This window comes from Hydractinia symbiolongicarpus, chromosome 4, assembly GCF_029227915.1.
Source record: "Hydractinia symbiolongicarpus strain clone_291-10 chromosome 4, HSymV2.1, whole genome shotgun sequence".
Taxonomy (NCBI): Eukaryota; Metazoa; Cnidaria; class Hydrozoa; order Anthoathecata; family Hydractiniidae; genus Hydractinia; species Hydractinia symbiolongicarpus.
Genome location: NC_079878.1, coordinates 21,773,741 through 21,917,919, shown reverse-complemented (window position 1 = coordinate 21,917,919; position 144,179 = coordinate 21,773,741). Strand labels below are relative to the sequence as shown.

The window sequence follows — 144,179 nt, the reverse complement described above, 5'->3', positions numbered from 1 at the left end:
TTCTTATACTTTAATATATTTAAGTGTCACGGATGTGTGCATTTTCTTAACAGATGTAATAGGAAATGAATTTATCATCCATTATTTCAACTTGAGGTACACGAACAAGGAAATTAGAGCCTGTTTGTTGGGTACTCGTGACCTGAGATATATCGTATTCTTCGCCATCTTTAATAGTTCTTTACATTCGTGAAAAGCAGAACTTTCGTTTCTATTCAGTCATTTATTTTTTGATAAACAATTACGTCAATCGAATAACACGCCACTTTCTTAAGACTTAGCAAATAATTTTTATCAAGTGGTTAGCAAATATCTTTTATCAAGTGGTGTTTTTTAACAAGTGGTGTTTTTAACGAGCAAAAAACAGGTTTTATAAAATTTTCGCAAAGTGATTTTTGATATGGCGCAAACAAGCCACTGTACTATACCGTACTATTAAATTTACTGAAGATGTCTTGACGTTTAAGACCAAACATGTCTTGCAAACTAAAAAAGTTTGTCTTTTTCTTCAAAATAATAATTTCGCTGATAGTCATCAGAAGCTAAGTTTCCTTCGTTGCGCAGGAAAGAAGGAAATGAAGTTTCTTTCCGTTTCCGCGGGAGGAAGCTTCGCATCTGCAAAGGAGATGTCTTCACGCATGCGCCTTGAAGACACGTTTAAAAGGGCATTTTTAAACTTGTAAGACATCGCTTTGTTGGAACAGCATCAAAGACATTCATTTTTTATTTTTTATTTACCTAAAATATATTTCTCTTCCATGTGTCCATGGTAACAAACGCGTCCATCATGATGAAAAGAAGAAGAGCAAGCAACCGCAACACAGAACTAATACAATCTATGTATAAACAAGTTTAAGGAACCCGTGCACGATTCGGTAGCAGTACTGCATGGATCGTGTCGATGTTCCATTACAGATATCTGTTTTTGGTTTCGCTGCCGGCTTTACTGCATCTGTTTCTTGTAAAAATTATAGTGTAAAGTATGAGTTGTCAAAGAACATAACGCTCAGAAATTAACAGAATGCAAGCGTTCTGACGTGAAGTGAAATTTGTAAATAAAAAACCGTGCGTGCTGTCCAAATACAATACCAACAAACAATACCAACAAATACCAAAAAACGGATATTTTTACTTATTCTGTCCGAATAAGGAAGAGGAAAGAAACTATGGTTCAACACAATGATTCATGATTTTAAGGTTTTCTGGAAGTAATTAGAACGCCAATTGTGCACATATGTATCATATATTCCCAAGCAAATTTTGCTTAAAACATTAAACATACAAAGTCCTGGAGCAAAAAAATAGAAGAAAATAAAAACAAAATCAAGTGAAACTTATTTGGGATACGGAAATGGCATCTAAAACAATTTCTGGTTTCACAGTGACATTTAACCGACACACAACGTTTTATTAACGTCACTGTGAAGCTTTTTTTATTTTACACCACTGCCGTATATGTATATAGCTATCTTGAGCGAAAGATTTTAAAGCGAGCCCTTTGATTACATGAGCATTTCGAAATTCTCGAGAAATCATCATACATTCAATAATATCAGTAAAATCTCCGCAAAGCAAAAATTTTCCAACGTGAAGAGGATGAACATTCTAATAGACGTACGGTTTGATTAATCCCCGACAAATTTTTCTAACAAGCTCTCAGATTAACTGCCTTTATGAATCTGTCAAAAGTTGAAGTGTTTAGTCATGATTAGTCCTGTTTTCCTTTATTTCAAGAAGGAATAACACTTTCTTGATCCTTTAAGCAACAGTAGATAATTTTAATAGCTACATTTTTTGCATTTCGCTATACCCATTCCGTTATTATAGGAGAATTTTTACCACACCTAGTAGCCAGAGCGAATACCATTTCAAAATAGAAAAATTTGGGCAATGGGTTTTATCAATAGGGGTAAAACTATGGGAAAGTTCAGGTTGTGCTATTTTTGAGAATGACCGTTATACTACTAAAAAGAAACAATTTGAAACGTCCGCAACTTATATTACACATAAAAAAACAGCTCCAAAGTTGTGTCTTTTTACCAAAATTATTCATTGGATATAAAAGCAAATTAACTATACGACAATATAAATACATTTTGTTTTTTACTAAAACGTCCATAACTTTCCTTCTTATTATTTCATTCTCTTACTGTGTTCTTAATCAGTTCAGCATTATTATGGAAACAATAATTTGTCATATTTTAAGTAAACGGTAGATAAAATAAAGTAGAAAGGTTAACACACAAAAGAGTATGCTAATATACTCCTTTGCGAATTCTTAAATAAGAAAACAAACGACACACCTTAAAAAAGAAATATAAATATAAAACTTGGAACTTAAAAAATTTTAGCCAAACAAATTTTGAGATGGCACTAATTCTGTGTTATAGTTATATTACACAGAAGAGGCTGCGATTCTGTAAAAAACGTTTCTACGCAACCATAAATCGAAATTCAAGATTTACTTTTCATCAAAAGTTTTTTTTTGGAAAAACAAGGAGATAAGAAACAATAAACGAATCGTAGGAAGGCAAGGATTCTGAAATCTAGTTTTTTGAGATTTTTTGAACAAAGCGAAATAATATTTCTAAACCTTTTAACTTCATTCTTTTTTCTGAAAATATTCTAAGTATTTGAGAAAATCATTCTAATTATTCTTTTTGTTATCGGAGCCGATTAATCAGTATTTTTGGGGATTATGTGGTCTACGTCAAAATATTTAAAAAAAAATAGGTGCACAGCAACAATAAGCTGCGATAAAAGTCTGTAGATTATTGTATTCGTGATAATCGGTTTATTAACTTATCACGTTACTGTCAAAATATTCGACAGAAAGAGCAGAAGACAATGATAAGCTCAGATTAAAGAATACCATGTCAATTCTGATAGATCTTATGAAAATGATATCGTTAGTCCAATTAGAGAAGGATGGAAATAAAAATAAAATTTTTATCGATCATAGGCATTTTATTATATGAAATATATAAAGACAGGAAGATCTGAAAACTAAATTAATTGAATTTTATATACGTAATAGTATTTTTTTTAAAAAAAAATAAGCTTCAGATTACCTAGTAAAAAAGAGACAAAAGAGCGGAAAGTTATAATTCCATAAACAAGAAAGTAACGTTGTGTCTTACAATATCGTGTCCGGTGCTTCTTGTCAAAAAACACAAAAAAGACGCAGAGGACAGGGCCGAAAATAATGCAAATAATATATAATGGAAACACGGAATATACACACGTGGTATTTTATTAGGAGGGTTTAAAAAATACGAGAATAATCGCTTATAAAACTGATTCGAAATTTAACCATGAGATAAAAACATTTCAGAATATGCATTCTCAATCAATTTTCTTTAAAGCTTAAGATCTATGTTAAAATACCCGTATACGTCTGTCTGTCTGTCTTTCACGCAAAAGTGTAGCTTAGCTGCGCGAGTAGCGAGATGCACGCAATGCGGTATAAAAAGGACGGGCAAACCCGTGGATTTTTCCACGGGCTAACGACTAGTATTTTTAATTGCGGCCGCTGTTTTTCTCATTTACATCTGTGTTGTTCATAAACGCATTTATGAGAAATTCCATATATAAGAACAAAAAAAGACTGAATTTTAAAGATATGCAGCGTCGTTCACAAAGATCCCTTGTTTAATTGTTCTTAGCTTCATCTGCCTTGATGCCGTAGCTGTAATTGTTAAATCCATTGAGCATGTCACATATCCTTTTTCGTAGACTTAACAAATGTATCTGCAGGGTGCTTAATAGAGAGCTACCCCCTCCACTAAGTTGTAATTGTAAAATTCCTAAAACATTTTGTCATTGTTACTTTTTTCTTCTTTTACTGGTATTTACTGTATATACATGTATTTTAGCTAACGCCTTGTTACTTTGTTAGTGATCTTCTATTTGTAGATTATGTCATTATCGAACATAACATACATGCATACGACGTGAAACACAGTTAACGCAATAAAATTGAATGCAATATATAACGTAAAACATGCAAAATTATCGAAATTAGCTGCCCAACAGATGTGAATGTAGCGTCAAAGATGCGAAGAAGAAAACATATTTGTGAACTTTAGAACCGTACATGATAACACCTAACACACAGGTAGTACTAGATGTTATATATTCATATTTTTTAATGCCAAGCTCGACATTTTGGATGGCAGATGGCACTCCGTGGAATACTTTGGATTTAATGTTATTTGATATATTTTGAAGAACAAAGCTTATTTTACCGTCAAAAATATTACCGAAGGAAAATTCATACTTTAATAAAAATCCAAAAAGTAGCAAATTCATCATAAAAATGAATTATTAAAAAACGCGTTGTCTAGATGTCTATGTGGTTCCAAAGGCTTATCTCCATTAAACGAATTTTTGTCGCTCGGGTTTCCGAGCGACAAAAATTCGGGATGCAATTGGGATATAAGCATAATCTTTGTTTACATAAAATTGCGTAACAAATTGCATAACATGAGATGTCCGCTGAGATTTCCAAAAGAGTTCAAACAACTTTTTAGCGATCGTTGGCGATTTTTGACGTCACATATGTTTCAGAGCCAATCAGAATCAAAATTATAAACGTTATGCTTAAAAAAATGTGCAAAATTATTTTTCTGAAGAAGGTTATAAATAAAATACATGCTTTCACTTCAAACTTTTGCAGCTCATCATAGTTTGCTGTGGCATATCAAGATTTAACAGTAGCTTGTCTGCTCAGATCGTTAGAGCCGGAGAAAATAAAGTTCGCCTAATGGAAATAGTCCGTTTATACTATTCTTCGGAAATCGCGTGGATTTGGCTAATTTTATCGTTCCGTTGCCCCTTTACGGTAACTAGCTTCGAAATGGAACTTAGTCTAAAACTATCGAAAGTGCGCCTTAGTAAAAAAGGTCGCTACACGTGAGCTTCCTAAAAATACCTGCAACGAACTTAACTTTTTTCCTTCGTACTTTAACATCGAGGAAAAAAAAAAGACTCTATCTCTTCCTCAGAAGCAAAATTGATATTAGGATGCTTTGTATTTATATAACTCCTGAAGGCACGAATATATTTGAGAGTGAAATAAATGGAAATATATCGTCTACGTAACGTTTATAAAAATTTGGTTGAAAACTACTAGGTTAATCAATAAGCCGTTTTCTCTCGTGGTAACACAAAAATATTGTGCGAGGGTAGGAGCTGGAGACTAACCCATAGTAACACTATCTGTTTGCTTAAAAAAGTCGCTGAGAAATGAGCGAAAGTCCTCTTTTTAAATGTTGCTGCGTGTTTTTCCGCTGGCATTTTTACGACTTAATGGAAAATGCAAAAATGCAAAATCTTACTCTTGCTATGATCAAACGGCAGTCATTTTTAACAACACGGCACAGCAATTAAAAGGAGCTGAACAGTCTCTTTTAGGCAAAGGTTTAAATTTCTGCATGCTACGTTCGAAAATTAACTATGCTAGCTGTGTCTCTCGGTTGGAATTATTATACTGCAATGTTAAAGATTCGGACTTGGATTATTGTAAGACCTGATTTTATCAATGACCATTTCAGAGATACGGCACTCTCTAATCACAACAATTACAATCGTAGAAAAGGGAAACATTTTTCGGATGACGAGCTTTGGCTTCGCAACCAGATATTGGTATTAAAATTCTGGGAATGGGAACTTTGTAGTCAACGATCATCAACAGCTATACTTGAAAAAACAAATAACTTGAGAAAGTATGAAAAGTTTAAGACAATCATGGTAACACCAGAATAATAATACAAATCTACCCTTTCAAATTAAACGCACCCAGTTCCCGTAGACCTTGCTTTAGTCATGGCCAACTTTATGTTGCATTTTCACGTGCTCGGTCATTCCAAGCAGTTAAAGTACAGGTTGTTAATACTTTTAAGCAAGGTTATGTAGGAGATAGGTGTTTTACAAAAAATATTGTTTTTCCACAAGTATTGTACTTTTTCATGCTTTGCCTTTAGGCAACACTAAGTTTTCAAGTATTGGTTAGTGTTACATGATGTATGTAAACCCTGCAATAACATAATTTTAATAAGCAACTTACCATTTTGATTTGATGCTTATCAAAATTGTGTATTGTCTACGTGACCATTATACCTCCATGCTGGGTGGTTGATGATCTTGTTCTGTCTCAGGCTTTAATCGGAGATTTAAGCGATATAAAAATTTTAATAAAGAGAGACAGCTAGCATAGGTAATTTTCGAAGATGGAAAGCGTAAATTTAAACCTTTGCTTAAAAGAGTCTCTTCGGCTTCTGTTAAACGGTGTGCCGTTTAGTTAAAAAAGATGTAAATCATGTGTGTCTGCAGGTGGTTTAAGACTAAAATCCCGCAGTACTCATTTTAAAAAGTCGTACAATTGATAAAAATACCAGCGATAAAACATGCAGCAACATTTAAAAAGAAAACTTTCGCTTATTTTTTAGTTCACCCACTAAATCTTTCCTACCCTCGCACAATATTATTGTGTTACCAAGAGAGAAAACGTCTTATTGACTGCCCTAGTATTTTTCAACCAAGTTTATATAACAGTACTTAGACAATATATTTTACCATCTTTCACTCTCAAGATTATATGTGTCTTTAGGGGTTATATAAATACTAAGCATCCTAATATAAATCTTGCTTTTGAGGAAGAGATAGAGTCTTCCTTTATTTTCATCAATGTTAAAATACGTAGGAAAAAAGGTAAGTTCGTTGCCAGTATTTTTAGGCAATTCACGTTTAGCGGCCTTTTTTGCTAATACGCATTTACCGCTCGGGCGAGTGGCCACGCTACTATCAAATCTCCATATGCTATAACGAAGTAATATGTGCAACAAACGTTTAACGTGAAATCATGAATTTTATTTTTATTTTTCTGCAGAAAAATATCTTTGCATATTCTATTATGTTTATAACTTTGATTCTGGTTGTCTCTGAAGCATATGTGACGTCAAAAATCTGAAACAATCGATGAAAAGTCCAAACTGTTTGAACTCTTTTGGCGATCTCGGCGGACAGCTCATGTTAAGCAATTTTACATAAAGAAAGATTTTGCGCGTGCTCCCACATAGACATCTAGACAACCTGTTTATTAATAATTAATTTTAAGATCAAAATTATTCTTTTTATTTTGTTGTCTAATAAAGTAAGTTTCATTCTTTAATCTTTTTGACAGTAAAATAAGCTTCGGTCTGTAAAATATATCAAATAACAGTAAATCGCACGTTTTGAGTTTATGCTAAGGGTTGAACCCTTGAAAACTTATTACAAAAGCATCTTCAGCAATTACACCAAATTTCTGGACCTGGGAACTGCGCAGATACGTAACTTTGAAATTGAGAGCTTGGCAAACGCTTCGTTGTTTATTTTGACTCAAATTAACTAAATGTTTTGATGAATCAAACAGTATGGGATCCCTACTTTGACCCTTATTAACTTGTTTTACATGCCTCTTTGAAAATGAATTTTGAAATTCAAGTTCATGAAATCGTTCATTAGTGAAAACCTCATTCTTCTTTAACTTAAATATTCTTTCTCCTTTTTTTTCCTTACGCATAATTTTTCTTTTTTTGTTTCTTTCCTTCCTTTTTTCCGTGGATCTCTTGATAAAATCTTTGTGGAAAGTCAATTTGGTTGAATTGGCAGAATTTAACTTGGCAGATGACAAAAATATTAAAATTAACAAGAATTTGATTTGACGATTTTTTTGTCAAAACCGCAGAATTTTCTTTCGGACAAAATGTCTTTCCTAGTAATCTATATGACTTTTCTAAAAATACTGAAATGCTCAATAGTAAAAATGGAGAGGAAAGGAAAACCATATGATCTGAATAAATTTATAATTACTTTAATTATATACAAAACTTATGTAAAAAATAAATAAATTAATATACAAATCTATACAAATAAAGGGAGACATCTACCATATTTTGTACGACAAAAAACTATTTTAGGATCCGGTGTTGCTTGTTTAAAGATGATCCTATTGTATATAAACAGTATTAAAGTTTGAAATAGATTTATAAAGAAAAAATACAATAACAAACAAGGTCAAAAGAAGTTAAGATAGCACTGAAAACTTTATAATAAAGCCACTACTTACATGTTGCTACATGTAAATTTCTAACCAAAACAAATAATTGATGAAATTTTAAAATCTACATTAGTAAGAATACCTAACTATACCTAGGAACAATTGTCCACTTTTAAGATTATAATTAGCATAAACAAATTTACCTAAAATACGTGCAACAGGTATAATGGTAGCTGGTCCACTATTTTCAAATAAATTTCTGTAGCACATTTTGTATGGTTTCCCAAAACTGTGACGAATGTCTTCTGGAACTGATAGATTCCAGTCACAGCGTGCAAACCAATGCTCAAATAGTGGTCATCTATCATCAGATTATGACGCACAAAGAAATTAACAATGTCAGGATGAGGTGCCAACCCTTGCTCATTAAAACTGAGAATTTGCGTACTAGAACCAGCCCAGAATGCCATAATGTTTACAGACTTGTGATTTCTAGATGACTTTGAACCATGAAGGTCATTTCCAATGTTTATACCGTCAGCTTTCATAAAAGATGGTGAAATAACAATATTGTTAAAGCCAATTAGAGGATACATAAATGCATATGTAGCAGATAAATCTGCAATATCCTTTGTTCCCTGAACATCCACAGATTCTTTCTTTGTAGAATGCAGGCTAGTCCATGTCATACTTTTGTGGAAGGATCTTTTAACCTATGAAATCAAAATAACATGAGAAGGCATAACAATAATTCACATAATACAACATGATGCATTAAGAGCAAAAGAATGGTAATCTATTTTCTAACCTGGATGAAGGTTTAATAAGGTCCATATGGCTGTTTTGTCATGTGATTTAAGGTTCCTTTTTGATGGCTTGCATGGTTAAATTGTGTAAAAAAGGTTCAAGCACGTTTTTGAATTCATAAATTTGAACAAGGTTAAGGACTGTACTGTCAGATTAAAACCGTCTCATGATTTGGCATTCAATGTTCCTGTTATTGTTTGGCATGTTTCCAAAAACACCATTATACCTCTCAAAAGAGAACAACCAAAATGAGTACACTGGCCCATGGTCTAATACAACATCCCTCAAGTGACAATGTAGATGCAAATTTGGTGTTATTCTTTCTTTGCCATAAAGCTCTTCAAATGATTTACAAAATGCCACAAGCAGCTGATGAGCAACTGACACGTGTCTTTTAGATATAATTTTATGGCATCTATGCTGACAAGCAAGGAAAAACTTGTAGATCTTCCTTGGGTATAATATCCTTCAAAGAATATAAGGCAAACAGGAGTGTCCAGTTCTTATATTCATTTGTGGTAAAGCTATCAAAAGAGCTAACTATTTTTTCTGGTATCTTGCCAACGTCGCACAAAACATTAAAAAAGTCTGCTCTTGCTCGTACAACTTCTAAAGATTTTTTTGTCTATGTATCCAAGCTCTTTCCAGATTTTTAGAATGTGTTTGGCAGTTCCAAGAAACAGATTATATATGGGATCTATTATTGACAGTGGTAGCATCAATAATTAAAACCATTTGCTCTCTGTGTTGCTCTGTTGTACGTTTATTCCAAAATTCGACGTTTAAACCACCACAATTTCCATTTCCGAACTCGCCAGGAAAAACATTATTGCACATTGAACAACCATGAGCAGCAGCATATCCTAAAATCATAATAGACCATAAGTTATTGCTTTATAGTAATATCTGACCTTTATTTTAATTAAACAGAACATAAAAACTGTCACTGTTAAATCATTGCGTTTTGGATTTTATAATAACGAATAACATAAGCAATTCTTACTATGAAGACATACCAAGAAGGCCACATAATTTCCTGCAAGCTAGAATATCACAACCTATACATATCAATGCCAATTTAAATGTTTCCTTTTTAGCAGATTTAAGTGAGTACAAAGAGAATCCATAATCCTGCTGCATTTATCCCATGATAGCGCACTTGGGCATCAAGCATACACGCGTTAGTTTTTGAGTTGACTTGATGTTAGCATGTAACAAAATAGTGTATATGTAGTGTATTAAAAATGAAGTTTTAAAAAATTTTCTTTACCTAGATCATTTCACCAACAGAACATTGAAACAACTAAGTACATTAGAAATTTTGTCTAACCTGAAAAATCGAGATGATGTTATTAACGGTATGTTGTTCATCTTAATTTCCTTATCTACATAACGATATATTTTTATTATTTTTTGGTTACTGCAGATGGGAAACGAGTAAATGCTCAAAGTCAAAGGCGAATTCATGTAGGTTTTGTTATCTTATATTTTGTTGCATAAAAATACGATTGTGGAAATTATATATGCTTTTTTTGTTATAGAAAGCAAAAGACATGTGCAAGGTACTAAACAATATAGCAAACATAGACGCGCAGCCAAAAGAACTATTATTAAAAGCCATTACCCCCGATATCATTCGGGGAAGAAAAAGAAGACGAAGAAGAGTATCGATAATTTGAAGTAAAAAAATTTTGTGGCGAACTAAGAAGTATCAAAAATTAATTGATAAAATAGATCGGTGATATAATGAAAGCTCTTCGAAAAGGGTTAAGGAACAGATGGTGAAAAGGACTGTTGGTGCCTTTTAAGCAAAAATCCAAAAAAAAAACTTTAGATTATGGTTACAATTTATTTATTTCTAAAGGTTTAAAAGAATTTTATTGTACCTACTTCCCGAGTTTGGCGGTCAACGTCAAGGGGGGTTGTACCCGATTTTGCCTGGATATTTCTTTTTAAGGCTTAAAGAAGGTTTTCAAAGTTTTAGATGTTAGTCATAAATTTGTTGTAAATGGTTGCGACGTACTTTCTCAACGTTATTTCAGAGATTTACATTTAAAAATATATATAACTTTATAATCTTACCTTTCCAAAATCAATTTTAAACTAACTACCATCTGTCTTGCTCTTTGCACACCAACCATTTTTGTTTATACGAATGTTTTTTATATTGCATTTTTCTCTCTGTAAATTCCAGCAGAAAAAAACACAATCGGGAAGTTTACCATTAGCAAAAAGCAGAGGAAGTATACAGTCTAAAATTGGAAAATATGACAGCTACATTGTAAGGGAACATTGATTTAAATTTACGTGATATATTTTCGCGGATAACAGTAAACACGCTAGTAAACCTTAAGACTGCACCGCAACGCATCCTATTTGCAATAACATGATCTGTTGGACACTAGAAATTAAGTTAAACAATAAAAACCACATCTGAATAAATATTGTTAAATATAGTGCACATTACTTACTATAGCATTCAGTCCAGTGCAGTACTCAGGTACGTCACAATTTCCATTGGTTTCTCTACATAATGTACCTTGCTTTTTATACTACAAAAAGTTAAAAGTACTTCCTTAGTATTTTTATTCTATAAGAGGGGGGCGTCTCCCCGGATTCCATTAAGTACATACGTGTAACAGGAAAAAACCCGGAATCAAACTACTTTGATTTTGCTGGTTATGCTAGAAAAATATAAAAGTGATCTTCCTTGAACATCAGACATATAATTATTTATTTTCTAAGCGCAAAACCAATTCTTACCAAACTCAATACGGAGCAGCACTCAAGGTTATTAACATAACTACACTATACATGTGGCTTCAATCGACATCCATGAGGCTCACAACAACTGTTGTTGTTAGCTGCACATATGTACAGTATAACAAGAAGTTTGCTTCTTTTGATTTTTATTTGACTCATGACGTAATACAACTTGTAAACTACTTTGTTCTGTGTCCTGATCCGTGACAAATGCACTAAAACGTGCCAGAGAAGAAAAAATGGAGAATAAGTTTTCATAAAGATGTATGCAATACCTCTGGAGTACCACAGTCACATTCCTCACCAGACTCTTTGAATCTATTGCTGCATTTCGATAGTTAAGGCTGTAAAATAGATGCCAATTTTATTATTTATTTTATCAGTGCCTTTACAAGACATTGTAAACTAAAGAAGTAGCTTACCGCAACATATATAATAGTTAATGCGAGAAAATGTTTTTGCTTAAAGCCTGTGTAGATTGCAATTAGAAAAACCAATTCTGCCACATCTGAAAATTGTGCGATTATGTATTGAAACAGCAATACTAATATATTCAATATGCCGCATATAGATAAAAACATTCTCCCTTGGCTTGTTTTTATCAAATAAATCCAGGCGTAAATTTCGATACTTATGTTAATTTTATGGCTATACGCATACTTTGATTCTCCAATCAGACAACCTCTTAGTGTTTAACATTTGCATGTGTCGGCATCTACAATTGCAATTAAAAATCTTTGTGTTGCTACTTCATTAGAAAGATTGGGTTGACCCTTAAACCCTTAACTAAAACCTGTAAAGAAGCTTACCTTGTGGGAAATGTTATGTCCAAATTTGTGGCAATTACTACAACAAGGCCGCTAATACTTCCAAAATGACCACTACAAATAAAAATACGAAATTAACAATAATACTACTATTATAAACAATCGCACTATGATAAGAATTATCATTATGCTTGATGAATCCATTACGAAACAGTCATATCAAATTAAAAAAGAGTATTACTTACTGCATCGACGTCTGGTGATGCACCTCCACAAGGTGTGCCTACATAAGCCATGCCTGCACAGTCTGTCCAGTAATAATGACTGAAAGGGAAACATTAACGATAGGCAAACAATGCAATTCCACATATAAAGTGATAGAATTATGTAGAAAATGGAAGATGATTGCTATTCTTAAGTCAGTGGATGTTTATATTTTATAGTTGTTTATATTTTCATGTTGATTATTGAACATCTATGTCGATCGTCATCAAAACTTCCTCTAAATTAAATTTTTTAGTTTGGTACCAATAAATAAATTAGCATCAATTGTTAGTGAAGATGGAAGCCTAAAATGCACCCTTTATTCAAATGAAGCTCAATTGCCCTAAATGTTCTCAATTTGTGATTAAAAAAACTTGACAGGGTACAATTCCTAAAAAAACCTAAAGTTATCCCCAAGGTAAGTACCAAATGACCAACATATATGTAATAAAAACACCAAAAATGCATTACCCCTCGCAAAGTACAAAATTTTTATCGCAAGCAAGAAGGTATAATAGGTTTAATGTAACGCTTTTTAATCAGAACATATTAAGTATTCTTGCCTGGTAAATACGAGTACTATACTAGCAACCTGCAACATCTATACATTTTTTGACGGACTAGCTGATTAATAATCACATTCTAAAATGTGCATACAAAACGCAATATAACGAGTAACACAGTGGTCTAGTAATTTAGTTACTTTCTTTTCTTGATATTGTTCGTTTATCAGTTGGAGTTGAAGATTAAGAATGTTCTTTAGACGACATTCAGTGTTTTGATACTACGTATGAAACATTGTTTATTTTTGAAAAAAGTGTAGAAGGTGAAATATACTGACATTATGATAAACATCAAGTCCATCATCAACAAATGTGCAAAGCAAGATTAATCCAGGACGAATGCCCCTAAATAAATGGTTTTAAGTTCGTAATAAAAATAGCCACCGGTTTGTTTATTAATCAGCATCACCATCAATGTAAAAGTTCTTACGAATGCTTCTTTAAATCAATGATGTAGTCCTTATGTCTTGCTTTGATGTGGTAAGTTGCAGAATCTTCATGCTGATCCTATCGATAAATATAAAATATTGATAAGAATTAAAATGACCCTTTTGTTTTGGAACGTTTTACTTGGAATGACATTGCACCAAATGAACTGGTTGTATGCTTTAGTTTTTAAAAAATGAAAATGTAAAGTAACATGTATTGCAAACAGCAACGTTTAGAACTGTAATTTTCACCATAGCTTTCATTGATATAATTTACCATGCTAGCTACAACATTTTGTTTTTCAGTTAGCCTTCCTTACACAGGCCTTTTGGGGTATCAATTAACCTTGTATTAAACCTCAAGTAACTTTGGGATTGTTCAAGTTGGCTATATTAAACTTGACAACAAGATATTACGGGATAAAAGATAATGATTCCCAGGATTACAAATTTTATAATGTGAAGATTTCTTTATGACGTCTTCATTTGTTTAACTCAATTGGATTGATTGGTGTCCGAATTTTCTTTACAAAATGATTCCTATGTTAATGCTTTTTACAATAATACTTTTCGGGACAATTCAAAAAAATGGATTACACGGTTGCTTTGGCACTTGTAAAATTTTTTAAGAAGTAGAGGTTTTAGGACTGTTTGATCCCCTAGTATAAATAAAGTTAATGTTAAAAATTATTTCTAAATTGGTTATACATTGCATTTACATTTTTTCCATTTAGCATTCAACTGCAAAGAATTGTCAGCAATGTTATTTATCCTAGATAACTTTTACTTCTTTCATTGTTAACTGCACAAAATTACTGAAATTTGGCCCGCGAAGAGCCATACCAAAAAACTTTTGTGTTAATTAATTTAAAAGGGTCTTTAAAATATAGAGTTAGTCGAAATAAATTGTTATTTTTTAATAACAGTTACTATCTTGTGAATGTAGTGTGCTATTTATAAGGTGTATGGTTCACAATGTATTTGTTTTACGGCCTTTTACATCAAAAGGGACGACTAGTTAAAGCTTTAAGGTTCTCAATGTATCTTTGATAGGGACAGGAGAGGAGGTTGGTATACACACTTTCTTATATGTAACCTTTTAAAAAACAAAATAACATTTAAACACAGCGCCCGTCTGAAATGTTAAATAAATTAACAGAGAGTAAAAAACAATCAGCTGAGGTATATATCCTTGTATACTTTATTTAGCAACGAACGTAAATTTTAGCGTAACTGAGCAAGAGAACACGCGAACCTGGCCTTTTCAGGCAAATAGTAACAAGTAACAAGTAAGAAACAGTTAACTCTGTATAAGAAAAAAACCTAAGCAACACTGAGCCATAGCCAAACTTTTGTTGCTTATATAAAGGACGTGCATACAACGTTTCAAATCTGAAAAATAACGAGGCAGCAGTTATAATTTGAACAAACCCACAAAATTGAGACACGGTAACAAAGTAGCAGACTCTTTACACTTTTTTTGATCTTTGGACGCCGTTTTCAACTATTATGGCTGTGTCAAATGATTTTTCTTTTATGAGATGAAAACTCTTTAAAAATTATGCACTTTCTCACAAATACTAAAAAAGAAAAGTCATTTAACAACACAAAAAGTTTTGAATGACGCAAACTCGATTTAAATGTACAATAAACTTGTTTGACAAATGCGTACTAAATTAATCGTTTGTCCTTTTTATCTCTAAAAACTAGTCTATGGAGACTGTTTGTATCTTTAGTGAGGCATAAAAGTGCGTAGAGTGTTGACTCTTGAACATTTTTATTTGTGAGATGGACTCTTATTTAATTGACACTAACACACTCTTTTGGATACATAAGTGAAATCGCATGAGATGATTTCGTGTCTGGGAAACCCAAGAGAAGCAATAATAATCGCTAACAAAGCACTATTTGTTAATACCTTTCAAACTTTTACTGAACACACTTAGGATAAGCTGATACCTTTTTTTAGACAATTGTTTTAAGACAAAGCCACTGCAACTGTGTTTTTAAAAAATTCAAGATAGTTCATCGCAAACTAACTATTGAATTGCATCTTATTTTTACAAGGATATTAACCTGGTCTATTGCACAAATCTTCCCTCGGATGTTAACACAAAACTTAATACGAAATTTTAATAAAAGCCGTGCTGTGAAAGTTGTTATCATTAAACCTTTTTTAAAAAGCCTTTATATTTTCTAACTCTTTACATGTCATTTAAACAACTCTTCTCACGAATCTTAAATTAGCCACGAACATAAGAATACCGCAGAGAAAAAACAAAAAATCTTTGAATAAAAAAATATTTCCCAATATTGCCCAAAATATTTCTCTCCGCTTCTTTCAGTTTAACACCAAGAGCTTGAATTATTCAGGCTGTTTCTGTTTTGTTTAAGTTTAGGACTTTACTATTGATTCTTCAACAGAGACGAAAACCAAATAATTAATTAAAAATGCACTGATTTTCTAAAAAAACTTACTTTAGTTGAATGCTATGCTAAAAACATCACATCAAGGGTAGCGGTACAAGAAATATGGGAAATCATAACGTCTTATATTTTTGTAAAATTATGTAAAGAGAAATGTTTTGCAGGACGTTAGGCGAACTGCTTTGTTAATGGATTGGACCAGAGTCTACACTCAGACGAAAAGAAGAATGTGAAAATATCTTATAGTTTATTACATCTTCACATTAGCACAAACTATTATACAGAGTATCTTTTCAATGCTGCTAAGGCGGAGGTGTCGCTGTTTTACATTTCTGGATATGGGTTTAAGCTAATACAGAACATCACAAATATGCTTTGGAAGCTACGCTTTCGTATAAGAAAACGATATATGATTGCTTTCCCCGACGTTTTTGTCGGAATAGTGCTTCATGATGTCATGACATTTTCGTATTTTGCTTATTAGCGTATGACCTGCTGGAAAATAAAGTCCTTTGTCGAGAATTTATAACGCAATCATCAGTAATGCAAAACCATTGCTTTGTTTATAATTATTAGAAAAACTATTTTACCATGTCATCGTAACTACAATTAGTCTCAAACACTCTCGGTCTATACTTTTGACCTTGGGTAATATTTCTCGGTGTAAATAGGCAAAACATTAATTAACTGATAGCTGTTTTCTTTCGGTTTGTAGACAACGAGGTTTATAAAGACATAAAAAGAATACATGTACAAAAAGAAAACAAAACATCCAAATTTCCATATGTAGAATTTCTTAAATGTTTTTTTAACAAACGCTTATTCTTCGTTAGAAAAAGAGTCTATTACACAAATTCGACCCTGTTTTGCTTGTTGCTCCTAACTGCAACGAACGTTGATATTTAAAACGCAATAAAAATTATCAACTTTTCTCGCTTTGTTTCTGGCGTAGAGATGCGAGATGTTAGTTTACTGTAAGTTAATTTTTGTGTCTGTATTTAGTTAGCTATGTTACCAATTTTCTGGCCCAGTTACTTGTTTAAATTTATAATAACCATTTTAATTGCTATGAGATTAAAAGTTACCTCGTGCTGTATACAGCCTGTAGTGAAGGCTTTTTAGCAAATCAGCGCCAATTAGCCAATAAACCGGTTGAAAATAGCTATCAGTTAATAAATAACAGGTATAAACCAGTATTATACTTTACAAATAGACAGCAAAAGTTTTACGCAGAAAATTTGAAAGTCATTTTTTTGTAGCATAATCATCTTTTTCAAAGGACAGGACAGGATTATGTACAATAGAAATGCTGCAATTAAATTTTTTACTAACGTTGCGCGGATAGAAAACAAATAGTTGGAGCCTTTCCAAAAGCAACGAGTACAATAAACAGGCAAAACTGGCATTATACATTAGAAAGTTTTTTTTAAAAAAATTGACGCCTGTAACTTAAATTGTCCATAAATTGTTTTTGAATCGTAACACTCTTGTTAGAAAATGGACGACACATTTTCCCAGGACAAGTAATATTCTTTTATGTATTTAAATTTCTGAGGACAGCTCTGTGGCTTCTTTAATATCAAAAAATCGTGTGGTTAGATTTAACCTGGGGAGAGGGAGCTAAGTTGAGGTAACGAAATGTCGTCCACCATGAATTAGTGATGCAGAAAACCCTTCCTTTTAAAAAGAATCTGAATTCCTTGAAACAGATTCTTCTTGCAAAATATGCTATTTAAAAAAAGGCCGTTTTCTATTCAGAAATTGGGTGGGGTAAGAGCCCTAAACACTGAATAATTATTAACAATGAAACAACAACAATGAAAGTGAACAGCAGTGAAATCGTACAAATAAAAGTTGTTGTTTATTTAACGGATCTTTCGAATCTCTTAACTGTAAGCGACCTCTATTTTTTCACATTTCAGTAAAGAGTTCAGACTTTTTCTTGGCAAAGGGTAGTGCGTAAAAGAGCTATACAGACAAATGTTGGAGGTAAAACTATGCAGGTAAAGCCATTTTCTAATGAACGTTGATGCTTTTTTTGTTTTGATTTTTGACATGAGATATAGGAATTTTGCATATAAAAATTGGCCATTGGAATCGAGGGATTAAGATGTTTCTGGCTGCCCTTTGAGCATGAATTGTTAAGGATAGTCAGACCACTCGTCAACTTACTTTCTAGCTCAACGATTTAGCATCTGAAATAAAACCTGTGACAATGACCTAGGAAACGGACAGGTGAAGGATAAATGGATGGCATATAGAAGGAGAAGTCATTCGCAGCAGATGGCTAAAGCACCGAAAAGGTGTCGAATTCAATGATCTACCCTTTAAAATTATAACGCTCCGTGATTTCCCAGCGTAGAAACCCATGCCTAGAACCAGAATATAATGATTTTTCATGCAATTCGGCACTTTTCTTATCAAACTTACCGTTATATGTCGTAAACTTGCTCAAGTCATATTAAATCTTCGTTGGACTTTATTGACGCCACGATATCTGTAAATGTCCCACTATCACAAGTATGAGAACTCTTATTGAGGACATAATCCTTAGAATGAAGCAGTTTTTTGCAGAAATGCTTTTTTAATCGATTCAGAAGCAGACAAAAGACAAAAGAAAAAAAACGTCTGGAAAAGTCCAGTAATGGTACCAGTTGCCCACAGTAATAATTCGCAGTAATAATACGCCGGCGTAAGCCACAAGTAAAAGTGTTACCCAGCATTGAAGTCCCTGTGGAGCAATTAATAAAAACCGTAAACTGTGTCACACATTCCACTTTAGTACAGGTATACAGTATGCCGTAGATCTAGTGAAGCGCACAGAGCATTATGGTGTTTCAGGTATAATACATTTTTCAAATAATAAAATAATTTCCTGCGCATTTAGCTTATTGTACAACGCCTTGTTACCCTGTCATAGCAAGAACAGCTGACCATGCTTTGCTATTTTTTAGAACATGTTCGCGGTAAAAGTTCCGAAATTAATGTTACTCTTGACAGTGAGCTTAGTACAGGTAAACAATGTCGTAGAATCATGTAGGTACAATACCTTCTTCCAAAAAAAACTTTATCGCAACTTCGTTTAAAAAGAAACACAGGAAACAGCCCGTCGTTAACACTGGACTGACCGCTTAATACAGGTAAACTGTGATGCACATGCGTTTATGCCTAATACCCTTTTATCGCAGTTTACAACCCGATTAGTCGATATTATTTTATTTTGAAGAATAAGTTTCAATAAACGTTAAAAAATTAATCACGCACCGGACTGAGCACTTAGTACAGGTAAACAGTGCCACACATGAGTAATAGGCGTAATAACATTTTTCAAAACAACTTTATAACAAATAGAGACACAGGAAACAGCCCATCGAAAAAAAATACTTCGTGTAATAAGTTTTTATGGCAGAAATAAAATGTGTAGCTAACTATATTTAGCATCATAAAAATTATTGAATAAGCAATTTGTTGTAGCTAGCTAAAACTGCACTTTTACTTTTTAGCCATGCATAGTTCAAGAGCTAGCTACCTATATAGCCACAATTCCAACATAAAAATAAATATTGATATACCAAACTGAATAAAAACTTTAAAAGAATGGGATTAGATACGGCTAGCTATCAACAGAATGGTTCCTCCAAATTCTACGTTCCTAGCTAAAATCTTAAAATTGGTTTGTTTAAGATTTATACATGGCTAGAGAATTATGTGATGAGCAGCTATCATGAGAATGTGTTGACCCTGGCACTCTTTTGCAAGGATTTAAAAAAATATAAAGGGGTGAAACGTTAAGATGTAGTTAAGTGCTTCAAAGAAAATGGGGAAACATTAGGAAAAGATTAAGTGTGTAAAGCCAATGTAAAACCAATCCTCGTGACCTCGTGGTTGCGATATTCTGGTGATCTCGTAGATGTTCCGGCCTTAACTTAAACGCCAGATTACGTAAACAAATTAAAGTCCGTACAAAAGGGTTTTACAGGCTTGATACTCCGGATTATTGGTCCGGATTGATAGTTGGGGTGGCTAGGTCAAAAATGTCGGTTTTTTACAGTGGCGAAAATCGTGGTAAAAAGGGAAGTGACTTTAAAAGATGTATAAAAAAGGTTAGTAGGACGATGAAAAAGTTATGAAAAAAATAATACTGTGGTTGTTTCAGCATTGTTCAGGTGTGGTTAGAGGGAAGCAGCGATGCGGAGCAAAGCTACTATCTTGCGTGGCAGACAGACAGACGTATACGGGTATTATACTATAGACTAGTCGTTAACCCGTGGAATAATCCACCGGGTCGCTGGTCCTTCACATATCGTATTTCGTGTTTCTGTAACAGGACGCACCTTTCGCGGACAGACAAACAGACAGACGACGGCTATTAATATAGAGGTTATCTTATTTTGTATAACATATTGTGAAACATTCAAGAATTAGCAAGATAATTATAAAGTTAAATAATAATTATAAGCTCTATTTAATTATTATAAAGTAGATTGTGTGTGTTATAAAAGCTTAATCTTGTCATTCTGAAGTTTTGTGGCATATTATGAAAACAGGTAATACTTTAAAGGCAGAAACTTTCGTGGGTAGAAATTTTTGCGTTTTTGGCGTTTTTAGGCTTTTTCACGAAAGTTTATTCCTCAAAACTTATTTTATTGAAAATACGCAAAAGTTGTTCCCGCAAAATTAAAGAATTTTTTCAAAACGCAAAGTTTTTTCGGTTCCAAAAATTTATTTTTAACCGCAAAAAACAGATGTTAAGACAATTAAGATTAGTTGAAGCATATTAAAGTACAATTTTTTATGTAATTGCTTTAATCATTCATCAATTAGAATAACATTTGGTGTCTTCTTTTTCTTTCCCAAATTGAACATTACCCTGATGTCACGATTTTCTTTCCCTTCTGCTGTTTTTATCTTTCTCCTTTTGGTAACTGCTTCAGGTGTTTTACTATCGGTGGTAAAGTCATCACAAATTTGAATAAGCTACCAACTGCCCTATCTTCCACAGGCTCAGTGTAAAAATCTTTTACTTAACGTAAATAACGGGTTGAGAGCTTTAACTGGAGGATAGTCAATCGTTATGTGAAGGTGACTTCACATTTTATCTTTAAACCTCCATGTACTAGAGGTGAACGTCCATAATGGTCCGAAGTTAGTTTGCAGTTCATTATAATACCGCGATGTAAAAGGTATTTTGTTACTCTTGAAATTTCCTTTGGCAAATGCCCTACAATATCTGCATTTTCGGTCACTGTTTTTATGGGAAAACGATCAAAGGGATTATCAGGCTCTTGGAAGCAATCAAGCTTTTTGTTTTTTGTAGCTTTCCATGTTGAAAACTCTTGTAAGATAAAACTGGAATGTTTATCTTTCTCCTTCTTGAGTATTCGAAACGTCATTTGAAAACATGCACTTCTTTTGACTTGTTTCTGAACGTTTGGAAATTCGATTCAGACTTGTAAACACAAAAATTCTTTCACAGCTCGTTTTGTCTTTACCTTACACAAAGAGAATCTTCAACGCAAGACTTGCAGTAATGTCTTTTCTTCGAAAAACGCAAAAAGAAAAAACTGTTCCAGAAAAGGAAGTTCAGAAGGTAAACAAAATGATGACACTTGCGAATTTGGTAGGTTTTATTAATCAAAACATTATTAGTAGATCATTTATCAAAGTTTTTATGTTCAGCCACGTTGTATCTGCAAAAAAGTATATTTTATATTTATGTACAAAAGTGTCATTACATGGAAGTTTATTGTAAAAAGTGTAATGCAAGTGTAATCTCTATTACAGAACCAGTCGTACCAGCGTCAAGCTCAAGCATTGGCGTAATCGACATGCAAGTGATACATGATCATATTGCTTCTTCCTGAAAATCTCAAACGAAAACCATAATATCACAATTGAACTGATAAAGAAAGATAAGCCATTGGGAAGTATGCTGCAGAAAATGCCAATATTAATACTGTTCGCAAGTTCAAATCGATTTGCCGAATCTTTCTAGAAGTACAGTTCGGACAATTAAAAAACAGATATCACGAACAATTAAAAGAGAACTCAAGGTAAGAGCCTGATAAGTCACAAAGCCTCAAAAGGTACCCACGAAAAACAGACAGATCATACCTTTTGGGGGAACTAGATAAAATGGTGAGGAAGTACCTTTTTAACTTGAGTGAAAAAGGAGGAGTGATAAACACAGCAGTTGCAAATGCCACTGCCAAAGCTTTGATGAGCAAGTACCCTTATGTTCTTGGTCAAGTTGACATTAACTTCTCGCGTTGGGCAAAAAGCTTATTTGGTAGAATGAACTTTGTAACAAGGAGAAAGACATCATCTAAAGTTGACATTCTTGATGGCGCTCGCAAAAATTCAATTTTTATTCCTGCACAAAAATGTGTCCATTGTAGAAAAGCACCACTTACCGCCTGCCTTAATCATCAACATCGACCAGACACCGATAAAATATGTTCCTGTTGGGAATGAAACTCTTGCTCCTAGGATTGAAACATGTGTCACAATTGAAGGAAGCTCAGACAAACGCTTTATAACAGGAACCTTTGCCAATTCGTTACACGGCGAATTTCTTCCAATGCAACTAATTTATATAAAAAAAACTACACAGAGCTTACCGAAGTTCAATCTCCCAAGTGCTTTTTCACTCAGCGCTAATCAGAAACATTTCGCCAACACTGGGGAATCCCTAAAGTTATTGAAGGAAGAGAGCTCCTCAAGTGCTCTGTCGATCAACAAGCTCTCGTAGTTATGGATGGATTTACTGGCCAAATGACGAATGATGTTCTTCATGCTTACAATGAAGCCAACATATGCATCGTCAACCTTCCTGCTAACATGACAAAGTTCTATCAGCCACTTGACTTAACAGTAAATGGTTATGTCAAAAGATTTCTCAAAAAGAAGTTAAAAGAATGAAGTTAAAACCCAACTAGATGCTGGTATCAACATCAAAGATGTACAAGTTCGTTTACCATTAACAAAGCTGAAAATAATTCACGCTGGTTGGATAGTTAGTTGAGTTCTACAACCATATGACAACTGCTGAAGGAAGAGAAATTATCGATAGCGGATTGAAAGCTTCAAGAACTTCTGACGCAATCGAGCTCGGCTCAAAAAAGATTTCATCGATCACCGAACCGGACAATAACAGTCACTTACTGGCAGTCGGTGAGGTGACTGTTGAAGAATTCGAGTTGCTACGTGAGGGTAAAATTCAAAAAAACGATGCAGACAGTGGCGAAGACACTGACTCTGAATGGGAGATGGAAGAAGCGTGATTGCTTTTCAATATATGACAACTTGCGAATGTATTTTCTCCCCCTAAAAATTTTTTCTTGGTTTCTGCGAAAGTTTTTTCCGCGAAATATGTCCCAAAGACCACAATTCGCGAAAGTTTCTGTAAAACATTTTACATTTTTTTGGATACGCGAAACTTTCTGCTTCTAAAGTATGAAAATTGTCTCACGCTGGCCTGAAGTAAGTGGAAATTTGTTTTAGCGATTTAATTTTAGCTGTCCTATTGTTTTCCGGAAAACGCTTATCTTACTAAAAAAGAATTAAAGAAAAAATAAATAAACGTTATAAAATCTCTAAAATAAAAAAAAAATGGGTGAAAAATCGTTGAATAGCTGGGAGATCAGAATCAATGAGTTTTGTTCTATGTACCGAATGGCTAGACAAAGGCAAGCAAGGTCAAAAAGCATTCTGGTTTTGCCAACGTTTCTACTTATGCCTATACCTTTAATATACTTAATAAGTACACGATAAGTATACGAATAACAAGTAACGGATGTTTTCTGAAAGAAAGGCTTAAATAATAACAACTGTTCATTATACGAAATGCGTGACACGAAGGAAAAAACATGTTTCGGAGAACTTCTTCCTCGTCCAAAGTTTTTGTTCCGTTTACACGGTATATTTTAATGCGTGTCTTTTTTCATTTCGTGAGTATGTTTTAGAAATGTATAAATGAAAAAGAGGCTTTAATAACGACTAGGATTAGCCTGTTGCACCATGGCACGTATTGAGATTTTGTATTAATAAAGAACTGTGATAACATACAAAGGAAGTGTTGCAAACTAGGTCACGACTATACCGTCTCTACAATACAGCTGTATTTCGTCTGTCTTTGCGCATAATGGTACCGCAACTAGCGAGACACGCCAAATGCGGTATATAAATGATATACCCACAGGCTTAGTTTTGAATAAAGACAGCGGTCTTCAAGAGAAAACATATTGTGTAACATGAATTGATAAATTAGCAGGTTGTCGTAAGTGAAATATTAAATTTCGCCCACCTCCCTTTCCTGATAATAATATGTTCAAAAAATCCCGGAACATATAGGGTTCGGGTGGAATATATGTGAGGGAGATTGCCCCAAATAGGAGTTTGCTAGGGGAAGATATCCAAAAGGAATTGTCTACAGCGTTACCTGTTGTGTTGTTGGAAATTGGCTAGTGACATTTATGAATGGAGAGAGGAGGGTTAGCCGGTTATTTAAATCGTGATGTACCATGTCGTGTTTGAACAAAAATAGAGTTCTTTGTAATAACAAAATACTTCGTGAATATTTCATTTTAACACACTAATTGGGTTATCTATTTTGCCAGCATAACTATTATAATTAGCAATTTTTCATTTATTGTCACTAATTTTCCATTCCGTTAAACTTGCACTAATCTTTCGACGTGTTAAAAAAAACGAGACTACAAAGACACTTCGGGACAAAAAAATTCCCTTAATTTAATCTATTATCTGTTAAATTACTTTGTATTATATTATCAACGCAAGATTCACTTTTACAATGCATTATTTATGTATTGACTGTAAAAGTACTCAAAACGTATAGAGCTTTGAAACTCTTCTAAGAATTTAGTTTAGTCTAACGGTGCAGAACTTTATGCAGATCAAAATTTTGGTTTGATTTGAACTGTTAGCGCATTTCAATATCAGAATACAATGATTGAAATGCTTCAAGTTTTGTTAATGCGTGCATGATTTTATAAACTATTCGGGATTATGTTGATAAGTAATCCCATGTAGATTTTTTAAAGCTTAATGGAGGGAAACCGCAGTGTGATTCCTTCAGCGAAGTTCAAAATAGCTTAATTTTGTTCTTATTTAGATGAAGTTAAATTATTTCGTCTTGGCTTGGCTTGTCGTGCTTGTTATCGAGAATGCTGCGGAAGGTAGGTCATCAGATTACTAAGAGTATTCTTTCCACACATTTTACATATCTTTAAAGCTCTGTGTTTGTTTATAATTATTAATAATCACATTACAAATTTTCAATTCGCCGTTGCCCCCTTCCTTTACGCAAATATATCTTTAATAATAATATTTAAAGTTATGTGTTTTTTATCAGAAATAAGTTTTGAAGTTGTGTATCCTGAGCGAATTCACCATTCAAGATCAAGACGAGACTTGTCCACCTTAAGTGAGGTAAGATCTGATCATCTTTGCCTTATTATAAGTTTTTTTTCGGCTGAATTTGGTCAGCGTTTTTTGCGAGGGGTAAATAAAATTATTAACAAACAAAAGCAATAACAAAAAAAGGACTTGTATTTGCACGATTTATTATATGATAAAATCATAAACTTTCTTTGTTCTTGCCCCACCCACTTTCTTAATAGAGATAATGATTTTCTTTAAATATATTTTGCACTAAAAAAGAATCCGTTTCAATGAACTCGGACACTTTTTAAAAGGAAAAGGTTTTCTTATCACTCAATCATGGTAATCGATATTTAGTGACCTTTATAACGTAAATCTACCCACGCGATACTTGATATTAAAGATAGGACAGACAATAAAATAAACTTAACCCTAATATAACTATACCTATTTATATATGTTAATGAATGACGTCACTTAAACACAAATGGTTCAACCACCCCACCCTTCCCCCTTCCCTGCCCCCTTCACTTAGATTTACAAGCGAAGAAAAAGCTAAGGCATAATGGGCTTAAATACTTAAAAAAATTATTGCTTATCAAAGGAAAATGTTTCGTCAATTTTTAAACAAGAATGTTACGATTCCAAAACATAAAAACATGCTATGGACAATTTAATTTTTTTTGATGTATTTTTTGATATAAAATACCGCTTTATACCTGTTTATCCAACTACTTTTTTCTTGCAGTGTAACGCAAATAAAAAACATAATTGCAGCGCCCCCATTTTACATAATCTTGCAATACGCCAGTATTGTCTTAAAAATTCATTAATTTCTCTGCAACAGTAAGAATTTCTTCGCAACAGGAAGAACGAAACAATGGTGTATTGTGCTAGATTTGTTATAAATTTGTATAGCAAATTAAATTTTTTTATAAATCGGTACACTGAAATGCAAAGCTTTTACGGAAGTCCTGGGAAAATGTCCTACCGGTTAAGAAGGATGGTTATGAATTAAAAACATGTATAATACTGTTCTATGCCTTTGTTTTGTTGTCGTTCCTTCTTCTTTTTTTGTCTTTTCATTTCTATTTCCTCTGATAATCTAAAACACCACAAATGACATAGGATAGTAACACAGAAAATGGACAATTCAGAAAGCTTCAACTTGTTTTTTTATTGATGCGCCATTTATAAAAAATTTAATTGCAGTTTTCTTTTGAACATAATAAAACCAGTCTAGGTCGGGACACTTTTTTTCCACATCCGTATCCAGTTTTTTCTGTGCTTTTTTTTAAAAGAAAATACTTTTCTGTCCCAGTATCCCATAATTACAATTTTACCCATGGCATATGACACAAAACTTTTTGCATTTACCAACCGTGCAAACAAAGAATAATAAGCAAAATACGAACATGGCTAACAACAAATAACATAATTTTACAACAATATAAGACGTTATGGTTTCCCTTCTTTTTGCTAACCCTGGTGTGATGTATAGCAGTCAACCAAAGTAAATTATTTTAGAAAACCAGTCAATTGTTAATTCTTTTGTTGTCGTCTATAACTGTTTCAGAATCATTAGCTTATTCCTAGACATAACTAAAAACAAAAATAGCTTTAAAAACCAAAGCTCTTGGTGATAAAGAGAAAGAAGCAAGAAAAAAAATTTTAGCAATTTTTTTTAATTAATTGACAAAATTTTAATGTTTTTTTTGTTTTTTCTTCAGTTGTCTTAAATTCGTGTCTAATTTAAGTCCAATGGAATATTTGAGCATAATCAATAATTGCACTTATGTATCCAAAAGAGTGGTGTCAATTAAACAATTCAAGAGTCCATATCACAAATGGAAATGATCCAGAATTAATACTCGACTCACTTCCCCCTATATAAACAAATAGTCTTAATAATTTTTAATAATAAAAAAGATGAGCGATCAATTTAGTACCTTTTGTCAAACAAGTTTATTGTACATTTAAATCGAGTACGTTTGCGTCATTCAAAACTTACGGTATTGTTTGTTGCGTGCTTCTTTCGAGGGAAAGCTCATAATTTTTTAGAAAAAAAGCTTGTATATTCCTATTATTTATTTATTATTTGAGTATTTACTATTACTTATTAGTATTAACAAAGATCGGCGATAACATCAAAAGGAAGTGTTGCAAAGTAGGTCAGGATAAGTCCTATTAACTTAAATATTGTTCAAAACTTTACCTACTCAGTTCTTTTTAATCCTTTTTAAAATCTCAGTTCATAGCAACGGTTGTCTTCTATTGACAGAAGTGTCTTGTTAAAAATATAAAAGTCTAATTTTCTTTTTATAGAGTAATTAAGGTAATTAATTTTAAAGTGATTATGCGAAAAAAATCCTCATTCTCGAATCCGTTGATTAAGAAAACCCATCGAGTAGATGAAAAATGTTGTCTGTACTGCTATTTTCACATACTAGAGTGCCAATGAAAAAAAAAGGAAAATGACTTATTTATGCTAAACATACTTCTCGATATGGTAAATAACTTTTAACAGTTTACCAGGATTAGCACACCATATAGATAAGATACATCAACGTAGATGGTATAAGCACCTTTATAAGTTAATTGCCTATGCCATAAGAGAAAAATCATTTTGCACTGCCATAATAGCTATTTACCGTGTCTTAATTTTGTTTTGTTTTTTAGATTAAAAATCTAAAAAACTGCCTCGTCATTTTTCAGAATTGAAACTAATTGTGCGCACTCCTTTTATAAAAGTAACACAAAGTTTTGGCTATGGCTCAGTGTTGCTTAAGTTTCTCTCTCGTACAGAGTCAACTGTTTCTTACTTGTTACTTGACGCTTATTTTCTTGAGGAGGCCAAATTCGCGTGTTCTTTTGTTCATTTTGGTGCGCTGTTGGTCGTTAAATAAAGTTTACAGAAAAAGTCTCGGGCACATATCTCAGTCGATTGTTTTTTTACTCTTTGTCAATTTATTTACAAATTTCAGGCCAGCTGTTGTCGAAATGTTAATTTTTGCCTCATTCCCTAATAAGATGTTACATAAAAGAAAGTGTGTATACCTTATCAGAGCTATATTGAGAACCTCATAGCTTTAACTATTTGTCCCTTTTTATGTTGGAGGCCGTAGAACAAATACATATATTTGTGTTGCCATTGGTTTGTCTGTAAATCGGTGATTTTTTAGTATCCCATACACCTTCCAATTAGCAAACTATATTCGCAAGAAGGCAACTGTTTTCAAAAACTAACAGTTTAGTTTGAGCAACTGAATAATTTATACACACTTTTTAAATAATCAACACAAAATTTTGGCTAAGGCTTATTGTTGCTAAAATGCGCAGGACGAATCTCAGTAATTATGTGCAGTTAATAATGAAAGCAAAAAAGTTACCTAGGATAAATAAACATTGCTTACACTTCTTTGCTGTTGAATGCTGAATTAAAAACATGTAAATGCAATGTATAACTAATTCAGAAGTAACTTTTAAATTTAAATTTTTTTATACTAGCGATCCAACAGGCCTAAAATATCTATTTCATAAGAAATGTTTAGAAGTGCCATAGCAACCGTGTTGCTAAACGTGAACCACAGGAATCAATTCACATCATCATAAAAAAATTCCTGACACCATAAAATTTGTAACCCCGTAATCATTATCTTTTATCCCGTATTATATTCTTGCCAAGTTTAATAAAAAGAGGTAAAGCCACCCTAAAGTTATTTGAGGATAAATACAAGGATAAATGATACCCAGAAAAACCAGTGTAAGTAAGGTTAATTGAAAAACAACATGTTGTAGCTAGCATGGTAAATTTAATCAATGCCTTATATGTTAATAATGACGGTGCTAAATGTTGCTGTTTGCAATACACGTTACTTTACCTTTTCACGTGTATTACAAACGAAGAAAACAACCAGTTTATTTGTTGCAATGTCTTGGCAAGTAAGACGTTCGAAAATAGAAGGGTCAATTTAATTCTTAACAATATTTTATCCTTATCCATGGGATCAGTATGAAGATTCTACAACTTACCAGATCAAAGCTAAACATAAGGACTACATCATTGATTTAAAGAAGCATTCGTAAGTACTTTTACATTGATGGTGATGCTGACTAATAAGCAAACCGGTGGCTGTTTTTATTACGAACTTAAAAACATTTATTTAGGGGCATTCATCCTGGATCAATCTTGCTTCGAACATTTGATGATGATGGACTTGCTGTGCATAATGATGTCAGTATAATTTAATTTCTATACTTTTTTAAAAATAAACAATTTTTCATATGCAATATACTCTGCGTCATGTCGAAACACTGAATCTAGTTTAAATAACTTTTTCAATCTTCAGCTGCAAGTAATAAACAAACGATGACAATTAAATAAATAACTAGTCTACTGTACTACTCAATGCATCGCACATGGTATACACATTATTAAATATGTTTAATAACTAGGTAGTCGGAAAGAAAATGTTTGAATGCTGAGTGTAGTAGCTTTTAACATTTAAAACCTCCTAAAAATTTTTTTATCTGCTACGTATTTATGAATTCGTTTCGTACTTTCTACTCTATTCTATAGCATGCGCCTGAAAATTGTCACTACGAAGGAACAGTACGAGGAATAAAAGATTCATCCGTGACTATCAGTACCTGCAGACGTGGGCTAACGTACGAACATTTTTTTCTTTGATTAAAAATGTCCCTTACCGTTGTTTATCTAGAAAGGGTACATTGGAAGCAGATTAAAACTGCTTTAAACTTTAGGTTTTTTAAGAATTGTGTTCTGTCAAGTTTCTTTTTTCACAAATGGAGAAAATTTAGGATAATTAAGGTTTATTAAAATAAGAACTGCATTTTTAGCTTCTATCTGCACTAATAATTGATGCTTATCTATATATTGGTTCTCCACTGATAAAAGTTTAATTTAGGGGAGGTTTGAATGACGGTGAACATTGATTTGACATAGAGCCAAATGTGAGCAGTTTTATTTAACTTAAAAAATGTGTGTTTACTAGATGTATCGCTAAAAATTTATTCTTTTCCTGAATTATCTTCACAGGGTGCTGACGGCAGCCATAAATTTTACAATGTTGATGATGAAATTTACAGCATAAAAAAAAGTTATTGAAGCGATCCTACCCTAGTAAGACTGGTTAGATAGAATTTCTTGTATATATGAGCATTGCGACATTAGTTTTCATTCCTCAATTATTCATTAAGCGTTTTTACAAGGCATTTTCTGTAACTTTTCTTACTCTCTTTATTCAAATTGTTAAAAAACAGACTGGGATGGGAAGGGTGGATAGTGGGGCAGGAGATGGAATACAGGTGGAATTGCACCGAAAAGATAATTGTAATAAATACTAAACATGGAAGCTTTGGTTATTTAGATCATGAAAATGTAAACAACGACTTTGAAAGTATAGCGAGAAATGTGGCGATGTGAACAAGAAAAGAAACATAGCGAATTTGGTATGGTAATCTAACCCTTAAAATAATTTTATTTTTCATGTAAAATTGTTCATTTGTTGTTTGGCTTGGTTATTTAGATACCCTAGTTAATCAATGTCTCAGCCTCAGTATGTTTTATATCTTACCACGACACAAACAAGATATGTAGAGATGTTTGTGTGTGTTGATGAGGGATTGGTATGAACTTATCATATTTTTGCACGAAATCTTGCAAAAATTTATTTTATAATCTCTGTTACATTTCTTTACATAGTACAAAAGGTATAACAACGATACTAGTTAAGTTCTTGAAGGAATTCTCAATGCACTGTTACAAGTTGACAATGTAATTTTTACTTTATTTAATACGTTTTTTGTATTCCTAACTAATTTATAAGAACTTTGAAGTTGATCATAAATGTTCTCAGCTTGCTTACTGTACATTAGAAAACATGTTTGTATGTATATTCGTACATCAAACTTCACAATTACTATTATACTTCTCTATTTTGTAAGTGCATCAGCATGATTTTGTGTGTGAACACAGTATTTCCATTCACCTTTGCCATATCTATGAGTTCTTGATGTCAGCTATCTTTCTGTTTACTGGTAATTCTTTAATTTGAAAAAAAGAATCTATCTCAGGAAACCAACAAAAAAATTCACACTTTCCAAAATAAATCTATGGCAAACTTAGTTTCAAGAATTTTTATAATTTTCAATAAAAAAAAATGAATGTGTTCAAAATTGCACTTTGTTCAATTGGACTTTCTAATTTTGCAGCGATATTTGAAAATATTCACCAATGCTGAAATGTTTTTCTTTTGATTTGGAAAACAATACTAAGCTTGCAAGGGAATGCGTACGCTTAGCATTTTGATATTTTCTTCCACCGCATTATATTTATGCGCTATAGTATGCTATAGTTGATGATTTTACTAGAGAGCATCGTCTACGTACAGATTTATCAAGCTATCAATGTTCGTCTGATGCTTGTTGCTTTGGAAGTTCAAACAAATGGTCCTACTTTTACGAGATATAAAACTGGAGAGAGGAATCTTGGCCCATTTAAGAACTATGTCAACGATGTTATTAAGAAGACCAGTCAGTTTAAAAATATTCGGATTGATAATGCTCAATTGATGAGGTCAGTCTACATTTCAATCTTTGGATTTAATAAAGCATTATTGAAGAAATAAAACATCAAAACTTGTCAGTATCTGTTTGCTACAAGTATATCAACTGCGGTAGCAAAATAGATGTGTAATAATCAACATCACAATGTAAACAACTTATTCACAGACTAAAAATATCATTCATCCTTTATTTTCTAAATAATTGGATCACTTTATATGTGGAATTGCATTGTTTTCCTATCACATGTGAATGTTTTAACTTCAGTCATTTTTGCTGGACAGACTGTGCAGGCATGGCCTTTGTAGGAGCACTTTGTAGAGGTGCATCAGCTGCCGTCAATGCAGTAAGTAATACCGTTTTTGATACGACAAATGTTGTCATTTCTTAGTGGATTCATGAAGCAGTTTCAGAGATAGAGTTTGTTCATAATAGTAGTAATACTGCTAATTAGGCGACTTTACTTGTAGTGGTCGTTTGGAAGTATTAGTGGTCCTGTGGTAATAATTGGTCACGAATTTGGACATAACATGAATTTCCCACATGGTAAGCTTCTTAACAAGCCTTAAGGGTTAATTAGCGTAGCTAGAATGTCTTTCTAATCTTTCTAACGAAGTAGCAACACATAATTTTAATTGTAATTTTAGATGGAGACACATGCAAATGCTTAACACCAAGAGGTTGTTTGATGGGTGGCTCAAAGTAGGCGTATATCCGTTTAAGATACACATATAACGGAATTTAAGCCTAGATCCGTGTGATAACACAAGCCAAGTAAGAATGCTCTTTATCTATATACAGAAATTTAGAAGTATTAACCTTATTTGTTTGTTTGTTTAATTTTTAGATCTGGTAGACCTGGTTTTTCTGATTGCAATCTAAACAGGCTTAAAGCAAAAACATTTGCTTGCATTGACGATTAACCTGTTGCAGTAAGTGACTTCTATAGTGTACAATTTCTGTAAAAGCACTGATGCAACAATTGACATAACTAACATCTATTTTGTAGCCTTTATTATCTAAATGTGGCGATAGAATTAAAGAGCCTGGCGAAGAATGTGACTGTGGTACTCCAGAGGTATTGCATGAGTTTTTATTAAAACCAATTCTCAATTCACTCTTCTTTGGCACTTTTTAGTTCATTTGTTACAGATTAGGAAATAGAACAAAGTACTTAAATGTGTTTGCATCGTGAAAATTTCTTTTTTTACTGTAGACATGTGCAGCTAACAATGAAAGCTGTTGTGAACCTCATGGATGTAGATTAAAGCCACATGTGCAGTGTAGTTATGTTAATAACCCTGAGTGCTGCTCCATGCAGTGTTTGGTAAGAATTCGTTTTGTACTTAAAACATAAGTAATTACGTCCTATATTACCAGAAAGAGCACTCCCTTATATTCCCAGCAGAATCAACATAATCAAAGCTGGGGTATACCATACTTTTTTCTATTACACATGTATACTTCCTGGAACCTAGGTCTCCGCCCTCTTGTTATTGAAATGAAAATACTAACGAAGTGCTTTTAACGTTTTGTAGTATAAAAAGCAAGGTACATTATGTAGAGAAGCCAACGGAAATTGTGACGTACCTGAGTACTGCACTGGACTGAATGCTATAGTAAGCAAATCTTCTATATTTAACAATATACATATATTCAGATGTGATTTTTATTGTTTAATTTTAATTTCTAATGTCCAACTGATAATGTCGTTGCAAATGGGATGCAATGCGGAGACAAGGGTTGCGGTCTTAAGGTTTACTAGCCTGTTTTTAGTAATTCTAGTCTGAAATTCTAATTATGTTGTACATACAATTATATTAACTTTGCCTCCATTGGTGTAACGAGTTTCAATACTATAAACTTCAAATCTAACGTTTTTTGTCTTTTTATTTTTTTATGAAGATGCTTATTTTTTTCCCTTTGTAGCCACTGCTTCATCGCCAACTCCTATTATAACTCAGCATTTATGCTATCACAGAGAAATGTGTGTTACACTCAACATTACTAAGTGTTCCGGCGATATCCCTGATGGTACTAAAATAATGTATCGTACAATGCCGAATTATGATTGCGATCACGAACATATGCAATTCATATATAAGGCAGATGGTACTTTGATTCATAAATGCAGTGGAAAGAATGTTTGTCCAAGTGACGATGGCGAGTATTGGATTATTTCGAGTGCCTGTGATGCAGAAGCATCAAAGTATACCAGAACAGCGGTATGGTTGTTTTTTTCCTGTGAATCAAAATGGCAGCATATACTAATTCTTGTAGGCATGCGTCGGATATTTGTCAAATGAAAAAATCTTTCAATTTTTTTTTTCGTCTAAGCGGTTATGGTTCTCTGCACAAATTTCTTATTTTGCTAAACGTGCTTCTTCGCGAGGATTAACACTTCCCTGGTACATCTTTAGTTTATAATGCAAAAAGAAGAATCCTCCTTTTTGTTAGATTCGAATGCTTTTTAAAACATCTGTAAATGTTTCTCTTAGGACAGTTCCTTAAAACAGATAACATCAGGAAAATGTGTCGGCGCTAGAGATGGCTGGCCTCATTATGGTGATCTCCTTATGTTAAATAGCACATGCGACGCTTCTCATGATAGATCGAAATTGTTCTTTCTCCATACAGGTAAGACCTACAGTGTAATTTTAAGAAAGCATAAGGACGTAAACGTGCTTTAATTTCAGAAATATGCCTTGTTTTTATAATATTTTAATAGTGTAAAAACAGCGCTCTCATTTGAATCTACCTATCTAACAGCAATGCAAAATTTTCATGTAATAGAATTCTCCTTGAAGCAGTTGAAAAAACCGTTTATATGGTGTGCTTTGATGGCACTGGCTAAAATTAGTATCTGCGGAATTTTCTAGGACCCGTTATCCGTGAAAATACATCATTTAAATTAAGTCAAAGTTCCGTTATAATTTTGCTGTCATATTTTTCAATTTTAGACTGTATACTTCCTCTTGGTTTTACTAATGGCAAACTTCCGATTCTGCTTTTTTTGCGGGAAATTACAAAGAAGAAAAAGACAGTATAGAAAACATTCGTATAAACAAAAACGGTTGGTGTGCGAAGAGCAAAACAGATGGTAGTTGGTTTAAAATTGATTTTGGAAAGGTAAGATTACAAAGTACTATATATTTTTAAATTTAATACTCTCAAATAACGTTTTGGAACTAAGTTGCAACCATTCACGAGAAATTAATGATTCTTGTCTAAAAATGTGAGAACCTTAGCCCTTAAAGTGATATATCCAGGCAAAATTCGGCACAAACCGTCGTAATTCAACACCATAACTCGGGAAGTAGGTAGTGAAAAGTCCTTTTCGCATATTTGAAAGAGGATACGTACACATAAACCATCTAGGTCTTGTCTTTAACCATCAATCGCCGCTCAAGTTTCGAGAAGTTCATTATTTGTTGACCGAAAAAGGGCTCTTTTCAAAAATGGATCGTTCTTAAGGATAAAGAATTGACACAATATTACTGGCTACCACTAAAGTTTGATGAAAAATAAAATATGTTTGTGGTGCTTAAACGAACGCAACTGATTTATTTTTATAAACAACGATTTCAGAAACAGCAAATTATATCACGAGCGTTTCTTTCTATATAAAAAACCGGTTCATTAAATAAAACATAGGAGCTATAAAAGTTAGTTATACAATAATGGTTCATTAATGGTTTTTGTATTTAAAGTTGAATTGGTAGCTGCAGTTAAAAAAAGGAGTCTGGATGCCTAAAACCATCCATAAAATATACTGAGACAAAGCGGAAAATCCCGACCTTTCTCCCCCAGGCGTAAGATTTCAGGGTCTTGTGGTCATAAGATTTCAGGGTCTTGTGAACTGGGACGTGGATTATTCCTTAAAGCGTACGTGTTAGAAAGTGCCACTATCGAAATTTAAATGCTGCTTATCTAAGCCAAGCATCTGAAAAAACTTTTGCCCTGCACTAGCTGCGGAGAATTCCAGAGCTGATGCTTTTTGCAAACTTTGTGAAATCGCTAAAAAATGCTTGTCTTGAAATTTTTGTGTGGGGAAGTAGCCAAGAGAAGTTTTCTTAAACAATAGTTTCAATTATATGTCTTAGCGTGTGGAAGTCTCCCAAGTTAGAATGAAGGGAACCTATTGGAATTGGATAACAGGCTATCCTTATGTATTCGGATGATGACGTGCAATGGCATGGGTACAAAGAAAGTAGCGCAACACATTGGAAAGTAAGTTGACTTAAATCCAAATATTAATGTTTTGACATCGAGCAAAACATATTTTCAACAAGTTTGTTGACTTTTTTAGGATATAAACAGTTACTGTTATAATGGAGAATGCGCGAAAACATATTATCACCAGTGTCGCAGTTTATGGAATGCTGGTATGAATACGTTACCCCTTATCTAATCTAGGGAGGAACCTAGAATATCTCTCGCATTTCTTAAACTTTCCTAATAGGTTTCTTATTAAACTTACTTTGTCAAATAAAGATAAGTCTATATGTCTAATGACGCATATCCAGGAAAATCCTGCACTCGTTATGCTTCTTGAAATATTTAAATGGCGAGCGAAGGGTACAATCCGTTTTAATTCGAGTCCAATTTTGAACTGTTGTGCGCTGATTGGTTCGTTTGAATGTTATAATGTAAAAACAAAACAAAAGTGCTAACAGCACTTATTAAAATAACTACATAAAAATCCATAAGTTGAAATACTTTTGTGTGGAACCTAGCGTAGAACCACGGTGAAAAGCAGATCCACGGTAATGATTTATCCCGGTTTACTGGTTCTAGATATAATGTGATTATACTAAATGTCGAACTGTACGTATTTCTTTGTACCAGCTAAAAAACATTGTTTATCCTTAACTATCAATGGAAATGTTAAATTTACGCCTCAAGATCAAAAGTCTATCCGGATTAACCCGTTTGGGCATAATGAGCCGGTTACCATATTATTTCCTCTTTTGCAAAAGTAATAACAATGATAGCTATAACTCGTCATAGCGGGCGTTTTATATATCGCCTACACAAAAACGTTATCTTCAATGTTCCCTTTTCCTTAAAACTGGCATGTAAAATAATTAAACACGTTCTAAACAAATCTATAAACCATGTTGTTGTCTTCTTTAGTTTTGTACAGTTCTATTATTAACAAATCCTGTTTAGTATTTCTCAAACATATTCGCAATAACAAAAAGATACTGTTTTTACCCAGAGTATTATACTGGACATTAACTATTTTGTTCCGTTTTTATTTTAAAATAATAACTTGTCGTAACTTTTAACCTTACAGTTTTTCGATAAATGGGTCGTTAATTATTGGAAAATTATTTCATCTAACAACTACTGAGGCCATAAAGCCATAAGTTCATAATTTTACATTTGGCTACCTATTTTTTCGGCGTCTTTTATTCTAAAATGTTATTGCTCGTCACCGGTGCGATTTTTAAACGTAAAGAATGATAAGTTATCTCATTGAACATTTCTTAGACGCAAAGAAAGCTAATGATATCTGTTGGTCAGAATTGAACAGCGCAAATCTGAGTGGCTATGGAACATGTGATTCAACAAAAAACATCTCTTGTACCACAAGGTAAATTCGAAAATATTCTTAAAAAGTTATATTCTATCTTAATTTTGTTAATGTTATATTTCGTGTTATAGCAATGTCAAGTGTGGACAGCTCCAGTGCGAAGCTAGTGAAACAAAACGATATTATATCAACTATGGTACACAATACAAAGAATTCACAATTAACGGTGTCAAATGCACGTGTGTACATAAGACCTTTTTTATGCATTAAAGGGGCTACAAAACGAACTGGTGATTTTCGACTTTAGTGACATACACGAAAGTATGTTATAATTGACACCAAAATATAATCTATACCTATGCAAATAAATTATAACACTTATATCAAGTTTTCTGGTAAAATAAACTTAATAAAAAATAGCTAGCTATTTTCTTAGTTCTGCACAGAAACATACCAAACACTTTTTGTGATGTTGGATGAAATGTTTGCGCTTTTAAAAAATTTTGAAAATTTTAAGAAAGAAGACAAAAATTGTGCTGGATGATGTTTGTTGAAGATAATTATGTTGGCTAACTTTGCCATCAACATGTTGGTCCCGTTTGTCATGTCATGAAACATGTGGGAAGCTCAAAAATGTTGGCTAAAATGTTGTATCAATTCGAGCAAACAAAAAGCTGTTATGCTTTTTGTGTGTTTATTTTGCGGTAGTCACCAACGCCTTGACGTGTATTTTATTCGAAAAGGTTTATTTGTATACGTAAGTGCCTGTCTGACAAATAAAATAGAATAGCGGAATTAAAAAACCAAAGGCCAGGGCAAACCAGTTCAACATTTCATCCAACATTCACTTTTTGTGATGTTGGATGAAATGTTTGCGCTTTTAAAAAATTTTGAAAATTTTAAGAAAGGAGACAAAAATTGTGTTGGATGATGTTTGTTGAAGTTTGATTGCTGTTAAACATTTCATCTAACAATTTCGGAAAGATCAAAAAAAGTCTCTATTTCAAATGCATTATTTTTCATGTTGGATTGGTTTGGTGGTATGTTATGTCCAACATCTACAATGTCTGTGGATTTCGAACGTTACAACGTTCGAAACGACGTTCGAAAATATTTAATTTAGTCAATGGAATGTTTACAACTACATTTACGAATGCGTCAATAAAAAAAATATCATTTGCAATTACGGGCAGAACAGGGCTAAACGAAAATGTCTTCTAGCAGTGATTTATGATATTATAAAAATTATTAAAATATCCATTTTGCCCTCTCTTCGTTATCCATTCTCTTGTTTTACCACGTGTTCAGCAACACATCAAACACTACACACACATCTTGTCGTTCGCCATTTTGTTATTAAATAATGAAACAAACGACCAAAATTTCACACGTTCAAATGTTGGATGTAAGAAGTGCCCACAAACCTAAAATCTTACTTCATCCAACATGAAGTTTTCATCCAACATTTCATCCAACATTGGAAAAGTGTGTTGGCTGAAATTTTGGACTGGTTTGCTTGGCCTTAATAGATGGGAAGTAGAAACAAATTAAACAGCGTTTTACTTTGTGCGGAAAGAGAGTTTGTCTGTGAGACAAAACTGATAAGTCCTGCAAAAATAACAGCGGAGAAAGAGAAAGCCCTGGTCGAGAACCGCAAAATTTATGTCACTGCAATCGAAGAAAATTGGAGGTCGCTGAGGGCACAACATGGACGAGAGCTTGTAAAAGAAGCGAAAACCCAAAATGGGCAAAGTTTCTACGATCTATACCATAGCATGTGGGCGTTTATGAAAAACATGTGTTTTGTCAATCAAATAAAAACAATAACAAGTAGGTCGATAATTCGTTGCGTAGAATTTAACGACATGTTTTGCTACCATTTTAGAAAAAAAATCGAAAAACAGGGAGTTTTCTTACAGTAGAACGACTTTGCATGTGAAAATATATGGCGCACGACACAAAAAAAACAATTTTTTTTTCTTTGAGGTGCATTTTCTTAAAAATACTTCACATTTTCTTACTGACAGTCAATGATTCCATAAATATAGCACGTAAGCTCTGTAGAAAACCTAAACCTAATAAAAACTAAAAAGAAATTGCCCTGGCAAATGCGCTATCAAAACATGGTTAAAACGGGCTAAAATACCCTATTTTACGCCCTGTACAAATTGACCTTCCAAAAAAATATTTAACAACTAAAAATGCGTTTGACAGTCTTTAAGTATTAAAATAATATCCTCTGCAAAGTGGAAACAACAAAATTAGAAAAAATAGAAAAACCTCACCCCTGGCAATTGCACTTCAAAGTTGATACACTTTGCAACGTTTTTTAATAATCAACGTAAATTGAGAAATTCCAAGATAAAAACGCTGTATTTTCGCGTCGTTATCGCAAGAACCTTCTTCTTTCTACTAAGTTGAAATTCGAATGTTTATATTTTTAGTTTCGTGCGAAAGATTAACCAGGTTGCATTTTCGTGGGAGATAGGGACATCGAAAAATCTTGTTTTGTACTTCTATTTTGTTTCATACTACGATTATTTACGAATTGTACATTAACAAAGTTATGTTTTTACAGAAGATAATAAGAAAGGGGAGGGTTCATTGCTGCTTTTTTAAAAAAATCAGAGTTTGTCAATTTTACCCACCCCCTGGTAAGTTAATTAGGATTGTCCAATGATGCCCAACTAGATAAACTTAAAGCATAGTCTTTCACCTTTGTACAATTAAAACAAACAAACGGACTGGAGACTAACTTGCGCATGAAAAAATTCTTCCGCAGCGCGAACTTATTTGTGAAGATTTTTGAAAAGAAGAGAAAGCGCTAGAAACTTTATCACAGACCATGCGGGCTTAATTATTATATAACGAGAACGTCACACAATTATATTTCATTGTTTTTTAACAAATTTAAATAGCGCATTTATGCAGTCAGGGGGTTAGGGAATAAATAAACGCGAAAAAAACGAAAAACAAAATTTCGCTCCCCGTGAAAACATTCTACGCGACGTCAATTTACCAACAAAACAGAAAACTTTGACGAAGAGACACAAGAAAATTTTAGAGATAACTCTACAGAGACCCTTGGAAAAGGTAAAGAGAAAACTTCTAAAAAAATAAGCTGTGATTTAGAAATGTATCGATATCCTTGATAAGCATAAAGAAAATGTGCCAGAAGTAGATACTCACGCGTTGGTCTCGGCGAACCTAAAACAGTTGGACACCAGAAGACGGCTAATTGCTGAAAAACACATAAATTACCATTTTTGTAACACAATATGACGACTTGTCCTCTCACCACCGTTAATAACATACACAAGCAACAAATTTTGTACCCTGTGCATCAAATGCTATATTAATTTATCCCCCTTTATTAAATTCCTCTTTAAATAATTAAAGTGCAAAGTGAATTCAGTTTGTGCTGAAATTTTATTTTTGTTCCTTTTTTTGAATGCTCTTTCTTTTAATTACATTGTGAAATTTCAGGATACATTACGGCAAAATGATTGCGCACTGATAGTTTAATGACAGGGTTTATTAAGACATTTGTTACTTGATTTTTGGACGCACTTTGGAAGTTTTAGTAAGTTTACTAACAGAATACCAGCAAAAATTCAATGTTGGCCAATCAGGTAGAAAAAAATCAGTCACTGCTGATCAAATGTCTTTTAATATCGTACAAATAACATGACAAACTTGCCTTGAGACTAGCTACTGCTTCAGTAGAAAAACAATAGCCTTTAGAAGACAACCAGAGGGAAAAAAGGACTTAGCTTAAACTAGTCTGTTTTGACTATTGTCTCAAACGGACAGAGAATTGGACAGATCGAGTCTTTCAACACAAAAAAATAAGTTTAAATGCTTATGGACAGGTTCTTAATTTCACTTTATTTCGTGTGGTAACAATTATGCTATGATAAGATATTAAGTCATAATAAGAATCTTTGTAGTTATCTCGTTATATAAAGAAGCACATAAAAAACCAGCATTACATATGACGTCCTTTTTTTAACTATATACAAAGCAAAAGAATAACAAGATGATGAGACAAATAAAAAATAAAATAAAAGCGTATGTTATATATACATTGGATCCCAAACATGTTAATTTTTTTTTACACATCCGTAAGGGAATTAATTTTTGAATTGGATTTTAAACAATGTGGCCGAATTTTTCTGAAAGTAGGAGGAATTCTCTGCAAAACTAAATGGTTCTACTTCTCCTGCATAAATGCGACGCCTCACGACGCCTAGCTGACCCGCTAAAACTTGTGAATTACTTTTATTTTTTTAAATGCCGGCCCAACTTCTTCGCTGCAAAAGGGTGAACTGTCGCGAATTTCACTTCACTTCAAGAGTATTTAAGAGTATTTAAATTTCAAATCCTTTTCCCTTGAAAACTCTTAAATACTGAACTGTTAAAAATAACAACATTTGGTCTCTTAACAATGCTTGAAGGCACAACAAAATAAACTAAACCAGAGTCGCGTCTTATCACATTTTGGGTAATTTTTTGGTACCTGATGGCTAAAAAACCTTTACAATTACAAAAAAACATTATATACTTTAAGATATCGTCCTTAAACTTTGAACATCGTAATAAAATAAGAAAATGTGAGAAACAAAAACTGGATGGAGGGATAATAAATTCGTATCTAAATAATTGCAAGATAAGTGGATAATCAAAGAAAATGTACAGGTGACGTTTCTCAAAATCGAAATACGTTAAAAGTTATACGACCCATAAGCGCATTTCCTGGTAATATGACGATTCACAACTATATTGTTGCAAACTTTAAAAATGTATACAAAGAAACAAACAAGCAAACAAAATATATTAAATTTCTTGTGATACGATGAGAGCTTGTGTGGTTTGACCACCTTTAACACAATCAACGTAACTCACGACAGGAAATTCTTCGTCGTCATTTGGCTGAAACGTTGGATTGTTACGCTTAGGCAGCAGTGTTTTATCTTCAGCCCTGAAAAGAAAATTCAGAACCGCACTAAGTCGCAGTAGGAATCACGACATAAAAGCACACACTTGTAGTGTCGCAAACATCAATAATGAAAAGTGTATTTTATATAGAACTTGTTATATATTTAAGTTTAGTGGTGGGGAGTATACATAGTGGATAACAAAATAGTGAACTTTTTTGTGATTAACCACGTATGCCTATAAACTATTAAAGCAACAAAACTTCCTCTGGATTACTCGATGAAGTCGAAGCTTGCTGGAAAGATACCGTATTACCTCTATTAATTACCCGGGCGCTTACGTTTTCGAAATTTAGGTGGCGCTTAAAGAGGGGGCGGTTATTAAATCACTACAAATTATTACAAGTTTAAAAAACAATACTTGCTTTGTTGCAGCTTTTACCTGAGAAATTTATATACATAATACTTAACCAAAAAACAGAAGATTTAATTTTATGTATACTTTTCTTTTTAAATTCTAGTAACCGCTCAAGTGCTTATTTAATAACATGAAGAAAATTTGTTACTTTCCAAAACTGACCAAGCACTTATTTCAAAATTAGGCTGATAAAATTATTTTCACACATGGGGGCGATTATTGAAGGCGGTGATATGACAAAGGAAGATAATTTTTAACGTCCTTGGAATGATTTCAAAGTAATATGGAGTTATTCCATTTAAGTAGGCCTGTTATATTTTCATGATATATAACAGGCCTACTTAAGAAAGATGCATGAATCATCTGTAAAAAAAAGAATTATCTGCAAAAATCGTTTGTTATTTGCTTTAAAACTTAGTATTTGACATGAGATCAGTTTGGAGCTTAGTTTGAATCATTCAATAACTGCAAAAAATTTTCGATGCTTTTTTTTGAAAAGTATACTTTTTTACCTTTCCTAAGTTGAAATGGTTGTTTGAGACATTACTTACATTTTCTGATGTCTTTTCTTCTTGCAAACACACAATATGATAACCAAAACCAAAATCACGACACAAAAGACAATGATACCAACTATGATCCATGTGTAAGTCTGCTCAGCGGCTGAAAGAGAAAGTGTGGATGGTAAGTAGCTAATCACATATCATACCGTTGATGTTGTAGTTCAGAAGTAATCGCGTTTTTTGTGTATTCATTTATATGGCTGACATTAAAATAACTTTTTTAATTTCTTATAATGCCCACGCGCCATGACACTGTTTTCAAAGTTGGTGGGTTAAATCTTCTGTGTGCACTGTTTTTTACATATTACTGGTAGGCAAACTACAACCCTCTTTCGATCGCCATCTGCTAAAATACAACTGCGTCCAAATAAAATGGCATTTGATTGTAAGACATCCTACACCAAGTAAAACTGAAGGATAATTACCCGAGAAACACTATCAATGCATTTCTGGGAACAGTTAACAGAATATTTCAAATCATTTATACCTACGGCTTTTTCCTCTACTCTTTCGCAATAATGCTTGCTCGAATAGTCTATATTTTTATCTCCTTGTTCCAAATAACATTTCTTGCAGTAAGTGTGACCAGGTAAGTCTTGGTAATAACCTTTGTCACATGCAACACAAAAACCTTGTTCGTTTCCAAATGTTCCGGCAGGACATTGAACTAAACGTTGCCAAAAACATCATTATACAAAAACAAACAAACAAACAAACAAACAAAAAAACAAACAAGCAAGAAAAATAAAGCAAGTATACATACCGCATATCATGCCATTCTTGTGAAGTTCATATCCATGTCGACAGATATTAAACTTCGCACTAACAGACAACGAATCCTCGACTATACCGAAATAACTGTCATTGTTATTGATCAATGTCATAGAAGCGTTGGATATTTGCCTTATAAGTACTGCAGCTGCCACAGATAAATCTTGCCTCGCCTTTACGTTGGAATTTAATATATCTTCCATGGTTTCGTTTGAATAAATTAATTTAGTCAAAGATGAAATAGTAATGGTGAGGCGTGATTCATTAAAATCGGTTGTAATGTTTTGAGTATCAAACAAATTCATCTTTTGTACAATAGGACCGAAAAATGACGCATTTACTTCCGTCATGTGGACACTTTTGTTCCCAAAAACAACGTTAGATACATTGACACCAATTGTAAGAACAAAAGTAGGATATTGAATCTCAAGAATGTCCAATCGGGCAACACGACTTGTGATTTCTCCATACTTATTGCTAGACTTGCAATAGTAGTATCCAGAATGGCTAAAATCAAGGTCAGATGTTGAATACACTAGCGATGTGGCTGTCAACTGAATTGGTGATTTCAGCAAATCAAACTTTTGGTAAAACCATTTATATGATGGTTTTGGAAAGGCTGTTATGTTACAAAATAAATGAGAAGATATATTTTGTACATTTGGAAGAAATAATGTTACATCATTTAGGTTTTCAACGAAAGCTGGCTTTTTATAAACGTTTATGTATGTAGCATTTGAGGTAACCGTTCCAACTTTAGAAGTAACTTCACAGATGTAATTGCCACGATCGGATAACTCAACGCTCATCTTTAAAGAACTTTTAGTTTCTTCGTCCATAAATTTTCCATTGTGTTTCCACGTATATGACACGGGGAGTTTACTTTGAACGGTACCGCAATTGATGGTAATGTGACTTCCATTTTCAACATCGTAGTAATTTGTATCTGGCGAAACAAGTTTTGGTAACGGCATGCAATGTAAACAATTCTTCAGCATTGTATCAACATCATCTAAAAGGTCTGTTGTTTCCAAAGAAATAACTTCCAAAGTATGCGCTGTTGAATTTTGTTCTGTTAGCTCTACAACTGACTTTGTTATGTTGGATAACATACTATAAAAATTATCTTTGTTGATAAAGTTTGATGGTAAGTTTTTTAAATCACTCAAAGAACTAATTAAGCAATCTACAAAAGCAAGGCAAGATGATATATTTTGCTCATTTCTGTAAAACTCCATGTTTTGTTTCCATTGTGTAAGCACGTATGTTACCGTTGTTCTGTTACGATAGACAGATACTTCGTATTTCAGGAAGGAAGTCACTTCAGATTGGGCGTTCAGAACAGAATGGCTGGTTTCAGCATTCTTATTTATCTCCAATGACTCTTCAGAAGCATTGATCATACTTTTTAATTGCAAAGCATCATTAGTTAAATTTTGAAGCGATGAGAAAGCATACTTAATAAGATCAGTTGTTCGCTTGAGTTCAAGACAACCTTTTTGCATTGGAGAGACACTGGCATCGTCAACATGCAACTGGTCATCATTCAACGATCTCCTTTCTCTTTTGCTCTTACATGTGGCAACTAAAACATTTCTCATCGCTGTTTTCAACGACATTTCGTCATCATCGAAGGAGTAAAGAATCGCGAAATTTTTAGTTTCCCCACTTAACTCGTTTCTCACTTCAAGGCGCAGCAGCACGTTTTGAAAAAAAGGAAGTGTTCCATTAAATGTAACAGGAGTTGCTACGTAGACAATGTTTGACACATTGGGATGGTGGCTAAACGTAGTCATAATGCATATTTCACTAGATAGTATTGATGATGCTAGTAAATTCCTTTCCTCCACCATGTTTTGTTCTTTTTCCGCGTTTGAAATCATTATCTTCGTTTTCATTAGTTCATGTTTAAAGAATTTTTTGCTGTGTAGAAAATTTCGCGCTTTTGTTCGTAATCTTTCAATACTTATCTTTTGCTTTTCAATAGTTTCATGTAAATCTGTAAAATTCCTAGGAATCGTGCGTGATGAATTTAAGAAGAGCTGTCTTTTTTTGATGCAGTTGATGTTATTGAGAGTACAAGAAATGTTAGCTACCTTAGAAACACACGATTGTATGCAGTTACATTGCCTGGTAACATTAGAACGACCCTGAATGTGCGCTTTTTCATTGTAACAGTTAGATACCTTCCTCTTAAGCACTTCTATGTGAGTGCAAGGTAAGAAACAAGGTTTATTGTATGCAATTTTATGGATAGCCATTTCATAAGTCCTGCTGCAGGAAAAGAACATTCCGACTATATATCCAACTGCTTTACCAATAAAATTGCCAATGATACTCCCACCCGGACCAAATATAGAGCCGATTAATTTCCCTGCAGTTGTTGCCACGAATGATATTGAATTCTTTGCAAAAGCATCAATCATTGCTTGTTCACCTAAATCCTGTTTGCAGCTTCCCGTGTACTGTGGAGTAAATATATGTTTTACAACCTCGCATGTGGAAGGACACGATTTCTCGATAACACTTCGAACTTCCTCTTCCCTTTGGTCACATTTCAAGTAATTAGCAGTTCTAATAACCCGGTCCTGACAGACTTCGCATACAGGTACATAAAGGCATTTCTTTTCACAAGCTTGTATAAGACAAAGTCCAGTTAAATTTTTTTCAATGTACAGCCCCTTGATGAATGTATATGAATCCATTAGTTGTTGACTTGTGTTCAGTTGAAGAATTGCATGTTGATATAGACCATATGCACGACGATATTTTCTTGAAACGTTGTCATATTGCTTTTTTCTGGTTACTTGTAATTCATTTAGAAAATCAACCTTTTTTCTGACATCGGAAAATCGTTGTAGGGACAAATGGAGTCGCGCATTTGTATCTTTAGCTATCTCTTCAAAATTTCTTTGCATGACTGTATTAAGATGCTGTGACATTGTCATTGATTTTCCTTTAACCTCGCTAATGATGTTTTTCCAACTCAAAAGTTCCTGCAGATTGGAATGAGCAAACACTTCAAAGTGATACTTTTTGTTTAACTTAACAGTGAGGTTGTAGGACAAGCTTGACTCGTCAATGATAAGAATGGTGTCATAATACCGGTCGAATACTTTGATGGAAACGTTCATGTAACCTTTAAACCAATGTTTATTTTTATGGATATTTAGATACAGCACATCTCCCTTCTTTACGCGCAGACGTGCAGCGAGATTTCTAGTTGTATTGTGGTTAGAAATCATTGTAATTTTATCTTCATCAAGGCCATACTTCATTTTTGTGGACATATCATTAAGACATAGGTTGTACAAACATATCTCTCCAACATACGAAAAGGTAACGTATTTTTGATCAAACGTAACCGACGACAAAGTTGGATTTATTTCTATTGTTTTAAAGCTCGACACGTAATTTAAGATAAGCGAAATGTTTTTATCAAATTCCTTTATTTGTTTCGATTTTAACCAATACTTTAGTGTAGAAACAAAAGATTCAATGCTGACCAAATCTTCGCTTAACTTCTTAAACAGGTTGATAACTTTCTCATAACTTATATTGTGCCCTGCAAATTCTTGTACCAATACGTTTAAAGACAGCTGCGCAGAGCTTTGTAATGGAGCAAATACTTGATATAGTTCGTTATATTTGACCTTTAAGCTTTTCTCCAGGTTTGTTGTATAAGTAAGGAAATATCGTTGATAAGTTCTTAGTTTCAGATAGGTTTTTTCCGTGTTCTTGACACCTGTTACCCGTCCGCCATTGCCCTTTATCAACATTTTCACAAAAGAATGTTTCAAGGGATGAAATGTAACAGTTGAATAATCGTACACAAAGGAAGACGCAGTTAGAATTGGATTTAATATGATTTCCCAATAACCCAAAGAATCTAGAAAAAATAGAAAGTATTGAATGACTAAAGTTTTTGCATCTGAGCAGTTTTTATTATAAAAAGCGTCAGCTTCTTTAGTACAAACGAGTCATTTATTACAAATCGCTGGCCAACAGCTTGCTCTTTTTACTTATTCTTTTCATATATCTATATATATATGTTAAATATTATGTTTAGCATTTTATCGCGGACTCTTAAAATAACGTGACCGTCTTTTATATATGGCATATGTTTCTTTTTGTGATCAGTCTAGTACAGTCCTCTTGCGATCTAAGTGATTTTCAATATATAGATTGGAGTTTAAATAATAATACAAAAATATACCTGAATGTCGCATAAACCCACCAGAGTTCTGTTCGTTACCTTGCAATAACAACGATTTTCCAAGGAAGTTCATTTTAATCTCATAAATTAATGAACCGGAAAAAATCGATTTAAATGGTACATCTAATTTTTGTTGTAGAAGCTAAAAGAGAAAACATACCAATGAAAACAAATATCGGATTAAGTCATACCGAGATTTTTGGTCCCTGATTAAACAAGCACGTCGCTTGGGGCACCTCTCACGTACATACAGAAACGATGCTAATTTAAACTCCGTCAATTATAAGTCCCACTTTTGCATACTCAGAAAAGGAATCTAGTTGAGCATGATCGAAAGTACAGAAAATGAGCAAAATTCTGACAACTATTTTGTTTTTGACTTTATTATTATGCTAGGTTTTTAATAAGGACGTACACGTGATGACAACAAAAAGAAAATGTTGGCCACTATCCTTCCTTTAACTCACACGACAATTATTAAAGAAATTATGACAATTACCGATCCGTCAATATTTTAACAAAAAAATTAACCCAAAAGCTGAGAGGCAAATTACTATTAAAAGTCAAAGTTTTTGAGCACGCAAAAGAAATGAACGACAAGAATAGGTTTAAATGTGTAACAAGAAGTTCAGAAACTCAGGTAATCTCAAAGTTTTTAAAAAAATATATGCTGTGAAAAACTTACCATATCAAGGTTATTTGTTTCCAGGGAAATGTAACCGTCAAGCCGAAACTTGCCTACGTTAAATGTTGATATGATACTAGCCTTTATCTTCATGGTTGGATGAATACAAATCTTTTGCTCCCCAGTAAAGGCACAATGCTCCATTTTATTTCTCAAAGGAATAAACAATAATGAAGACAATGTAAAGTAATTGACTGGCATACCAAGCGTTGCAAAATCCCTAGAGATGTCAAGCCCTTTTCCAATATTCACACTGGCAATTCCATTCATCAGATTAACAGCGAAACAAGTTGCTGTCAAATCTGAAACTTTCTGTATGCTTGAGTGAAACTGAAAATTCATAAACATCTTAGGCGTGTACACTACATATTGGTGACTTTTCGTTCTGGTGTTATGAAGTTGAGCGCATAACGGATACTTTTCTAGATTTGTTGCACTTACAATTGTTGAATGTAAGTTTTCTGGATTGTATTTATGTTCTTTATTTCCTAAATTCACACTAAACCAGCTTGGAAAGTGATAATCAAGAGCTTTAAACAGAAGCTGTGGAAAGTAGAAATTGCTTATGAAAACATCTACTAGTTTCTTATCGAACGTTGCATTACATTGTGTGGAACACGTTGCAAACGAATTATGTTCTAACAATTGCCGTATTTCATCTCCCAGCGTCAAAACTCCATTGTGCATAAAATTAGCAAAGCTTTCTTTCATTATACCATTCATAGATAAAGGAATGTTCTTGGTAACAGGAGCAGAGATTGACACCAATCCAGATGTACCTCTATTATTCCATTTACAGAAGGAGGTGAGAGAAACGTTGTCTGTGAGCTTTTGCAGTTGGCACCCTTGATTAAAAATATCATTTTTAACTTGAACTGGCTTAGGTACATCATTTTGGAACACATACACAAGATCATCTTGTAAAGGAAGAATGGGCAACTTATTCTTATTTATTTTATACTTCACTTTATACGTGCCAGGTTTATTAGATGCGATTTTAAATGACGCTTTCCTTTCAGGATATTTTAATGTCACAGAATTTGGTGAAAACGTCAACATCCCAGTTTCCTCTTGAATACTTATTTCAATATTCTCTTCAGCTTGAGTAGTGACAGCTACATATTCAGAATCAATACCAACAAGAACAGGTGGCAGCTCTGAAATAACAACCATGGCAATTTCACAGTTTTGTCCTGTGTATCCAGTTCCATCACAGTTACAACTGTACTCTGCTGTTGATAGCTGTATACAATCTCCATTGTGATGGCAGGGATTTGGATGACAAGGAGCGATGGCTACATGAAAATTGAAATTGAACAATTTAAAAACTTGAAAAAAGGGAACATATTTGAAATTGTTTGCTTTGCTTACGTGGGGAACATTCAAAGCACACTTTTTAATAGACAAAGTGTTATATTAGTGTTATAAAATCTTGTTGTTGTGTTGAATCGAAGATGAAACAGTAGCTTATCAACTAGAGAATGATAAATGATAAATGTTGCCGCGTACGAAATAAACAATATCCCCCGGAGTGTTTATTTTGAGATGAGAATAGCAAAAAGGGGCTTATAGGATGTTAATTTATGACTAATAGATACTGAATATTATTTTCAACGAGCATTTATATTACATGAACACCGTACCTTTACATTTTGTATCTTCATTGGTCCATGCCAATATATTATCTCCATTTAAGGCACACTGTGATGTTCGGTTGCCGTTTAAATAATACTTATTCTCGCATCGCTTCATGCAGGTTGAGCCAAATAGTTGAAAACATGGGATAACAATGGACCCATGAATTGGTGCAGCAAGGGCTGGACATTTTTTCCCTGAAAAAAAATATGCTTAGTTCTTAAAAAGCTCTTTTAGCTTTCCAAAGTGTTTAGGCTGTAATTCTTTTTTTTCTGAAAGATGCTGACATAAATTTCTTTTCTTTTAACTATCAAATAGGAACAATGAAGATGCGATTGGCTAAAAAGTAAGGACAAACTAAGAGCAATGGCAGGCCTGTATTTTCTCAGATTTCAGTAAAGTTTTTTTTTGTAGATTTTTCGAAACGGAAACTGTCGCAGAAAAAATTGTTACCGATTTGTAAAACTTGTTCTAGGATTTTCAATAAAGAATATTTTTAATGCATTAAAAAGTAAAAAAAATTCCATAATTTCTGACTGAACATGTGAAAAAATAAAACTGAGACACCTCAGAATGAAACTAAATTTCTTGGTTCTTATAAAAAAAGTGTGTGTTGAGGTTGTTAATGGTGTTATATTTGAGATCATTTTTTAAAAATATAAGGTGAATGATTTAGAAGTATAAGGTTATTGTTAATCACACCTCTTTTACTTAATTGTTGGAAAACATTTGTTGCCATTTTTTTTAAAAAAAATACAGCGACATTTCTTTCAAGAAAACAACAAATCTTGAAAACATTCGATAGTTGCCATTTTCATTTGGCGGGAAACTTCATAACAAAAGAGCGTTTTGAAATAATTAAATTACCGGAATGAAACAAGAGTGAAATGGAGTGATAAAAGTTAAATTTTTAGGAAAACAAATGCAAAAAAAGATCCTTACGTTGACACCTGGCTTTATATCCTGACCAAGTCGTGCTAGATAAACAACTACGTCTGTTTGAACCTTGCAAGTCAAAACCCAGTGAACAAGAAAAGTTACAAACTGAATCTGTCACAAAACCAGTACAATTCATTGCTCCAAACACAGGTTTTGATATTCGCATACATGGAAGAGCTAGAGTATGAAAATAATTAAGTAAGGGATGTAACAAAACAGGTTGTAAAGTTTTGGGAGATTAATGTCAAAACACCTTTACAAATTAATTGTATACCATAACTTTTTCGAGAAAAAAAAAAAGGAAAAATTAAAAGTGAAAAGTGAATAGTTTATACGGGAATAAAAAAAACATATATATATAAAAATTCGGATGCACAGTCATTGAGCTTGCATGTTTTTCTCGCAAATAAATTTTTTGAAATTTTGTTAAAGGGATCAATGCACACTCCCCTTTTTTTATTGATCAAGAAAAATATATTTAACTACGTTTAACGGTATTTTTCAGAATCTTGTAATAGCCTTAAGGCCATTTTTTCAGTTTCCAGAAACATTTTGACCAAACCCCAATGTAGACGCAGAAATAACTAACGCACTCTGCATACACTTTAGAAACATACCTCTACATGTAAATCCATCAGCGTTCAAGATATATCCTCGCCTACATAGGCAAATGTATGCACCAATCGAGTTTTGACATGTGTGATCACATCTATGGCTTCCTTTTTTGCATTCGTCAACATCTGAGTTTCAAATAAATTATTACACTATTTATTCCACGTAATTTTTAAAGCTGCAATTATTACTCTTGTTGTTAAAACAAGGAAATAAAATCACTCACCATAGCATTTATGTTTATCTTGATCCAATCGATATCCAGCATTACAAGAGCATGAGTATGAGCCTTCGAAGTTTGTGCATTGATGTTGACATATTCCAACTGTCGTATTGCATTCATTGATGTCTTAAATAAAAACGAGTTGACACATGAAGTATACCACTCTGTAAATTAATGGGACTGAATGAAGGGCTTACATATAACTACAAAGTAGCATTAATTGCTAATAAAGCAATTAAATCACAATGTTTAATTGGTCGCTCCCTTTCCTGCACCCTTATTTATGAATTTCAGTACATTGCCTGCGGTATAAAAACCGTCATCGCATTTTTAAATTTTTATGCCAAAAAACATTCCCGCTAATCAAATCGATGTAATCCCTCATATTATTGGTTCCAACCCTAAATATGTTGGGCTTTTTTGGGCCTATAAATCTAAAGGGGGCAGATTCTGATAAAAAATCAAGAAATCAGGATAATCACGTGGACAAATTTGACTAAATAAATTCCTGTAATGAAATAAAGCCTTTTTGAAGGTTTAAAATTCTTCTAATCCCAACAGAAATTCTTATTCTTACCGATAATAGAAGTTTCATAGAAATTTAAGGGGTAATTTTGAGTAACAGGCAATATCTAAGGTTTTAGGAGGCATGAAACCTAAAACCTTCGCTGGCAGATGTCAGATACATTGTTATGAAAACTCAGTACTATCAAAACTATGCAGCATAGCAAGAAATAGTTATTAAAAAGAGAAGGCAGTGGGGGAAACAATATGGTGACAATATAATAAATATAAAAGCACGAGCTTCTACTTTACCTGAGCATGTTCTGTTGTTTGGTAACATTTGATATCCTGGTTTACAGACACATTGATAAGAACCAGGGTAGTTGTGACACATACTCTTTGAAAGGTGGCAAGGAGCTTCAGTAACGCATTCATTGATATCACCGCATCTTCTTTTGTCATACAATAATTGATAGCCTTGTCGACATAAGCATTGAAATGATCCAATCTGATTGGTACATATATGATCACATGCTCCATTAAATGACTTGCATTCATCTATGTCTAATGAAGTAAACCGAAATTACATCGTTTATCGGTTTAATCAACAGCTTCAGAAAGACATTAAAATATTGATAAAAGATCAAAAAATATACTACCTATACAGGTCTTCGAATCTGGAGATAATCTGTAACCAGCTGCACAATTGCAGGAGAATGAACCGGGTGTATTGTAACAATGACGACCGCATGTGTTAAGTGTGGATGAGGAACATTCGTTAATGTCTAAAAAAAAGTGTATAACATAAACAATGTCAAATTATTGTTCTTATTTCAGCATAAAACACTTAAAACCACAGGCAAAGTTCATCTACATCCGAAGGCCCACTTTTTACCACCAAGCGGTTGGAAACCATTTACTTTTACACGGTAAATTTACCTGAAGTGTACTGGCTTTTCAATATTGCTATTAAATCCTTCTTCAAATAAGTCAAATTTTAGAGCAGGATTGAAGGAGACTTTTTTTAATTTATTTGAATTATAAGTTTAACCCCTTATATTCGTAAAACCTTGAAAACCTTGAAAGTAAACATTTTGAATTTACAATGTCATGCTTTACAATGAAAAGGATGAAGGCAACTTAATTAAGAAACAGCAGAAGGGTGATAAAAACATTCTTATATAGACACTTGTATCTTCTTGTTTCTTCTTTTGTATTGATGAAGAACCCTAATACATTTCTAGGTTATCACAAGATTATTCTCCACACAGCTTTTTACATTGTTATGCAATTGAATTGTTTATTGGAAATATAACACTTATAAAAGGTTACATCTGAAAATGATTAGGAGATCCAATGTTGCCAAATCTAATAGGCACACCTACACTACGATTGTTTCTGTTAAACACACCAGAAATCGATCATAAATTTGGTTAAAAGATCACATCCCTGAAAATACTAATCCTTACAGTTCATATTAATGCACTTACCGACGCACACGGCTCCCCTAACAGAATTTAATTGAAACCCTGAACTACATGAGCATACGAAGCTGCCGTATGTATTTCTGCATGACGCACGACAACTGGAAACAGGTTTGTAACAAGAACACGGTTTAGCAGAACATTCGTTCACGTCTATGGTCAACAAAAATATTAGCATTGTAAGAAGTGGAACTAAGTATTTTTTTCTTTTCTTTTTCTTATGTGGAGTCAATAAAAACTCGAGCAGGGCATAGTAGATAAATATGCAATCACAAATTAGTGAGAACCCACCTGAACAGGATCTATCCGTAGGGTTGAAGGGGTTTGTTTTCGTAAAACCCGCTCTGCAAGTGCAAGCATATGTACCAGGTAGATTTCGGCAATTGTGATCACATGGGCTTGAAGAACACTCATTTATGTCTAGTAATACAAAAACAAATGAAAATTACTTATACGCCTGTTATTTCTGAATGATTCAACAACCAAATAATATTTTGCAGAATTGGGTCTTCTCACCATATTGACATTTGTCTCCATGGTAACCACGGTAACATGTACATTTGTTTGGACTTGTACATCGTCCGTGACCACATCCACGTGCACAAATTGCTGGTAAAAAAAAAGTAAAGTTGGGTTTGTTATAGTTTACAAGAGTTAATTGCATAGGGTGCTTTAACATACACTGTTAATTTACTGCGATCAAAATACGAATGACGGAATCAGCAGGGCTTAGGCTGTACACGTTGCGTCCTTAGGTTATCTAAAATATTCGTTAACAACTTTTAGCCAAAAAAAATAATTATTAATAATTATTTAGCCAAAAAAATAATTAGCTTCCCGCAATTTTTAGTTGTCGTTGGTGGCTAAACCAAAGACCTAGTTGGCTCGTGTTTGGTACTATTGGGTAGCCCAATTCATTTTCTTTTTATAGCATACGAAGCACTTGTCATTAGGAGTTATAGTGGACCACGCTGGTGCTATTTTTTAAGATTTTTGACCGCAAATGTTAGCAGAAAGAAAGTGGTATACAGAGAGTTTACCAATCAACAACAGGCGCTATAAGGACAAAACATTTAAAGTAAGAACAAGATCAAACCAAAAGTGCATTAGCCAAAATGCCAGAAATAAGGAGTTAAGTCTGAAGATATGAGGTTTAATATGGCATAACCATTAGCGTTTTGACGACAATTGGCGGCAAACCATGTTAGAAATGTTTTACTAAAACATAATGTGCCTACTTACGTATGGAGCATTGATAATTGCTTCTTGACCATCCGCTGCAACAAATATATGAATTTCTGTACCTGGTGACAAGGTATTTTTCATAGTAAGCCGTAGAATATGTTCTAAAAATTAGAAAGGATGCAGCATTTATTTTAATACTGGTACCTTGTCTGTTGACAAAATACTTGTTTCAGTTATTATCAGCGGAACCTCTCTAACCTATGATGGTTTAAATAAAACAAATTTCCACCGATCGTGCCAGGGAGGAAAAATTGTAAAAAAAGATGAAGAGAATGCTCTAAAGAATGCTCGTTTCTTAGAAGTGTTTACCTTGGAACTGCGAGAGTTACTTAAAAGAGAACTAACGATTGATAACAAGTTGTGCTTCAAATGTTCATTATAGTGTGAACACGAACTGTGTTCATTTTTAATTTGTGAGCTTTGATTCTCAAAATATTTATTGTCCAAGTAGTTCTACGGTCGCCGCAATGAGATTGTCGATTAGAATTTCTGTTTATTGAATTACTAACTTACTAGCTGTATCCCGTGGAAGAATCCACTGTATTCCATTTAATTTATGTAGCAGATATATGTCCATCAAAAAACAAACAATACAGCAGTGCGCATCTTACATCTGCATTATTATATAAATGACCAAAAAAATTAAAGGTTTTCAACAACTGCAGTATTTATGTGACATTTAAAATCTAAATCTACTAAAATTACTTGCTCTGACCATCTGACAAATGCGAAAATTATTCGGAAAGAAGTTTCCAAAAGCATTTCAACATACATCTCACCCATAAAATTTAAATCACTCAAAACGCCACATATATACAAAAAAGCTGATCAATGTCAAACACAAATCTCTCTCATTGTATATGTTAAAATCAGTTAGTTTATTGCAAACCCTGCCAAAGGTTGACACACAATGTGAAAAATAAACAATAAATTGTGCCTCTGACAGAATTTTTTATCTAAGTTGTAAAAAAAGGGATTTGCAAGGACAAATTATAATGCAATAAAACATTATTTGATATATTGCATACAGTCCTTCCTCACCAAACTTTAGACAAAATGCCAACAAAAAAACGGTGTTTAAATCTAAAATTAATAAAGTCCTTTTAGCAATTTGCATGCTGTTTTACCATCAATAAAGTAAACAAAATTTTAAATCTCACATAGTATTCTGTCACAAATTTTCATAATATATATATATAAGTCATAATGAGTCATGTTAAACAACAGCAATCAATCTGTATATAAGTTCATTTTATGTCAATTTTTGCACCAATTTTGCAACACAAAATACAAATTCTAAATAATACTAAAATCTCTTATTTTGGTCCTTCGCATACCGACGGTCTCCCACAAAAGTTTAATCAAAATGTAAAAAATGAGAGGTAACGACAAAATCAAAGTTTGCAAAATTTAACTATTTCAGTACATATATCTACTGCATATGCCCTCTAAAACAATATTTTAATCCAAAATGCCAAAGAAAAACAGTTTGCAACAAAATCAGTTATTTTGATAATATTGCATACACTCTTTCCTCACAAAAGCTTCACAAACTGTAAAAAAAAAATGGTTGTAGGGAGTGCTTCTGAATCAACAAAAAAAGTTTTTTTGACATATTGCATCTAGCCCTTACCCATTAAATCTTACACAAAATTTCCAAAACTATATACGATTTAGAACACATCAAATTTAAATCGAGAAGGATCAGTCATTTCGATATATTGCGCGGAGTCCTCCCCAGTAAGAATTTATACAAAATATAGAAAAACAAAGCTTGCAAGGTGTAAAATTGAATTCTTCTTCTGTGTATATATATGTGGTCCTTCCTCGCAAAATTAACATAAAATGTCAAAAAGGTTCAGATATAACATCTAACACAACAAAAATCAGTTCTATCAGTATATGTCATGCCATTGTCTTCCACCAAATGTTCCCCTTAAAGTTTCACAGACACAGCCTGTAAATTAAAAACAACTAAGATCAGGTATTTTGGTCTATTTCATACCATTCTGTTCCAAATAACTTATAAAATGTAAAAATTGAGTGGTAAAACAGAAATGTCAAAAAGAAGAAAAAAATAGCTTACAAAGAGTATAAAATTGAAATCAACAAAGTAGCTCTTTTGGTGTATTAAATATAAGCCATACGCACAAAAGTTTACACTAAATGTAAGAAAATGGTTGTGTTTAGTAATTCTAAATTAAGAAAAGTCAGTTCTTTTAGCATGCTGATTATGGTTTTTGCCCACAATTTGAAACAAATTAAATTTACATTTTAAAAATAAGTAATTTCTGAACTTTATTTTCAGAATATTTGGAGGAAAAGAACTTATGTGACGCAGTCCGCGAGGATGTAAAAAAAAACGCATTCTGGAGGAAAGAAGCGACGGAATTCTAAATCGTGCCTCCTGTGATTTTCTAAGAGTTATCATGTTTAGAAATAAATAATTTTCGCAGAATAAAATAATGTTTCGCTGTTGTAAATATAGTTTTAGAGTTTTGAACAATGGGTTATCACTTGAAAAAGATAAGTATTAGCTACGTGTATATGAATTTATTTTGAAGTGTTTCTTGTGTTAATTTTGTATCAAAACATCTTGAAACACAACAGGTGCTTCTTTTAATTTGTTTGATTTAAAAACAAAACTTTAAATGATTATATGGAATAAAGTGTACTGAAAGTTGTTTTGTGATAACAGAACAAAACAAAGACGGTCTTAAAGTTTTTCTTTGTTTGCCTACTTGCGCATGTTGTTAAGTTCTTGAAAATTATTATTTTTACGTGAATGTTGTTCTCCTGGAATTTAGCGTGTCTTCTTTATCGCTCGAACCTCGAAATGAATTTAAATCACTCTGAGATGACCAAGAAGTGAGTGAATCTTCACAAATCCTGTTGAGCTATACACGCCGTGTGACGTGACAAATGAACAAAATATGTACGAACCAAGTTGGCTTTTGTTGGATAAAAACGGCGATCATTAATGTAATTATCGCTTTTGTGGGAGAAAGTTTGGATGTAAAAAAATGAAAAAGAAATGATTTTTTTTTATATTTTTGTGATATGAAAGAATGTTTTTATTACAATAAAAAATCTATATGTAAGTTTTTTGTTAGCTCTCCTAAACATTCGTCTGAGACAAATCAAAGTATCCTTCTTAAGCGTTGTCCGCTTTATATTATATACTATTTTACTAAATTCAGGACAGCCTTAGTCCTATTGTTTTTGTAGCTATGGAGGAGGAAAAAAAACTTTTCATAGAAAGATCTTATTATTTATTAGATTATAACCACCCCCTGTCAACAAAATATCTTCCCCCGGAAAACTATGTATCTGTTGAAAAAATTTTTTACCATGCTAAGTCATAAAATTTAGAAAGAGTCACGAAAAACCAGAAAATTTCAATGACGTGGCGAATAATAATTTAAAAAAGCAGAAAAGGGCATAACCTTTTCACTCCTCCCCCTAGCTTGGGGTTAGATTAGATATGTACTTGGTCTACTTTATTCACGATAAGCCAATTTCTTCCTTGATTTTTGATACAATTTTTCCAAAACCTTGTAATTTTTGTGGACACTGCGTGCTAATTTTTTGCTTGAAATTTGAAATTACTATTCTCAAAATACATTTATGCACGTGTTTTTTGTTGAAATTTTGCTTTCTTATCTATGGTGTACTGTTGTCTATTTTATTGCAGCTGTTTCAATGAAATCAACATCTCTTATTCTCGCTTGAATGAAATATACAACAAACTTTGTGGTAAAAGGGGGCAATTAATTTTACGGTTTACCTTGTTAATTTTGTCTCATTTGATCCTTTTGTTCACTATATTAAGCAGACGCCATCTTTTAATATTTGTTTTTATATTATTGCTCTATCAGCAAATTATACGCATTCTGATTGGACAAAAATATTTGCTCTTTTCGAAATACGAATCAGGGTAATTCTACTCACTCTCGAGCAGGCAGAAAAGGAAAAAATCTGTGGGGAAAATTAGAAATTACCAATGCGCATGCTTAGAACGTTTTACTATCTAAATTTTTCGAGCATAGTGTGGCGTGGAATTAACGCCTTAAAAACACACCTTCTGTGTCATTCTGTTATTAGCTCTTAATTACTGATTTAACATTCTTTTTGATAAAAAACTATCGGCCCACATAATAGGTGTGTGATTAAAAAATCACAAAAAGTGGGTAATATAAACCTTTTTTACCATCTTGAATAGATACACTTTTTAAGGTCATGTTTACCACACAATCACTGTGTCTGTACAATTTCTAAGAAATGAAACAATTTTACTAATCATTTTTTTGTCTCGTTTAAAAACATGTCGTGGTTATATACAACATGGTATACGTTCGGGTGAAGATAGCTCATTATGCTTTATTCATAAGTCTCTGTGAATACATTTCCGAAATTTGAAATAATTTTGCCATTTCGAAGGTAAAACACAGCCTTATTAATCATATTTTTTTTAAAAAAAGAAGTTAATAGAAACTTTTGCAAGTCGGTGATTTAGAAAATTTATGCAACTGTAACGAATGGTCATTTTCTAAAGTTCCACGATACAAGAAAAAATATTAAAAATTGAAGAAGTTCTTTTTCCAAAAGTAATATCACAGGCTTTTTTCTTGCAAAAATCTCAAATCCAGCACTGTTTCTGAATGCAACTCTGGCTTTCAAAATTGTTTTATTTACCCCTTTATTCTTCTTAAACCGCAAGTAAATCACTGAAAGCATTTTCCGACCTCAATGACGTCACGACTTAAAAATAACTTAAAGGAACGTCGCTATAACATAAAACGCACAATTACCTAAGTCAACTTTAGAGCTTACTTTCCACACTTAAATAGTTGATGTCAAACCGTTTCGGAATTATTGTAAAAACAAGGAATTTAGCCAGGTCTGCACGTCATAATCAAGTGATTAGCAGCTAATTAATTTTCAATTATTCAATTCTAATTTTCTGGATGGAAAAAGCATGGATAAAACATGGCAGAGTAACTTCACACACCATCTCATAGCCTAGTTAACTAAACTCTCTTCATTTAATTTTCTAGACTTCAAATGATTATGCGTAATAAAGTGCACTGGAAGTGATGTAGTGATAGTAAAATAAAACAAAATAATCTCAAAGCTTTTTCTTGTTTACCTACTTTAACATGTTTTTAAATTGTTCAAAAGTTTTTTTTCTACGATGATGTTGTTATCCTGGAATTTAGCTTGTCTTCTTCATCGCTCGAACCTCGTGATAAATTATAATCTCTCTTGGAAGACCAAGAAGTGAGTGTATCCTCACAATCCTTCTGAGCTATGTACGCCGTCTGACGTCACAAATCAACAAAATATGTACAAACCAAGTTGGCTTTTGTTCGGTAATGGTGGCAACCGTTAATGAAGCTAATTATGGCTTTTTGGGGACGAAATTTGTTGTTTTCTTGATATGTAAGAAAGTTTTTTAGATATATGTTTTGAAGATTACGTTCTCATTGGCTAATAGTTTAGCGAATTTTTTGAAATAAAATAAAAACAAATGAAACTCCGCATGCTCAGATTTATTTCGTTGGCGAATTCGCCGTCCAATTGGCTTTGTGAGAATCCCCCTTTAAATTCCACTTTATGTAGAATATAAAGCAATGTAGCAAATTATGCAGCTTGGAAGTTTGGAAAGTTTCCTTCATGTTCTTATAGAAAAATGCTTGAATATAAACATTATATTGAGAATACAATATCTAACGAAGTCGAGAAGAAGAAAATAATTTATATCTCCAAACCTGTATACAGTTCTGCGCCACCAACCAAAGAGACCAGTCTTTGTTTTGTAATTTTGATAAGCCCTTCTGTAATATCTTCTGCTTTCGTAGGTGTGATATGCAACAGACTTTCTGCAAACGTGTAAGCTGAGATGAAGTAAAATAATTTATAACATAGCTGGTGTAAACATATATATATATCCGAAAAAAAACATTGTTTAATTTTATAAGAACTAACTATGAATGGTATACTACAAATTTTCTTTTAGCGTACTAATAAAAGTCTAAAAGCAAAATTAAGGCTTTGAAATATTTCTTACCCTGATGGAGATAGCCAACAAGCAGCAAATGACAAGCAGCTTGCAAAAAAGAGAAGGAGTATCTTCATCTTTGCCATCACAACTATGAATATAAAAAGTAGGAAGTTATAAGAGCAACATAGAAATTATAGAGGTATTAATTTTAATTATAAATGAAGTAATTATATATAACAATTAAAATCAGTGATTAAACTGATTGTATCGACCATACCTGGCTCCTATTTAAAGGCCCTTTCACATTACAGCAATATTTTGCAGTACTAGTGGATAAGGCCTGTGAAAAAATCCACTAGTGCAAAAAACCCAAAAAAACCCGTAAGTTGAATTTTCATGACGTCGGCAATGCCCCACAAGATTAACGGTCGCGAAATTAACACGAAGAAAATTAACGCGAATACCTATAACAACTTGTAAGCAAGAAATTAATTACCGCGATTTATTCGAACTGGCTTACAAAAAGCATCGTGAATCAGGAAATATGTTTATCTTCATTTTGAGAATAAGTTGTCTTAAAACTAATTTCTGTTGTGTTCTGTAAAAAGTTTACAATACTAAATGTCCTGCTGCTTGCCTTAATCAAATTGGGGAAGTGAACTGTATCAGGACAATGCTAAACTCTTTTCTGCGTCAATCAAACTAAAGGAGGACGAAGTATGTGTGTGTGTGTCGAGCTTTGTATTCCGATTGCTAGAAAAATATATTTTTAACTTTTAATTACAGGTTTTAAATTAACCAGTAACTTCTTTACTGTCCTGAATATTAACGTTACACTTTCATGAGGGACATTTAATTAACGCGAATTTTCAAAACTTCGTCAAATACCTCGACATAACTGATTCGTAAAAATTAATCTTCGCGAAATGCACTTTCTAAGAACCTCACGTAAAAAACAGCTAGTCAGCAAGCGCATAAAATATTTTTTAAAAAAGTCCTGGAAACATACTCTAAAGAAGTTAATTTTCGTAAATTTTTTTCACTTTTTTGAAGAAAAAATATAGCTACTATTTTTCCCTTCGAATTTACTTATTACTATTTATAATAAATATGTATAATTAAACTTCAGGAGTGTTCATTCTTTTTAAAAAAAATTCTCGGTAAAATTAGCTGTCACTAAAATAATTTTTGAGAATTTTGCCAAATTTCTGCAGTTAAATTAATTCATGTTACGTCTTTCAACGAACCTGGTCCCAAGGTTACCTGCGTAATCTTCGTTAATTATGGATTAATTTTCTATCGATGGCAGACTTTAATCACTATAATTGACTTGCTCATCTATGTGATAACAACATCATTTATTAGAAAAGAATATTGTCTGTATTTTTTGCAGATTTTGAATTCCAGGTGAAAGCATTTTAATTAAATTCCCGCATATTTCTGGTGAGATTAAGTAGATAAAAAGCGTTAGAAATGGCAGGTCAAAGAAAGTTTTGTGCTAATTGAAAAGTTTTCGAGCGTTTTAATAAAATCCATTCTTAATCCTTGTATGGTTCCTCTGATTATACGGGCACAAATTACCAAAACGTCGCCCTGTTGTACCACCCTAGCTTCCTGAGGACAAGGTTTTCATGAAAATTCAATTTTGGGAAGCTGGCTATAAAAAGGATCTTTTCAAGAACAGGGTGCCCTTTAGGGGTTTAAGAATTAGAAAAAGTTTTGGTGTTAAAAAGGAAGCGCTGTATGTTGGAGGGCTGCATGTAAGTACTTAATACTGAAGAGGTAGCTAAACAACTAGCCGCTCTCTGTTGTAAGTGTAGCGAACTGTGAAAGTAAAACAAAGCGGTGTAAACAGGAAAACCTCCCAATATAAACTGTCGGAGAAAAAAGTGACCAGATTCAAACGAACCAAAACTTCTTACTGATAACCAATTTTGACATGAGAATTTTAAAATTAAGAACAACATGTAACCTCATTAAGACTTCAGATGTTCTTTTAAATTCAGAAAGAAAAAAACAATCACTGAAAAACCAAATCAACAAAACCAGATAACCTCAGATTGCTTTTTCTTAGATATTGTAAACAGCCGCGTAATCGACATATCCAAATATTTATATCCTACAAATTTGTGTTGTTGAGAACTGTGCTTTTTATTTTCTCAAAATCTGCATCGTGTTTTTATAATTTCTTTTATTATTTCTAGTTTTTAGAATTTTAACTTTCGCCTTTGTTTACAGATATCGTGTGTTGTAATATAAGTCGGAAAAAAGGTAGATAAAATTTTTTAGACGGTAAAATTAATACTCACTTAGACATATTTTACCGACTAAATTTTACCAACCCAGTTACTTTCTACGGACTAATTTTTAGAGAAATTATAAAAAACAAAACACATACAAACAGATGCAAATATTCGAGTAGCCAAACTTACAGATAAAGCTGCATCCTACCTTTGTAGAAAGAAGCTAGCCAAGTTAATTAAAAACCATTTTCACATCAGGATATAATAATTTAATTATCTTTTTCTCCAATTCGCAAAACTAAAAACTTTCTATCTTTCTTACAGTTTTATATTCGCCGAATGAAGAACCTCGCCCAGCAAGTGAATCTCTTTTGAGAAAGCTGCCATTGATGACAGAAACGGGGGAGGGGCCTGTTAATTCACTACTTTTTCTCGCATTACATAACTTCGAAAAAATTCGTTAAATGTTAGAAAGAGGTTCCTTATTTTGTTTTGTTGTAAAATATAACCGTACAGCCAAATGCAACATCGTTCACCCCTGAATTATAAAAGTGTTTACAAAGTTACAACCCCCTAATATAAAGTTTACAACCTATTTGTTTCACTTTGCACGGTTGCCAAAAATTATGCTGTGTTTATTTCTCCACAGTAAAACACGTTCGGTATACTTTTTGGTACCGGTATTTTTTTTAGAGTTGAGCAAAAAATCAGGGGGAGACCAAATTGTGTTGTCGAGTATCAATTGCTGCGTTTACTCTTATTTTTACTCCCTATTGTAAAGACACACAAGTAACTCAAAATTATGTTGCAAATAATGTGACTTTTTGTTCACGTTTTTGCTCAAAACAACTTTCTTTTTTCTTTTCCACGAACTTTGTGTATATTCACGCTATAGTTCTTCGAAATCAGCTGGTGCCTGCCTCAAATTGTACTTTCGCATGACTTTCTCTACAAAATGGGTGCTGGTAAACCACGTGGGCACGAGATATCTTTTTCATAGTCTACCTCGTTTCCAGGGCTTCTTAGTTAATCTTAATGTTTAATTTACCTTTCTTATTATGGTACTTAGTATAATATCTTGGAGGTGTTATCATAGTTTGCATAGGAGAAGAGCCATCTCAGTAATCTACAGGTAACAAAATGAGTTTAACATTCTTGTCTATGACAGGTTTTGCATTTGAAGAGACAATAGTTCATAGCATTTGTTAAGTCGCGTCACCACACATCCTAAAACGAATTATTCAGCAATTAACACTGCATTATGGCTGACTTTATGTAAAAGTGATGCATTAGTGTTAAGGAGGATTTTCACGAAGCGAATCGGACGGTGAATTCGCTGGCGAAATGTATCTCAGCATGCGCTGTTTCATTTCTCTTCATTTTTGCTTATAAAAATTCGCGTCTCGAAAAAGAAGAAACAGCTCATAGTTTTTAGCGGCGAAATATTTCACTGTAAACTTTTAATTTTCAATACCCAAAAGAGTGCTTACATTCACGGAACATGTTTTTCGTTCCACATGAAACTCAAAAGGATATTTTGCAGCTAATTTGCCGCCAAATTCGCCATTCACAATACGCTCCGTGAAGCGAAAAAAGCTGACAAGACAACACTTTTTTTTCGAATAGCCATGATCCAAATATATCAAATTAATATAATTCTGAAAGAAATGAATGTTGTGATGACAACACGACTCAGTTGTGAAAAAAATGATAACGAATTCAAAAATGACCAAGATTGGTTGGTTCTGATTGATTGGTACATGAGTTGTTATATACCAAATGATAACTAGCCTAGTTAACTACGCTTTCTTCTTTGAGGTTAATAAAATGGGTTTCTCTGAAACAAAAGCTTAGACGTAATCAAATGACTCGGCGGAAACCCAAAATTTAAATTGACCAATGTGACTAATCGCTTCGGAGGCCATTTTAATTTATCTGTGAGTTTTTACCTAGCCTGGTCACATCTTACTTTGGTAAAAAGGTCATGGTTTCACCAATGTTTGTTAAGGTGAGTTAAACCACTCGCTCATTCAGGATGAAAAGGGCTATCCCCGACATTGGCCACGTAAGCAAAAAACAAAAGAAATAGCCAATCAAAAAGCGCAGCCAATTTCTGACCGCAGAAAAATCGTTTGAGACCCAGCGTAAGACTCTCATACAGTGCAGTCTAAGCACGAGTAAAGCGCTTGTAGGGACAAATTATAACCTGTTTTTGTTTGACTCGATAGCCCAGTCAAGTTTCTTGGTCACTTTCGCACAAAGAATTATTTGTGTCATACGGAAAAAAGCCAGAAATGTGTAACGTTTTGTTGTTTCTTTTCTAATTTTTTGCATTTTATACTAACGTTTAACTTTTAAGTGTTGATATGGTGTTGCTAGTCCTCTCTATGGTATATTAACTTTATTGAAACGCTTTAAGTAAGAACAACTTACAGTTACTAACTTTACAAAGTTTAAAGTTGGATGATGGTAAAAAGAGTATCTTTAGCTAGCTATGTGGCTGCAGAGACAATAGTGAGCATGGACTGAAGTACTTGTTAAAAAATACATGACACATCTTTTCCTTATAATCAACCTTCATGGTACAAATTAAATATAGCTTGCTGAAACCACCAATGTAAAATGTATGCTTGGCTATGGCTACCTAGAGGACAAGGATAACCAAACCAAAAATGCCACAACTTCATATGTAGCTTATACACTGTCTTAAATACGTGATTATCTAAAAGCGAATATTTAACTTTACCGACTACATAACTTTATGGTTTAGAACCACGTGAAATACTTTTAAAAAAATTGTGATCGAATGGGAAGTCATTGGATGAAAATCGAATTAGTAAAAACATTCAAACGTCCGTATAGGTACTATAATTTTGTTGTTCCGATGCAGACAAAGACGTGAAAAAAAGACATATTTTCAGATAATATATAAGGAAATGAACTACAGATTCATCGTCAATCCCATTGGGTTTAAAATTTAAATTTTAAAATTTTTTTAATTTTTAATTTAATTCTTTCTGGCTAACTGTCTTCTTTTTTATGAAGAAAAGTTTTTTGTAGATGCAGGTAATCTTTAAAAGAAGTATTTTTATCATAAGGAGTTTTTAAATTTTTTTCTTTAGTTCGCACGTTCACAATAAATTTTAATAGTCAGTCATGTGTTTACAAATTATTGAAATAAATTCTTGTAAATGAGTATACAAAAAAAAACATCTTCTTATATTCATGTAATTTTGCTATGATTTCTTTCCAACCTTATCTTATCTCTGTCAGAAAAGTTTAACGTACCATCCCCTTTTTAATACTAGATTCCTAACCGAGTTTTTTGCGAGAATTATTTTTTTTTATGTCCAGTATATACGATTGTTCATTTGCTGGACTCGTGTATGTTTTTAACGAAAATTACTTCTCTGTATTATACATAAACATTTTTTCTGATGCTAGAGATTCGGTAATAATCAGTATTTTAAGTAACGAAAACTTTATTGTGGACAAAAAATAAAAAAGCTTTGTGGTAGAAATTTCTGTGGATAGTAGAATATAATTTTTTTTGTAAATTCAGAGTTTAGGTATATGTAATTAACTTAAACTACACCTGTCTTTTGTCAGCTATTTAGCTATCTAGTTAGCTAACTGCACTTGCTTTGTTTTGTTTCGAAATATAGTAACTATTGGGGACAATAGTTTTTAAGGATAACAATAAAAATTAGCAATATGGTACGTTGGACACTTGACTTTTAGCTAGGCTAACCTTAAGACGGAATCAACAGTCTTTAGTCATTAATCACCTTGAATTTTGTGCCTTTTGGATAGAGTACAGTCCATAAACCATTAAAAAATACCCTTCTATAATTTTAGTGTTATAATAGTAAAGCAGGGAGGTATAAAAGTTCTTTTATGGGTAAGGCACAAGTTAAATTTTCTGTTAATGTTGTTGTTGTTTTCTTGTTGTGCTACCATTATGAAAAATTTATCCCTACAAGCGCTTTACTCGTGCCCAGACTGCGTTGTTGGAAATTCGGTAACTGCTGACAAAAATTAAATGTTGTAGAATCAAATTTAGCAGGGGAGGAGGGAAGAAAAGTGTGGTGAAGGTAGTCAAAATCTCTCTCGGATTGAAGGGTATTAAGATAAATAATTACACCCTAATAAAAAGTAAAATACAAACAAATACTTCCTCGTTAATTAGCTACTACTACTCCATTATTACCTTCCTTACAATATCATTTTACTAAACAATCTTAACATAAATTACATATTCACATGATATTCTCAATCACAATGCAATAACTTGTCTATTGTATGTGTGCATCGTATTGTAAATTACAAAAAGAAGACAGTTGCATTCCCAATCAACATGTGCAAACAAATGAGACTTACTCATATCCAAACTCATCTAATTGTATAGTATCGTACATGTTATATACTGCATATGGTGAAATAGACTCAGTCTCTCTTCTTCCGCAGTCAACGTATTGATTGTGGTACGTAGGTGATGAGTCGCGATGTCTTTTCACGCACACACAAATTACGACAAGCATCACAATGAAAACACCACCACCTCCAGATGCTCCAGCAATTAGCGGTAAGTTATTCTTGCCCTCTATAAAAATAAATGTTTTACAATTAAGGCATTATGAGCTAATTATGCTTCTTGAAAGAGACCACCAGTTAAAACTTGTTCTTCTGTTCTAAAAATTCATACCACTGACATAATTTTGTTGCAGAAATTTATTAATTGACTAATTTTTTCACCATTTTCATGCTAAAAACAACCTGGAAATTACTTTAAAAATTGGTGATATAAATTGTACAGGTGGTGCTTCTTTCGCTTTACTTCCAACTCAGACGTTACCCTATTTGTTAAACATACACTGCAGGTTGTCCATTTTCGTTGGCATAATACTAAAAGTGTTGTAAACTATTGTTCCATTTGGTGTATTCTTAACTCGTCATAAATGAAACTATCACATACACGGATTAACGTTAAATGGAAGGAGAGTTTAAAATTCGTTATATAAATCATATGAAATCATTTCGCAATGCAAACTCATCTAGACATTAAATGACCGAAATCAGGGTTGCAACCTAAGAACAAGGCAAAATCAAAAAAGAAAACGGTAAGATTGTGGAATTGTGATTTTTTTGTAAAACGAGGGCAATATGGAGAATATAACCATCTTTAAGAAGAATTAATATATAACCTTTTTTTGCCCGCTGTTAAAAAAAATGTTTGCAGAAATAGCTTTTGCACGCATAATATGTTCAATTCTGTTATACAAAAGTGAAAAATCGCAAAAAAGATATGAAAACATTGATATTTAGGCCGCGCACCTGCTTAACGCGAATTAACGCCAGATGGAAACCAAGCTTTAGAATAAGTTAATGATAAAATAAAAAAATATTATTGGATTTCACAGGGTGATCATAGATAAACACCACAGGGTGAAGATGTGCAATGACTCATTATATTACTGCTTGATTTAAAATGAAAAAAAAAGCTTCATGAAATGCTTTATAGATTATTTTTTCTTTCTAAACTCAATGTAATTATTACAGAACTAGTCGATAAGGCCCGTGGAAAAATCCACTTAGGCAGAAGGACAATGGAACAATAGGTTGTTTTAGATTTTTTGCTGACGTCAGCAGTGCAATTACAAAAATTTTTGGCGAAATTTAGTTTATTCTTTGCCTGTACTGTGCAGAGGTTAATACGCTGACCAAGAAAATGTATGCGATCATGTCTTTTTGATAAGCGATTAATGAGAAATGAGGGTTTTAAAATTTTGCTGAAGTCAGCAATGGCCAGTCAAACCCCCCAAAAATTTTTTTTAGAAATTTGTATACCTGCTGCGTTCATTGTATAGGTCTTGAAACGCTGATCAAGAAAATGTATAGGATCGCGTATTTTTGACAAATGGTTGCAGAGATATTAGGGTTTGCAAGTTTTTTGGTGACGTCATCAACCCGTCCATTCCCGAAACAGATTTGGGGATCCAGGTTTGGGAAACTTACCCAAATTGGTCCCAGGTGGTCCCTAGTTACCTACGCAGGAGATGACGTCAGTTATCTCCACCCGTTTACAAGTTATTTAGCCTAAAATTCAAAAGTGCAATGCAATGGCTTCACTAATCTTAATATACTTTCCTTTGACGTCAATATTGCTTTAACGTCAAAGTTTAGTAATTTACAGAAGAAACTTATAGACGATGTTTTATAGACTTTATCAAAGAAATTTTATCCACTTTGCAAAAGTCACAGACAAACAGACAGACAGAACTGACGTATTATTATACAGAGAAAAAAAAACCGTCATTTAAATTTTGCTGACATCCGCAGAGACCTGTCAGAACACCAAAAAAAAAATTTCAGAAATTTGTATGCCTGTTGCCTTCATCGTATAGATATTGAAACGCTGATCAAGAAAATATATAGGATCGTGTACTTTTGACAAACGGATGCAGAGATATTAGGGTTTAAAGGTTTTTTGATGACGTCATTAACCCGTTCATTCCGAAACGGATTCGGTGACCCAGGTTTGGAAAACCTACCCCAATTGGTCCCAGGTAGTCCCTAGTTACTCAAGCAGGAGATGACGTCAGTTATTTCCACCCGTTCCCAAGTTATTAAGCCTTAAATTTAAAAGTGCAATGCAATGGCTTCACTAATCTTAATATACTTTCCTTTGACGTCAATATTGCTTTAACGTCAAAGTTTGCTAATTTACAGAACAAATTTATAGGCGATATTCAAAGAAATTTTATCCACTTTGCAAAAGTGACAGACAGATAGAACTGGCGTATTATTATATAGACTAGTCGATAAGGCCCGTGGAAAAATCCACTTAGGCAGGATAGCAGAGAAAAACAACCGTCATTTAAATTTTGATGATGTCAGCAGAGACATGTCAGAACACAAAATTTTTTTTCAGAAATGCGTATGTCTGTTGCCTTTATCGTATAGATCTTGAAACGCTGAGCAAGAAAATGTATAGGATCATGTACTTTTGACAAACAGTTGCAGAGATATTAGGGTTTAAAGGTTTTTTAATGACGTCATCAACCCGTCCATTCCGAAACGGATTCGGGGATCCGGGTTTGAAAAAATTACCCAAATTGATCCTAGGTGGTCCCTAGTTACCCACGCGGTGAAAAAACATTGACGTCACCACCTCGTTTCCAAGTTATTTGGCCTCAAAGTTTTAAGTGCATTGTAATGGCTTCACTAATCTTAATTAACTTTCCGTTGACGTCAATACTATTTTATCGGTAAAGTTTGGTAAATTACAGAACAATTTTATAGGCGATGTTTTATAGAATTTGTTAAAGAAAATTTTGAAGAATGTAATCCACTTTGCAAAAGTGACAGACAGACACACTTAGCGTATTATTATAAGAGATATATTTGAAATACATACTGCAAGGTAATGTAGCGCAATTAATTTGTTCTGTGTTGCTTGCAATGCAATGATTCCCACCATTTGCAGGTGCGGGATTGTTGCATAGACGTGTTCTTGTCTTAATTCCACCTCCGCAGGTGACTGGACATGCTGAATACGACGACCATTCGCCCCAAATTCCGTGTACAGCTAAAACAGTTAAAGGGTTAACAAATGGAAAACAACTGTAAAAACAGGATAGTTTAAGTAGTATCTGTTACAAATATCGCTTTTGATTTTCTAGAATATACAATTGATAAAAGAAAAAACAATTTGACTATCAGATTAGCTACAAAAGTATTTATAACAAGACGCATCACACGAAAAAAATAAGTGCAATTCTTTGATGTGGTACTGATTATATATGTGTAATTCATTCTTTGTCAAAAAATTAAAAACCAATGTGTAAAGATGACAAATGTGTTTTTGAACTATTTTTGTCTTTTTAAACCCAATACGATCATAAAGCCAAGAAACGTGAGAAGGACATACTGCAAGGTGATGTAGCGCAACTTAGTTGTTGTTTGCTCCTTCCGAAGCAATGATTTCCACCATTTGCAGGAGCTGGATTGTTGCATAAACGTGTTCTTGTCTTGATTCCACCTCCGCAGGTGACTGAACATACTGAGTACGATGACCATGTTCCCCAATTTCCATTAAGTACTTCTAGATTTTGGAACAAGGAAGAAATTGTAGTTAGGAAATAATCTGTAAACCTTATTGGTACTCTAGATTGTTAATTTTGGAATAGAAAGGCTCAAAGACAATATTGCAGTGCAGTAACATGCCATTTACCTAAATAAACCATAATGGTTGTGACTTGAATAATTCATGTACAACTGCTGTTGGGCTCCTGTTTAGAATCAATATAAAGCAATTAAGAATCCCTGGGGACAAGATTTACGTCAAACCTGTCCTCCTGGGTCAAACATTTTACACCTGGATGTTAATCATTAACATAAAAATACTTTACCAAAAATAAGGCCTTATTTTTTAATGAACTTTCGATAAGTGTCAACAATTTTTCCCGGACCAAAAAGAAGACTTAGCTGGGCTTCGGACTGGTGTAGTTAAATGTCTAAAGTTTTTCGTATAAGATTAAGGGATCAAATAATTGATCTGAATATTATTCCAGGTCGTTTTAGAAAAAAGAAATCAGAAAAAAAAAATTAAATTTGATTTTGAAATTTGAATTTTAAAAAGCGAAGCGAATAAAAGGTTGAAAATGATACACTTCAAAATCCTATACTAACCTAAACGGTAATATGAAACATTGCATATTAAGCAACTAAGCATTTTTAAACTTCTGTCATTCAACAACACACCCTGTAGCGCTTTGTCGAAGAAATATTTAACCATTGAATATGTTAAAAGACCGTCTTCAACTTTACATTCTGATTTATGCTGAAATTTGTTCAGACTTCTTTTGTCATCTCCCTCTTAACCAAACAGCATGTTTTAAATATTATCCGTCTTGGCCCACTCACAAGAGTTATAATAATACATATTAAAGATAACTGGCAAAATATTTAAACAACACAATGCTCGTTGCTTTAAATTTCAAAAAACAGCAAGAGTAATATGAATTCATTCAATTACCTGGACACAAGCGCAAGTAACAATCAACAATAGTCGTATTTGTTCCAGTGCAATCAGATCCACAATTTCTAGGGGTTGGGTTATTGCAATAACGGCTTCTTGTCATTCTACCAGTTCCACAAGTTTGTGAGCACTGGCCACTGATCCATGGTCCCCATTCACCATTAACTATAATATTTAATTACACTATTCATGTTTTAACATGGCATGGATCCATGTAAGATTCGCATTAAAAAGTTAAAAGTCAAATAACCTGCAACATTGAAATATAACTGTTTTAAGATTTTTGCAGGAAAAAAAGCGGTGGAATCATGTGTTTTTGAATTCTACTAAACGCCTAATTGGACATATTATAACAAACTGACTGCGATGCAGCTGGTAATACAGTTATAGAATCGACGAGTTAAGACAGAAGTGCAGCTGAAGAATGCAGATAACAGTTATTTTGGTTGTTTGGAACACCAAGCAAATTATACATAATTTAGGAAATTGGAAATTTAGGAAAGAGATTGTTGAGCTTGCATTGTAACTTTAGTATAACGTGACATAGGGGTCAGAAGAAACAGGGCAAAACTTTCTTTTCTTTAAATATCCCTATCAACAGTTGTATTTTGCTACTTTTTCTACACCTTGCTTTTTAGCATCAATATTTTTTGACTGATCCTCGGTTATGCATGTACACTAGAATAATTTAAGTCTCAAATAATGTTTAAGAAACGTTTCCTCGAAGCACCATTTCGAACATTTAAAATATAAATAGTTATTCATATTTTTACCGTGTATACAGCCTTACCTTTGTATTGAAATTGTTTTTAAAAATTTTTAAAAAAATGGAGTACTCGTAAACAATAGTGAGTCTTCTTGTTCAGCTAGAGCATGGATGTGATTCTCATTTATTTGTTTGCTTGTTTTTTCGGTAGTTAAAACTATTTTCACATTTACATTTAAACTAGGGTTGATCTATTTGTAGGATCTATGTACTTAACTGTTAACTGTTTTTACCTTTACATAAGCATACATCACAAACAATAGAGTCAACTTGAGGGCCATCTTCCAGTCCTGCAATGCCTACACATTTAAATGATTTCTGACAAGCAGTTTTTAGGCAGACTTTTTCATAGTTATGCACATAAGGATTTTGACAATATCTTGTTCGCTCCCTTTGTCCGATACAGTTACTTGGACAGCTTTTGGTTTCTCTCCACTGCGACCATTTTCCTATTGCTAAAAATAACAAATATTTTACTGGTGATAAAGAGTACATTGAAGATAAAAAATACGAGAAAAAACTAAGTTTTACCTTTATTCAGTTCACCGAAAAAGTCGATTCCATATGGTCTGTATTTTAGGGATGTCAAAATTGTGGTACTTCCGTCTATTATAGATGTCAAGTATATTTTATAGTTTGCTGTACTCCAGTCTGTCCAATAGAGGTATCCACCATGAAACATCATTGCAAACGGATGAAGCTGAGGTAGAACTCGAATAACTTTTCTGCACGAACCATCATAGTTGGCCATTTCAATTCTATGTCAAATGAAATAATTCAGATAAATTGCTTGACAAAATCATTTTTTCAGTAAGTACGGTGCAAAACTGCTTTGATAAAAAAAATCATACAGAACGTCACGTTGAATGTTTTCACGGGGAGCGAAATTTTGTTTTTGGTTTTTTTCGCGTTTATTTATTCCCTAACCCCACTGACTGCATAAATGCGCTATTTTAATTTGTTAAAAAAACAATAGAATATAATTATGTGTGACGTTCTCGTTATATAATAATTAAGCCCGCATGGTCTGTGATAAAGTTTCTAGCGCTCTCTCTTCTTTGCAAAAATCTTCACAAAAAAGTTAGCGCTGCGGAAAAAATTTTTCATGCGCAAGTTAGTCTCCAGTCCGTTTGTTTGTTTTAATTGTACAAAGATGGAAGGCTATGCTTTAAGTTTATCTAGTTGGGCATCATTGCGACAATCAAAATTAAGTTACCAGGGGAAGTGTAAAATTGACAAACTCTGATTTTTTTAAAAAAGCAGCAATGAACCCTCTCTTTTCTTATTTTCTTTTGTAAAAACATAACTTTGTTATTGTACAATTCGTAGATAATCGTAGAAAGAAACAAAATAGAAGTACAAAACAAGATTTTTCGATGTCCCTATCTTCCACGAGAATGCAATCTGGTTAATCTCTCGCACGAAACTAAGAAGAAAGTTCTTGCGATAACGACGCGAAAATACAGCGTTTTTACCTTGGAAAGGTAATTTACGTTGATTATTTAGAAAAGTTGCGAAGTGTATCAACTTTGAAGTGCATTGGCCAGGGGCAAGGTTTTTCTATTTTTTCAATTTTTTGTTGTTTCCACTTTGAAAAGGATATTATTTTAATATTCAACGACTGTCAAATGCATTTTTGGTTGTTAAATATTTTTTGGAAGGTCAATGTGTACAGGGTGTAAAAAAGGGTATTTTAGCCCGTTTTAACCATGTTTTGCCAGGCCAATTTCTTTTTAGTTTTTATTAGGTTTAGGTTTTCTACAGAGCTTACGTACTAAATTTATGGAATCATTGACTGTCAGTGAAAAAATGTAAAGTATTTTTAAAAAAATGCACCTCAAAGAAAATAAAAATCTTTTTTTGTGTGTGTCGTGCACCATATATTTTCACATGCGAAATCGTTCTACTGTAAGAAAAACCCCTGTTTTTCGGGTTTTTTTCTAAAATGGTCGCAAAACATGTCGGTAAATTCTACACGACCAAAACAAAGCTATACGTTAAACCGGTACTTACTTGTCCTTAGTAGAAGTATCTTGATTTGCATCGGCCCAAAATATTTTTTCAGTAAGCGTATCTATTGATAAAGCATTCGGCCAAACCAGACCGGACGTTACAATTGAAACCTTAGCTCGAATCATGGGATTGTATCGGATAATTTCGTGAGAACCCCAATCTGATATGAATATGTACCTAGATTTAAACGTTTTCAAGATAGACATAGAACTATGCAATTGTAATTTTATGTGTTTTAATACATTACATTAAACGGATTTAATAAGTCAAAAACATTCAAGTTTAAAAGTAGCGCAATCAATAAAAATTTTCTACCCGAAACAGGAGTCCAGTGCAATTGCACGAGGTTTGCTCATTTGTAAAAGCAACTTGGCATTCGGCATCTTTGCACCGACATTTCTGATAACCTTCACTGGACCATCAGCTAAGGCATAGTAAAGATCTTTTGACGTTTTATTGTACGCCATTCCATCAATAAGTCCATTTTCTATTACCAGTGATAAAATAAAAAACTATCATTTATAAGTAAATAATAAGAAAAAAAGCTTTTGAACACTTAGTTTAGTTTATAATTAGCTGTAAGACCAGTGTAAAGTAAATTTCAAGATCAGTAAAAATAAAGGTTATATCATAAAACAAAGTGTTCTTCGTAACTTTTACTTTTTTACGTTTTTTTCACATATATTATACAGTGTGCAGTTCAAAAGATTTTGTCCGAAATAAATATTAACTAATTATCAAAAAGGGTAGTGTATGAATTCTCATAATTCTCAGCCTTATTCATTGACTTTGCAAAACTTTTATGTTCAGGCCACAGAACATTTTAAGTACTTATACAATGTGTTCTCCAGTGTTTATTTTTTCGTAGAATTCAAAAGTTCGAAAAAAATCCTTTTTATGTGTTTAATATCTTGCACCAACGCGCGTTGTATTATTATAATTTTTTTTTGCACGAGTCGAATTGTGCGCATCAACCGTATGTACGATGAGGCGCAAAGTGCACGTTAATGAAGCTTGTTGTTGGCCAAACATAAATTTGCGAAAGCTACTAAATTCAATGGATTGGTACAGACGCGCAACTGATGTAACATAATTGACTCACCAATTGTTAAATTCTTTCGTTTTAATGTATGTAACGAAAATTCACCCACTATCGACATGCCATACCCTGCAGCCGCATAAAATACCTTGCTACTTTCAATATTTGCCACTATTGCATTAATTTGTTTTAATGGAAAGTTTTTAAGTGAAATCCCAAAAGTGGAGTTATACACAAAGTCAATCCTATGACCTTGTGCAAAATAGAACATTCCTTTATATTTGCAAGTCTTTCCATCTGGTTGTAGCGTGCCCAAAATGTTGCAGGAACACCTTAATAAAGTAATGAGAAATGTTATCAACGAATTTAAATTTAACCTTGTTCGTTGCATGGCGATGATAACTACAGATTTATTCATGTATTAGAGAAGGGAACGTAAACAATAAAATCTTTGAAAAGTTTTAAGCTTCTGATGATGTTGCAGAAGAAATACTGACGTCACAGAAATAGTGCTTAGAGAACAAATTAGCATTTTTTTCGTGAGAGAAGTTCCAACGCTGACGCTGATTCGCACCTAAGATCTAAGCCACTACGTAATAGTGTACCTTCTTGCCCCTTTCGACGTGACAAACCGCGTTTGTTCCATCCTTTTAACAAAATTTGAGGGTTCAGATTTGTACTCGTACTTGCGATAAAGTTCGTATTTAAGCGCATGCAATTTGTTGCACGCGCGAGCAACATTACCCCGTGTCTCCGGGTGCTGCATGCGAAACTTTTATAATGCACCCTGGCGCATAGGTTGCTGCATTTTCTTTTGCTGCACCATTTTAAGTAACTAATCCAAAGCGCAGAATGTATAGGTAGAAACAAACACGAGGGTAAATTTTTTTATCGTATTTTGTGACAAAAATTTATATTTAAAAGATAAAGCGTAATTTACCACGAAAGCAGGACCGCCTCAAAGTTACTTGATCTTGTGGGAAATAATCAATCTAGAGTGTCCGAAAATCACAAGACTTTGAGATGCATATAATAAAAATAATTAAAAACACCATAAATGAGCTTTCGGTTCTGACCAGCGCCATGATGACATTCATATACTTTTTATCCAGAAAAAAAATATATATAAAATACTCTGTACAATTCCTAAGAGAATAAATTAATGAACTAAATAAATACGAGGGTGCTGACGTTATATTTTTACTGGGATACGGTTACTCTTTACTTATTAAAGGTTTACATGCAGTAAGGTGGAAAACTTCACGATGTTCATAATCCCTTACTTTCAGGTAAAGCATTGTCTTACCAATATAGGTGGCATTGCAGCAACCATACGAGTACTAGTATAGACTTGGGGAGTTTATGTAAAAATGTAAACAAGGAACCTAATTGTACAGAAGATTTAGAAATACTTTGTAAATCGCAACATAGAATTGATTAACGAAAAGATATATAAAAGCGATTTCTTGCTTGAAGTGAAACTGAACCTAGACACGGTAACACTACCAAAACTTTTTCCTTAGCAACAAAATCAGGCGACGACACGGACTTATCAGATAAACTTTATTAAACAATCTTTTTTAATACAATCATCAATAAATGAATCAGGACGTCAATTCTTTATAAATAATTATTTAAGTTAGCTAACCTCGAAATGGAGCTTAGAAAAGTCTGAAAGAATAGTAAAACAACGATAGAGGAAAGAAAATCTCTGACTGTGCTTAAACGTGATGTAAACGTTCGGTACAAGATGCACCCAGACGTTTTTTATTTCTTGTACTTAGACCTTTCCTATCTATGCTTTCTTTTGAGCTTATTTTTGTTAGTCGTGCATGACGCCAAAAGGACAACACATGTTTCGTTCGTTCGTGTCCATTATTATCTTACATGGCGCCCGGCAAGGGACACGTGAAAATATTATTTATGACTGGTGGTTTAAGACCGTCAAAAATACATTTAGGCGGATGAACAATGAAAAAGAAAATTAAATTTTGATAAAATTAGCATTAATGAAAATAATTAAAAAAATTACCCGTGTCTGTAATGTGTTATGACGAACGCCTAAGAAGATATAAGGGTTTAAAAGTTTTGCTGGCGTCAGCAAAGACCGACCGAAACACAAATTTTTTTAGAAATTTTTATACCCGTTGTATGCCCTTCATCGTATAGATGTTAAAACGCTAATCTAGAAAATTTTTACGATCATGTATATTTGACACCCAGTTAAAGAGAATTAGGATTTAAAAGCTTTTTGATGACTTCATCAACCCGTTCATTTCGAAACGTATTCAGGGTTTGGAAACATACCTAAATTAGTCCCAAGGTCTCCTTAGTTACCTGCGCGGTGAAAAATTGCTGACACTACAACCTCATTTTCAAGTTACTTGGTCTCAACGTTTTAAGTGCATTGTAATGGCTGCAGTAAGTTAAATCAGGACGTTAAAATAGTGATATTGACGTCGTGTTGTAACGTCAGAAAATTTACAATTTACGACAATACTTTTAGACATTGCTAAGGTGCAATGCAAAGGCGTCACCAATCTGAATATACTTTCTTAAAGTTTGGTAAATTAAATTTTGAAAAATATAATCGACTTTATAAAAAGTCACAGACTGACTGTCAGTCAGACAGACGGAATCTTCGTATTGATATAACAGATTTAGGATAAGATATATAGTAAGAAAGTTTTAAAAATTTAACTCGCGTGTATTTATAAAGGCTAATTAAAAATACTACACTAAAGTTAAAGTAAGTTGTACAAAAAGCCTTTGCAGGCAAAGTTTTTCAGCTTTTTATGCATGGATAAGTATGAAATGAAGCTGGGTGTCAAAATCCAAAAAGGACAATGGCGCTCAAAAATTGTAAAAGTGCAAAACATTTTTACCAATAATGTAAGAACGAGTTAATTTCAATTTTTTAACATTTTTTAACTTTTTTGTGATAAAACTCTGTAGGGTTTTTAACAACATCGTCCAGGACAGAAATAATGTGTTTTGTTTAAGCAACATAAGTTTTGATACTGTAAATATATTTTGAACTGCTTTAAGACGATAAGTCCTTATGGTACAGAAATGGTTTTTCAAGGCCGAGACAATCAAAAACCTAAACTGCGCTACTTATACCACTGTACTTGTTGAATTTTAAATGGAATTTCACAACTCAAAATACCACTTCTAAAATAAAACGTTTCTTGAAGCATCCCACTTTTACCAATTACAGTACCAATATCATTTTGCATTCATAAAGTCACTTTTAAAACTTTTTATACATGGCTAAAACTATATATTAGAGAATATTAGAAACATAAATTAGCGCAAGCAAAAAAACATTTCCAAGTGGTATGCACAAAGAAATATTTGGGAGTAATACCGAGATAACAAGTGTAGAGCATTTTTTTGTCATTTTATTTTTTCGGACTGTGCAATTACTATATCTTTAGCCCGTGGAACATATTTTTGAATTATTTGAATTAAATTAATCAGTTGGCCATTATCTGAACCAAATAATTCAACCTTTATAAACGATCAAATATATCCAGTTAAATGAAGAATTATTACGGCTCAGGACACGGACTTCTAGCTTGACGCAAGGCCAAAAAACTAATAAATCGCGGGATTCGACCTGAGAAATAAATTCCTGACGTTACGGCAATCGCTTCAAAAATCAGTCGAAGAAGACCGGTTTTTATTAGATTACAGATGTAACACGCGGAATCTTATAAAAACCAGCCTTCTTTACCTTAACACTCAAAAACCAGCCTTCTTTACCTTAACACTAGAAATTAATTAAAGTTAACTTTTATATACATGTTATTTTATTTACTTTGTTTGAAATCCAACTTCGGTACATTTTCCATCACAACCACCATTGTTGACAGTGCAAGAACTTGAACATTCTGAAAAGTTAATTAGTAAGAAAATAAATGTACACCAAAAAATACAAAATATGATGTAATATGAAATATAATACCTTGTATAACAGCGATGATTAAGAATAACGGGATGACGCGAAAGATCATCTCCAAACTGGTTTAACGGCACAAACAAATTTTCCAGAGAGTAAAAGAAAAAACGTAACAAGGGATGATATTCTAGAGTTTCGAACAATTTTTTACTCCTCTAAAAAAATAAACTTATAACCATGCCATGGTTGCGACAGCCTTTTTTCAATTAAATATGCAGACATATCATAAAAATTGATATTATTTTTCATTAATTAATATCAATTTCACTATTGAAGTGAAACTGATAATAATTTTCCAGATATTTAACAAACAAGAGAGTATTTGACTGAAATCTGGTCAAATAATTTGGAAACATATATTTTTCTTTCGTTGCTAGTCTTTATATACCTAATTGTCGGACATATAAGTGTCCGACAATTCAATGTATATTTTTGATGATACGGAAAAAAAACAGTTTAAACAAAGTGAGAGGAGTTTTTTTTCCTTCGTAGTTACAATTTAAAGTTCTTCTTCTTCTCATGCAGTTCTTTCGCTTGTTTTTGTATCACACTTAACTGCCCCTCTTTTCCATTGTACTTTCAAGTCAGAACCAGTGCCAATTATTCAAGATATATATAACACATAACAGAAATACTACAGATATACTATATAATAGAGTATATAGATTCATGCAAAAGTAATTTAAGAAATTTAAAAAATGATTGTAACTTTTCTTTAAAACTGTTTTCCACAAATTTTCCATTCATTTTCTAAACAAGTAACCCAAATCTAGACTATTTCTAGACATAAGGCAACCTTGAAAATCCAAAATTTGCTAGAGTGTTTCTTTACATTATAGTTCTCAAAAACTATAATGTTTTGGACAGGAAAATATGTATATCTGGCTGATTAGCGAGTAATAAAAATGATTAATTTGAAACATGTTTTGTGCAATAACCTATACAAAACAACTTTTATTTTTTTCTCGTTTCGAAAAGGTTGTAAACATTCAGGTTTGTTATCTATTGTGTACAATCGCTCGTACGTGTACATACTTTTACGTGTACATAAATTTTTGCATTACTCAAATATTTTCACAGGCAAGAAAAAACTTTTACTTTTGATCCATAAAAGTAGATACTAACAACACTTTCCTTATTACATTCAGAGATAAAAAGGTATATTATGGTTGACGGGAGTCATAAAACTTTTGTTTTGGTTATAAAATGCGAAGAATAATCTCTTCTTTTAAAAAGGCAAATCAAAAAATGGAAATATAGCTAGATACACAAAGTCTGAAAGAGGTAAACTTATTAGAGACAGAATGGCGGGGTAACACTTCTTTCACATATTATTTTCATTTATTAAGTCGGTTGTTTCTTAGTAACGAGAGTGAACAACCTAGAACACAGTGCCTTTGCGTGTAATTTGGCGTGCTAATCTTTAGGACCATTTTTTCTATATCTTCCTAAACACTATGTTTTGTCTTTCTAACTAGGTCACGACATTTACGTGTTTGTACGCCAAAATACTGATGAGAGTCGTAAATTTCTGTATTTCATTACTTAAACAATGTTCACTTTGCTCTAACTTGCGTTGGATATAAAATATCAAAATGTTATTTAAGTGAAAGCTGCTAACAAGAACGTTCTTGGTTGCTTGCAAGACAAAAAATGTTTCAAAAATTAAAATTTCATCATGTAATCATTGATCTGGCCGGTAAATTTTTAAGCTATATCTCTCCCAGGTGAATAGTTTTGTTCTAATCAGCTAATTTTCACATACGCACTTAGGTGTCCGACGTAAAAGGTATAATGCCTATAGAATTGAGAAACGTTTGTGTAGAACAATGAGTGTTTTAAAAGAATAAGAAATAGAATGATAAAAAATATACTTGCATTAATTGTGAGATGGCTACATGAAACTAACATTGTCTTTTTGGTCAGCAAAGCACTAGTTTTCTTATTAGCAGTTATTTTTTGTGTCTGTGTTCAAGTTTCTGAAATGTGAAAGAGTTATCTGAAGAGAAGCGCAAATTTTATTTAAAAAATTGGTAGAGCTTTCCCTCATGGCATTTTCAGGAAGTTGACAAAATCATAATAACCAAATCATTGTTTTTTCTTAGTTGGTAGGTAGATAAAATGTCCAACCATACTAACAAGGGCACAGACAGTTTCATAATATGGTAATGTCATTCTAAAAGTGTTTTTTTTTAGGATTTTATCGATGCAAGGCCAAAGGAAATCAAAACACAGATTATTCTCTTAGACACATTAAGGAAAACACGCAGAAAAATTTCATAATTCTTTTTTTTTCTGTTCAACCAACAACAATGCAATAAGCCAGAGTAAATTTTACATGCCTATTGGTGGGCACCATCCAGTTTGCCTAAATAATGCGCGACACAAAGTTATAGAAGCTAGAGACACGAATACAAAAATATACAAGTCAAAGTCAAGTCAAACTTCTTCTTGATGCTTAATTCACATTTTCGCAAAGGGTAAAGCATATTGTGAAATCAAACCCTATTGAAAATTATGCTGAGTCATGGCCTTTATTAAGTTCTTGGCTATAGAATAGCACCTTGGGTAGGAAGTTTAATAAAGAAAATGACTGACGAGAAGTTTATTGTAAATAAAATGGTAGTTTTTACAAAAATAATTTTGAAAATAATGAACTTCTTTATGTGGGTGCTTAAACACATGTGGGCGGTGGGCAAGAAACTCTTGGTCTGGTATTCCTGAGAAGATTGTAAAGTAACAAGAAGTTTCGATAACGCCCACACCTTTTGGTGGACGTGTGTAGCTTTGGCCCATCCTAGGAGTTTTTTTTTTAAATGACGGTATCTGTGTTGTTTTAAACCTTGTTCTCAGGGAGAGCCCACGGACAACTAATTCTAATTGCCAAATATATTGTTGCTGGTTTGATAGTAAAATTGGATATTTTATTTTAATTACTGTAACTGGTTATCGAGTAAATAAATATAGTTGGTCTGTGACCTGTAACACCCAGAGCTAGTTGTTTTTTATCGGCGCTCTAGCTACAGGTTTTCTTATAGTTGGCTATCAGTCATTTTATAATATTGCTACTCCATATTTATTCTACAAATTACTTTCAATTATTTTCTGCAAAACAGAGCTAGCTACCTTTCGTGTGTGTAAGACTTACTTTGATATAGATAAAACCAACTAAAATCGATAATTTTGTACTCTTAGCTATTTTGTATTCTTAAAAAAGATAAGTTAAAACACAGCTCGGCGCGTTATAAATATACAAATTCCTTTAGTCTTCCCACAAAGAGTGTAGTTACAGAAATTTTCCAATCCAACTCAGATTTCGAGAAAAAGCAAATCAACAAAAAAGTAAAGGCAATTAGAGACAGGACTACCAATAAATTATTTCAGAAAACGCAAATAGTTTTAATACTATTATTTTGAATTAAATACAATTAAAATAGCATTAAAAGCAAGACGAGCCGTTCTTCTTGGCTTTTCTACTAGACTTATACTTTAGCCCCTCAGTCCAAACTTATTTGTTTCACTAAACAAAAAATATCCTAGCTTTTTGTGCAAAAATATCAGTACTATTTCTTTACCCTAATTTTATATGATTTTTTTTTCTTTCGAAATTTTGGGAATCTTAATAATTCTGTTGGTATACTTCGCGTAGCAAACGTTCGCCATAATATCGCTTGACTGGCTTCGCTTGGGAAGCTTCGCAATAAATTGACTAAATTTGAAAATCACTACTCATAACTGAGATTTCAGGTATGTCTTTTGCCATCCAGAAACGCCCGTGACTTTTTGAAGGATGATATCTTTAGCGTTACTAATCTCAAATTTTAAAATTAAGCCTCCTTTCCGCCTAAAATTTTTCAAAGAATTCAAAAATTGCATTAATTTGGTCTTCAAAAAAAAGGTCTTGATGAAAAAGGTTTACAGTGCACCAATCTGCACTGAAGTATCTTGTCTACAGTGACGGTGGATGAAAATAAAACTGGGATTACGCTCTCAGAAGAAGGTGCTGAATACGCGTTCAAGCTTCTTAGAAGCATGAGTACTGTTCAACATAGACGCGTAATTATTCCTTGAGAAAATGTTTATAGAGAAAATAATACCTTATCACAAACAATTCGACACACGGCAGAACTAACTAAACTAACCAAATAAACGAGACTGGTTACAGATAGAACACAAATGGAAAAAAATGGGTAGGTTAAATATATAAAAATATGTAAAAGAATTAAATAAAGCCCTCTTGAGCTGAAGGCAAACCCCCTTGCTAAGCTTTCTTAAAGTTAGCAGTTAAGAGTGAGCTAAACTCTTTACGCCCTGTGTATTAACGGTAAACTGGTACGAATAAACCAGCTGGGGTAATACAAAAGCGCTCGGGTTTACATTTTCCTCCCCCATAAATTAAAAAAAAGAAAGAAAAAGAGAAAAAAGAAAAAAGGAAAAAGAAAGAAGACGGATCAACAGCGAACGACAAAATTGTGGCACGATTCTTAACATAAGCCCAATAAATACCTGCAGTCAACGTGCCGGAATAGTTAATTGTTGCTAACAATGAGTAGTTTTGATGAAATATTGTGTCCGTATCACTGACAAGAGGTAGTTGTAGGAGAGACTTACGTAAAGAAGCACATTCAACAACTCTGTTGTCTTTCCAGATGTTGTGCAAAGCATTGCGGACAAAACCACTTGTTTCCATCAATTAGAATTTCCGGTTCTAAGAATTTGCTGACACAAGATTGCATTTTAGATGTCATTGGTAGTGTTAAAATGTCCTGCACTTCGACATTTACGGAGGTGCACAGGCAGGTGTTACAGCTTACGAACATTTCAAGATTTCAGTTGAGATTTTATCTGCAGCAATCGGGGAAAATCACTTAAGTGCGTCCACAACCACAAACAAAGTATCTGCTACGTCCTGCTGAGTATTAAATTTGAAGTTCACATGCCCATCAGTGTGCATTTGAGTCCAATGTATTCCAATGCATTTACCCAAAGCTAAGCAGGCTCTATCTAAAACCAAGGGTGTCTCATGTCCCTAAAAGGGACCATCTAAAAAGGTTAGCCAAAGTAAAAATAACACTCAACCAATTGTCTAAAAAACATCGGATTTTTAAGTAAGGGCAACACTAGTTGATGGAATGGTACTTAATACTTGCAAAATGGCTTGGCGTAACAAGTGTTGCCTTTGTTTAAAAATCTGATGTTTTTATAGACACTAGTTGGTTGAGTGTCATTTTTATTTTGGCTAACCTTTTTAGATGGTTCCTTTTAGCGAGATGAAACACCCTTGGTCTCCACATTGGACAGAGCCTGCTTGGCTTTGGGTAATTGCATTTAAGAGTCAGTTGACCAAACATTGGACTCAAGTGCCAGCCAGATACAAAAAGAAGACCTCAGATCATTTGCAGTAGAATAAGCAAGTTTGTTGGTGAAGCACAATCTGTTTAAACATTCAGTGGTGGTTCTTGCACAATAACCTCCTGCTCCTACTTTCACTGCAAATAAATCAACTTGGCCAGGTGCAGCATACCCGACACTTCAGATTTTGTATGTGCCTTTGACCCGGCTCTCAACAAGGTTATTTTGTGGGATTTTTTGGAAGGTTTAAAAGGGAGCTCAAAAATGAACTTTTTCAAAGTTTTTACCAAATGGGTAAGTACGGAATCGTGTCTAAAGGTGTATCTTCCCTGGGAAAGAGCAGTTTTACAAGCACCAAGAATGTGAGAATGTGAAAATTTCTTTGTGACATAGGAAACAAGATGGTTCTGTATTTATTTTCCATCTCCTCAAGTTACTTGGTGAGGGCAGAACATCGTAAGTGGATTGCAGGCAGAAAGATAAGAGATTAGGACGAGTTGCTAGGATGTTTCTCCATGAAAGATCAAACGTAGTTCTCCCATCTTGTCTATTAGCTCTGCACCTGAAGTTGCAGTGCCTTAGATAGATAGCTTTTCTCGTCAATCTCAGCCGATGTTTTTGCAATCAACTTTCTGTACTTGTAAGTGGCGGTATTACTTCCACTTAACAATTGCAAAGACCGGTTCGTCCACGCTGTACAGGACTTCTTTTGGTTTTGTACTTTAAATCACACTCAGCTATGTCAATTGCATCGCTCACCTTACAAAAACCTGCCTTTACAGATGGATCGAGTGTTGACAGAATTGGATCTTTGGAGTGACGCAAAAGTAAGTGACCGCTAATCTTTACGGATTTCAAAATATAAGCGAGGCTCTTAATGGATCATGTTTCATTAACATCATTAACATGTTTTGTGCAATAACCTATACAAAACAACTTTTATCTTTTTCTCGTTTCGAAAAGGTTGTAAACATTCAGGTTTGTTATCTATTGTGTACAATCGCTCGTACGTGTTCATACTTTTACGTGTACATAAATTTTTGCATTACTCAAATATTTTCACAGGCAAGAAAAAACGTTTACTTTTGATCCATAAAAGTAGATACTAACAACACTTTCCTTATTACATTCAGAGATAAAAAGGTATATTATGGTTGACGGAAGTCATAAAACTTTTGTTTTGGTTATAAAATGCGAAGAATAATCTCTTCTTTTAAAAAGGCAAATCAAAAAATGGAAATATAGCTAGATACACAAAGTCTGAAAGAGGTAAACTTATTAGAGACAGAATGGCGGGGTAACACTTCTTTCACATATTATTTTCATTTATTAAGTCTGTTGTTTCTTAGTAACGAGAGTGAACAACCTAGAACACAGTGCCTTTGCGTGTAATTTGGCGTGCTAATCTTTAGGACCATTTTTTCTATATCTTCCTAAACACTATGTTTTGTCTTTCTAACTAAGTCACGACATTTACGTGTTTGTACGCCAAAATACTGATGAGAGTCGTAAATTTCTGTATTTCATTACTTAAACAATGTTCACTTTGCTCCAACTTGCGTTGGATATAAAATATCAAAATGCTATCTAAGTGAAAGCTGCTAACAAGAACGTTCTTGGTTGCTTGCAAGACAAAAAATGTTTCAAAAATTGAAATTTCATCATGTAATCATTGATCTAGCCGGTAAATTTTTAAGCTATATCTCTCTGAGGTGAATAGTTTTGTTCTAATCAGCTAATTTTCATATACGAGCTTAGGTGACAGACGTAAAAGGTATAATGCCTATAGAATTAAGAAACGTTTGTGTGGACCAATGAGTGTTTTAAAAGAATAAGAAATAGAATGATACAAAAATATTTACTTTTGGTCACCAAAGCACCAGTTTTCTTATTAACAGTTATTTTCTGTGTCTGTGTTTAAGTTTCTGAAATGTGTGAGAGTGACCTGAAGAGAAGCGCAAATTTCATTTAAAAAATTGCTAGAGCTTTACCACATGGCATTTTCAGGAAGTTAACAAAAGCATAATAATCAAATCATTGTTTTTTCTTAGGTGGTAGGTAGACAAAATGTTCCAACCATACCAACAAGGACACAGACAGTTTCATATTATGGCAATGTCATTCTAAAAGTGTATTTTTCTTAGAATTTTATCGATGCAAGGCCAAAGGAAATCAAAACACAGTTTATTGTCCTACATTAGAGAATACATGCGAAAAAATTTCGTAATTCTTTTTTTTCTGTTTAACCAGCAACAATGCAATAAGCCAGAGTAAATTTTACATGTCTATTGCTGGGCATCATCCAGTTTGCTTAAATAATGCGCAACACAAAGTTTTAGAAGCTAGAGACACGAATACAAAAATATACAAGTCATAAACTTCCTCTTGAGGCTTAATTCACATTTTCGCAAAGGTCAAGTAAAGCATATTTTGAAGTCAGACCCTATTGAAAACTATGCTGAGACATGGCCTTTGTTAAGTTCTTTGCTATAGAATAGCACCTTGAATAGGAAGAGGGTTCTGCGTTTAATAAAGAAAATGACTGACGAGAAGTCTATTGTAAATAAAATGGTAGTTTTAACAAAAACAATTTTGAAAATAATGAGCTTCTTTATGTGGGTGCTTAAACACATGTGGGCGGTGGACAAGAAACTCTTGGTCTGGTATTCCTGAGAAGATTGTAAAGAAACAAGAAGTTTCGATAACGCCCACACCTTTTGAAGGACGTGTGCAGCTTTTGCCCATCCTTAGAGTTTTTTTTAATTGACGGTTTCTATGTTGTTTTAAACCTTGTTCTCAGGGAGTGCCCACGGACAACTCATTCCTATTGCCAAATACATTTTTACTGGTTTTATAGCAAAATTGGATATTGTATTTTAATTACTGTAACTGATTACCGACTTAACAAATATAAAATTGTGATGAAAAACGGTTGGTCTGTTATCGGTAACACCCAGAGCTAGTTGTTTTTTATCTGCGCTCTAGCTACAGGTTCTCCTATAGTTGGCTATCAGTCATTTTATAATATAGCTACTCCATATTTATTCTACAAATTACTTTTAATTATTTTCTGCAAAACAGAGCTAGCTACCTTTCGTGTGTGTAAGACTTACTTTGATCTAGATAAAACCAACTAAAATCGATAATTTTGTACTCTTAGCTATTTTGTATTCTTAGAAACGATAAGTTAAAACACAGCTCGGCGCGTTATAAATATACAAATTCCTTTAGTCTTCCCACAAAGAGTGTAGGTACAGAAATTTTCCAATCCAACTCAGATTTCGAGAAAAAGCAAATCAACAAAAAAATAAAGGCAATTAGAGACAGGACTACCAATAAATTATTTCAGAAAACGAAAATAGTTTTAATACTATTAATTTGAATTAAATACAATTGAAATAGTATTAAAAGCAAGACGAGCCGTACTTCTTGGCTTTTCTACTAGACTTCTACTTTAGCCCCTCAGTCCAAACTTATTTGTTCTACTAAACAAAAAATATCCTAGCTTTTTGTGCAAAAATATCAGTACTATTTCTTTACCCTAAATTTTTAAATGATTTTTTTTCTATCAAAATTTTGAGAATCTTAATAATTCTCTTGCTTAACTTCGCGTAGCAAACGTGCTCCATGTTATCACTTCACTGGCTTCGCTTGGGAAGCTCAATTCCTTCGCAATAAATTGCCTAAATTTGAAAATCATTACTCATAACTGAGATTTCAGGTATGTCTTCTGCCATCCAGAAACGCCCACGACTTTTTGAAGGATGACATCTTTAGCTTTACTAATCTCAAATTTTAAAATTGTGCCTCCTTTCCGCCTAAAATTTTTCATAGAATTCAAAAATTGCATTAATTTGGTCTATCAAAAAAAGATCTTGATGAAAAAGGTTTACAGTGCACCAATCTGCACTGAAGTATCTTGTCTACAGGTTCGGTGGATGAAAATAAAACTGGGATTACGCTCTCAGAAGAAGGTGCTGAATACGCGTTCAAGCTTCTTAGAAGCATGAGTACTGTTCAACACGCGTAACTATTCCTTGAGAATATGCTTATAGAGAAAATAATCCTTCATCACAAACAATACGACACACGGCAGAACTAACAAAATAAACCAGACTGGTTACAGATAGAACACAAATAGAAAAAAATGGGTAGGTTAAATATATAAAAATATGTAAAAGAACTAAATAAAGCCCTCTTGTGCGCCAGAACTTGTGACTCTGCCTGTAGCTTTCCACATATGTTACAGGGCCCCAACACTCAGCCTTACACAAGAGGTTGACATGACAGGACTAGCCTGTAAATACTTTGACTAAGGACAGCAGGGTTGTCAAGCCTGAAGACCAAATTAGTAAACTTAGGCACCTTACTGAACTTTGGTAAAAAGTGGGGTCGCTACACTTAAAGACGAGCTGAAGGCAAACCCCTTGCTAAGCTTTTTTAAAGTTACCAGTGAAGAGTGAGCTAAACTCTTTACGCCCTGGGTATTAACGGTAAACTGGTACGAATGAACCAGCTGTGGTAATACAAAAGCGCTCGGGTTTACATTTTCTTCCCCCATAAATTAAAAAAAAAAAAAAAAAGAGAAAAAGAAAAAAAGGAATAAGAAAGAAAGCGGATCAACAGCGAACGTAACAAGGAATATAACATGAATTGTTGATGAGAATAGGTTGGGAGCAGTGTGGCACGATCCTTAACATAAGCCCAATAAATACCTGCAGTCAACGTACCGGAATGGTTAATTGTTGTTAACAATGAGTAGTTTTGATGAAATATTGTATCCGTATCACTGACAAGAGGTAGTTGTAGGAGAGACTTACGTAAAGAAGCACATTCAACAACTCTGTTGTCTTTCCAAATGTTGTGCAAAGCATTGCGGACAAAACCACTTGTTTCCATCAATTAGAATTTCCGGTTCTAAGAATTTTCTGACACAAGATTGCATTTTAGATGTCATTGGTAGTGTTAAAATGTCCTGCACTTCGACATTTACAGAGGTGCACAGGCAGGTGTTACAGCTTACAAACATAAAGATTTAAGTTGAGATTTTATCTGCAGCAATCGGGGAAAATCCCTTAAGTGCGTCCACAACCACAAACAAAATATCTGCCACGTCCTGATGAGTTCACATGCCCATCAGTGTGCATTTGAGTCCAATGTTTGGTCGACAGTTTCCTTAATGCATTTACCCAAAGCTAAGCAGGCTCTACCTAATGTGGAAACCAAGGGTGTTTCATGTCCCTAAAAGGGACCATCTAAAAAGGTTAGCCAAAGTAAAAATAACACTTAACAAATTGTCTAAAAAACATCGGATTTTTAAGTAAGGGCAACACTTGTTGATGGAATGGTACTTAATACTTGCAAAATGGCGTGGCGTAACAAGTGTTGCCGTTGTTTAAAAATCTGATGTTTTTATAGACACTAATTGGTTGAGTGTCATTTTTATTTTGGCTAACCTTTTTAGATGGTTCCTTTTAGCGAGATGAAACACCCTTGTTCGCCACATTGGACAGAGCCTGCTTGGCTTTGGGTAATTGCATTTAAGAGTCAGTTGACCAAACATTGGACTCAAGTGCCAGCCAGATACAAAAAGAAGACCTCATGCTGATTTTACCGAGATCATTTGCAGTAGAATAAGCAAGTTTGTTGGTGAAGCACAATCTGTTTAAACATTCAGTGGTGGTTCATGCACAATAACCTCCTGCTCCTACTTTCACTGCAAAGAAATCAACTTGGCCAGGTGCAGCATACACGACACTTTAGATTTTGTATGTGCCTTTGACCCGGCTCTCAAAAAGGTTTGTGGGATTTTTTGGAAGGTTCAGAAGGGAGCTCAAAAATGAACTTTTTCAAAGTTTCTACCAAATGGGTAAGTACGGAATCGTGTCTAAAGGTGTATCTTCCCTGGGAAAGAGCAGTTTTACAAGCACCAAGAATGCGAGCAGAAGTGCAAATTTCTTTGTGACATAGGAAACAAGATGGTTCTATATTTATTTTCCATCTCCTCAAGTTACTTGGTGAGGGCAGAACATCGTAAGTGGATTGCAGGCAGAAAGATAAGAGATTAGGACAAGTTGCTAGGATGTTTCTCCATGAAAGATCAAACGTAGTTCTCCCATCTTGTCTATTAGCTCTGCACCTGAAGTTGGAGTGCCTTAGATAGATAGCTTTTCTCGTCAATCTCAGCCGATGTTTTTGCAATCAACTTTCTGTACTTGTAAGTGGCGGTTTTACTTCCACTTAACAATTGCAAAGACCGGTTCGTCCAGGATGTACTTCTTATGGTTTTGTACTTTAAATCACCCTCAGCTATGTCAATTGCATCGCTCACCTTACAAAAACCTGCCTCTACAGATGGATCGAGTGTTGACAGAATTGGATCTTTGGAGTGACGCAAAAGTAAGTGACCGCTAATCTTTACGGATTTCAAAATAGAAGCGAGGCTCTTAATGGATCGAGGGCAAGGAGAGGAGGCCGCATATAGGGAGATGTTTGTGATGGAACAATGCTAGTTCAGCCAATTTTGTTTGAACACTGATGCCTTTTGCTCTAGGCGCCCTTCAACAGACATCGAAATCTCGTACATTAAAATTGGCCACTTTGCGGAATAAAGAAAGATGTTGCTAGATCCAAAGTTTTTGTGCTGTAGTGTATAAGGACTAATTAATGACACCCAGTTTTCCCTCCAATTCGTCGATGGACTTTCTGTCTGAGATAGAACAATCAATAATCCGGCCTAAAAATTGCACGAGGACATTTCTGCCCAATCTAGAGACCTGAAATAAATTGAAAACGACAAGAGTTTGTACATAATTTCTTCTTTTTTAAAAAAGTAAAATAGACAAAAAAAACATACTCTGATACCAAGTGGAAGATTTGACATCACTTTTTTTTTTACCGCCGTGCAATGTAACGAGATACGCGAAAAGCGGTATGTGAAGGACAGGCAATCATGTGAAGTTATCCGCGGCCACCGACTAGTCATTATAATACTACCTTTTTGTCTGTTTTTGTCAATCTGTTTAAAATGGCAGGTTATATTCCGGTGGTCTTTTCGGGATTTCTTAGAAACAACTTTTTTAGGAGAAAGGGCATTAATAATTTAGCAACCGAATTATAATCGCACTTATCCTTAATAGCGATATATCAACGAAGAAGGGGGGAGGGGAATGGGCGTAAATTTTACTAAATTAATACTAAATAGCACTTTTTTAAGTATTTAAGAAAGCAACGACAATGAAAAGCTTAGAGAAAACGATTTAAAGAGCACTTGCACCCCTTCCTTTTTTATTTATATAAGTAATATTGGATTCAAGCAACAATTTTATGATAAGTTCAAAGCTGTTTGTATTGTTTATTGTTAGATCCTTGTTTGTACTCATATATGGAACATAACTTTCACGTTTGAGAGTGATTTCGAGTGACTTCTAGCAGGGCTTTTATTAATCCTCCACACTGGTCGGGTTCCTTTTAGCTAACTGTTAACCATCTAACCTAAAGATATTTTTAACAACTGTAGCTCCAGGCCAGAAGTTGGTTAAAATATGCGTGCGTTTTTGTGACTGATAAGATTCTTTCCATAACCAAACAAACAAACAAACAAACAAGCAATAAAAAACACTTTATTGTTATGGTTGTACAGTGGCTTACAGAATAACTTAATATACAGTTAGAAGATCTATAATAACAAGTTATATAAAATGAGAAGATCTTTTTATTTCTTTTCAAAACACTTTTTAAATTCTTACTAGTGTTTTGATGCAAAGCAATGCCTTATCATGTAACAACTCGGTTGCTTTCAAAAACATTTACTAAAAAACATTTGTTGATATTTATTGCTGACAATAATTAAATATTAAAGAATCAAATTTAGCAAAGGAAGAGAAGAAAGGAGGAAGGAGAGGTATGGTGTAAGGAGGCAAAATCTCCCTCGGAGTTAAGAGCATTAAAATAAATAATTATACACCTAACCGGCTCCCCCCCCCCCCCCCCTCTTAAAAAAAAGTAAAATACAAACAAATACTTCCTCGTTAATTAGCTACTACTACTTCACTATTACCTTCCTTACAATATCAACTTACTAAACAATCTTAACATAAATTACATATTCAAATGATATTCTCAATCACAATGCAATAACTTGTCTATAGTATGTGTGCATGTAAACTAGAATACAAAAACGGTGGTATTCCCAATCAACATGTGCAAACAAAACAGACCTACTCATATCCAAACTCATCTAATTGTACAGTGTCGTACATGTTATATACCGCATATGGTGAAATAGACTCAGTATCTCTCCTTCCGTGGTTAACGTATTGATTTTGGCACGAAGGTGATGCATCGAGATTTTTAGGTGCAGGAGAAGATGTACCACAATGTCTTTTCACGCACACACAAATTACGACAAGTATCACAAGGAAAACACTACCACCTCCAGATGATCCAGCAATTAACAATAAGCTATTCTTTTCCTCTATAAAAATAGATGTTTTACAAATAAGACATTTTTAGCTAATTAGACCTCTTGAAAGACGCCACCAGTTATTACTTGTTATTCTGTTCTGATAAATTCAAACTGCTGACAGAGTTGTGTCGAAGAAACTTATTGGTTGACTAATTTTTAAACATACTAAACATACTATGATAAAGGTAACCTTAAAATTGCCAAAGAGTTGCCGACAAAAATTGTGCAGGTCGTGCTTGTTTCGCTTTACTTTCAATGCAGACGTTATCCTATTTGTTAAACAAACCTCACAGGTTGTCAATTTAGGTCGCATAATACTAAAAGTGTTTTAAGCTATGGTTATATTTAGTGTATTTTTAATTCGTCATGAATGAAACTATCACACACACAGACTACCGTTAAACCGAAGGAGAGTTTAAAATTCGTTATATAAATCATACGAAATCACTTCGCAATGCAACGTTTCCTAGCGAGACATGATTTTAAAATACATCTACATAGAAATAACCAAAATAAGGGTTACAGCCTCAGTCAGCCACATTGTTGCCCGCACAATACGGTATAGAAGTGTTTCAAAAAGGTTTGATTGGTGCATGCTTGAAAAAGAAACCATCTAAAGAGCTGAGCCAAAACTTAGTATGAAATTGTTGAAATATGTAGTTTGAGTGTTATTATTGTCGTTACTTTTGCTTTTTCAACGACACCAATTTTTCATACTTTTTTAGTGGGCAGTGTGCAATTACATTTCAAAATCAATTGTTTTGTCTGAGGAGCCATACATTTTATTTTTAAAAATAAGTTAATGATGAAATAAGAAATTTATTATTGCATTTCAGTAAAAGTATTTATAGTGACAAAACATCACAGGGTGGAGATGAGAAGTGATTAAATGTACTACTGCTTAAATACGTGCACTTTTGATTAAAGATGGTAACGAAAGGTTCGTCAAATGCTTTATGGACGATCTCTTTCTTCAAACACAACGCAATCATTATAGTAAGAGTCAGAAAGACATACTGCAAGGTGATGTAGTACAATCAAGATGTTCTGTGTTGTTTCCCAAGCAATGATTTCCACCATTTGCGGGTGCAGGATTGTTACATAAACGTGTTCTTCTTCTGATTCCACCTCCACAAGTGACTGGACATGCTGAGTACGACGACCATCCACCCCAATTTCCGTGTACAGCTAAGAAAACAACATAGCTTCCATATTATGTTTTGGAATGTTAAGATCTGATATTTAAAAGCAAGCTCTCGATGAAATAAGGTGATAATAGTTCATTATACTACATAACTATTTATAGCAAGTTACATCGCAAAGTGGAGTAATACAGTTCTTTGATGCTGTAGCGTTTTTATTGGTACATTTATGTCGCAGAATATTAGAACAGAAATCTTGCAGAAAGGAGGTAATTGATGCTAAAGTATTTCAGAACAAAGTTTCTACTTTTTTTAACAAAATGTGATTAATAATGCAGTGATGAAATTTAGCAAGACTTACTGCATGTTGATGGAGCACAACTAAGTTTTTCTTTAACAGAAACCTTTTGCATTTTTGACAAAAAAGAGGTGGAAATAAAGTACTTGCCCATTAAATTTTAAAAATCTTTTACTATTTTATGGCTAGTCATGGTAATATAAAGTAATACAAAATGTATGCCAGGAAAATTATTAAATTTTTATATCCTAACTTTATTGCGTCTGGTTTCTTAAAGCAATAGACAAAGGTAAAATCGACTCAAAGAAGTCGGCAGTAGTTGGTCAGGCTGATTGGTTAAAGGAGTCAATACAAAGCTTTGCTCAGTGCAAAATTTTAGTCACTGAGCAAACATGGTCATTTAGTAAAATTGACTTAAAAAATCGCAAAGATTTTTTCCGAAAATAATTTGCTCGCTTAAGTATTATTTGTTAAGATATCATTTTTTATGTTCAAAAATATACAATGATAAAAGAAAGAACCAATTAACTAACATAGTAACAACAACAATATTTATATAGCAAGAGGGGTCGCCTTATTAGTGCAATTCTTTAACCCTATTCGGTCCGGGGGGGGGGCGGATTCCGCCCCCCCTGACGGTTTTTTTTTAATAACTCCTGATTGCTTTGTTACATAGCTATGATACTTACTGAGTTTCAACATTTATCTATTAGACACCTGCATGCTAATTTTTTAGGTCCCATACCTTTCAGAGGCTTTGATATTGGCCATTACTCGAAACTACCCCTAAAAATCTCTATGAAATCCTTATAATGGGGAAAATATAATAACTCCTGTTAGGATTATTCTTAGAACTTGAAACATGCAACACAACTTTGTTTCATCAAGAAGAATCATTTTGAATAATTTGAACACGTGACTAATCCGATTTCCCGATTTTGTCGGATTTTACCCGAAAATCGGAAAAAAAACGGATTTTCGGGCAATTTTTGGCAATTTTTCATCCGATCCATGTAAAAACCGGAAGATATGTTAAATAACTTTTATTTAGCTTTCAGAAACTTCAAACAGAATGTAAAAATTCGCTCTAGAACAAAAGTAATTATATTTTAAGCAGATAGTGACATTTTTAACAATTTTCAAGCTTTTGATGACGTCACAGAAAATGTGCTGACGCAAGCAAATTTTTTTGGCACCATTTTGTTCCTTTTATGACGTACTATAAGTGTGCCAAGTTTGATTCAATTTGAACAACCCTATGAAAAGTTATTGAGGGGGGGCGGAATCCGCCCCCCCCCCGGTCATAGTATGTTCGAAAAACCCCGGACCGAATAGGGTTAATGGGGCACTATTTGAAGTTGTGTAACTCCTCCTTTGTCAAAGAAAAATATATCGTACGAGCTATAACATTCGTTAAATATCCATACATAACAATTAGTAATGATTTGCTTGTGGTTTTAAAAATAGATTAAAATTAAATAATAACTTTTGATTTTTGAAGTTTACAGCTATGAGCCTAAACGTTAGAGTAAAATTTAGCTTATATTATTGGATATGTAAAACACCCCTAGTGTAGTACAGTAAAGGTATTTTTGTTGACAATAACAGAAAGTAGACTAACGCAATTTGTAAATAATAAAGGTGCTAAAAAAACGAATTTTTACCTTTAAATGTCAATGCGGTCAAATGTACAAAAGCAAAATTTAGTAAGACTTACTACAACGGGACGTAGTGCAATTAAGTTGCTCTGTGTTGTGTCCAGGGCAATAGTCATGACTATTGATAGGAGCAGGACTGTTGCACAAACGTGTTCTTGTCTTAAATCCATATCCGCAGGTGGCTGAACAGATTGAGTACGACGACCATTCTCCCCAATTTGCAGGTGGTACTGAAATGAGACAAATGCATAGAAGCAACGTGTAAAAATACCATACTTCTTAGCGCTTATCGATAAATGGTTGCGTAAATATGTTGGTAGTATTGGTAATATTACTTTAATACAATAATAACCGATTACGCCGGGCTGTACCGCAAAATATAAAAGTGCCGACCGAGCTTGCGAGGTCTGTGCCATGACTGAGGGCGATATTTTTGGTACAGCACGGGTAATCGGTTATTATTGTGTTTGTTAACCGTCTAAGTTAGATGAAAATAAAAAATAAGAATTTTAGTTTAGTGTTCTTATAATAATATAATTCACTAGCACTTCTTTTGTTAACACTCGAGGTCAAAATTTGAAGTCCTGTTTAAAAACAAACATTTTATTTGGATTCGAAAGTCTCTATAGAATAAAACTTTGTAAACAAAACGTTACGATGTTCGACACGTACAGAATAATATGTAAAGTTGAATGCGCAGCTAAAATATAGTTACAACGAATATTGAAGTAATTTTTTTAACTAGCTAGCTAGCCAAGAATAACATGGGCTTCAACGAGTTTTTAGTGACTCGGTCACCACAAAGCTGAAGGAACGAATCTGAAAATGAGAGGAGATGTATTTTTTATGATTCCGTCGCCCTGTATTTTCAGTATTTTTGATAAAACTGGATATCAGATCATCGCTTTTTTATGAACAATGTAGCTAGTTAACTAGCCATGTCGAAGAGGCACCATGACGAAATGTTGCTGAATCTGGATTAACTGTTAAACTTGACATTGTTTTGTTTCTATCCTATGAAAATGTTTTTATCGATAAATGTATTGTAGGAGTTAAATATATAATCATTTCCAATGGTTCTTAAATATTTTTATTCTTTTTTGTTTACATTTTAAGCTACCATTTTTTTTGACGACGGGCAATACCGCAATATATCGGCCCGTCGTCAAGAGCACTAAGCCAATCAGAATGTGTAAAAACCCGTAGTGCCGCTTGAAAAATCCAGACGGTTAACAAACTTGCATAACGTTTAGTCATGTCTTGCCGACTAAATTTCACAAATCAAGTGACTATTTTATGACCAGTCAAGGTAATATAAAGTAATACAAATTGCATGCCAGGGAAAATAATTAAATTTGAAATTCTAATTTTATTGCATTTGGTTTCTTAAAGCAATAAATAAGGCAAAAGAAAATCGACTCGGGCAACTTCGTCGTAGTAGTTGGTAAAAAGGCTGATTGCTTAAAATAGCCAGTACAAAGCTTTGGTCAGTACACTATTTTAGTCACTGCTACATTTTATTACTGATAGGGCATCAACTTTTAATATATTAAGACTGCCTTTTTTTTAAAACAGAAAGTCTAATAAAAAAAGAAAAACATACTTTATTAGAATACAACAGTTTTTATGGCAAAGCCAAAAAAAGAAGTTTTTTCTTTTCCTGTTTTTTTTTTTCTTTTTTATTCTTTCGAAAATATAGACAATTAATTATACGGGTAGGAATGTAGTAAGACATACCGCAAGGAGCTACTGCGCAACTTAGTTGATGTGTGCTGTTTCCAATGCAAGTGTTCCCACCATTTGCGGAAGCAGGATTGTTACATCGACGTGTTTTCGTCTTGATGCCACTGCCGCAAGTTACTGAACATACTGAGTATGATGACCATGCTCCCCAATTTCCGTTTACAACTAAAAAAGATATGTAATGATATGTAAGAGAAAATTTAAACAAAAACCGTAAGTATTACAAACTTTTTAATAAGAAACTCTAAGCATCAGTTATTTGTGCACTACGAACACCCAAAATCTAATCAAGGGACATAATTTAAGGGTATTTAAAGGCCAAAAAACAGCGTCTATGTCCACGCCGATTATTTTGCAAGTTCAAAAAGCAGACGTTATGAATGAAATTATCACGCAAACAGACTACTGTTAAAGGAAAGGAGAATTGAAATATAAGGGTTACAGCCTTAAATGATCATCGTTTCCCGCAAAATACGGTATAGAAGTGTTTAAAAAAGGTGCGATAGGTGTATGCTTGAAAAAGAAGCCATCTCAAGCACCGAACCGAAAGCGCTTGTAAACAAAACAATCGAAATGATGTTTGGGTGTTATCGTTGTCGTTACTTTTTCTTTTTCACCGACACGAATTTTTCATACTCAATTAAGGCCCTCACTAACTTTTTTTACTGTGCAGTGTGCTATAGTATTTCAAAGTCAATTGTTTTGTCTAAGGAGTCATATATTTCGTACTATTATTTGGACTTTAAAAATATACATTTTTTTATAATAAGTTAATCATAAAACAAGAAAAATATTATTGCATTTCAGTGAAAGTATTTATAAGAAAAACATCACAGGGTGTAGGTGTGAAATAATTCGATGTACTTTGTGATTAAAAATGATCACAAAAGGTTCGCCCAATCCGTTATAGATTTTTTTTCTTTTTAAACACAATGCAATCATTATAGCTAGAGTTTGAATGACATACTGCAAGGTGATGGGGAGCAATTAAGTTGTTGTGTGCTGCTTCCAATGCAAATGTTTCCGCCGTTTACAGGAGCAGGATTGTTACATAGACGTGTTCTTGTCCTGACTCCACCTCCGCAGGTGACTGGACATGCTGAGTACGACGACCATCCGCCCCAATTTCCGTGTACAACTAAAACAGTTAAAGGATTAAAAAATGGGAACGACTGTGAAAGCCATGTGTTTTCGATATTAGTTTTTGCAATATTAAGATTTGATTTTTATCATTAAAAGCAAACTATTGATAAAATAACGGGAAAATACATATAATTATACTACAAAAGTATTTATAGCATGTAAAATCACAACATGGTTTATTGTAGTTCTTTGATGCTGTAGCGTTTATATTTGTACATTTATGTCGTAGAATATTGGAACGGAAATCTTGCAGAAAGGATGTAATCGATACTAAAGTACTTTGTAAATTATAATGCGGTATCAAAATTTAGTAAGGCATACTGCAATGTGATGTAGCGCAACTTTGTTGTTCTGTGCCGCTTCCAAAGCAATGATTTCCACCATTTTCGGGAGCAGGATTGTTACATAGCCGTGTTCTTGTCATGATTCCACCACCGCAGGTGACTGGACATGCTGAGTACGACGACCATCCGCCCCAATTTCCGTGTACAACTAAAAAGGATATGTAATGATATGTAAGAGAAAATTTAAACAAAAACCGTAAGTATTACAAACGTTTTAATAAGAAACTCTAAACATCAGTTATTTGCGTACTACGAACACCCAAAATCTAATTAAAGGACATAATTCAAGGGTATTTGAAGGCCAAAAAACAACGTCTATGTCCACAACAATTATTTTGCAAGTTCAAAGAGCAGACGTTATGAATAAAATTATCACGCAAACAGACTACTGTTAAAGGAAAGGAGAATTGAAATATAAGGGTTACAGCCTTAAATGATCATCGTTTCCCGCAAAATACGGTATAGAAGTGTTTCAAAAAGGTGCGATAGGTGAATGCTTGAAAAAGAAGCCATCTCAAGCACCGAACCGAAAGCGCTTGTAAACAAAACAATCGAAATGATGTTTGGGTGTTATCGTTGCCGTTACTTTTTCTTCTTCACCGACACGAATTTTTCATACTCAATTAAGGCCCTTACTAACTTTTTTACTGTGCAGTGTGCTAAAATATTTCAAAGTCAATTGTTTTGTTTAAGGAGTCATATATTTCGTACTATTATTTGGATTTTAAAAATATATATTTTTTTATAATAAGTTAATCATAAAACAAGAAAAACATTATTGCATTTCAGTGAAAGTATTTATAAGAAAAACATCACAGGGTGAAGGTGTAAAATAATTCGATGTACTTTGTGATTAAAAATGATCACAAAAGGTTCGCCCAATCCGTTATAGATTTTTTTTTTCTTTTTAAACACAATGCAATCATTATAGCTAGAGTTTGAAAGACATACTGCAAGGTGATGTGGAGCAATTAAGTTGTTGTGTGCTGCTTCCAATGCAAATGTTTCCACCGTTTGCAGGAGCAGGATTGTTACATAGACGTGTTCTTGTCCTGATTCCACCTCCGCAGGTGACTGGACATGCTGAGTACGACGACCATCCGCCCCAATTTCCGTGTACAACTAAAACAGTTGAAGGATTAAAAAATGGGAACGACTGTGAAAGCCATATGTTTTCGATATTAGTTTTTGCAATATTAAGATTTGATTTTTATCATTAAAAGCAAGCTATTGATAAAATAACGGGAATATACATAATTATACTACAAAAGTATTTATAGCATGTAAAATAACAACATGGTTTATTGTAGTTCTCTGATGCTGTAGCGTTTATATTTGTACATTTATGTCGTAGAATATTGGAACGGAAATCTTGCAGAAAGGATGTAATCGATACTAAAGTACTTAGTAAATTATAATGCAGTATCAAAATTTAGTAAGGCATACTGCAAGGTGATGTAGCACAACTTTGTTGTTCTGTGCCGCTTCCAAAGCAAGGATTTCCACCATTTTCGGGAGCAGGATTGTTACATAACCGTGTTCTTGTCATGATTCCACCACCGCAGGTGACTGGACATGCTGAGTACGACGACCATCCGCCCCAATTTCCGTGTACAACTAAAAGAGTTAAAAGGTTAACAAATAGAACACAACTATAAAATCACCATATTTCAATATTATGTTTTGGAGGACCATTGATTGGAAACATGTTACAGGATAGACTTGTTGTTATTCTTTGCGGGATAATTTTTATAAATTTACAAAAAATCGCAAAAATTTATTTTTTGAACACTTATTTATTCTTAATCTATAATTTTTTTCATTTTTATATTTCATTTTAGGGAGAAGAACAATTTTGTACAAAATTGAACCCAAATAAATGTTAATAATAATAATAATAATAATAATAATAATAATAATAATAATAATAATAATAATAATAATAATAATAATAATAATAATAATAATAATAATAATAATAATAATAATAATAATAATAATAATAATAATAATAATATTTCGTACTATTATTTGGATTTTAAAAATATATATTTTTTTATATAATCATAAAACAAGAAAAATATTATTGCATTTCAGTGAAAGTATTTATAAGAAAAATATCACAGGGTGAAGGTGTGAAATAATTTGATGTACTTTGTGATTAAAAATGATCACAAAAGGTTCGCCCAATCCGTTATAGATTTTTTTTTTCTTTTTAAACACAATGCAATCATTATAGCTAGAGTTTGAAAGACATACTGCAAGGTGATGTGGAGCAATTAAGTTGTTGTGTGCTGCTTCCAATGCAAATGTTTCCGCCGTTTACAGGATTGTTACATAGACGTGTTCTTGTCCTGATTCCACCTCCGCAGGTGACGGGACATGCTGAGTACGACGACCATCTGCCCCAATTTCCGCAAGTCACGGGACATGCTGAGTACGATGACCATGCTCCCCAATTTCCATGAAGCACTTCTAGGTTTTGGAACAAGATAATAATAATAATAATAATAATAATAATAATAATAATAATAATAATAATAATAATAATAATAATAATAATAATAATAATAATAATAATAATAATAATAATAATAATAATAATAATAATAATAATAATAATAATAATAATAATAATAATAATAATAATAATAATAATAATAATAATAATAATAATAATAATAATAATAATAATAATAATAATAATAACTAGCTGTTTCCCGTGGAAGAATCCACTGTATTCCATTTAATTTATGTAGCAGATATATGTCCATCAAAAATCAAACAATACAGCAGTGCGCATCTTACATCTGCATTATTATATAAATGACCAAAAAAATTGAAGGTTTTCAACAACTGCAGTATTTATGTGACATTTAAAATCTAAATCTACTAAAATTACTTGCTCTGACCATCTGACAAATGCGAAAATTATTCGGAAAGAAGTTTTCAACATACATCTCACCCATAAAATTTAAATCACTCAAAACGCCACATATATACAAAAAAGCTGATCAATGTCAAACACAAATCTCTCTCATTGTATATGTTAAAATCAGTTAGTTTATTGCAAACCCTGCCAAAGGTTGACACACAATATGAAAAAAAAAAAATAAATTGTGCCTCTGACAGAATTTTTTATCTAAGGTGAAAAAAAGGGATTTGCAAGGACAAATTATAATGCAATGAAACATTATTTGATATATTGCATACAGTCCTTCCTCACCAAACTTTAGACAAAATGCCAACAAAATAACGGTGTTTAAATCTAAAATTAATAAAGTCCTTTTAGCAATTTGCATGCTGTTTTACCATCAATAAAGTAAACAAAATTTCAAATCTCACATAGTATTCTGTCACAAATTTTCATAAAATATATATATAAGTCATAATGAGTCATGTTAAACAACAGCAATCAATCTGTATATAAGTTCATTTTATGTCAATTTTTGCACCAATTTTGCAACACAAAATACAAATTCTAAATAATACTAAAATCTCTTATTTTGGTCCTTCGCATACCGAAGGTCTCCCACAAAAGTTTAATCAAAATGTAAAAAATGAGAGGTAACGACAAAATCAAAGTTTGCAAAATTTAACTATTTCAGTACATATATCTACTGCATATGCCCTCTAAAACAATATTTTAATCCAAAATGCCAAAGAAAAACAGTTTGCAACAAAAATCAGTTATTTCGATAATATTGCATACACTCTTTCCTCACAAAAGCTTCACAAACTGTAAAAAAAAGAATGGTTGTAGGGAGTGCTTCTGATTCAACAAAAAAAGTTTTTTTGACATATTGCATCTAGCCCTTACCCATTAAATCTTACACAAAATTTCCAAAACTATATACGATTTAGAACACATCAAATTTAAATCGAGAAGGATCAGTCATTTCGATATATTGCACGGAGTCCTCCCCAGTAAGAATTTATACAAAATATAGAAAAACAAAGCTTGCAAGGTGTAATATTGAATTCTTCTTCTGTGTATATATATATGGTCCTTCCTCGCAAAATTAACATAAAATGTCAAAAAGGTTCAGATATAACATCTAACACAACAAAAATCAGTTATCAGTATATGTCATGCCATTGTCTTCCACCAAATGTTCCCCTTAAGGTTTCACAGACACAGCCTGTAAATTAAAAACAACTAAGATCAGGTATTTTGGTCTATTTCATACCATTCTGTTCCAAATAACTTATAAAATGTAAAAATTGAGTGGTAAAACAGAAATGTCAAAAAGAAGAAAAAAATAGCTTACAAAGAGTATAAAATTGAAATCAACAAAGTAGCTCTTTTGGTGTATTAAATATAAGCCATACGCACAAAAGTTTACACTAAATGTAAGAAAATGGTTGTGTTTAGTAATTTTAAATTAAGAAAAGTCAGTTCTTTTAGCATGCTGATTAAGGTTTTTGCCCACAATTTGAAACAAATTAAATTTACATTTTAAAAATAAGTAATTTCTGAACTTTATTTTCAGAATATTTGGAGGAAAAGAACTTCGCAAACCAAAAAAAACCCAGGAAAATGTTTAAAATTTTCAGGGTTAATAACGTTAGATGTGTTTTGTGGGAATATATATACTGGGAATCTTTAGTTTAAAGCTAGCATTAGCTAGCTACAGCAGCTAATAGCTAGTCACTTAAATATAAACTGGAGACTTAGCTAGGTATAAAGAACATGGCTACATATATATATATATATTCCTAGCTAGCTAGCTAGCTAGTTGTTGGTGGTGGTTGGCTTTTTATGATGCTAGCTATAAAACATGTCTGGCAACAATAATATAATCAAAACTGAAAATAAAACATGAAAAAACCTTACAGAACCTTGCTATGATTAATTTATAAAACCATGCTCTTCTTCAAATGTTTTTTTAAAGATTTATTTTGAATGAAAGAGTAGAGAATACTCAAAAAGAACAGCCATCTTTTTCGTAAACACAATTTCCGTTTTATGCTAGGAACTTCATTTAACAGTCCGTATGCTTTGTGAATATCTAATACCGTTTCATATGTAGCGATACCTATATATATATGCTAACATAGAGTTTTTTTGGCATAAGGGTATATATATTTATATCGTTATTAGCAGCGGGTTATATATTTACACCTTATGTGCGATTTCTATGCAGTACAACCCTAATTTTTTTAGTTAAATTTTAGCGTACGGCCACGTCATAAGAAAGTAACCCGTGATTTCCGTGTCGTGGACTCACAGTTTTAGTCACGCAAGGGAATTAATATATAAGATAATAATAATAATAATAATAATAATAATAATAATAATAATAATAATAATAATAATAATAATAATAATAATAATAATAATAATAATAATAATAATAATAATAATAATAATAATAATAATAATAATAATAATAATAATAATAATAATAATAACTATATTCATGGACTGTTTTGTTACATGTCGGCAGGGCTGATTTGTTACATCCGGGCGGGATTGCTACATAAATAGGTCTGTTTTGTCACATCGGGTTGTTTTGTTACGGGAGATCGGGCGGTTTTGCTACCATTCCGGCTGTTTTGTTACCGTGCATAATTTCAAGATGGCAGCGTGATTGGCAGCAGCGACACTCCAACAGTAGTTTAGCAAATCTTTTTGGTTAAGTTTGGGGCCCGTGCTGTATTGTAAACAAAACTCTCTCTACAATAAGTTGTTCAAAGTTTATGCTGGCTAGCTAACTGTGTTTTGCTTTGGTTTATATCGCCAGTTTTCATTTAGCTGACAGCAACACTCGTGTAGATAGCTAGCTAGCTAGCTATCTCAATGAAAGTATTTTATGTTTGTTTTACTATTATTAAAAAACGTTGTGGAATAGGTGAAATAGCTAGCTATCTTACCCAGTTACAAAAGCTATAGCTAGCTCGTTAGTTGTAGAAGCTATCTAGCTAGGTTCTTGTAGCTAATTGTAGTGTTTAAAATCATCTCAGAAGACCAGAGCAGTGTTCAATTTCCCTTGGCTGGCTGGTCATATATATTGCGGCGCCAAGCCTTTATCAGTCTTAGGGTTAAAAAAGTTTAAAAAATGTTACTGCTTTTATGACTTGTCTGAAAGTTTGTTACATGTAACTAGGATAATTAGCCATGATCCACTCCCTTGGAGGTTCATGTGGATGGGGGGGAGCTATGGTAACTTTCAATAACCAGCATATATAATAGCCGCATTACAAAATTGAACCGGCGTCTCCTGCACAAAGTATGTGAGTTATGTGACCTCCCAAAAATGTATCGAGTGTGTTAAAAGTAACCTTGGAAAAAGTATCTGCTATATAGCATTCTATAAGAGCTAGTTTTTTTGACTAAAATATGGACATATTGGATACAATATAATTTTTTTTTCTTTTAATTCATTTACCCGAAATACAATGTCTTTCCTGTACCACATTTACTTTATCGTCGTGAAAAAATATAATATACAAATATTTATTCCAAAAACACCAAACTAATTTGTGAAAATATTGTGTTGTGTTCACTTCTCTGTGAAGTGTCTAGCTAGCATACTGGAACAATGTGCAATATTTCATGTTTTTATATAAATAAGATAGCATAGCTTCATAAATGTACAACACAAGACATTTCATTCCTAGCCAAACAATTATGGTAGGCATAAATGTTTTTTAAATCATGGATACTAAATATTTATTATCTTTTCATTCTTTTTATATAAAAGTGTTAATTTATATAGTTCTTTTATTGCTTGTGACAACTTCATAAGTTTGTCTGCATCAACATTTCTGATACCTAACACATTTGTTTCTGGACATTTGTAACTTTATTTATATATATTAAGCTGTGAATTTCTATATTACAACTTATATACATCATAGCTGGTCTTTGAATACCATTTGTACATTGCACAGTGAAGTTGTTTGTTTAAAGGCATTATACAATATTTTTTATATATACATCAATGACGTTCTTTATCTGTAAAAATGTCATAACTTTTGTTGACACCGGTGTGTGAATAATCATGTTAAAACACAGAAGCTTTTGAATGCAAAAAACATCTTTATATTTATTTTTTATTACTTGGCTGATACACGGAAGAGTTATATGAAAAATGCAATGGTTTGATTTGTTTATGGCTCATAAAACAGGGATTTTTATGCACCCATTCTTTGGTTTTTGGAGGGCAATAATATAATGATACCATAAGAACACAAGATAATATCTATAATTTTTTTTATTATTTGCATATTCTTTAATATTTCTTTAAGAACAAATGAACAGCTGATTTGCCATAGAGAGTATATATGCGCTACTGGATGCGGTGGTAGATGCAATTATATATTATATATGTAATGTACTCTTTAAATGATATAAAACTGTCTTTAAAAGCTCTGCTAAAATTCAGACAATATTGACATCGAAAAACAAATGCCAACTACCACCACTAAGTCAACCCGGCGTATACATTATCCCATGCAAATGCGGCAAAAAATATTTTGGGGAGACGAAGTTGGGAATCGCTACCCGCTTCGAACAACACAAAGACACCAACATTAAAGGAAAGTGGAGCGCATCAGGAGATTCATTTCACTCTAGTTCTTGTAATGCTGGTTATGATTGGGACAATGCGAAAATGCTTAACAAGAATTTAATAAATTTGATCGTAAGGTACGACGTCGATTTGATGTCAATGTAATGACAACCGTTAAAAAAATTTTTATAGTCTGATGAAGACCTCCAATATGGAGGTCGAAATATTACCATAAAAATATATATGCTGAACGACCATGTATATGTTTCTTTAAAGTATATGTAATGTACATTTTCTACTCAACTTAAAAAACGATTATCTTTTTCATATTTTGGACATATATATCTTTCACAGATCCCAAGTTTTAATTTTCCTGTATTCATATGTCATATGCAATTATGAAATTCTGTGTGTATTTGCACATTTTTAAGATTCTTAATTGCGTAAGGTATATAAATACAGTATTTTTCAAAAAATGAAATTAGAAGAACTACAAAATAACATAATTTTGTAGATCGTTTTTCACTGAAACAGCAAAAAAAATTGTTGTCCAACACAAAATTCACAAGGGTTTCGACTTGTACTCTAGGTTCACCTGTACTTTAAGCACTCAATCTCCCATTAAAAGTTGACCAAATAGCTAAAATTGTGTTGTTTGAAATAACGTATTATGCATAATCTCTTCATAAGTTTATTAAAAAATATAATGTTACATATATATATAAATCAAATTGCAAAAGTCAACACGTATTTCTGGTTTATAACTATTATATATCCAAAACCTCTAGTGTAAAGTTATATCCCGCATAAAATTTCAATGTGCTATATTCTCTTTTATTGACCTTTTCACAGTTTAAGTTGTTCACTTATTTTCTGTATTAAAAAGGGAAGTAAACGGAGTGAATTTAATAAGACCATGGGCATTATGAATATTTTGTATTTTTAAAAAAAAATGGTTTTAAGGCATGAAAATTTAGTAAGTTATTGCCAGTAACCCTACTTAAAACATATGTGAATGATTTGTAACTTTTCTTAATTCATAACAGTTTACTTCCATTTTTCAATTCTCAAAAAAGAGCATTGTAACAAGAGAAAGATTTATTTAAACAATAGTTAGTTAAAACTGTGAACTCTTGTATTGCCTAATTTATTTAATGTTTTTTAACATCATTTTTATTTTTTTATTATGTATATGTTTTGTGACAACTGCTATTTTATATATACAGTACAGTCCAGATGTAAGCGTACGCGTACGCTCAACTTGCAAAAATAATTGCTTTCATTAAAAAAAACAATAGGATAGCGAGTTCCTTTCAAATTGCGCGAAAATAATTGCTTCGTGTTAAAAACAAAAGCATAGCAAGAAACATTGTTTAAAAACAATACTCTGCGCGAGAAAAAATTAAACGCGAAGGCTATTGAATTTTAATTTTTTTTTAACAACGAAACTAATTATAGTAACGCGATTTTAATCTGATATATTTAAAAAACACAAGCTCTTTTAAAAAACAAGAAATGCAATGATCTAAATATTTAAAAAAAAACTAATGCTACTTTTAAAACTTTTAGTAATATTTCTTTATCGTCGAAACATATTTTTTAACATGCGAAACTTTAAAGTTCTTTTTATAAAAAGCAACGTTTAGCAACGCAAACGGGAAAACCCTACGTTCGGGACTTTTCCCTTCGCGATAAGATTTCAAAAACAAATTAAATTTTAATACCGAAGAAAGAAAAAATCTAAAAATATAACTTTTGACGTTTTATAGTATCACCTACATTTTATTGTTAAAAACATTGTCTTTGTTTTTTTTCAGCGCAACAGCTCTATCTCTTAAAAGATTTAAACAATGCATCTCGCTGTCTATTTAGTTTTCGCGCAAATCTTTTATTTTATAAAACTATCAAACAATGGATCGCCATGTCACATTGATAGAGTTGATAACATTTTAAATACTTAAAACACTATCTAACGAAGCTTTCCTATCACCGTTCTTCGTTCTGTAACTTTCTAAAAAATCATTTCTATCGCCGCTCTTCGTTATTAAACTTTTAAAATGTGATATAACGAATCTTTTCTATAGCCGTTTTTTGTTTTTAACTTTGAAAATGCGATCTAAAAAAAACATTCTATCGCCGTTTTCCGTTTTAAAACTTTAAAAATGCGATCTAAAAAAACAATTCTATCGCCGTTTTTCGTTTTAAAACTTTTAAAATGCGATCTAAAAAAACATTTCTATCGCCGTTTTTCGTTTTTAAACTTTTAAAATGCGATCTAAAAAAACATTTCTATCGCCGTTTTTCGTTTTTAAACTTTTAAAATGCGATCTAAAAAAAACATTTCTATCGCCGTTTTTCGTTTTTATACTTTTAAAATGCGATCTAAAAACATTTCTATCGCCGTTTTTAGTTTTAAAATTTAAAAATGCGATCTAAAAAAACATTTCTATCGCCGTTTTTCGTTTTTAAACTTTTAAAATGCGATCTAAAAAAAACATTTCTATCGCCGTTTTTCGTTTTTAAAATTTTAAAATGCGATCTAAAAAAACATTTCTATCGCCGTTTTCCGTTTTTTAAACTTCTAAAATGCGATCTAAAAAAACATTTCTATCGCCGTTTTTCGTTTTTAAAGTTTTAAAATGCAATCTAAAAAAAACATTTCTATTAAAATTAAAGTTTCAATCTTTGTTAAAATATAATAATTTCTATCGCTTAAATCCTTTATTTCACCCGCGCAACCAACAATGCCTTCTCGCTAGTTTATTTAGTTTCCACGCAAAACAATTGTTTAATAAAACTATTAAACAATGGCTCTTCGTGTCACATTGATAGAGTTGATAACATTTGCAATTATGCTATTGGGAATAGTTATGTTAACACTATTTAACAATAGTTACGCGCAGTTATAATAAGCTATTTTTTCTTCGATAATCTTTTGTTTTTTACGCGCAAGTTAATGACTTACAAGACTCGCAAGATAATTAATAAGAACAAAAGACAAACAACTACCGCCTCCGAGAAAAAGGTGTGAAACTTGAGCGTACGCGTACGCTTACATCTGGACTGTACTGTAAAGGTTAGCCATGTTTGATGTTTGGTGCCTTATTGTCTATCCTTATTCATAGGAATTACTTTTTCTTAGTTATAAAGATAAAGAACCAATATTGAACTAAACTGCTAAGTTGACATGAACGCTGCTAGAAAATATCCAGTGAGTGAATTCATTTTTTATGGGGAAATGGGAAAGTGATTTTCAATATAATAAACTAGTCGATAAGGCCTGTGGAGAAATCCACTTAGGCAGGAGGGACAATGTAAAAATTGGTTATTTAAGACCTTTTGCTGATGTCAGCAGTGCATATGAAAAAACAAATTGACGAAATTCATTTTATCCGTTGTCTCTATTGTGTAGAGCTCGACACGCTCATGAAGAGAATGTATGTGATCATGTGATTTTGATGAACGGTTAATGATATATAAGGGTTTAAAAAATATGCTGACGTCAGCAAAGACCCGCGAAAACAAACAAAATTAATTTTTAGAAATTTGTATACCTGTTGGCTTCAACGTATAGGTCTTTAAACGCTGATCAAGAAAATGTATAGGATCATGTATTGACAAACGGTTACGGAAATATGGGGGTTTAATTGATTTTTGATGACGTTATTAACCCGTCCATTCCGAAACGGATTCAGGGACCCAGGTTTCGGAAAATTACCCAAATTGGTCCTATCTGGTCCCTATTTACCCACGCGGGGAAAAATCATTGACACCACCTCGTTTCCAAGTTATTTGGCCTTAAATATTTAAGTGCACTGTAATGGCTTCATTAATTTAATATAGGATATTGACGTTAGTAGTAGTGTTATTGACGTCGCGCCGTAATGTCATAAAATTTAACATCCGAGACATAATTTTTTTTGGCGACATCAGAGAAAATTTCGGCGACATCAAAGGAAAATGACGATATCCACTATGACCGTCACATACACTTCGTATTATTATAAGAGATAGAAACGTTTTATGTAGTTATTTATATAACAAATATAGGTATACAAATTATTATATTGCAGCTTTTGGTAATGGTACACAAATGTTGCCCAAAAACTCTAATTCAAGATATTTTAAACTTTGTTTCTAATCCGTAAATAGTATCTGAATAGTTTTTCTACTATATTTAAGCATTGATGCAACACATTCCAACTGCTTGGCGAGATTCGTGAACCATGCCCATCCCGGTGTGCCAATTGTAAAATGGTGTTACTGGTTCGTGACAAAGTGCCGTATCTAGGCTTAAAGTCTCTAAAACTCATAAAGACTAATGAAGAGCTTAGATACGATTATGGTGATAAATGCATGTTGTCTTTGAGAAAGCAGGTAATTTATTAACTCTAAGGAACTTTACTGTTATTTTGCTTCCAAATATTTACTGCATTTTTTTCTTATAGAAGAACTTGTGTGTGCCATTACATTTAAAAGATATAGAGAATCAGGTAGAAATCATTATTTCTTGTAGTGTACAAAAGTAAAAAGTAAAAAATTTAAAGATCCAGAGAAGCAAATATTCTCACCAGGATTCTATAATTTCAATTCAAGTTATTAATTGATGTCAAATATTCTTGCACACAAGGCAGTTGTTTGGATTTTTGTGATCACAAATAAGAAATGTAGTGTTTGTATTCTTGAGCTGTGATTTAAAAGAAGCTTCATTGTGAATTCACGTTTTCTATATTTGCACAAACAAAGTCAATTTTTTTCTTGCCTACTGCATGTTAAACTCGCATATTATCAAGGCTCAAAAAATTAGTGTGCTCAAGGTTCTGCTTCTGTTCTTTCTTCCACTACAAGTTATATAAAAATAAACATCATATATATATATATGATGTTTATCTTCTATTCTTAGCTAAAAAAGATCTCCCATGCAAGTATTCTGAAACTGAAGGTATGTATTACATCACTGAATTTCATTTCCTAATAATAAACTAGTAGCAAGCGCTGTTTTTATGTTGCATATTTCCTGAGATGTTAATATATAAAACTAGCATTCTTGTTTATTCAATTTTTGTACGATTGCTTAATTAATAACTAAAACTTTTGCTTGTTATTTCAATTTATCAATGATTTCATTGTAGGAAGGGCAAAAAACTGTAATTGAGGTAGAAGGTGAGCACACTTACAATGAGAAGTATAACCTTTCATCAATAACGTGTATTGTGACACAATTATTTTATAGTATTAAAAGAGCCTTACATGATTATCAGAGATCGTGAAAAGTAAGTAGCTCTCTCCTTTCTTGTGTAGTTTTAACGTGTTCAGTAAATAAAAATAATAATGATTTGGCTTTATTACAACCTGAATCTCATGATTAAATTTGAATTGTTAACGTTAACGTATTGTTAATATGCCTGTTTCTTTATTATGTTTTTAGTTTGTTCAAGCCATTAATATATAAGACGAAGATCCCTAATCTTCACTTTGAAAAGGGTTGTCTGTTTGAAATCGACAAGGAAATCACAAGACATGACTCGTGTGATACAAGGCATCTTAACAGTTCACATCTAAATTAGTATTCTCTATGGTGCTCTTTTTTATTCCTAGGGTCACTATTTTAAAGTAAGAGTCTGTGTGTTTTAATTTTATGCTAACTACAACTTCTTAACTGTTTCTGGAAAAGCATTACTTGGTGCTTTGCAGCTAGTGGGCGGCAAAAAACTTTTTTTATGGTATGACAAATCAACAACGTAGAAAATGCCTAGATGTATTTTCTACAATTCCTGCATTACACGTTGTTTTTTGAAAGGTAACCGTATTTTGACCTGAGCCTCAATTTTCTTTGCAAAATGACTGAATATAGGCTCAAATTTTCTTATTTTATTCTTATTTTTTATTCCTCTTTGTTTTCTTTATAAATAACTACTATATTTTATCGACATTTGAAATAACATTTTTATTGAAGAAAAAAAGACCTCTTTTGTTATTTTGGGATAAAACTTTGTTAGTAATTAATTCCACTATTTTGAATACATTTTGCCTCCAGAGATCCATGAATGCTGTATAGCTACTTTACTGAAAAAAAAGAAACTTGATTGTGTTCTTCTGAAATTACGGTGATTTTGGTAACTGTAAATCTAAATATCAAGGTCTTTAAAAATTGAATCTTGACAAGCTGAAACTGGGGATTTTCCTAAAATGTTTTTACGATTTCAAGGTTTTTGAGCGTCATCTAATAATCTACACATTTGTAAAAGAAAGCGCAAAAGTATTCGTTTTATCATAACTCCAACAACGTCTCTTAAGATTCTTTCTATTAATGTTCACGTAATAAATATGTTCTTCCTAGACCTCAAGATGTTGCCGATGATGGCTTTTGTGAATGTTGCAAGATACGTTACACATCACTACAACATGTATATGTATGCTATGACCCCTTTTTTTCTTGTAGATCAAATCTGTTTCTTGGATACAAGAATTATATCGATGGAAAAATAAAAATGATAGTTTTTTGACAGAAAGACTCGTTTAGCTATTGTTATTGTTTTGATAGCCCCTCGACAGTGATCGTCATAAAAGCTTCGTTACTAAAAAAAAAATTATGATATAGTTAACTATTAACTATTAGGTTTTGATAAAGAAAAATAAATCTTCAGGACATTCTCCAAATAAATAATTAGCTATCATTTTTTGCGTGCATTTCCGAATATATGTGAAAAAACGCTAATATTTTTTCATCTCACGCTAATATTTTTGCTTCATAGTTTTTGGGCGTCAGTTTTTTTACTTTGATTTCTAAGTGATATCCGTCGTTTCGTAGTTCATAAGCAAAAGCGATATGTCCCAATTAGAGTTATGATTTGTTACATTCGCTTTTTTTGCATCAGCATCATGTCAAGTACCTATCTGTTTTTAATAAAAATTTCTGGTGCTGTGTATGAAAGAAGATTGGTCCAAACTCCAGTTAATCTGCTAACGACAAGATGATCTCATCGTTGGACTAGCATTCAGATTCGCGTGCAAATTCACTTATATCAAGTAGAGTAAAAAGAAAATCTAGGATGCTAGTTAGTAATAGGACGTTAACTTTTGAGTAAGCTGGTTTTAAATAGAAGCGTCTACAGTGATAAATCTAATTGTAAGTATTTTTCCTCCTTAAGTTACCTAGTTAGTAAACCAGCTACACAGTTTAAACAGTAGTTGCAATACGAATTACAACTTATTATTATTATTCAGTACAGTTTAAAGGTGTTAAAAACTCAAAGTAGTAGTATTATATGACAATATATAATGACCACATACACTTATCGGTTAAAAATTGATAATCCGTATTATAATCTACATCGATTTTAGGTGCTGGCTTAATTGCAAAGATGATTCACTAGCGAAAGTGTAGGGAGTCAGAACACTATATATGGAATAGGAACATCTGGTTCAGAGCTGCCAAAATTTATCTGTTCTTCCATCCACGATATTTATTGAACATTTGCAACAAACATGCATCAAACATTCGCAATAAGATGAAAATAAATTTACACAAGTTATTGACTTGATCAATTCATGGCTTGAAATTCATTAAAAGTATTATAGAACATTCAATTTATTGTTAGGTTATGCTATAAATGTTTTTCTATTTACAAAACATAGCATTTTAATTGTAATTCATATTTCTTCTTATTGGAAAAAAGATTATATTTTATATATTTTTGGCTTTTTACAAAGACAAGCTTGTCACGCATGTCAGAAAATTTGAGTGAGGAACAATGATGTTTTATGATCTCGCACGTTTGTGTCTAAAATACTACCTCGTAGCCAAAACAATTTACCTAGGACTTGTGACCAATTTAGCCTGCTAGCATTTTAACAAAGTTTAAAAACAAATTGATGGTGTAGCTATAAGCTTCCCCTTAGGGCCTCCCTTAGCAAGTATTTTGAAAATTTACGCCTATCTTTTATAGACGTTATGTAGACGTAAAGGTGATTCCTTAGTAAATAATTTATTTAGGAAATCTACGTTTGGTGGTGTTGTTGTTGCAATAATTGTATTAGTGTATGAAAAACTTTCCATGATTTCTAGTAGATATTGCACGAAAGGATATCGACTTTGATAGTTTGATGAAAGAAGAAGCTGAACATTTAAACTTTGAAACTATTTTTTCAGTTTGCTTTTAGGCGGCTAGCTAATTATTTCATTCGCCAGGTTGGTCATGTCAAACTCTGTCTATTTGTCACGCTTCCTCAAGTTTACCCGCAAGCTCAGAACCCTTTCTCATTCTTTAACAAAAATAGTCAAATTTGTTTTCCATCCTGGAATTTGGCATTGGAAATCTACGAGTGATGATGTGAATTAATCCCAACATCACTCGTGAATTCTCAAGGCGTTTTTAGGTAGAAACGCACGATTAGCGATTTTTGTTACACATGATAGTACGTAGTTCATGGACAAATGGCATATGTTCACAACACGAATTCTTTTTCACGCACAAGTAAAAGGACAGTCTTTTATACGTGAAATTTTTAGTTTTTATAAGGTGAGGTTTTTCTTGCAAGCAACACTTTTCCCAATGGAATTTTTCTCATTATTAAGTGATCGATAAATATAAGTTAAAATTGGTAGTATTTATTAACATGACTCTGAATTTGTAACAACCATATTAACACTGACATTGGCCTGCATAAAAATAATCTTTCCCTTATAATCTCTTGATCCAAACAAAATTCTCCCTAGATGTTTCTTCTGTAATATTGAATCCAGGTATAAAGTCCGTAGCTTCATGCGATATACTCCTGTTAAGCGACCTTTAATTACTGTAAGTAGCGGATCTGCTTCTGTTTAAATCTGCAGTTTTGATTCTTTTTATAAGATGCTAGTTTTTTTAAGGTTTCGTTTCCTTACTTTGACGTTAAATAATCATATCTTTTCTGAATTTAATCGCGATTCCTGATTAATCCTGAAAATTTTGTAACTGAGAAAATATATTTTGGTAAGCTGTAAATACAACTTATGGGAGGTGTATAAAAAACGCATTTAGCACCGCTCATACATTGCATATTGTGCTATTCACATGGAAGGCAAATAAACTTGAGAATTAGCTTTAACCTGAGATTAACTAAATGACATTTTCACATTTTTCAGGAAACTGTAAGTACAGCAAGTAGTGTGCCACAGCAAAAATCTTTATTTAGAGTAAGTAGTAGGTTTAATTTTTTGGTACGCTCTCCAAAGATTATCAGAGGTACAATGTGTATAATGTATTGCCCTAAATGTTCTTTGAAGAAATATCATTTAAAAATACTTATTTTTATTTCTTTCTGTTATACTAGGGCAAGAGAAGAAGTTTATTTTGCGATAAAGATGTTCAACTGATACGTCAAAAGTGCTCGGATCTTATTGCTAATGGTCCTTTAACGAAACAAGCTGTCACTAAGGCGTTGGAAGGGGAAGATATACTAAACAAATTTACTTTTGTACAAATTCGTACTCGTTTGCACTACGAAAGAAAACAACTATGAACACATCTGTTCCATGAACTTATGCCAGTCATTAAAACGAATAACTCTTTGTAAAATTATTAAACATGTTAATGTTCTGCTTTTGTTTCTTTACTAATTGTTCTTATAATTGATGTTGCATATTATCCCAGAGGCAGCACTGCTAACACGCACGATACTGTACTTTCCTAACTTTGACGACGATTATAATACTGAGTTAAATTTTGACAACTAGTTTTAATTAATGAAACTAAGTTTTGCTAAGCTGACATTTTCTTTAAATACAACCTTGATTAGACAAAATGTGTTTTCTAGCTTAATTTCATTTTGTGTATATAACGCTTGATGCACTGCTTTCTAAAGTTTATATTTTGTTTATGAGCTGTAAAGGCATTGGTCTTCTCTACTACATCCTATGTATGATTCTGTTTTAGCAAACTTGAATCTTCTTGTTATTACACCCTCTACTTTCGTAATTTGTATAAGCACGTGTTTTACGAACTCGTTTAAAAGTTAGAATTCAATTTAAAGTTTTCAGAGCATGCTTCATAGCATTATTATTGTACTTTTAACCACACGTTTTTAAAGAAAAAATTAGCTTTAATGTAGACTGAAATATCTCTTGTTTGTATATAGTGGAAAATTTTGTGTATAATGTAAATATAAATTGAGATATGGATCAGGGACACGTAAACTACTACCTACACTTTATTGGACTTGTCTACTACTTTTCCGACATGCATACCTGAACTATTAAACTATTTATTAAAGTAATGGTTGCTGAAAATATCGACATTGCTGTTGCTGAAAGTATCATAGGTGAAGTCATTGGTCAAGAAGCCTTTTCTTCGACGAATAAAATTTTAGCAAAAAGTATTTGTATATGATATTAGTAAATTGGTTTGGCCTTGTTCGTTTAAGTTGATATTCTTAACAGTATCGAAAATTTAAAAAGTCTGGCGCTCACCATAGGCAAACTGGTGGTCTCTTAGGCCGTCGCTTGAGCTGTTGTAAAAAACTTACACGTCCGCAGATAACCGAATCTGAAAAAGTTGCACCACAGGTTGAAATATAAAAATCGCATATAAAGCAATTGCATGATAACAAAACTTACGCTAATTTAATAATCGCTAGCCATGCACTTGTGGTATGCGGACAGCCGCCTCATGTAACAAGCCGCCGCCTAAGAGACTGCTTATAAACCCGAGGTAATTTTACGAAGACTGTCCAAATCTGCTACGGAAGGTGTAGTGGCATTTTCTATACTCTTTCTCTCTCTCCTGTTACTATAGGAAGAGTTCTGATACCAAATTCGCTTTGGTTTAATGTTAAAAACGCAGGTCAAATAGTTATCAGTCTTTTCTAACTTGCAAATAAAAACTAACAGCAGAATATAATACTCTCAACCTCAAAATAAAATACTCTTGTCGCGTATGTAGGGCTTAGATTTTGTCACTTGTAACAAGCAACCAAATTTAAAATTATTGAATCCGTTACATGAAATTAGTTTGAGGCATACAATCTATGTACTCTTTGCTTTTGTGTCATCAATACGTTTTATGTGTACTTTGTGTAGGCAATTTGGTTATGCAACATCTGCATCCGATCTATCAATCCTGCTACAATAAACTAGTACAACTGATACAAAACTGTGAGCCCTGCTACAAGAAACTATTCTTGTAATGCAAACTAGTCGACTAATATAATGTTATCCCGCCCCGTTTAAAACCGTCAATCCTATTTCGAAAAGTCAGTTTCAGTAGTAGAGACCAATGGACTAATTTTTTCATCATTTTATCTCGTATTTACTTGTCGTAAGTGATTTTGGTCAAACATGCTACAATCCCGCCCGGTTTGAAACCATCAATTCTGTTACGGAAATTCAGTTTCAGTAGTAGAGACTGGTAGACTAATACAATCCCGCTATTTCTTTCATCATTTTATCTCGTATTTACTTGTCGTAAGTGATTTTGGTCAAACATGCTACAATCCCGCCCGGTTTGAAACCATCAATTCTGTTACGGAAAGTCAGTTTCAGTAGTAGAGACTGGTAGACTAATACAATCCTACTATTTTTTCATCATTTTATCTCGTATTTACATGTCGTAAACGATTTTGGTCAAACATGTTACAATATCGCCCCCTTTATAACCGTCAATCCTATTTCGAAAAGTCAGTTTCAGTAGTACAGACTAGTGGACCAATACAGTCCTGCTATTTTTATTCATCATTTTATCTCGTATTTACTTGTCGTGAGCGATTTTGGTCATACATGTAACAACCCCACCCGGTTTGAAACCATCAATCCTATTACGGAAGGTCAGTTTCAGTAGTAGAGACTAATGGACTAATACAGTCCTGCTATTTTTATTCATCATTTCATCTCGTATATACTTGTCGTAAGTGATTCTGGTCAAACATGTAACAACCTCACCTGGTGTGAAGCCATCAATCCTATTACGGAAAGTCAGTTTTAGTAGTAGAGACTAATGGACTAATATAATCCTGCTATTTTGTTCATCATTTTATCTCGTATATACTTGTCGTAAGTGATTTTGGTCAATCATGTAACAATCTCGCCCGGTTTGAAACCATCAATCCTGTTACGAAAAGTCAGTTTCTGATGAACTAGTCGACTAATACAATCCTACTACTTCTTTCAACATTTTATCTCATATTTACTTGTCTTAAACGATTTTTGTCAATCAATGCTACAATCCCGACCGGTGGAACACCATCAATCCTATTACAGAAAACTTGTCTCAGTGATACAAACTAGAATAATATATAATGTTAATAGTTCTTTCAACACTTTGTCTTTTATTTACGATAAACGATATTGGTCGTGAACATGATATATAATGCTGTAAAAACAAACATGAATGCGAGTTGCCATGGTCAGGAAATACACTATCCTGTGAAAGTGTTTTGGGCATTGTTGGTTCCCAACAGCATAACAGTTTCAATATCTATGTTTTGGTTTAGTTAAATTAAGTAGTAAGTAATAAAAAAGATTCACACGACAAAGCAACCTCCATACCAGGACCTGTAGCGTTTTCTGAGATGACAATGAAACGCTTACAGGCCCTGAAAAAAATTGCTTTCTGTCTCTTGTATCATTCCCTTTGATTTTACGACTATTATGTAAAATAATATTTTCACCATCGATTCCGGGATCAATGAAACCAAACAACGCAGTTAATATTTCAATACTTGACATGCCTGCATAACGTAGTTAGTATACTGTTGGCGTTTGGTAACGAGTTCTTCCTTCTTCTTAATAAGGTCTTCTGCTCCTGTATTATTGTCCTCAGTATTACTATCAACAATGTCAAAATCGATTTCAGAAATATTACTAGCATTGTTTTCAGGTTCAACGGACAATTTACATGCTTTTCTTGGTGATAAACGCTACATTGGAGCTTTTCGGAGCCTTTCCTATTGAATATTGTTTTCTTACGCGAGAACAAAGTTTTTGCTCCCCTTGTCTCGTTTTCATGTGATTACGTAATTTTTTTATGAAAGTATTATTTCTGCTCATGTTCGTATATTTGACAAGAGAATAACGGAGAGTCGTATGACACTCAAATCTAGTAATGACGTAAACGGCAAACCTCATTATAAAGGAACCTGGAAGAAAAGAAGAGTTGAAGTTGAAAATAAATTTCGTTCTACTTCAGTTATTTGCAAACTTTATACAAATCTCGTTTCAGGTATTATTAATCTTGTATACAATGACCACTTTAATACTGCTGTTCCGCGGCAGACAATTAACTTGTTTTAACGGCTTGTTTAATTATGTGTCCTCTTTTATAAACAGTTATTAAAAATTATCTTTTCTTTTAATTTTATGGACATGATATACATAATGTACCTTAAACAGGTTTAAACAGGTTTAAAAATGCATGAAATTAGAGAAAGGTGCATTTCCCAAAGATGATATCCTGTTTCGTTAATTAAAACTACAGTGGAAAAATTTATCGAATTGATATTTTTACCGATATCATTAGCAGAGTCTGTGTCTGTACCACCCAGTTTACTTTTGTTACTCAATACAAAATAGAGTATTCCCCTCTTTCCCCAATTTATTCATTTGTTATAAGCTAAATCAATGAAATGTTTTACTGCGAAGGTGCAAATTAATGCAAGCGTGATTTTAATCCGTAGGTGGTTCTACTAACTTAAATAAAATGCTTATCTTGTTTTGAGATTTCGAGAATACAATATAGACAACGTTTTGCTGTACGTGTAAGATATTTTGGGAATGGTATTTTTATTTTGTCGGCAATAGTATTTTTATTTCGGTTTAATTTTCTTTTAACTACTAGGTTTATTTTAATATTTTATGTATCATGGTTGGACTTTAGTAAATTAGTTTAGTGCCGTAACCACAGCCCCCCCCCCCCCCCCCTCCCCCCCCTCAATAATTTTCTACTAAAAAAAAAGAAAGAAGGAGAGAAAGACAGAAAGAAAAAAAGAAAGAAAGAAAGAAAAGAGAGAAAGAGAGTCAGAAAAATAGAACATTGAACATAACATTGAACCATCAGATCGTTGACGTCTGAAAGGACATTTTCCGCCAATCTAGAGGTGTAAACTTTCAAAATGACCACGAAATTCATATGTAATTTTCTATTTAAGTAATAGCGCTAAATTTCATAACTTGATGACTAGTTAAAGTTATGCTTCGTTAATTTTATGTTACAAGGTAAAATACACTAATACTACAGCGCTCTTCCTTGTTGCGCAACATAATTGAAGTGCTCAACGCTCGAAGTCCGGAAGACATTACACCTGCAGACGCCCCACTGGATGTGCAGAATATCTGTCCTTAAGTCTAACCAACATATGTGAACGATTTACCTGCAACTAAACAGTCAGTCAACTTGCCGTTAAAGGCTGGGTAAAACATTTCGATGTGGCTTAAAGTTTCGATGCACTATAATAATACCAATACCCGTATATTACTTATGCGCTAGAAAAATGTTATACTGTATACAGTTGAAAAGAAATATATAAAGGACGGTATAACCTGTGAATTTCCGTATTTTTTTAGAAAAAAGGTGTTGATAAATAGAAAACCTCATTATAATCGCACATATGATCGTAGTAATAACACCCGTTCAAATAAATTGCATTCCATCATACTAACAAATGAGCATGAATGCACGAAATAACAATGCGGAAAATATGTACGACATGCTGACAAAAAAATGTCCTACAATGCATGCTTTTATGAAGACATGTTTTTAGTTGAAAACATCATAAACATATAGCAGCTATCTGCTTTAATAAAAATATGTTAGGGTAAAACTAACGCAGCAGTTAATTCTATAGGTTCCCTGTGAAAATCTTGATAATGTTCCGACCTGAAAAACCTTAAGTGGACAAGTGTGACCCACGCGAGGTTGGTCATTGCCTATAGTGTTGCACCGTGTCTATAATGTTTTCACAAGTCCATTACAAATAAAAGCACAGGTTTTTGCTACATGTCAGACCTTATACCCACCTTGTATTACACACCAGCTTGAGGGCCTTGCAAAGTTAAATCATGTCGTATTTTTTAAATGTCTTATAAAAAAATCAATTGATATTAAATATCTTGATATATTGAACAACTTGATGATAAATCATCTTTAAAAGAACATTTATTATCATTAGAGTGAAATCAGCTTCAGGTTTTACAAAATAACTTCATACCAATTAGCCTCCATGACCATTTCGCTGTCAGCGGTATAAAAAACCATAATTTTGCCCTGTAACTTTGGTAAAAATTAAAATAATGAATTGAAACATGGTATTATGTTTTGGACTGGTTTGGTGCAATAGACAAGATTTTCTTCCTACTATTGTCATAGTACCCGAATTCCCGAAGTGACCCTCAAGAAAACGATAAACTGTTTTTGGCTGCATATTAATTTTGAAAAAGCCTCACGTACAAAAACATGAAGCGTTTCTCATTATTGAAATCAGCCAGATATGGTCTAACAAAACATGTCCTAGGTTTAAGATCGAATGATTTAACCAGTTCGGAGAAATTGCATGTGTTTTCTCAGACTTGACGCAGAATATTTAAGTTCATGGCATTAAAATATGGTTAAATACAGTTAAAGGCTGAAATACGCGATCCTTTTAAATGGAAGATAAGATTCTTGTATTTTGAAAAAAATTATATGCATTTTTATCCGTCATTTCAAAATAAAACATGGATAGAAACTTTGTAGTCACCTCACAATAAACCTCAGATTTAGTTACATATGGCTACAGATAAAAGTATTTAAAAGAAATGTGTCACATCCAGTAATACAGAAAATGGCTTGTCGGGTGTATTTGTGAGCAGCCCATCTGTGATATACCTAAGACACCGAGTATTTTAATTTCCAGACATTTTTAATTGTAACATATTGTAAACAGAGCGAAAATTAAATCTAGATTTTCTGCACACTCGGGCGAACGATGGGCAGTCGCGGTTGTTGTTTAAATTAACGAATCAAAAAGCACAAAATTACAAAACCATGGAAATAAAAAACTTGTCGGCTGCATGTGGGAAAAAATATCGGAAGGGTTAAAAAATTTGGAAATTTTTTCGGGCAACTTACCTTTTGACCACGGTGAAAGGTTAAACTGGATACCTTAGTTAATAATTTCTAGTATCAGAAAAAATTTGTGCTAATTAGAAATCGTCTGAAACCAGTGATATCGTTATGACGTACATTGATGGCACCTGAAAGCACCTGAAAATGTTGTCTAACCCTGTAGCCCATTTAAGTTTGAGCTCCTTTCGATGACTTTTCACTCCAGTCTTAGCGACTGTCTGAAATGTAAAATCTGTCGCTGTGGACTAGGTTTTCAGTGTTTTTTGTTTCGTTATGTTAGTTCGTGAGGGTGAATGATATATGCTTCAATCAACTCCAAAATTTTGTAAAATATCTGTATCACTGAGAGGTCAATAGTAAACGTGGTTGGTTGAATGCTAGTTCTGAGCTGTGTCCGAAAAATCCCCTGTTTTCTAGAAATAAACGAAGTTATATGCGTTTTCCTTCTGATCTTTTCAACTCATTTCTATTAAAGTTTTCTTGTCGTGTGTAGGCATCCAGTTCCGACAGTTTATTTGATTTAAGGTCCGTGTACATGAGCTGATCTCGGGTTTTCATTTTCGTTTCACATCTTTGTCTAGGCAAGGTCATGTGTTCTTCTTGACACATCTCTTTAAAGGAAAAAGGAAAAAAGAGCGTGTCGATTGAACACATCTGCTAAAACATTTTTCAGATAATTCAAGGTTGTCGAGCTTGAATTAAAGTTGCAATTGGCATTTATGTTACTACCGATGCTAGTTACATTGTTGGTTAAAACAATATCAATCAGTGTTTTGGTTGTTGAATAAACGCGTATTTAATAATTGTTTAAAGTCTTTAATTTCAAAATTGTCTTTCATTCTTAGATGATCACTATTTTGTAGATAATCAGTGATATATTCACGAACATCGTGGTTTCGTCAATATCTTCCTTTTTAACAATTATCATTTAAGGTTAGATAGTTGTTAAAAAGTTTTTAATAGATGTTCAGAAGAATTCGAAGGCTTGCAAATGATACAAAAAGTAAAAGATTTTGATTTTCTTGGTAGATTGCCTTAATTGTCCTGAAGACATGCCTGACTATAAAATTTATTCTGTTTCTGATGTACATTTCTACTGTCGTTTTGAAACAAAATAATGTTGAGATCGGTTATACTGTTTTATTCGAGAAAGGTACTGACAAAGTAAATACGTCGAAATTTTTTATTAGTAAGCAAATCCATAACTTTACCATTCGTTACAATCCACGAATACTTTGATAAAACAGTTTTAAGCCCTTTTTCAATCAAATATCTTTAATTTTCTCTCGTGTTATCCCAGGATGCGTTCCTGTGAATCCGTAAAATAGTACAAAAGTAAACACATACATTGTTTTGATGCTCTCAAAACAGGGTTTGTTAAACACATTTCCATAATTTAAAGATTTTGGGAGTCTATGCTAATACTAACGTCATGAAGTTACCGAAATAAAGTTTATTTAACCATGAAATTCCAATAAGTAATAGTGATTACTTAAGAAAGATTGGAACGACCGCTAATATGTCTTTCTGAACCGCCTTTTCAGCTCATCTCATCCGTTATTCACAGACATATCATGTCATATAGCTTTAGGTTGCTCTATCTTATAATATCTATAGCAATTCCTCCCATTTAACCTCTAAGTTGTTTCAACAAAGCTTAAATCACTATTAAAAACGTTTTAATTCTTTGAGATTGAGAATTCTTAAATTTCGGTTGCGTTCTACTACCACCTAATATTACCACTAATTATGATAACCACTTATTATTATTTCAGAATAATACGTGACAGTGGAAATTTCTTGACACCGGTTGGGTGGAAACACCTTTAAAAGTGACAGCTAAGGAGGTTTTTTACACTGCTGTTATGATACAAAAAGATTTTTAGCAAAAATTTTGTCCAAACGTAAAAATAGTCATGTAAAAAAGTGGCTTGTTTCACGGCTGTTTCAGCTAGCGAGATTTCGGAAACTCAGACTGCGCATGTCAAAAAAAAATTTAAAATAAGGACTGGGGCGAGTTGCGCTTAAAAGTAAACAAATTTTAGGGTAGCTAGCACCAGGTTTAATAGGCATTTTAATCACATAAACCAACTTAAGGACTGGAAACTAAGTGGTTTAAATAAAATATAGTCCTATACCAATAAGATTAATTCAAATACAAAGCTATTCGCTTGTTGCCTAGCTAAAACAAAACAAAAACTTTCAACCTCCATTTTGAAGACTGTGGACACCATGCCAACTTAAAGCAAAATATTTTCAGATACGAAGTTATCCCACAGATAATTTTTATAAAAATCATTCCAAGATAGTTACGAGATACGAATAAAAAAAGAACTGTAGGTGTATCAGTACATTACGAATTGATATTGTATCAAACATTAGGTACTTTTTTTTCAAAATTTTTGTTAAAGTTCAAGATGGCTACTGGGGATTTACACCTAGCTCGGTTGAACAAGCTGTGTCGAATATGTGGAAACACTCTGCCTGGACGATCACATATTGTCCAAGAGCACATAAAGAACTTGGACAGTATTTTCAGAGCTGATTTTTATTCTGATCGGGCAGGCATTCACCCAAAAAAATTCTGTCACTCGTGCTTTGCTACAATAAGTAATGTCCTAAAACGTGACTCAGCTACCGCTATTGTGCCTGTTAAATGGTATACACATAAAGACACCGAGTGCAAAACATGCATATTAAGTGCACAAAAAAAGAGAGGTGGCAAACCTATGAAAAGAAGGGGCGGTGGTAACCCAACACACAAAGCTGTGGATTCCGCAGAAAAAACTTGGACACCCCTAGAACTTAATAAAATTTACAGAAAAACCTCTGAACTTTTTGACTATAGTGGAAACGTTCTCTCAGACATAAATATCAGTGAAGGCAACTGGGAACATCTGATTTGTGCTTTGTGTAGCAATATTTTAAAAAGGCCATTAATGATAAACCAATGTAACCACGTGTTTTGTGCCTTGTGTTTAACAAATTGGTTGGAAAATTCAAATAGATGTCCCACCTGCAGCATCCCAACAACACCCGGGGATGTCTCGCCTGGTTTGTGCATTTCCAGGATTTTAAACACACGAGTTGTCAAGGGAACATGTGGTTGTTCATTTAAACTGCTGTCTGCACAATCGCACACATGCTCTCCAGCATTGTCATTTACAACACTAGAGATGATGCAGTTGAGCCCTTCCAAGCCTGTACCGAAAAAGGTAGAAGAATGCATTGCTCATGTGGTTGGAATAAAAATGCAGCAGTCAAACTTGCCGAATAAAACTGTCCAATTGCCCAGTGGAAGTTCACAAGTAAGATTACTTATGTATGGAGTGGACTCAGTAAAAGTGATTTGACATTGACTTTTTTTAACAAGCAACTGATTTTCAAACGGCTGATAAAGCAAAAAATTTTGATCTTAGCAATTTTAAGGCTGAAATCAAAACTGAAAATAAGTTGCTTTTGTATATGTCTATATATGTGCATACCTAGGTTATCATTTTTTTACAATTCCAGTGAAATGTTTCTTATACACATTTTTTATACAAAAAACAAGCCATAATAAGAACAAGACAAATTTTAAAATGTTCAGAGTAAATAATTAAAAATAATAATAAATATAAGTAAGTGGCTAGAGGGGTCACAGAATATAGGAAGTTTTGGGGGTCAATAAAAACCATTCTATATATTAGGAGATTTACTAAAATTTTGATGTGCCCACCCTAAATGCTAAGGCGTCTACATCGTTAAGTGATCTTATATAAAAAATGTGTATAACTACTTTATACAAAAATACAAAACTATGCTATGTTATATTAAAAATAATGTACACATAATTGTCTGTAACAATATGATAATTTTAATAGTAATATTACATTTTACATAAAACAAATTAATAACATATGTTCCATATTTTAGCCATTGACAATAACACCCATTAGAATTCCTCGCAAGTCTTCTGATGAAACATGTGAAAGGAATGTGCGGAAAAGAGCAAATACAGCCAAGGAGTTAATCCATCTGATGTCTGGTGAAGAAACCCAATCTGTCACAAAACAGACCACAGCACTGCTAAAGTCTATGGAAGAAAGTGACAGAAATACTATCATTAAAAATTTGGGTACAGAAGTCATTATTCCAGCCAATCACATCACAGCAATGAAATCAAATTTAAACATGCCATGGAATCAACTACGTGAAATATCACGTTGGTTGAAAACATTCAACATAAAAATTGAATCAGAAAAAAAAGCAAGAAGTGTCGCTGCTGAATGGGTAGGCCAAGGACTGAGAGTTGAGCTGGCTCCTCTCACCAAATTATCAGTTGGAAACAGGGTATCCGTTATACCTAGGCCCTGGGGGTATCTGTATAATGTAGTTGGCCACATTCTGTATCAACTCAAAAAGCTAGAATGTCACAATTTACTTGTAAAACATAGTTTCATTCCTGACAATGAGATCCATGTTAAAATTGGTGGAGACCATGGAGGAAATAGTTTTAAAATGGCATATCAAATAGGCAATGTTCTAAACCCAAACAAGAAGGAAAACACAATAATGTTTAGCATTTTTGAAGGTAACAAACATTAATGCAATATATTACAAATATGAAAAAAAAAAAATTAAAACTGGAATTTCCAAAATTCTATGCATGTGATGTCTAATTGTGATCTAAAGTAGAAATGATCTAAGTGATCTAAAGTAGAAATCAAAACATTTTTTATATTTTTTTTTTAAATTAGGGAAAGACACAAGAACAAACTTAAGAGTCTGCCTTGAACGGTTTCGACCACAAATAAAAATGCTGCAACAAGTCAAATATAAAGAGTCGATATTCCGTGTATTTATGTATGGCGACTACGAATTTCTGTGTGCAATGTATGGTATAACTGGTGCAAATGGTAAATATTAATTACTTAAGATCTGGGGCAAGTTGCTAGTTGATAATCAAAATTAATTAATTTTTGACCACAAATAAAAATGCTGCAACAAGTCAAATATAAAGAGTCGATATTCCGTGTATTTATGTATGGCGACTACGAATTTCTGTGTGCAATGTATGGTATAACTGGTGCAAATGGTAAATATTAATTACTTAAGATCTGGGGCAAGTTGCTAGTTGATAATCAAAATTAATTAATTTTTACAGAACTTTTTTTGCAACTTCATAAAGTTCCTGTAGTTTAACAATGGGTTTTTACTACGCAGATATGGGAAATGCATAGTTAAAAATGGTTTATTTTTAAAAGTTTCTAATAAAATATGTATACTTTAACATTTGTGTTTAGGGCGTCACAGCTGTTTGTTTTGCAACATTACCTCAAAACTAATGAACATCCCAGTGTTTACTCGCAAGAAATTTAAGAAAAGGTCACTGGCGACACTTGAAGAAAATTTAGCAGATTTCCGTGAAAGTGGTGGGAGCCCTAAAAATGCGAAAGAATTTTATAATGTCATTGACAACATATTTTTTGACATACCTATTGATCAAGTATACATCATATTTTTATGCTTTTCCACTGCAAGTTGATTTAATAATCCCAAAATAAAATCTATATAAACACCTAATTTTAGGTCTGTATTCCTGGTCTTCATATTTCCTTGGGTGTATATCAAAAGATGTTTAAAATGTTTGAGTCTTCTTGCCAAGACTATGATGTAAAAATAGCTCTGCTGTTGGCAACAGAAGACAATGAACTGGATTCAGATTATGGTGACTACATCGAAGTCCTTAAAGAAACAAATGACTTGCAGCAAAAGCTGGAAGATGAAAAAGCCAAATTAGCAAACCAGCAAGATCAGTTAAACTGGCTTGTAATATCTGGTGGCTTACAACGAAATATACTGACGTACGAGAAAAGTATAATAAAAACTGAGAAGAAAATCACAGAATTAGAATTAGAAATCTCAACCTTGGGAAACAACAAAAGAATTTTAGTGGGTATGATCATTTTTATTACCTAAGTAATTTTTTGTGATATTCGCAAATGTTTTTTTGTCTGGAAATTCCAAGAAATTTAATTCCCGAAAAAAAACTTTCCAAAATTATAATTTTCATTCTGATCTTATGATGCAAGCCTTATATTCTCTCCAATCTAAAGCTATGTTTAATAGTTTGTTCATCTTATTTTAGGTGTTGGTCCTTGTGCTTCTTCAATAGATAAAACGCTGCAAAAAATGGGTGTTGAACGTCAGGCCTACCATGGCCAAAGTTTTATCGGCAACCATGTACATAAATTGCTAAAGGTTTGTTAATACTAACAATAATGTAGCAATTTAAAAATAACATATTTAAAGAAAATTAAAAAAACAATCTTGCTCTTATAGAAAGAAAACATCCAAAATTTAACATCCAGCATTAAAGAGATTGTTGCAGCACAAAAGCATGATGACCAGCTTATTCACAGTGTGAATTTAGAAATGGATAAGTACGACATGTTATTTACTTACTTTGCAGAAGTTCATAACATTTACAATTCGGCAAAATATCTGTCATGTGAGGAAATACTGGCTTTAGGTGAGAAACTTGTTCCTTTTTTTAATAATAAATAAGTTTTTTTTAAAATTTCATGTGCCAAAAACAAAACAAAAAGAAAGAATAATATACATATAGTACATAATTCTAGAAATTTCAATTAATAAATTCATGATGCATCTGCGAACTAACTGGCCAAAAGTTAATATTTCACCAAAACTGCATATGCTTGAAGATCATGTCACTGAGTTCATAGCAAAATGGAATGTTGGATTTGGGTTTTATGGCGAACAAGGTAAACAGCCACTTAAATTTGTAACCTGGTAACACCAAAATTTGTGTTTTTTACCAAAATGTGTTATTTTTCAGAAAATGTGTAGCTAGCTAGCTTAAATGTCAAATTATAACATTTTTAAGGTGGAGAAAGCTTGCATCATGAAATCAACAGGATGTCGAGCAGGTACAGCTGCATCAAAAACCCAGTGGAGCGGTTACGAAATACATTAAAGCAACATTTTGTTAATGTAAATCCTGAATCGAGCCAATTAAAACCAAAAATTAAAAAAAGAAAAATTGCACGTGAAGAATAACTTTTAGACTTACAGCTTAGATAGCTAGTTATATCTTTAACTGCATATTAGCATTACTTTGCAAGCTCCTTTAGTCTTTGCATTATTTCAAAGGTGGATCAGCTGGTCTAGAAAGAAAAAGAATTGAACAGTTAATTAGCTTACTACATGCATAGTTCATTTTTATTTGACTTTTTGTCGAGCTTACGTTAGTAGTGTATGAGACGCAGAAACCTTATTTAGAGTTACAGAATTGTTTATATAGAATGTTGTTTAGTGTTGTTATTCTGTGAAATATTAGCTTAGTAAACTACAACAGTTTTAATGCCTACAATAAATCATACAGTAGATTATGTCAAAGAGGGAGTTAAAATTTTCAGGTTTTACACTAACTTTTATTGCCAGAATTCAGCGCTCTAGCATTCTTTCAGAAGTACTGATACAGTTTTTTCGTTTTTCTTACCTTGTAGATGAGCCTTTCAGCTTTCCAAAAATATATAATACACCAGCCACATAACTTCGCAACGTCCACAAAACCAAAAATTAGTTGGAACAAGTTGCCATGTTAATTTTAACAAAAAAAAGTATGCCTTCAAAACTGCCACAGTATTACTCCAACAGCATGCTTGTCGCAAAGGTAAAAGAAAGATTTAGCTTCCAGCGTGTTGAAATGCTTTAAAAAACTAAATTAAATCCACTGAAATAGATTCTATCATGCAAAAGCGATTTCAAAAAGTTAGTTACTTATTTATCATGATTGTTTTTATTTGCGCCCGCCATCTTGCGCCTCAACGTGGCCGTAATTATTGACGCATGCGCAGTCTTAGTTTCCGCTCTGAAACAGCCGTGGTTTTGGGTGAAATTTTCTTGAATTTTTCAGCTATTCACCATTTCGAGAGAAAAATAAATGACAAATACAATTAAAGTTACTGAGAAGAACAAAATGCTACAAAAAAAAGTAAACAATGACAAAAAAACCCGACGCGTGAGGCAGCTAGCGAGAAATTTAATTGTCGCACGATTTGTAACAAAACAGCCCGATGGTGCATTTTATAATAATAATAATAATAATAATAATAATAATAATAATAATAATAATAATAATAATAATAATAATAATAATAATAATAATAATAATAATAATAATAATAATAATAATAATAATAATAATAATAATAATAATAATAATAATAATAATAATAATAATAATAATAATAATAATAATAATAATAATAATAATAATAATAATAATAATAAGAATACTGTGGAACATGTTGATGGTGATATTCCAAAACGATCTGCAAGGTCCTCTGTCAGTAAGCCCAAACAAAAACTCATCCCGCTGTGTTAACTTTTTCGCATGTTTAGTTTTACGGTATTATTTTAGTACTTAAACATGATCGTTTTGACCCCCTCCAATAATTCATTTGCTGTAAGTAAGGCTTTCATAACAATAACAGAGTGTTACATAACATGATAGAAGATGGACCAGTGCAATAATTTATTTTGGAATCACTTTTAATGATTCTCCAAGTCATTGTTGTATTTTTTTAACAATTTCAAAGGCTTTGCCTCTGTACTTCTTTACTTGTACAGTTAAGGAGTCCACTTTACTGACCATAGATTTAATCATTTTGCTCTTGTCCTTTACATGATTCACATGTAGGCAGTAGAGAAATAGTGTAAGAGTGATGTGGTTTTGTAGGTGAAAAAAATCCTGATGAGTCAGAAATATTTGAGCAACAAGGTTCCTCTTCTTGGGCTTCGCTGCTGGGAAAATTTTATGAAACAAGAGAAACTTTTCCAGAGAATGTCGAAATAGTTCTTTTCTAGGTTTTTTAGTAACAGGAGTATCGTACCCCTTCTAGTGTTCTAGTATTCTAGTGTTGGGTCTGGATACTTTTGGGAAGGTGTTCCATCAACAAAATGAACAGAGTATCTTTGTTTTGGTACCCAATCACTTTATCTGGGTTAATTCTTCTCATACCTTTTATTCAACGCTGCCTCTGTTCTTTATTTCTAAGGACGCTTGGAAAGCAATACAATGACATGAACATTCTTTATGGTTAACATGATAAATAATTCTTGAAATAAAAGATTTTGTGCAGATACATAAATGTAAGCGTGTTGTTTATACTTCGTTTTCATCAAGTTTAACTAAGAAGAACATAAGGACCCCTTCTTAGAACCCAGTTCCCTTCCCCAGCGCGGAATAATAATGGCGCACGTAATGTTAAATAGGTGTATTGATGAATCTTTTGATCCGAAACAGCATTACGCTGAACTTGCAGATATTACGGGTTCGAACGATATGGCAAAAGCCAAAGGAACATTTTTGACTAAATTCCACACAACAAATGGTCGTGAAGTAGAGATTAAACTGACAAACGTTCTCTATATCCCCAGTTTTCCATAGTGCATCTTTTCCGTTCAAGCTGCCACTAAGAATGGATGCAAACTCAACTTCCAAGATCATAGTGCTAAACTTGTCACTCAAGATGGACCAGTATCCAATCTATCAAAAGGATCGCCTGTCCTACCTCTACAAAACTGCCATAGTAGGTTAGGGTTAGGGTTAGTAAGAGAGTAAGAGAGCTGAATCACTTAAAACATGGCACCAGATTCTAGGACACTGTAACCCTAATGACATTTCCAAAATGGAAAAACATGTGCAAGACATGAAGATAACCGACACTGAGAAATTCGACTGCGAAGTGTGTACGCTTGCCAAACATTCGAATACCAGGAATCGTGAACCTGATGCTAGAGCCACCGTTTGAACTCGTTCATACGGATCTGTCAAGTCCAATTGAATCGGTTGCGAAAGATGGTTTTCGATACACAATTGTATTTACTGATGACTTTTCTGGTTGTAAGTTTACATATATTCCGAAGCAGAAAGCTGATGCTTGCCAAGCAATTGAAAAATTCTTGGCCGATATTGCTCCTTATGGAAAGGTGAAAACACTCAGTTTGGATGAAGATATTTATCCGTCAGGAGATGTTAAACGTGTACGCTCCGACAATGGTGGAGAGTCTATTTCTGCGACATAGCATCTCTGTGACATAGCATCAAGCATGAGAAGTCTGCTCCACACTCACCACACCAGAATGTAACGGCAGAGTGCAGTTGGCGGATATTGCTCGAAATGGCCCGCTCACTACTCTTGGAATCAGGATTGCCAAAATTTCTCTGGACGTATGCAGTAATGACAGTGACCCATATCCGCAACAGGTGCTACAGTCAACGTATCACGAGTACACCTTACGGATTGATCACCGGTCTAAAGCCTAACATAGTCAATATGCATATATTCGGCTCTGTATGCTACCCGTTAATCAAGACAGTGTACAAAATAACACATTTTGTAGGCTTGATTAAGAATACTTCGAATAATCGTGTATTATCTTTGCATTTCTGTACATAGTCAGTTTAAAAATATACGACATAATGAGACATAATGGGTAAACTATTCTTACCATCTAGTCTGGAAAGACCAATCATTTAGGAAAATCAATGGAGTAAATATCGATTATATAGAATAATCTCATTCATTTTAAAACCCATCGCATACGAATGGATTTTTTTAAAGGTCTACAGAAAAATGCCTGATTATAGCAGAAAATCAATTAAAACAGGACTGAAAATCTGGAATCTTTAACTGAAAATCCAATTTAAACAAATCATCTACGGTTCTGACTTCATCTGCATAACACTAATTAAATAACACCTTGTACAACTATGCTGTAATAAAATTTTTTAAATTTTTGTCTATTTAAATAAAAAATTAAGATAAAAGTATAAACATCTGCATAACATTGCATAAAATAACGCCTTGTACAACTATGTTGTAGTATTTTTTTTTTTAGTTTTTGTCTATATAAATAAAAAATTAAGCGTAAAAAAGACACTTTTAATTAAAAAAGGTAGTAACGCTTTTCTAATACTAAATATATGCAAGTTGTAATACTCCTTTGAGCGGGAGAACCCTTTTGTATAACTAACATTAAAAAAATGAAAGTTAAAGAACATATCAAATATGGTTACTTTGATGGATTTTTAAGAAGTAATATTGAGTTGCAACTTTGCAACAACAAAGACTACATTGTAAACGATATATAATCTGCGCAATGTGGGTAAATGTTGTTGCTTCTTAACAATCCATCCCAAGTCAGGATTAATTACTTTGGGTGCATCACATATTTTTACTTTTCCTTCAATACGAGGTAGAAATTGTCTTCTTGTGGAAGAAGACATTCCTTTCTTTGAAGACTCATCTATTGCCCTGTAGACTCTTGTCAACCGGTTTGGCCTCCAATTTGGAATGTGTAACTGGAACACTGGTGGCCATTCTGGTCTTCCGCTTCCCTTTCAGAGGAAGGTACTCCAATTGTATCAGGTCTATATAATTTTTCCGTTTTTTTTGTGACAACAATTTATTAGTAGCCACGGTCGCTTTTCGACGTTTCAGTTTCTAGATTGAAAACCATTAAATTAATTTCATATTTCGGAAAAAAAGAATTATATAAAAACTAGGTAAAGTCAAGATGATCATACCAAAATACAAGAAAATAATTTACAAAGAGGTGGCAAGCCACCGCAATGATGAACTCAACCTGTTAGGTCTTTGGAAACAAGCTAGAGGTTGTACTCCTCTAGAGAACATGCCTCTAAAAGCACAATTCTCCCTTTTTACAAGGAATTAATTAAAAAAATATAAAAAATAAAATAAAAAGGACACAACACATTTGAAAAGATGAACAGAACTTTAACCAAGGACAGGTAGGTTTCGACCCATATTTCTGAACCTAAGTACCCTGAATGTCTAGCTGGGTCACCTTGAAGAGGTCCGCGGACGGTCATTAGCAGAAACTAGACATCCCTATCTTCCTAAAATTAACTTTGACCACTTTCTGTTCAACTGTGCTATTCTTTGTTTTTAACTCAGGTAATAAGTGGAGTCGTCACTCTCCAAAGACAAGACTGAGTGTAGTCAAGCCCCCTTGCTGACTCATTCCGGTTAAAATAATCTATCTCAGCTCTTCTAAAAAGAAAACATATGACTCGTGACTGTTAATAAGGCGGTCATCACAGAAAATTACTGCTCTATCGTTGCAATATATCCACCTGTGTACCATTTGGTCGAAGGCCATGGTTGTGTAGTAACAATTATTTAAGTTGCCGCAATGGTTGATAATAGCCCTTAATTGAAAATTTTTACGAAATTTCACTTCTCCATCTACGGTTAAGGTATGGAAAGGTACAGGTAAATAGTTGGAGAATAAACAAATCTCCACACTGACTAAAAGCTGTCTCTCTTGTACTATCTTGGAGGAAAGAACACTGTGGAAAAAGTCACATGTCATTGCCAGTCAGCGGGTTGGAAAAACAAGTAAAAGGAGTTTGCAACGCAATCCTCTCCTCCCTACTAGTTAAAAAGAGACACGAATTGAATGACATATGACATATTAGTAATGCTATTGTTTAAAATAAGCGACGGTCTTGTTAATTCATCCAATATGTGTAAAAGTATTTCTGGAACGTCCCGTTGAGTGTTAATATTAAATGGAGCGCCCCTAAGGCTTGACATCTTACACTGCAAAACTCTGAGAAAGTTGGACGGGTCTATAGCAAAGCGTGATTTATACAGCAGAGATAAGTTCAGTAAAACTGACTTGGAGAGAGGAGAAACATAAGAGGACTGAGATGCACATTGTGACCAAAGTGTAGGAGTTACAGTTAAAGCTTGCTAAATAGAATTGGCGTAGCAAGTATTACCTTTAATTATAAGCCCTGCATGTAAAGTTATTGAAGCAGTCTTGTGGGTAGGCAAATCAGGGAAAAGCTTTTCAGACGGGTTGCTCTTACAGTAAGTTCGGTTTTGTTTCTGTGGCAAGGTTTTTGTTTTTGGCATTTGAGAATCAGGTCCCGTTGGTGTGGATGATATGGAAATAAGTCCATTTTGACAGTGACACTGATCGGGAGCAATAACCTCGAGCACCTACTTCAATTGCGAAAATATCTACATTCCACCCGTTCTGTTTAATAATTTCAACTAAGGGTGAATACTTTGAAAGCTTCTTTGAATGCCAGATTTCCATATTTTCCTCATATGGACAGGTGAGCTTTATCAAAATTACACGTTTACTGTAAGATCTGCTCTAAGCGATGTTATTGCGATATGACCAGGGAAAACGAATCCACCTTTTAAGTCAGAAAGAAGCAACCAATCGGAGGCAAGATGTAAGAGACCTATGGGCTTAGACTTTTTGCTAGGGGGACAAGCTTTAACAAATTTGATGTTATTTAGTTGCTTTACCGGGGAAGAGATAGAAGTAAAAGTAGACGCAAAACAGAATCGTGGCGAAATGTAAACCGACCCTGTGTAAGGGCAGTTTTGCAGCCACCTAAGACGTGGGCTGTGGTGCACACTTGCTTACCGCATGAGAAACAGGAGGTTTCTGTGCAGAAACGCCACCTCTTTAAATTACTTGGTGATGGGAAAACATCGTAGGTAGAGCCTAAACAAAAAGCAAGAAAGTTTGGGGGCATGCTAAGCAAGGATTTCCAGGAGAGATCGTTTTAAATGTAATTCTCTCATCTGGTCCAGTACCCTTGCACTTGTAACTGCATAGCCTTACTTATATGGTATTCTGCATCGATGTCTCTAGCAGTTTTTGTTACCAATCTTCTGTAACGGTAACATCCCTTGACTGTGGGTACTTTAGGGTTGGGATGCATACCTAGGCCACTTTTACCATGTTGAGGTGAACCTATTATGGATCTAACCTTCATTTCAGCTTCAGCCGTCCTAACTGTGTCCAATACACTCCATTTACCCGCCTTTAATATTGGCAAGCCTGCTGAAACCATGGGTCCTTCGAATCCCTTGGCAGCAAGTGTCCACTAATTTTAGGTGATTTTAGTATGGAAGTTAGGCTTTTTATCGGTAACAGACAGGGTGTACATGACGTGTATAAACACAAATTGGTGGTGGAATGATGCAGATGAAGCCACTTTCTTATAAAGGATGATACCTTTTGCTCAAGAGTACTGGCGCATGACATTGAGACTTCATAAATCAGCAATGGGCATTGGATACGCGGGATTAGAAGGTGCTGTAAAATCCACAACTTTTGGGGACCTTTGTAAACTGACTTATCTATAGTTAAAAGGCCTACAGATAATTTCTCCTGAAGCTCGTCAATAGCCTTCCTATCAGAAATAGAACCATCATGACGCGACCTAAAAAGCGTATTGGCATGGAGTGGATAGATGTTTTATAGGAAGAGAAGTCTGTAGGGTTTGCAGGCTTTTGGACAGTGAAAGGTGTAGAATTCAGAGACATGCCTTTTATAATAACAATACTTCGCGACTTCTGGGCTCGGAAGTCCATACCAGCCCCTTTGAGTGCGGTAGCGCATCTGCCTAACAGCTTTTGAGTACCCGAAACAGATAAAAACATAATGTTAATGTCGTCCATGAAAGCTCTCATTAAGGGAAGTGCCACCTTGCTTGATGTGATAAATCCTGGAACGGAAGCCAATAAGGTATATTTAAGAATAATATTGATGCAAGCAAAAAAGAGGACAATGGATAGCGTACAACCAGCAAATATGCCTCGTATGTGTTTATGCCAAGAACTTGGTGCATATTCAGAAATGATTTACTGTAGATACCATATAGTAGTTTCTAATACAAGCAATCCAAGGTGGTGGAACACCGTACCGCTGAAGAGCAAAGAAGATAAGATGGTGAGGAATTGAAGGATATGCATTTGCAATGTCTAGCCAAATAGTTGCTAGATCTGACTTTGATGAACGGGCATCTTTGAGTGCTGACCAAACTATTGACATATGTTCCCAGCAGCCCAGAACCTTTTCCATACAACCTTTTTGGACCGATGTATTTATAAACTTGTTGTTTGTTATGATATGAGCTTCCAACCACCTTGTTACAAGGCTGAAGAGAATCTTATCTTCGACATTTGAAATTGTTATAGGTCGAAAGTCTTTTATGTTTGACTCCATAGGAGTTTTCGATTTAGGTATATAAATTTCACGAGCAATACGCCATTAAACAGGTACGACACAATTTTTGACACAACATTTAAACACATTAAACAAGAGGGTATTAATCTTAGGACACTTTTTATAAACTTTGTAAAGAATTGCATTAATAGGAGACGAAGCGTTTCTCCTGCTTGCTGGAAGAGCAGCAGGAAGACCGTCTAGATTCGTCAAGGGAACATCATAGAAATTATCCTAAACAGCAAAAGATTTATGTTGGCCTAAGGTCTGTTGGTTAACACGAAGTGTGGCTTTGCATTTTGGATCAAGCAAAGCCTTACCAGCTGCAAACGGGTTTGCCCTGAACGCAAACTGCGCCTTTCTGAACCTAATCTTTTTCCTTAAGCGTCTCTCTGCACCACGTATCATCTTAATTTTTTCTTGCGTTTCTGTTAGCAGCCCCTGTAGGTCTGACTTCTGGACAGGGTCGGACACAGTCATTACCTGCGCCACAAGACAGTTCTTTAACTGTATTAGTTTAACGGACCGCAAAGTCCTCCTATTTTTCCCAGAAAGATTTTTAAACTTTTTAGCTTCTGAATGGCCAAATGTTTTTGCACCTTCCTCATGTATAGTGTCTTCAATAAGTTTCACCTTAGCTGATAATGATTCGTATAGGTTTAGACAACTACTTAGTCTGTTGGAAACAGCTATGTCCAAGGTAGATCAAAGAGGATTGATCATTTTACCCCATTTTATTGGTGTTTTGATTCGCAAATCTGTAAGATATTTCTCATCAATGTCACAGGAATGGTTCGTGTAGTTTTTATCCGGAAACGCATTCGTTGTCTGAAACTTTTCAGCACCACGTTTTGAGAAGATATCCTGAAGGACGACGCTGCACCTTTTCAAGGGAGGAATTTGGTCTGACTGGGAGGAATTTGGTCTGACTGGCAAGAATTAGCTGATCTATTTACCTCAAAATCAATATCCTTATCGTTGTAGCAGCTTTGATGGTTTGGGTTGTTTAAATTCAGAACTACAGTGAAAGAATATGCAAAGGCTATAATTTTCACTGCTTCGCCACAGGTACACACATTACGTGTATTGAGCGATTCTGAAGAATTAAATTACAAACAATATAAGCAACACATGACAATTTTTTTGTTATAGCTATATATGTAGCTAGCTAGCTATATACTCTATCTCCAGACAAAGAAATCCTGATGAAAAAATCCTTTCAGATCTAAATCAAGTATCTAGCTAGAATAAACACACACAAAAATCAAGCTGACTGCTGATAAAGTTTGGAAACATTGGGCCAACAAAAACCCTTAAAAAAAAATTAGAAAAAAGTTCACCTAAATTCGCTAGTGAAACCGTTGATTCATCAGAAAAATCAGGAGAATACAAACCAGAATCGTCCGCTTTTCGAGAGTTACCATGTTTTGGCGTAGAAGTAAGAGTGCTTTTGTTAAAAAGAGAAGACATTTTGTGAAAAATTAATGACAAGGCCAATGAAGGAAATAGAAGCAGGCGCGAATTTCGTAAGAACCAATCAGATCATTTGTTTAATTTCTAACCGTACAATAACTACCCTTATTATATCTTCTTTATAAGATACATATTTTAGCTTAATAACTTCTTAACGTCATCGGTATGGGGAACTAGTGATCAAAACAATGCTTGTTTATAATTGTTTTTTTAACAAATCGGTTTAGTTTCAAAATTTTTTAAACCAATCAGATTTTTTTAAAATCATAACAACCATGTCTATTTATGCATGACAAGTTTGCAATGGTTAATACTGTGCTTGAATAACAAATTTGACGCCACAAAATACTAACAAAAAATATTATATTTTCTTTTTTAAAAGTGTTTTCGAGTTTGCAATTCTTACTAATGGTTATTTTTCTTATTTCCTATAAGGGGTATAGACTGGAAAAAATATTTATAGAGCATTTTTTTATAGATGATGATTCAATTCAAGAAGACTACATTGGTGATGAAGAATTTGAAGAAATAATCAATGATTTTGATATTGATGAAAATTCTAATGATATATTCAGCCTTGTTGGTCCTGCAAACCTTGCTACATGGATTTGTTTGTTTTTGCATTGTGGCAATATGCATTTTGCATAACCAATACTGCTATGGAAGTCCTAATCAAGTTTTTTTATCAACTGTTTTAACTGTTAAGTAACAAATTGGCCAATTTCAGTAGCTTTACCACCTTTCACTGCATTTGTTTCATCACTCATAATAATAGATCTAAATTCGTAAATTATGTTGTTTGCATCAAGTGCTTTTCGTTGTACCAACTTCATGATTATTCGAAAAATTGCAGTCACATTGACAATAAGAACCATCATATGAAAAGGTGAAAGGGTGAAACATCCTTTCAAAACTTACTGCTGCAAACCTTTGCGTGAAAGCATCCAGGAACTTTTAAAGCGAAAAGGCTTTGAAGAAAAATGTGAATTATGGAGATCCCTTAAAAGTGAAGAATATATAATGAGTGATGTGTTTCACGGAGCTATTTGGAAAGATTTCAATAACCCCAATAAACATGATTTCTTCACCAAACCAACGAACTATGGCTTAGTTTTGAATGCTGACTGTTTTGAATGCTGACTGGTTTGCTCCTTATAAGCATATAAGAAATGTATCTGTCAGTTCCATTTATATAGTGCTGCTCAATTTACCAAGAGCTTTAGAATCTGAGCTTGGTACACGTTACTCTGTGTTTGTAGAATTTCCGTACTATGATTCTATCAGAATGTCTGTTGTCGATCCCATGTACAATTTATTTCAAGGTATTGTTTAAGTTATATTCATCTCATACTTTATTTTTATATTAATTTTCATGCACACTAATATTTAAGCATTTACACAAAAATCTAATAAAGATAAAAAGATTTATCCAGTTATTGCCTGCAAAATAACTCTTTAATGGGAGAAATTTTCAAGAAAGAAACTTTTAACAAAATTTATTCATACAAACTACCTAAATCGTTCCTTTTTTCTTGTTTCTATTACAATGTACAACAATCATGAATAAAAAAATAACCATGCATGAAAATCATTAATGATCCAATTTTTAATACTCTAAAATATGCAAAAAGACATTATAGCCTAGGGCATTGGTACAATTTTGGTTTTAATGTTATTATTAATTTATTTTCAGGCACAGGAAAGAAGATGATTTCTTATGGCAGGAATTGGGATACTTAAAGAAGGAACGATTTATGATCATACAAAATTAGGTCGCTTCTGCTATTGTGCCAAATGATATAGGAGCTTTACCTAGTAAAATAAGCAGTGGATTTGATGGTTTTACTGCAGACGAGGTTAAAAATTTCACACTTATATTCTCTCTGTATGCTTTGAAAAAAAAGAGACTTAGAATGCTGGAGGCTATTTGTTATTGTATGCCATTATGTATGCAATCGTGTAATCAACAAAAACTATGTTATGATAGCTAACAGTTATTTTTTGATATTTTGCAAATCCTTTGAGGAGTTGTATGGCAGTGAAAGAGTCACCCCTAATATGCATTTGCATTGTCATTTGAGTGAATGCATAATGGGTTTCGGTCCCATTTGCTCATTTTGGCTGTTCAGTCTTGAAAGGTATAATGGAATTTTGGGAAACATACCAACCAAAAAACACCAAATAGAAGTGCAAATGATGATAAGATTTATTAGAGATAACGCATTGTTACGTTTGAATTTACCGGCTGAAAATAATTTTTCTTACAATATTTTCAATAAACTGAGTATGTCGACCAAACAACGTGGTGCCCTTTTCGATGTAATGATAACTGATTATGTGCCATATCTGAAAATGTCATCAGGCCTATTTAATGTAAAGAACAGAAAATGGTTTGATTTCAACCTTACAAGTACAGTGCGAAAATCCAAAGTATATTCATTTTGTCAACTTGAGTTAAATTGCCTTAGCCAAACCTACAAATTCTTATATCCTGATTATCAGATAACAGTGCCACCTTCCGCAATGGCAACAACTGAATTGTATATTGCTGGTGAAACCGGATAAAATGGATCACGTATCTCTCGCTCCTACAACATTGTTGCATATTGGTGTGATATTGATGAAAAACTAGGCAAGAAACACTTGTTGAATGAAATGTTGAAATCTGATTTGGCAGCATCTATTCTTTGCGACAATCAAGGAGCTACTGCTCTTTCACGGAATCCTAAACATTCTAAAGCTAAACACATCGATATCCGTTATCATTTTGTGCGAGTGTTAAGTCAATTTTATGGTTGATGTAAGCTATGTACCTTCGAACGACAACTTTGTGCACATTTTTACGAAACCACCGAAGAAATTTCTTCTAGAGAAATTTAACCTTTGTATTTTCGGTCGTTGATAGTTGGGATATTATCCCTTTAACATTTATTTTTAAAACAAAACAATACTCGTCAAGCTGGGGTGTTGATATTTATGACGCATTATATTTGTTTATGTAATGCGC

General features: G+C 33.3%; 5 protein-coding genes and 2 long non-coding RNA genes across 13 annotated transcripts; 4 read left to right on the top strand and 3 right to left on the bottom strand.

Annotated features, from left to right (window-relative positions):
- Nucleotides 1-29,483: 29,483 nt before the first annotated feature.
- Nucleotides 29,484-30,666, top strand: LOC130640715 (uncharacterized). The gene is made up of 3 exons (XR_008982384.1): nt 29,484-29,544; nt 29,630-29,696; nt 30,042-30,666. It is a non-coding gene; the product is annotated as an uncharacterized LOC130640715 (long non-coding RNA).
- Nucleotides 30,667-36,362: 5,696 nt separating this feature from the next.
- On the top strand, nt 36,363-37,843 carry LOC130640679 (uncharacterized). The gene is made up of 3 exons (XR_008982378.1): nt 36,363-36,432; nt 37,544-37,646; nt 37,718-37,843. It is a non-coding gene; the product is annotated as an uncharacterized LOC130640679 (long non-coding RNA).
- A 3,731-nt stretch (nt 37,844-41,574) lies between these two features.
- LOC130641844 (uncharacterized) lies at nt 41,575-64,782 on the bottom strand. Its single transcript, XM_057448837.1, has 19 exons — nt 64,274-64,782; nt 61,889-61,970; nt 61,590-61,715; nt 55,816-55,919; nt 55,090-55,182; nt 54,865-54,993; nt 54,580-54,726; nt 53,749-53,874; nt 53,402-53,653; nt 52,589-52,711; nt 52,368-52,490; nt 51,754-51,927; nt 50,820-51,008; nt 49,177-50,471; nt 48,492-48,633; nt 44,268-48,164; nt 43,992-44,171; nt 43,493-43,604; nt 41,575-42,567 (listed from the first exon to the last, which is right to left on the bottom strand). Exons 2-19 carry the CDS (start codon nt 61,963-61,965, stop codon nt 42,423-42,425), a joined length of 7,434 nt encoding a protein of 2,477 aa, XP_057304820.1. The 5' UTR covers nt 61,966-61,970; nt 64,274-64,782; the 3' UTR covers nt 41,575-42,422.
- A 3,371-nt stretch (nt 64,783-68,153) lies between these two features.
- LOC130641843 (low-density lipoprotein receptor-related protein 1B-like) lies at nt 68,154-81,414 on the bottom strand. Its single transcript, XM_057448836.1, has 11 exons — nt 80,894-81,414; nt 80,747-80,819; nt 76,987-77,255; nt 76,200-76,371; nt 75,885-76,061; nt 74,403-74,629; nt 74,105-74,326; nt 73,103-73,270; nt 71,996-72,169; nt 71,483-71,653; nt 68,154-68,668 (listed from the first exon to the last, which is right to left on the bottom strand). Exons 1-11 carry the CDS (start codon nt 80,940-80,942, stop codon nt 68,442-68,444), a joined length of 1,929 nt encoding a protein of 642 aa, XP_057304819.1. The 5' UTR covers nt 80,943-81,414; the 3' UTR covers nt 68,154-68,441.
- A 12,852-nt stretch (nt 81,415-94,266) lies between these two features.
- LOC130642326 (coadhesin-like) lies at nt 94,267-108,224 on the bottom strand. The gene is made up of 11 exons (XM_057449415.1): nt 108,101-108,224; nt 107,427-107,513; nt 103,294-103,509; nt 102,481-102,693; nt 101,986-102,156; nt 101,012-101,182; nt 100,515-100,685; nt 99,542-99,712; nt 97,864-98,034; nt 95,724-95,894; nt 94,267-94,715 (listed from the first exon to the last, which is right to left on the bottom strand). The coding sequence occupies exons 1-11, from the start codon at nt 108,222-108,224 to the stop codon at nt 94,459-94,461; spliced, it is 1,923 nt and encodes a 640-aa protein (XP_057305398.1). The 3' UTR covers nt 94,267-94,458.
- On the top strand, nt 107,072-116,245 carry LOC130641842 (uncharacterized). Of its 7 annotated transcripts, none has more exons than XR_008982508.1 (10): nt 107,954-108,688; nt 111,694-111,762; nt 112,734-112,928; nt 113,000-113,044; nt 113,455-113,493; nt 113,684-113,714; nt 113,785-113,824; nt 113,980-114,164; nt 114,892-114,958; nt 115,896-116,245. XR_008982508.1 is itself a non-coding variant. In XM_057448834.1 (9 exons), the coding sequence occupies exons 3-9, from the start codon at nt 112,806-112,808 to the stop codon at nt 115,905-115,907; spliced, it is 357 nt and encodes a 118-aa protein (XP_057304817.1). In that variant the 5' UTR covers nt 107,949-108,688; nt 111,694-111,762; nt 112,734-112,805; the 3' UTR covers nt 115,908-116,245. The 7 variants fall into 7 exon arrangements, 5 of the variants coding, with proteins under 5 accessions (XP_057304818.1, XP_057304817.1, XP_057304815.1 ...); XR_008982507.1 differs by having other exon boundaries at nt 114,892-114,964; XM_057448834.1 differs by lacking the exon at nt 113,980-114,164 and having other exon boundaries at nt 107,949-108,688.
- Nucleotides 116,246-129,596: 13,351 nt separating this feature from the next.
- Nucleotides 129,597-132,403, top strand: LOC130641841 (uncharacterized). Its single transcript, XM_057448829.1, has 7 exons — nt 129,597-129,704; nt 129,913-130,115; nt 130,199-130,565; nt 130,758-130,870; nt 130,952-131,141; nt 131,251-131,394; nt 131,517-132,403. Exons 1-7 carry the CDS (start codon nt 129,605-129,607, stop codon nt 131,687-131,689), a joined length of 1,290 nt encoding a protein of 429 aa, XP_057304812.1. The 5' UTR covers nt 129,597-129,604; the 3' UTR covers nt 131,690-132,403.
- Nucleotides 132,404-144,179: the final 11,776 nt, after the last annotated feature.

Coding starts and splice junctions, on each gene's coding strand:
- LOC130641844 (XM_057448837.1), bottom strand. CDS start 61,965: ATGGCAAAGATGAAGATACTCCTTCTCTTTTTTGCAAGCTGCTTGTCA. Junction 54,727..54,864: donor TACGGATAGATCCTGTTCAG/GTGGGTTCTCAC, acceptor TGTTGACCATAG/ACGTGAACGAATGTTCTGCT. Junction 48,165..48,491: donor TGGGTTTATGCGACATTCAG/GTATATTTTTGT, acceptor TATTTTTTCTAG/ATTCTTTGGGTTATTGGGAA.
- LOC130641843 (XM_057448836.1), bottom strand. CDS start 80,942: ATGATCTTTCGCGTCATCCCGTTATTCTTAATCATCGCTGTTATACAA. Junction 77,256..80,746: donor GAAGTTGGATTTCAAACAAA/GTAAATAAAATA, acceptor TACTTTATTAAG/GTGTTCCTGCAACATTTTGG. Junction 74,327..74,402: donor TTTCGGTGAACTGAATAAAG/GTAAAACTTAGT, acceptor TGTTATTTTTAG/CAATAGGAAAATGGTCGCAG.
- LOC130642326 (XM_057449415.1), bottom strand. CDS start 108,224: ATGGTATCATTATATTATTGCCCTCCAAAAACCAAAGAATGGGTGCAT. Junction 99,713..100,514: donor TTGCTCCCCATCACCTTGCA/GTATGTCATTCA, acceptor TATCTTTTTTAG/TTGTAAACGGAAATTGGGGA. Junction 98,035..99,541: donor TTGCGCAGTAGCTCCTTGCG/GTATGTCTTACT, acceptor GTCTCATTTCAG/TACCACCTGCAAATTGGGGA.
- LOC130641842 (XM_057448830.1), top strand. CDS start 112,806: ATGGTGTTACTGGTTCGTGACAAAGTGCCGTATCTAGGCTTAAAGTCT. Junction 113,715..113,784: donor AACTGTAATTGAGGTAGAAG/GTGAGCACACTT, acceptor ATTATTTTATAG/TATTAAAAGAGCCTTACATG. Junction 113,825..114,891: donor ATTATCAGAGATCGTGAAAA/GTAAGTAGCTCT, acceptor TGTTCTTCCTAG/ACCTCAAGATGTTGCCGATG.
- LOC130641841 (XM_057448829.1), top strand. CDS start 129,605: ATGCTGCAACAAGTCAAATATAAAGAGTCGATATTCCGTGTATTTATG. Junction 130,116..130,198: donor TTGACATACCTATTGATCAA/GTATACATCATA, acceptor ACCTAATTTTAG/GTCTGTATTCCTGGTCTTCA. Junction 131,395..131,516: donor TGGGTTTTATGGCGAACAAG/GTAAACAGCCAC, acceptor AACATTTTTAAG/GTGGAGAAAGCTTGCATCAT.